Source organism: Anser brachyrhynchus (genome assembly GCF_964034855.1).
Source record: "Anser brachyrhynchus genome assembly, chromosome: 2".
Taxonomy (NCBI): Eukaryota; Metazoa; Chordata; class Aves; order Anseriformes; family Anatidae; genus Anser; species Anser brachyrhynchus.
The window spans coordinates 133,232,994-133,374,900 of NC_137695.1; the positions used below are offsets into that span (position 1 = coordinate 133,232,994).

Consider the following 141,907-nt stretch of genomic DNA (forward strand, 5'->3'; position numbering starts at 1 on the left):
CCCTCCCTCCTCCCCTCCTCTCCTCTCCTCTCCTCTCCTCTCCTCTCCTCTCCTCTCCTCTCCTCTCCTCTCCTCTCCTCTCCTCTCCTCTCCTCTCCTCTCCTCTCCTCTCCTCTCTCTTCCCTTCCCTTCTCCTTCCCTTCCCTTCCCTTCCCTTCCCTTCCCTTCCCTTCCCTTCCCTTCCCTTCCCTTCCCTTCCCTTCCCTTCCCTTCCCTTCCCTTCCCTTCCCTTCCCTTCCCTTCCCTTCCCTTCCCTTCCCTTCCTTTCTTTGTACTTATAAGAGCCCAGAATTGCATTTTTCAAACAAAGCCACTATTCTTGTAGTAATTTGCTACCTGTTTATTTGTTTAGCTTCAAGCACTGCTGCCAAGTCTCTGTTGCATGGTGACAGTGCAAATGAAGGCAGATTTGGTGGGAGGGCCAGATTTCAACACAGACTGCTGGCTGATGAGTGGGTCACAGCTGGAAGAGGATAACTGACCATCGATACTTGCAGTCCTTGAAGATGTAAGAAATGGTTCTAACAACCATTTACAAAGGGTAGGAACTGAACATAAATGAGCCCACCAGACTGCCTCTGGACAGGCACCCGGGCACAGCAGCCCCCCCAGGCACAACATGATGCTGAGCGCTGGCACCAGAGCTGGGACTGGCTGGATGTCAGCCCAGGGGCCAGCAGCCCGTGCCCCAGGGAGACTCAGCTGTGATGCTCAGCACAGGTTGCTCCAGGCACTTTTAGTGCTGTGTTTAGATGGCTCTGGCCAGCCCAGGAAGGCACTCACTCATGGCAGTTCCTGGCTGCCTTTGAAGCCAAATCCACAAAATAAAGTTTCTCACATTGACAAAACCAAGGGAAAAACCATGAATACCCACACATGACAGATGATGCAAAGGGTACTACAAGGGCATTTCATTGTTGCTACAGGGGTTCCACATCACAATTAGTTCTGATACAAAACCCTTTGACATCAGATAGAGATTTCCTCTGAACTTCAATGGCTTTTAGTCCTAGCCACAGGGAGAAAAAAAGCTATGGAACTTTGTTAAACTGATTCAGCTTCTGTGTAGTAGGCTCTAAAAGTACAGCTTCATATGCCTAAGTTAATTGAAAATGCAACGTTTGGATAATGTCTTCAAGTTACCTTTTGAAATTGGCTTTGCTGTTTTTATTTAGTAGTTTTCATTGAAAAGTAAAGGAAATAACTCTCTCACTCTCTCTGTACCGATAGCACAAAAGGAATCACTTTCACAGTACTGAAGGGTACTATAGTCAATGTAAAAATTGATGTTCTGACCTTAGGAAGAGCACTGTCATTTCCAGTACCAGTAGCGCATTGTCTTCCTGGGCTCTCACAGCCCTGGAAAAGCTGTCACCGGCTATTCTGAAGCCTTGACTCCAAGTTAATGGGGCTCGTAAGCTAAAAGTCTCTACATAGGAGGGAAACTTTTGCTACCTGTGAGCAGCAATACTCATAGCAGGAAAAAAAAAATATCCTCCATTTTCCTTAGGAGAGGTTTGAGAGGAATTAAGATGTGACAAATATTTGACAGTGTAGTGAATTCCTATATCAAATTGCCTCTTTTTCACTTATCACATCCCCACTGGACTTTAATAAAGCCAGCTCAAGTCTTTCCATCCACACCACTGCACTTATGAGTTGGGTTGGTGTTAACAGGACAGAAGTCCTCTATCTGCGGAGGATTTAGACATCCACGTATCATAGTCCCTTTGATTGAATTTCAGTTCAGGAAAAAAAAAAGATTTTTATGGATATTGTATGTATGATTTTCATAAGCACATAAAGCATGCATATAAAACTGCTGCACCAAGTCACCAGAGGACACTCTAGCTCAGTGTCCCACCTCCAGCACTGGCCAGTGGCAAATGCATAATGAAGAGCATAAAAAAGGTGAGCAAGCATGTTGTGAATATTTTCACGGGGTACTTTCTCAGCCTCTAGGAATTTGTAGCACAGGCACATACTAAGCTAGAGATACTACTCCTTATAACCCACAATGGATTTACCTTTCTTGATTTGTTCATTTTTGGTGGTTTTTTTTTTTTTTTTTTTGAATCCTGGTAAAAGTTCAGCATTCACAACATCCAGTGGTGAGAAATTCCACAGGTTAACTATTCATTTTATGAAAAATACCTTCCTTTTTGCTGCCAACCTATAATAAAATCTATCTGCTAGCTATTGCATTTAAAAATAGGAAAAAATATTTTCTGTCCACTTTGTCTCTGCCATTCATAATTTTACAAGCCTCTTTTCTAGAAAGCCTCTTTTTACTAGAAAGGTAGTGCAGGTTCCCCAGAAAGGCTGCAAAATCTCCATCCTTGGAAGTTTGCAAGACTTGGCTAGGCATAGGCACAGTTGACCTGGCCTAGTGTCAGTGATGGTCCTGTGTTGAGCAACGCATTGGACATGATGACTGCCAGAGGCTGCTGTGAGTGTGACCAAATGACGTTCTAATTTTTGCACCAAGTATGACAGCATGCTGAACTGTTTATTGAGTTAATGGTGTAGCATAGCTATCTGAATATCTTAATGAGTATTCAGCTTACTTAGATGACTGTAGTGGTACATCCTGGCTTTAAAAAAACAAATCCCTGAGCTTTAGAGGACGGTAGGAGCAGCCATGAAAAAAAAAAAAAAAAAAAAAAAAGTTTGAACTGATAAAAACTTTAAGTTGTAAAACTTAATATTTTACATCTCTTAAAAGTATTCATGTAAGAGCATTTGTGGCTTTGCACCTTCAAAAAGAAGAGAGAGCTCTTAATAAAAAGTGTGTCTTTAGCATCTAACCACTGGGATTGATCAGCTTAACTCATACAGTTGTTTTAGGCATTCAGCCACACAGAGCAAGGCATCCTGATGGTCTTCACTGACTGTTTCAGTGTGTTACAAGCATGAGAAACACTGAAGACTTGGAAAACTTTAGGGAAAGATGAAATAGGGGAGAAAGCAGTCTCAAAACTTTTAAATATTAGAATATTTTTCTGTCAGTTGTTTTCCAAGTTTATACTACATTTACTGAGGGTCATGTATTTATACTTTTAAAATAGCAGTTTCTCTCAAGACTAAAGAGACATTAATACATCAGGCTTATTTACAGTGATCAGACTTCACAATTAATTTTCTTCGGTCTCATTCACAATATAAATTTTAATTTTCTGTTTCCTCCTTGCTGCATTTATTATATTGCCTAGTGCAATAAAGAAGTGACAATAAATGCATTTCTATTGTAAATTTAAGAGTGAGTGCAAAAAAAAAAAAAAAATCTTGTCCTAGTTTACACTAGTGAAAAATAAATTATCTAAATATTGATATGAAGAAAGACAAATTTTATAGAAAATACTGCAAAACATATGTTTGAAGATAACGAAATGTAAGGTAGGAAGGAACATTTAATGTGTGCAGCTTTACAAATTTGCAGCAGAAAATGTTTTCTAAATATAAAGCTGTTTATGTTAAGAAAAAAATAAAGATTGCACTGACAAGGGCAGATAAACATTTTTCAAGGAAAATACATATCTATTTGCTAATGGCACTTCACTACTCGAAATATAATTCAGTCAATGCAGCAAAGTTTTGTTTTCTTACTAACTCATCTTTTTCTGTTGGTTGTTGTTATTGTTGTTTGTTTCAACACTTTTCTGAAGTTCTTACAAATATTGCTCTTTAAGTTGTTCTTCAGGAAGAGCAAAAAATTTGATCATATTAGTGTTTTGATTGAGTACAGTATAATTCATTACCTGATTTAACTATAAAAACCTTTAAAATTAGGTTCATAGTGTGAAAACATGTAGTGGAAAAATCAGAATTCATTTATTAAATACACTGCAACATTAGCTTAAAATTAGCTGTTTACCAGCCAGACTGTTTGCATACCAGATAAATGTGAGAAATGCAAAAGGCTACAGACATTAGCAAGACAAAAGAATTTTAAAATGAAAATGAAAGCATAGGATGCTATTCTACTGTGACCTTGGACTCATGGGCTTCTTTCAAATAAAAGCAAATACTTCAGCAAGTACACAATAAGTGGTACTGGCAAGAAGAAAAATTTTACTTATGTTTTCACGTTTTTGCAAAACGGAAGAAAGCCATTGCAAAATGATGCGTCTAAATGATAAATTCTACCATTTTTTCAGGCCGTAGGGGCTGAAATGGACCTCAACATATTTTCCAGTAGTTTAAGTTTTGCTCTAATTGTGTTATCTCACATAGCGGTGAGATGATGTGGAAGCTTTGCACACCTCGGCAGCCAATTATTGGATTACTTAAAGAGGGAGGGGGATGAGTTTTGCACAGGCTTCAGGACCTTCCATCTCCTGCAGCCCCTGCTCCCTCAACAGTCCACGAGCTACCAGGCAGGGCTGCCTCTGGGCAGAAAGGTGAATATTTAACTCATCTCACTTCCAGTTCTTGGAAGGAGTCCTTTCACCACCATTTAAAAAAGCACTTTCTGTTAGGAGGCTTCAGATGCCAGTGACAGAAATCAAGTCTGGCTCCTTTCACAGGAAAGCATCATGTTATCACATATTTCTCCTCTCTCAAGGCCAGGCTGGATGGGGTTTTGGGCAACCTGACCTAGCGGGGAGTGTCCCTGCCCATGGCAGGGGGTTGGAACTAGATGGGGTTTAAGGTCCCTTCCAATGAAAATCATTCTATGATTCCACGATTCTGTGATTCTTTGATTCTATGATTCTGTGATCCTATGATTGAAGGATGATGCTGATTATTCAGAGATAGGGACAAATGCTAGGAAAGCCTTGGAAAATGGGCTGTGTTTCTGGACCAGATATCATGGAATCACAGAATCACAGAATTGTAGGGGTTGGAAGGGACCTCGAAAGATCATCGGGTCCAACCCCCCTGCTAAAGCAGGTTCCTTAGAGCAGGCTGCCCAGGTAGGTATCCAGATGGGCCTTGAATATCTCCAGAGAAGGAGACTCCACAGCCTCCCTGGGCAGCCTGTTCCAGTGCTCTGTCACCCTCACTGTGAAGAAGTTCTTTCACATGTTGGTGCAGATCTTCCTGTGCTCTATCTTGTGGCCATTACCCCTTGTCCTGTCCCCACAGACCACTGAAAAGAGGTTGGCCAAATCCCTCTGTCTCCCACACCTCAGGTATTTATAAACATGGATGAGATCCCCTCTCAGTCTTCTCTTCTCCAGGCTGAACAGACCCAGGTCTCTCAGCCTTTCCTCACAGGGAAGATGCTCCAGGCCCCGTATCATCTTTGTGGCCCTCCGCTGGACTCTTTCCAGGAGATCCCTGTCTTTTTTGTACCGGGGAGCCCAGAACTGGACACAGTACTCCAGGTGAGGCCTGACCAGGGCAGAGTAGAGGGGGAGGATCACCTCCCTTGACCTGCTGGCCACGTTCCTTTTAATGCACTCCAGGATCCCATTGGCCCTCTTGGCCACGAGGGCACAACTGCTAGCTCATGGTCAACCTGTCATCCACCAGGACCCCCAGGTCCTTCTCCTCAGAGCTCCTCTCCAGCAGGTCGTCCCCCAATATTGCTGAATATTGGGTCATCCAATATGGGTCGTCCCTCATATTGCTGAACAGAAAAGTATGTGCAGAAACGTATGTGCAGGATAGAGGCTAAGGCACAACAGAGCCAGCACTGGAAACAGGAACAGAGCTCCAGCAGTGGCCTTGGGACAAACCTAAAAGTGTGCACGGAGCCTTCACAAGCCACACTAAGGCTTTCCACTCCATTCTCTCCTCCAAAATACCCTGGATGTAGAGACAGAGGGTGGACGATGAAAAGCTCTGAAATCCACTTTTCTCCACAGAGGATTCCCATCTGTCAGCAGAAGTGGCAGCTCCCTTAGCAGGTTTCCAACTGGCTTGCAGCAATCAAGTGGGGCAAAGCAGCTGCAGTGCGGGCTTATGGTCTATACTGAAGGGACAGACAATTCTGGAAGAAAGGAAAGTGCAGTTAAAGCTGCTGCTCTGTCTTCAACTCAGGATGCTGAAACAGTAATAGAGGCCATGTAAATTTCATAAAAAGAGCTCATTCCTTGTTTTACTTTCAGGCATGTTGGTCAGTGTGTTTGTACCACAGACTTTCAATTTAAGGTCAGATTGCTCTTCCGAGAATCCTACATTTCCATGCAGTCCCCTTGTTTTAGTAACACTTGCAGGATGTTTGAAAACTGTTATTTATCCAGAAGAGCAGATTACAGCTGTTACTGAGCACACACTGCTGTGCAAGGGCAGTGGAGGAGTACTAAGTACCACAGCAGACAGCGTGGGTCTTCAGTGCACAAAGGGACTGAAAAGAAGAGATGTTAAATGCATGTACAGTAAGAGAAAAAAGCTAAAAAGTCTTTTTAAAAGTATGCTGAGGAAAATTTTCAAGAGCAATTCTGGTGTCAAAAGAGAGTACTGCAATAGATTAATTTTAAACAATGGCATTCGGATTACTCATGCATGTAGGGACAAATGCTCCTTTTTAATATAAGAAAACACTGTAAGAAATGCATTTTAATGGATTTAATGAGAATATTTTAGAAACTTAAGAAAAACACCCTCAAAGGATCTTCAAGGAGCTAAAATGTAGGCAGGCTGTTCATAAATGTATTAACATTTATGTGGAATGAAAGTTGAAACAAGACCCTTCCATCTTATGTATGATTCAAACCAATAAAGAAATAAAACCCTGCTGTGTCAATGGGAGTCTTTCTATTGGTTTCACTGGGATTTCTCTCCAGCAAGCCTCAGATATAGCCCTACTTTAATTTAAAGTTTGATTTGCAAACTTAAATCAGTACTTTTTATTCGAGGAAGGGTTTTTTTGTGTGTGTGTTTTTTTTAATGTACTGAAGCTCAGCAGATACAGATAAATGCTCCTTTCCTGCCCATCTCCTAGTTTCTCACTTTTAATGCAATTCAGAACACCTCACAGCCCACTGCTCACTGATCATCATCACTCTTAGGCTGCGAGCAGTTTTATTTCTACTTGTTCCTCTGCCAGATCCCTGATCTCTATTTTGTACTGTTAGGTTGTACTAAATTCACCTTACCCAACTTGGGTACGGAGCAGAAAACTTTCTGTCTCTGAGGGAATTGACCTTTCATTTGTCAACCAAATTGACCACCTCAACTGGTGTTAGATCACAACCACAGAAATTCATTCTGGAGAAGATAAGGCTCAGGAGGAATCTCAGCAATGTCTATAAATACCTGAAGATGTCCAATGAAGACAGAGCCAGGCTCTTTGCAGTGGTGTCCAGTGCCAGGACAAGAGGCAAGGAGCACAAACTGGCACACACGAGGTTCCCTCTGAACACCAGGAGGCAATTCTGTACTGTGCAGGTGACCGAGCACTGGCACAGTTTGCCTGGAGATGTATTGGAGTCTCCCTCCTCGGAGATCTTCAAACGCTGCCTGGACATGGTCCTGGGCAACCTGCTCCAGGTGTCCCTGCTGGAGCAGAGGTTTGGACCAGATGGCCTCCAGAGGGCCCTTTCAACCTCAACCATTCTGTGGTTCTGTGATTCTGTAAATGTATGTTTTCCTAGATCAGTATCTTGAGAGCTTGTAAAGCACAGCTAAAAGCTGCAAGACTGACATACAAATCAGTGAACTTTCCAACCAGTCGCATATGGGATCAGAGAGGGACAGAGGCTTCTCTGTCTCCAGTGCTGTCTAAAAGACAGAGTGACTCTGCTTTCCAATCTCACCTTTCTGCTGATGGGTTTCTCTGAAGGAAGAAATCCAGCATTGCATTGAAGACTGTTATGGTAACCAGAAGGCTTCCACTAGACCATATAAAATGGAACTGTGATCTGATATATACCCTTGTCTTTTAGGGTTCCTGCTGACACGTCCTACCTGAATGAAGGTGGCTAAGCTGCACCGTTGACCATGTAGAAAGCATGGTGGCTGGCTGTTGGTAGGAGGCAAGTCACTTAAATTTTTTTCAGACATCTCCACATGGTGCTGAGATCTCAACATACCTTTCCAAAAACCCATCCTCAGGTCTGCATGACTCAATCAAAATTTTTAGAAGAAATATTGTGACAAGATCAAGGATGGGATGTACTTTGCCTAGGTCCCAGTTACAGCATGATACCAGCTTTATAATTGCTCTGTCATTTCCTTAAACATAGGATTCAATTTGTCTAATATATTGAAATATCTGACTGGTATTGTTATGAAAGAAAGTTTTGAAAACAAAACCAAAAATGAGTCCTTAAAGTCAAGGCTCCATTAGAGTGACTGATGTAGAATAGTTCATTAAGAACCATGTGCTGCCAAGCATTTTAGGAAATGAGGATTTGCAAGGCTAAAAGATCAATTAAAAAGCTGAGCTTTACAGTTGTTGATTTTTTTCCCCCTTACGGAAAAGCCTTGTGTCTAGGGGTTAATGTTAGTATTGATTATATATAAAATCCCAAAGATTAATTATGGTCATAGTGATGATGTCCAAAATACTGACTCTTCCAATTGTGCAGGTTTAAAAGGGGTGCAATGCTGGAGTTTGTAAAGCTGAAGGTAGTAGTATGCAGGTAATATTTCGTATTTCCTCCAAATAAAACATAGGCACTATCCTGATAAGAGGAAGAAGACTAGAAAGAGCCCATTACAAAATGTTTGGATGCCACTAAGATAATCAAGAAGAAGCAGACTTTTTCTCTGAAGTATATAAAGCCAAAATGTTGTAACCATGTTCAGTTACTGAAACTACAATGTACTACTCTTCAGTTGGACTGGAAAAGCAATTATGAACTATGTACAGGATCCCCCAAGTTAAACGTAATAATGACACTGCAAGAAGCTTATACTTTTTTAAAGGATTTGATTTGGTCTTACTTTATATTTTAATTCCAAAAAAAATACAGAAAACTATCACACCACATAATAAATGGATTAAAAGCTGGGAAATCACAAAATGTACTGGTGAAGAAGAATTCATTAAAATATTTCAGCTAACCTAGAAGCTGATACAGATGTCAGACCTGATACATTTCAGGTCTGACAAAGCTGAGGAAATCATAGATAATGAAAAGACAAGCTGCTGCTATAAGATACGCTGAATAATCTGGATACAGACATTGCAAAACAAATTTCAGTATCACCAACTATAAGATCACCCACTCAAATCAAGAAATGTAAATCATGTTTCCAGGACGTGGGAACCTCTCCTGGGAATCAGTGTTTTGGAGCAGGTGTTAGAAGCCTTGGTAAATAATTAGCTAAGAATAACTGCTTGGAGTGACACTGTGGCCAGACTTGTAATATAGTTTACACCGCCCAAGTAAAAACTCCTGTTTCACCCTACCAGAACCCTACATTTTGACACTTGTGTGACTGCTTCTTGGATATTAAGCCCAGTTAGTGTCCAGAGTTCTCAGAGGATGCTGGTTGATGCATTTAAGAGAAAATGAAGAAAGAATTGTACAATCAACCTCATTAAATAAACTGAAAAACAAACAAAACAACAAAAACAACAACAAATACCCAATTTTACTGAAGATTTTCCCCTATAAACAGAGAATGCTGTAATAATTTGGTCAGTCTAATAAAATCTATACAGTGAACAGAAATTCAATAACAGCAAACAAAGATAGAGCTAAAACCAAGCCACAAAGTCAAATTAGACAAATTCAGAAGGAAAACACTTTTAGCAATGTGTTTTTAAAATGTCAGAGCGATCACCAAGTCTTGACTAATGGAAACAAAAACTAAATCAACCAGCAAGTGTAAGATAAGAGGCAGTAAACTCGCATGGCAATGAACACACAGAGGAAATGCAATTTCTGACAGCAAATTTAGAAACTTATGCTGCAGAAAAAGCTGAAGACCACAGTTCAGTATCTTGCTCATTTTCATGTTTGGATGACTTTTCAAGTATTTCATATGTACTTGTTGCAGCAGTTCTGCCAAGCTAGTCCAACCTCTATTAGCAACTCAGATAAACTGCAGATAAGACATGAGTCCTTTGCGAAGAGTGAAATACGTGTGATCAAAATCAACTGACATGTCTTGGCAGATGTCTTGTTTACCTTCAGCAGCTTTTGAAAATAAATTGAAAATGATGCCATAACCTTTTTGGCTTGGAATGATCTCAAGTCCACATAGTGAAATGATTACACAATTTTGAAAAAAAAAATAAAACTGTCAAAATGTGCTGTATCAGAGAATATTTTCAACATTGATAGGAAGAGATTTGACAGAAATTTCTTATGGAAAGTATGTCAAATGCTACAAAAAGGAATTAAGGAGAAATAGCATGGGAAATATATATATATATATATTCTCCTGTTACCTGAATATATTTTTATTTTTAACCAGGACCGAATGAACAAATTGAGCCTAGCAGAATGATGTATATGTGTGCTTTAAATCTAGTCTGAATTTCTTTCTGGTCCAGGATCTTGCTTTATCTTTACCAGCCAAATTAAAAAGCCTCCTAGAAATATCTTGTTCTGAATCAGGTCAAAAAATTTCCATTTCTATTGTGGAGAGAGAACTGGAATCAGCTCTTCAGAAGAGTCTCGGCACTGCTGCCAGTGCAACACAGAGAAGCAGGATCTCGCTGAAGCTCAGCTCAGTGGATCTTTCACTATGACTGAGCACCACTTCTCATGGCCAAAAGGAACAAAACTGATCTGATAGCATGCTGCCACCAAAAAGGGGACAGTAGTGTGGTACACGTACGACCATAAAATTTGCAGTGTACCATGTTTGCTCCTTCCCAGCTGATCACCGAAGCCTGATTTTCTTGGATCTGTGCTCTTTTTTTTTTTTTTTTTTTGGCCATTTTCCATTTTAGTCATGTAAAATTTTTCAGCGATGACCCCATTTTTACAGATCACTGACAGAAACACGAAATAGGGTAGAATCAAGGTCTGATCTCCATGGGGCTGCTTTGGAGATACCTTTTCATAGGTTAAAATGAGATCTCATTTGCCAGTTGTTAATGAATTTAATGCATCATGGTGATTTTGTCATCTTCCAGATTTTTCATAAGGATTTTCTTACCTTGTTTCAAGTAAAGGAATTTGAGTATTGTATATCAACATTGTCATCCTTTAATCAACCAAAATTACAGAAAAAAATAATGTGAAGCTTGTTTGGTAGAATCATTTTCCATAAACACAAATGAATTGGCATTAATTATGGTATTCTCTGTTAATTCTTTGTTAATTCAGTCTTGTATTAGATGTTCCATTATTTTTCCAAGGATCTATGTCACACTGACAGGCTTAAAATTACCTGGGTCATTTCTTTTATTCTTTTTAAATACTGGCATGTTAACTTTCTTTTGCTCCCTCAGAATTTCCCCTGTGTTGCAAGAGTTATTGAAAATCAACATTAATGGTCAGGCTCCTCAATGGTGCCTTTAAACCTGTCGGACACAAACCTGCTGATTTAAAAGTGTTTAATTTCCTGTTCCAAAGCAGAACAGAGACAGCTTCCAAGTTTCTGAAGCCCTTATAGGTCTCATGCCTTCAAGTAAAGCCAGCAAGAGTTGCTGGGAATGCATTAAAATGTGCCAGGGTCCCCATAACTTGGAACAAGTCACAGAGAGCAATGACAGGAATAATTCCCAACTGCATGCCAGGAAGAGAGGGGGACAAGGAAATCCTCATTGACTGTAAGGCCAGAAAGTTGTTTAAACACAATCATCTTTTTTTTTAGCAGATGTGGAAGCTGAGATATGGGAAACCTTTGCAATGACCACAGTGTACCTAAAGATCAAAACCAAGATCAGAGGTCTGAGCCCCTCCATGCCTGACAGCTACAGCCAACTCCTCACAGAACCTCTCCTGCACAAACCAGAGCTCCAACTAAAAATCACCACATCAAATTAAGAGTTCAAACAAAAATGTACTACTTTTTCCTATTAGATGATTATCTTTTTATTGGAAACACAGCTGACAATACCTATAAAAAGAGGAGTAAAAATTGTTGATGTTTTTTCCTTTCATTTCTTCTCTACAGCTGTTGATTTTCCCTCAGAGTGCTTTTTTAAAAAATTTATTATTTTAAGCAGTCAGGGGATGTATATTTAGCATGGTACAAAACTACAGGTAATTTTTAAAATAAGACTGATTATTGTCTTTCGTTTATCTTTTTATGGCAATAATTGCAGGATTAAAAGTAATGTAGACACTCATACAAATGCACTAGGAACCTAGAAAAACAGCTAGGGTCATTACATGCCAAACTGGGCCAGTGCAGTATTAAAAATAAAATATCCACATATTAAGTTTATTTGCTGTAAAGTTGAACTTCTGAAACATGCAAGTATGCATGAGCTTAAAAGAATTATGAAGTCAAAGGTAAAAAAAATAAATTAAAAATTTAAATAAACGCCTGGTATAGTGTAGTACTAAAACAGTCACACTTCTATATCGTATTTTCTGAGATATGTTCAAGCAGGAAAGCAGCTGAGACCAACTAGTGTCACTGAAAACAGCCTATAATGTTAAAATATGGAATTGCTCTTGGCCGGAGGAGCTAATATGAGTTATAAATTTGAATTCTGTCCCTTTATGCTTAGTGCTTGGAAATGTGGAATGATCCAGCAACACTAAGAAATCCATACAAATTGAATACTGTATTTGCTTCATTGTGATTTAGCATTCCAAACCACTCAGGCAAAAGAAAGGCTGCGTTAGGAGCACATCAAGTGATCCATATTCTAAAGATATGAAATACCGTATTAGAGGTTGCTTTCATAAAGTTAATTCAGCTTGGCTCCATCCTTTTCCAAACAGTGGAACATTTAATGAGAGGGTTATTTGTCAGAAGACCTCCATCTCACTCAGATAAGGGAATGAGTGGTTTGTGTTGAAGAAGACCTGAGGAACCCAATCTCTCATTTGCTGTAGGAATGTAACTAGTATTGTGAATGGGGTAGCACTTGTAGACGGGTTGCTGGATTGAGGTGTTTTAATATTGCTCAGAAGGATTTGATCTTCTCTCTCAGCATAAAATTCCCAAATCACATTGAAATTATTGAACTGAAAATTGAGAAAAAAAATAAAAATAAAAAAAAAAGTTACCAATTCTGTGTTTCTTATTTTCTACACCCCATCATAAATCCTTGCAGCCTGATTTGGTGAAATTTCAAAACTTATAGTTGTATTTTAACATTTCACAGATTTGTCCTTTCCTTTTTTACTATTCTTGGGACTTAATTCAAGGATACTATATGCACTTTGAACATATTAATCACTATGAAAAATCAAGTCCTCAATTTAGGCCATGTGGTCCTCAATGAAATATTATTGTACTATCCACGTTTTTTCTTTATGACTTCCAATTTTTTTACATATTAAAACATGGGTTTAAATAGGTAACTTGATCAAGGTCAGTTGAAAATCAGTGGCATTGCAAGGCACCAAATCTTCCTCTACAAATCCCTGGTTGATGCTTTAGTCACAGTAAATTCTTTCCTTTTGTTCATACTTACTAAAATTCAGTTCTTAAAATACTCTGTAAAAATATATCTATTCTTGTGTTGTTGGTGGTGTGTGTGTGTGTGTGTGTGTGTGTTTAATTAAAATAGCAAGCTAAATGCTTTTCTGATGGCTCTATTATGTGAAATTAAACTGATTCCTCTCTTGTTTTCGGCAGAATCCAGCCTCCAGCTCAGCTGTATTCACTTCACTTCTCACTTGCATAAGCTTCTCTTCCTACAGCATTTTAAAGGGCCTATTTTTTACCCCAGACGGCCATTCTGGGTACATCACCCACTGTAAGAAGAACCACATGCTTCTTGTACTTGTCTTCATTTCGGGGCCTCTTCCTATGTAACGTCAAATCCTCCTAAGCTTTCAAATGGATCCCAGCATTACTGATGGGTACCCCATACTCTGAGTAGCTCTGTCTAAAATTCTAATCTATCATTCTGACCTCTACATTTTTGATGTATCATAGAATTAAATCTTCTAGCAAGGATTTTTCTGTTCTACTATAAAATTTCTATTCTATTCAACTATAAAACTTTTGTTCTCACTAATACAAAATCCAGAGAACCAGAATATACCTGTGTAAGAGAGATGTTGGTCTGGAGCCATCTACTGGTTGTACTGGTGAGGATTACATAGACAGATGTGAAAACCCACTTTAAACATGTAATCCTATCATAATTATAAAAACAACAACATGTATTAATAGATTAACCACTTAAGTACGTGATGTTTCCTGTCTACTGGTTATGGGTATTTTAAGCCTAAATACTCAGTGGACTTAAAGTGGCCCAATTCTCAACATTAAAAAATAAAAATAAAAAAATTTAAAAAGTCAGTACTTTATCTTGTTTTCATAAAAAATAAAATTGGAGGGGAGGAGGAAAAAAAACTCTCATCTCTCAGTAACACAGCAAAGGAAGTAAAGGGAAAAAAAAGGTATTAATGCTTAATTAAACAATCTAGTAAAGTAATTTAGATATCTTGAATTTTATTGGTGTGACAAACAATATAAATGATTCTTGTTTAATTCCTTATTTGATGCTTACTATGATTTCACCCTGCATTTGTATGTATTGGTCTAAAATAGCCAAGGCACACCATATAGAGTTTTCTTGGGATTAAAAAGAAGTCTCAGTCAATTTTACAATGTTCTTCAAAGCTTTTTTATTAAAAATAAATTCAGACAAAAAAAAGTTAGCAGATGAACAGAAGTATAAAGCCTTTAAAAACAGAAGTTCTAATACACAAACTATTAAGTAGAAATAATCCAGACAACTTACTTTGGAGACCAAAAATGTATTATATAATGATGCTGACAACTATGCATTTATTTATTTGCGATAATATTGGTAAGAATTGGTGCTGTAATTTAGTTTTATTTCTGTTATTTAAACTACATATGCAACTTTAATGGTTGCCTTCAGGAGCAAGAGGGAGCATTTTACAGTTTTACTATTTTTTTTAAAGAGATTCTTTGCACCTATTAAATATGTATATCTACATATATGCATGTATATACACACACAATTATATATACACACAAAGTCACGAAGCTAGATGTTTATATTCACATGTATATACATATATATACATGTATATACATACATTTGTATGTATGTATGTACAATATATGTATATGCAAGTATATGTATATACACACATGCAAGCACATGCATGCCTATGTATCATGCCTAACATCTAATTTGTGACCTACAATCTCAGATAAAGAAAATCCTCTACTGGCTGTCAGTTGCACTGGGATTAAACATTTGCCATTATTCATGTTTGCTCTCTGCAGATCCATCAGCAGGAGAAACTTCCAACAGTAGCTGTAAGTGGCAAGTAATTTTATCCAGAAATGCAAAATGCATTTTAAAATGTACAAAGGGAAGATAAACAATAAAACTCCCCAGCATAAACAAGAAAGCATAAACATATTGCAGGTTTGGAGACCAAATTATAGGAGCTAAAACTAAGAAGAATGACATTGCCACCATCATAAATGGAACTGGTAGAAACACCTGCAAGAGAAAGAAAAAAAAATGTTTTAGGAAATAAACTGAACAACTGTGATTTCATGCATCATTCCTAGGAGGAATAAGGCATTCCTTGCAACACTATAATACCACTTCTCATGCTGTTGAAATCTCACCCAGGATGAGACATATCTGACATATCTGACCTCAAATTGTCTACAACACTTGTTCAGAGTCCCTCTCTTGTCATGGAGAAGAGATAGGCAGCACCTGAAAGACATTTACCTATTTCAGATATTACTGGCACCTACAATAAATTCAGGGTTGGGTGCCTAGAAGTAGCCTTGATGATTAGCATACGCCCCCAACTCAGCTTTCTGACAGCTAGACTGAGATGAAATCAAACCTAGCCGTAATGACTGTGGTTGTGTCAGGAAAGATGAGGGTAGACCAAGGTCTTATCAACCATGAACTGTCAGCCTGGATTCCACATGGCTCCTGTCACTGCTACATGCTCACACAGTATCCTGTTCCTTGTTCCCCATTATGCATATATCCATTCCTTGTTTTCAGGTGTATCTCTGGGACAAGGACCATCTGGTTTTTCCTTTTCCCTCTTCAATGTGAAGCAGACTTGCTCTGGATCATGAATAAGGCTCTAAACATCAAGATTACAATTTGTATTTTTGTAGTGACTATCAGCTTTTGTTTTGCACTTGTTCATAACTTTTGCACACTACCCATGACTTTAAAAAGCTGTAAGAATATTTTATAACTTATTTCCAATTACTTTGTATGGTCGATGTAGATTAGGTTCCCGGTATCGAAGTACAATCAGGCTTGCACAAGTCAATCCAATCATAAGCCAGGCAGAAAATCCAAAGTAATTTGTTAACATAAGAAGGTCAGAGGGGATTATAAAAATGGATGCAATGGTGGTTGAAAAAATCATGGCTGGAGCTGGTGTACAAGTGTGGACACTGAGCATGGAGATTAAAACAGGTAAATGTCCCGCCTGACTTCCAGCGTAGCTTAATCGACCTAATGTGAACATGCTGCTGTTGAGGGCACCAAATATTGAGACAGCAACAGAGAGAGGAATGATCCAGGCAACAGAGGGAATCACTCGATCAGCCCAAGTTACTGCCACAGCAACTGCAAGAAAACAAAGCATCAGTAGTGGTGTAGGTCCCATGCTCTGAATAACCGACAGACTCAACAGAAAGGAAACTTAAAATGCATGAAATATGTATTATTTATCACAAATGCCTGGCATTAGTTGCAACAATCGGATGGGACTAATCTAATTCTATGGGTATTTTACTCAGGAGCTAAAAATTGGGATGAGGTGGGTGAGAGCAAGGAGGACTGCTGCCCACCACTGAAGGCTGGGTGAAGCTGTGGCGGCCCACTCCCAAAGGACTGACTCCCAGTGGCAGCAAGCGGTACAGCTGCGTCTCACCATCACGAATCACAAATGTGCATGCATGGGCAGGGTCGTCTGGAGAAAGAAAATGAAGGTATTAGTCCCCTGCACGACCACAGTGGTGACATGACCTATTGTAACGAGGACACTGCCAACACAAATGTGTGTACAGGCCTCTAACAAAATGCCATGAGGAATATAGGTCTTGCAGTGATCCGCACAGCATAAAAAGTCATCAGAGCAGGGGAAAACAAAATAAAACAAAAAAAAATGTAGTGAATGAATAAGAACTGCAGCAATACATAGCAAAGCTTGAAATGAGAGATATAATTTTAAGGTTATCTCCTCAGCTGACGTAAATTAGCACAGCTCCCCTGTGGTACATCAGGAACTGCTCGTGCCAGCAGGGCAGCTGCTGCTCGGTGAGGTTCTGGTGTTTGCTGCTGCTTTCATTCCAGAATGGATTTGCAAATGTACGCGTCTCTCCCAGCAGATAGACTGATCGTGGGCTGAGTGACAACATGGGGTTGCTGAGTGACAGCTACACTGCTTCCATTTATGTTATTGAGCTGCTTTCACACACACACACAAAAAAAAATTAAAAAAATGAACATCAAAACAACTTACGTTCTTTGTCACTCCTGGAGGTAAGGTCTGACAGCTGTCTAATTAGGGTGAGATTTAAAAGGTGCTGTTTGGACAATCAAGGAGAAATACAATTCCTCTCAGCCCTTTTTATGCATAGTTTACTGGTACAGCATCTGAGAGAAGCTTTACAGAAGGTGGACTTTTGTAGGGTCTTCTAAGGAATTAGAATACTTACCATTAATAACACTTCTTCAACCCCAAATGGCTATAGCCAGTTCTATATTATTTATCACAACAGGTTACTTTGACAGGTGACTTGTCTAGCTCCCAAATAGTAAGGACTTCAGCCATAGACACCATGAGGTAGGGAAGGAAGGAGGAGAGAGGATTAAAACTACGGGAAAACAAAGTCCCTACCTATATTAAACAGACACCCAATCTTCACTTGATTTTCCAGGTTTCAATGTACTTCTGACTTCCTTTTAGCCAGTGCAGGTGTAAGCAAATATTTTCAGCACCTAATATCATCTGTTTGAATTCAGTCCAACTTGTGCCTTACAGTAAAATTAAACAAGAATTCTCTATTAAAACTTAGACTGAAACCCACACTTCCCTTCCTGACTGTGAAGTTAGGTGAAGACAAGTAACCCAGTACATTGATATCAAATGGGTCTGGTAATGGACGACACCTTTTTAACAAAAATATCAAACTCATACCTGAGGAGACAATTTCCTTCGGTGTGAGGACAGTCAGATATGAGATGTTCACCAGTAAATAAAACACAATTACTGCAGGAACAGCAGTCATCACAGTTAAGGGAATATTTCTGCTAGGGTTTTTCATCTCTTCTAAAAAATACAAATAAAAAAAAAAGAAAAAAAATAATAATAAAGCAAGCAATTTCTAGGTTGGAGCTCCAACCCTAATCTAAATTTAATCTAAATTTTAGGGTTAAAAAACCCTAAACTACACTGCTTGTGAGCTCCTGCAGTGCTTTTGAAATAGTTTATCATCAAAGAAGCCTAAATAAAATATTTTTAACCTTTTAATTTTTTTTTAAGCTATCAAGTATCTTGGAAAAAAAGGGTGTGATAGAGTCTTGACAGAATGATAAAAAATGACAAATGGACTGATAAATTTTGTCTGATTTGGTTAAACAAATATATAACTGTACTTCAGAATATCAATTTGTTACGAAAATTTCAAGTAGCCATATTTTTAAATCAGAAGATTGAATGTGATATGGTAAAATCAGTTATTTATTCTTTCATCATTTCATGAGTCCTGATGCAAAATTTTTTGAGTGTATTTTCCTATTCCTACCCAAAACATTTCTTTGCTCTTACATCGGGATATACAGAAAATATAACAGCAAAGACTGAAGATATTGACAGAAGAGCAGTAATGCAGTGGCTTTAAAACAGGGCCATTTCCAGCTGGATTCTGCTGTAATTACCATTTCCATGGCCACTCTGGTGCAGAAAAATAGTTTAGTGCTAAGCCTGGTATCTTAGCTTAAAACTACTCTTATCTACTTAAGAAAAAACTCCAAATTTGGTATCTGAACAACTGAGGTGCTGGCATACATTCCTAACTGTGATAATCCCAGAAAAAACGGCGTTGATTTCCAGAACCCTAATAACTCATCCTCACCTTGGTCAAAGAGGCTTGGGGGAAAAAAAGGGTTATTTCTTCTCTTTCACTCCTTCACCCTTTCCCTTCCTCTCCTGTTCCTACTTCCCTCAGCATTACAAAAGACTTCCTGAGCTTTATGAACAGGTAACTCACCAAGCGAAAAGTCAAATTAGAGTACGACTTACATGAACTCTGCATAGGAGGAAGAATATTTTTACTCCCCCAAATACTATCTCAGCCTCCTGCCCAGATCATCAGCTTTGACCCTGCCTCATTCCAGGATGCAGTGCACAGACCAGAGGGACTGATTGAGAACAACAGGGAAATGCAGATACAGTCTACTGGAGATTAATTTGGGATTTATTTAAAATGGAGGAAATGCACTTGATAATTCTGAGCACAGAAGGGGACAATCACCCAAATTGCCATTTTGAATTTATCTTTCCACTTGTTTTGTTGTTAGTTACAGTTCTGCCATCCAGCTGGCACCTGATTCTTTAGCAGAAGCTCACAGGAATGAAAGTTATTGCTGAAGAACAGGAAATTCAGTTTAGGAGAGGACAAATGCATAGTTGCATCTGTCTAAACAGCTGTGCTGCCTAGTGTATTGTATTTATTATTAGTGTATTGTATTTATTACTACTGGTAACTGCTCAGAAAATAGGACTTATATGAAAGATTTTGGTTTTTATTGGGCTTACAAGGCTAAATGCTTGCCTTTAAGAAAATGTTAAGATTTCAAAATTCTATTTTCTGATTTTTATTACCTTTTTTATTACAGCATATTCTCGATGCAGGAATTGCTGGATTGTAATAATAACTGTCATTTTTTTAAACATTAACCCAATTTTCACACTGTTCTCACCATTGAACTTTGTGTTATGTTTCACACATTGGGTCTATTTAATGTTTTACATGTGGTAGAGGTCAATGGATGAATAAGGTTAAAGATATAACCACTCCATCCATTTGCTTACAACTTAATTCTGTAAATCTGATGATACTATAACACACTATTCATCTAACTCATTGTGAATTGCATAACTAATATCTTGAGCATTATCCAGCTTTCATGAAAAACTGCTCTGTTTATTACTGTTACATATCATCAGATATTGAAGAGAATAAGTAAATGAATATTCCAAAAGATTTTAAACATTTAAAATTGAATCTAAGTTATATGAAAGGAGTTATACTGTTTTCCATACATTCTTCTTCACCTTCTGTGCAAAACTGTATTTCCCCAAGGAATTATCATGGATGGGCTATCCTATATATCCCTTAAAATTGCTATAATCTAATACAATTTCATATGAATTTGTCCATGTACAAATCAACTGGACAATCTGAGAGAAGGTATAGATGTCTAAATACATGTTAGCTGATCATCAGTCACCTTTTTGTATTTGGTCCTTAGTGCACAAATAGATTGGCACTATGTGAGCATCATTTTCTAAAAATGCACTGACACCAAGAAACTCAAAATTTATTTTTTTAAAGCATGAAAAACTCTTTTGACATATGAGATTTTAAATAAACCTCCTAAATTTCTCTTGTAGGCATTTTTAAATGCCAATTTGATTCTGGAGACTGTACAAGAGGAAAGGAACTTCCATACAGAAGAACAATGCCTTTTACCAGCCCCATCAAACGCAGGACTGGTGGATAGTTTGCACCATGAAATGTGTATCTTTACAGACCCTCTTGCCTTGAAGGAGATACAAGTTCTTCTAATACTAGCTGAGGAATGTTAAAAATTGCTACTGAAGAATAAATTCTAAAGAAGAAGAGTTATATACCTGCCATGTAGTTGAGGGACCACCAACCACCGTATGCATACAGTCCTTGGAAAAAGGCTTCGGCGATCTGTGACACATTGGGCATCTCTGAGTTGAACATGTCCTCAAATCTGGCCAGGGTCTCCTTTCTCCCGCCGACGAGGAGAACTATGCCACTGACAGCAATTACGGACAACGCCATCATCTTCAACAGGGTGAAAACCGTCTGCACCCAGGCAGCCATTTTGACGCTGCGGCCATTCAGGATCCCCAGGGACCAGAGGACGGCCAAGGCCAAGCATTTCTTCAGCACTTCTGGTGCAGGGCAAATGCCGTAGAAGGGCTGGGTGGCATATTCAGCAAACAGCAAGGCTCGAGCAGCGTTTGATGCTGGCTTGGTGAACACTGACGTCCAGATGAACATGAAGGCAGGCAGGGATCCAAGGCCTCTTTTAATGTGGCTGTATTCCCCTCCGGAAAACGGCAGAGCAGTGCCCAGCTCTGCGTAGCAGAGAGAGCCCATCAGAGAAACCAGTCCAGAAGCAGTCCAGATCACTAGTGCAACGCCGACATTAAGCAGAGAATGCTTTAACACCCCTGTGGGAGACACAAAGATCCCTGCCCCTACTATTGATCCTATAATAAAACTTACCCCGTCAAAATAACCTATATTTCTTTTGAGTTGCATCTTGGTGTTTCCTTTTCTTTTCACCTTTTTGGCATCATCACTCTTTCCTTTTCCCATCTTTTTTTCTTATTTTTCACAGCAGATTCTATGACCTGAGAGGCTAGATTATATGTATTTTCCTTTCACTTTGCTGTTAACTCATTGTCATGGCCCTACTTGACAGTGAAATCTTATGGGAAGCCCGGCTTAATCATTCAGAAAGGAGAGCATACTTTGGGTTTGGATGTCTTGTGTATGAAGATGATTAACCAGATGCTTAAAGGAATGCTGGCAAATCATGGACATGTTGGTTTAATATGTACTTCAGAAATTATTAAGGTCCGGGGATAGTTTTTAGGAAATTGGCATAACAAGTAATACATAGGAGATGCTTTTCATTTCTCTGCTGATTATCATCAAAGGATTTCCATATTATTTACATGTCTTCAGAGACAACTGTGTGAGGTGGGGAAATGTCACCTCTGCAGTAGACCTAGGGAAAGGGGAATGGCATGGTAGCACAAAGAAAAAAATCAGCCCTCTTTATGCTATGGACAGTGATGCAGATATGAGTTGAACAGGCAGGTGTATTTTCCTACAGTCAGTATATAAAATGAACAGTGATCAGTAGTGAATACCAGGATGTTTTGCCAAATCCCTATCAGTCACTGTGTATACCGAAGCTTGTTTATACTTCACTTATTAAACACTGCTCTAGAAAGAGCATTATCAGTTTACTCCTAGTTTTTCTAGAGTATTCATTATTATAGTACTATGCAAGTACTTCATAAGCAGTTACTAATCTTCAAGCACTACTACAAGGGTGGGGGGCCGTGTTTTCATTTCCATAGTATATATGGGGGCTGTGGAACAAAAAGATGAAGGTTGAAAATTCCCACTAGTTTGGTGTGTGCCTTTTAAGGTGTAGCCACTGATTTTTTAAAGCATTTCTGCTTAGAAATGCATTTTTCTACACATTTCTTCGGCATATTTTATGTTCATACTATGGAGAAGGAGCTTCTCTTTGATCGGATGTGGGTGGACCATTGTCATAGATATTTCTCCAAGAAAAACATATTTATTCTTTTCAGAAGATGTAGAGAAAAATAGGAAGAAAGAAGGAAACTGAGAAATAAGTTCAGCGCATACCTTTAGGGCTGTTAAGGAACAGTACCAAAACTACAAGCTGCAAAGGTCTTACTTTTTGCCAGTCAAGTTGCAGAATTAGTTTTGTCCAAATCATCAAAGCTCAGTAACACGGTGAACAAAACATGGCTTTGACATGGCCCATCTTGAAAGAGACAATGGTTCAGATTGGTCCTGAACAGCTGGACCTTCAGTCACATATAAAAAAAATGTTTCTGAAAGATTAGGTTTATTTAATATTTCATCATGTATAAGATCTTTAGCTAAAACAGACATGGAAATATGATGAATATGACACAAGATCTAGAGGATATTTATGCCCTTCTGGAGTGGCAGCTAGAGGCTATGCTGGGCATCTGAAGTGGCATTAGCCACCTGCTTTAGGCAACTAAAAGCCACCTTGGTGAGCAACACTGAAAAGCTTGGTTAAAGTGCATGTCCATCATCACAAAGAAACATAGCATAGTCAGTGACAGAATCCACACGTCAGAATAGCACTTAAACAAGACAATTCTTCCATCTTCTGCAAATCACTGCACCACCCATTATATTTTCACCTTTGAAAAAAGTCATCATACAGACTACAAAAATTCTAGTTAGAAAAATTTGCATATATTTTAAATTGTATTTATTCAATTTATAAATTGCAACATATATTTAAACTCATATATGCATTTACCATGTGCTATGAATAATTTGTAGTAATTCAAAGCATTTATTCATCACTATTCAGGAACTGGAAATTAAGTGTGAAAAATGTTTTAGAAGGCTAAAATATATAAATTCCTATAACTGTTTTATTTCAGTGCCTTTTCTGATCTTCCTTCTCTGTGAATGCATACACATTTTTTGATTCCCAGTAATCTTCAAAGTCTTTATTTTGTGGATGATGCCACATACAGCTGGATTTAGATTACTATTCTAAAAACAAATATATAAATACATTAAATAGCAGCTTAAAGCACAGATGCAACTGTTACACTGTTTGTGCTAAAGTATGTTAATTTCTGGTATAATAGAGGCATTTCCAAAATCTCCCCAAGAAGCAGATTAATAAGGATTTTTTCACTTCTTACAAAGCTGACTGATTTCAGAAAACCCCACTGAGATTATTACTTCCTTGTGTGTGCTTTCTGTCTCAGATAAATGTTTCTAGACTTTCAGTGGAATGCTTTCAGATTTATGCAAAGTACGTTTTTCATTTTGGTGTTTTGTTGCCAGAATAGGAGAAGGTAAGTAAGAGCAGAGATAATAAGAACATTCCTGAAAATCCAACAAAATCTGAAGTTCTGGAAACAGTATATTCATGTGAGCATTACCAGGGAAGAATTCACTGAAACACAGCTGGTTATACAACAACAGATAGTCTTCAGCCAAACTGCTTTTTTCCTTTTTTTTTTCCTTTTTTTTTTTTCTCCACTATAAAAGGGCAGAGTCTTGTGAAGCACATCATAAATATTCACTTTCAAGGTTTTCTGTAACATGTCCAACATCTCCCTCTGGCTGAGAGGATAAATTGCCACTATCTATATGATTATTTCAAGGTCTCTTATGTCAGCGTCTGCTGCTTCACACACATCTATGTATTAGATACCTGGTCACACTCACTTCAGAGACATACAGAGACTCAACTGCTGAATATAAGGCAAATATAAATTATTAAAATAACCTAGACTTGTTTGTAAGACAAGACTGAGATTCCCCTGACACTTGGAGCAGGCTGAAAGGTTATATCATCATCAAAATAAAATGCCTTAGTACTGCAATTTTTATACTCAACAGGGAACAACCACATTTCTTGTGAGTGCCAACTACTGACTTCTCTTTGACAGTAAAATGAGGTCAAGAGAGTGCTATAAAACACTTAAGATTGATCCTGAAACTTCAACTGTTCATTTCTACTTCTGGTACTGAGGATTTTCCCTTTTCATTTTCTGACTTTCCAAATCCCTTTAGCCTTCAATGTCAAGGTTTTCACTGTCATGAATGTCAGTGCTTATCATGACCGATCTCTTTTAATCACTGTAGGTTCTGCAGATTTAAGAAAGAAACCAATACCCAAAAGTTACGGAAGAACATTTTGGCTGCCTGGACAGATATGCATTATCTCCTAATTGTAATTAACTGAATTTCAATGTACTTGAATAAGGAGTCCTAAATGTTCTTGCAATAATTTTCCATGTGTACTCACTAAGTCTTTCCTATGATCCACTCACCGATTAGATGGACAAGAAAGAAGCCTATCTGTCTAAACAACACACAATATTAAAATATTTATTTACTTCCCTTTCAATTAATTTCTCAGCACTTCCAGCATTGTATTGACTTAGTTCTGCATCATCCAAAATCCTATAAGGGGAGAAGATAGAGGAAAAATTAGAAGCTAATTTGTCTTGCAAACTTTCAATAAATATTCTTCTGTGTTTTCCCTGAAGAAGCTTGCTGCTGCTGACATTGACACAGCAAGGATAAAGAAGCAAAAGAACAAAGCAAAACCTGAAGTGAGTTTCTAGCAAAAATAAATCAATAAATAAACATAGTTCATTTTTCTTGGCATATGTCAGCAAGGGACATGTCATATTTAATATGAGTGACAAATATTATTTATATCCTTCCTTCTTTTCTACTCTTCCTTAGCTCACCTTTTGTGGGAAACATGTCATTTTAAAGTAGTTTTCTTTGTCTTGCCTTCTCGAAGGAGTTCAACAGCTATCCAAGCAAGTCATATTAGATAAAAGCCGGTTTACCACTGCTGAACAGGACCCCATGATGTATTCACAAACTGTGAGTTTGAGTACTGTGTGCAGTTTTGGGCGCCACAATATAAGAAAGATATAAAACTGTTAGAGAGTGTCCAAAGGAAGGCAATGAAGATGGTGAGGGGTCTAGAAGGCAAGACGTATCAGGAGCATCTGAGGCCCCTTGGTTTGCTCAGCCCAGAGCTGAGCAGGCCGAGGGGAGGCCTCATGGCGGCCTGCAGCTCCCTCACGAGGGGAGCGGAGGGGCAGGCGCTGAGCTCTGCTCTCTGGGGACAGCGACAGGACCCGAGGGAACGGCATGGAGCTGGGACAGGGGAGGGTCAGGCTGGGGGTTAGGGAAAGGTTCTGCACCCAGAGGGTGGTCGGGCACTGGGACAGGCTCCCCAGGGCAGTGGTCACAGCATTGACCCTGCCAGAGTTCAAGAAGCATTTGGACAATGCACTCAAACGCATGATCTGTTTTTATTTATTTATTTATCTTGGGTAGCCCTTTGGGGACCCAGGAGTTGGACTTGATGATCCTTGCAGATCCCTTCCAGCCCAGATATTTTATGATTCTATGATTTTATGACTGTTTTCTTTAGAAAATGGGATTGCACCTTCAGGCACATAACAATCTACTGCCTTAGCAAGATTATTTTTTCCTGCTATCTATCAAAATTTTTATATATTTGCCTTTTACTGAAATACTTATGAAACTATTTTTTCTACTGACATAGATATTACTCTACTTTTGCTACTAATTAAGAAAGAAACCCCACATAACAGTTAGTTAATGACAAATCAAAAAACATAGGAAAAGCCACAGTTTTGTCGCACGATACCATGTTTGTGCTTTCATCTAATACAAATGTTCACACTAACCATGAAGTGTATTTCTCTAAAGGATTTCCACAGTTTGTCAAAATATCAATATGTCAATATCAACATGTAGGTGTTCACCTACTATAAACACTCTCTACTGGGTTCTAAAGTGTGAAGAAAAGTACAGTGTGTTTTTTTGCAGCAAAAGGTATTTGTAATTACTGGTTGGTGAGTATGGCCAAGAATAGCCCTTAACTATTCATATGCAGCCATTCAAAAATCAAGTGTCTAAACTTTCTTAGGCTTCTCTTATAATATATAGTGAGAGATGAGAAAAGACTCATCCCAGGAACAAACAGCTGCATTAACTGCCCACTGGAGGTGATTTTCCTTCTGCTTTTTGACAGTTAGATAAATCTGTCCCCCTGTATGGGGGGACAGGTTTGCATTTTTCTACATCAAATGCTCTGTGTTGCACTGTAAGTTTGTAAAGCGATGCTACAGTGACATTTAGAATAAAAACATCCATGAAGAAATGTCAGTGTAGTATTGTAAAGGCCTGCCCAGGCCTGCTTGAGTGAGTGGTGAGCTTTGAGCCACCACTGGAGTAAACTCTTAATACTGTATCAGTCCTATAAATAAATAAATAAAATAAAAAATAATTGAAGTGCCAAAACACCTCCCTGAAGAGAATTCAGTGCTCTCCAACTTATAAGCTCAGTCCAGCACACAGCTACACAAATACATAACGTGATGGGTGAACAATTGGCTGGTGGGTCTGGCTCAAAGGGTCACAATAAATGGGATTACATCAGGATGAAGGCCAGTCACAAGTGGGGTTCCACAAGGCTCCATTTTAGGGCCATTCTTCCTGTATGTTTTCATACAGGGGAACTATAGGCCTGTCAGTTTGACCTCAGTGCCAGGAAAGCTCATGGAGCAGATTATCTTGAGGGTCATCACGCGGCACTTGCAGGGCAAGCAGGCGATCAGGCCCAGTCAGCATGGGTTTATGAAGGGCAGGTCCTGCTTGACGAACCTGATCTCCTTCTATGACCAAGTGACGCGCTTGGTGGATGAGGGAAAGGCTGTGGATGTGGTTTACCTTGACCTCAGTAAGGCTTTTGACACCGTTCCCCACAACATTCTCCTCAAGAAACTGGCTGCTCGGGGCTTGGACTGGCGTACGCTTTGCTGGGTTAGAAACTGGCTGGATGGCCGGGCCCAGAGAGTTGTGGTGAATGGAGTCAAATCTGGTTGGAGGCCGGTTACTAGTGGAGTCCCCCAGGGCTCGGTACTGGGGCCGGCCCTCTTTAATATCTTTATCGATGATCTGGATGAGGGAGTCCAGTGCACCCTCAGTAAGTTCGCAGATGACACCAAGCTAAGTGCGTGTGTCGATCTGCTCGAGGGCAGGAAGGCTCTGCAGGAGGATCTGGATAGGCTGGAGCGATGGGCTGAGGTCAACTGTATGAAGTTCAACAAGGCCAAGTGCCGGGTCCTGCACCTGGGGCGCAACAACCCCAAGCAGAGCTACAGGCTGGGAGATGAGTGGCTGGAAAGCTGCCTGGCCGAGAGGGACCTGGGAGTATTGGTTGATAGTCGGCTGAATATGAGCCAGCAGTGTGCCCAGGTGGCCAAGAAGGCCAACAGCATCCTGGCCTGCATAAGAAGCAGTGTGGCCAGCAGGTCTAGGGAAGTGATTGTGCCCCTGTACTCGGCTCTGGTGAGGCCGCACCTTGAGTACTGTGTTCAGTTTTGGGCCCCTCGCTACAGGAAGGACATGGACGTGCTCGAGCGAGTCCAGAGAAGGGCGACGAAGCTGGTGAGGGGTCTGGAGAACAAGTCTTACAAGGAGCGGCTGAGGGAGCTGGGCTTGTTCAGCCTGGAGAAGAGGAGGCTCAGGGGCGACCTTATCGCTCTCTACAGTTACCTTAAAGGAGGCTGTAGAGAGGTGGGGGTTGGTCTGTTCTCCTACGTGCCTGGTGACAGGACGAGAGGGAATGGGCGAAAGTTGCGACAGGGGAGTTTTAGGTTGGATGTTAGGAAGTACTTCTTTACCGAAAGGGTTATTAAGCATTGGAACGGGCTGCCCAGGGAGGTGGTGGAGTCACCATCCCTGGAGGTCTTTAAAAGACGTTTAGATGTAGAGCTTAGCGATATGGTTTAGTGGAGTACTTAGTGTTAGGTCGAAGGTTGGACTCGATGATCTTGAGGTCTCTTCCAACCTAGAAATCTGTGATACTGTGATACTGTGATACATGGCCTGGTTTCAGGATGCAAATTCATACTAAGTAAATTTGCAGATGATACTAAATTTCGAGGAGCTGTTGAATCCTTTGAGGGCAGAAAGGACTTGTAGAAAGATCTTGACAAATTATAGTGCTGGCCAATCACCAACTATATGAAATTTAACAAGAGCAAGTGCTAGATTCTGCACCAGGGTGGGGTAATCCTGGATACGTGTACAGACTGGGGGATGAGGAGCTGGAGAGCAGACCCATGTAAAGGGTTTTGGGGGTTCTGTTTGATTGGAAGTTGAGTAAGAGTTGGCAAGCTGAGTAAGAGACAAGTGTGCCCTAGCAGCCAGAAGGGCCAACCCTACCCTGGGGTGCCTCAGGCCCAGCACGGCCAGCTGGTCAAGGGAAGGGATTGTCCCACTCTGCTCTGCACTGGTGAGGCCTCACCTCGAGCATTGTATGCAGTTTGCCACAATGTTGTGGCTTAAACCTATTGTGTCCAAAGGAGGGCAGCTAAGATAGTAAGAGGTTTAGAGGGGAAGATACATGAGGAGCGGCTGAAGTCATTTGGTTTGTGCAGCTTAGAGAAGGCTGAGGGATAACCTCATCATTGTCACTGAGCACTGGAACAGGCTCCCTAGGGCAGTGGTCACAGCAACCAGCTTGCCAGAGTTCAAGAAATGTTTGGACAATGCTCTGACACATGGTCTGATTTTTTGGGTGGCCCTGTGTGGACCCAGGAGATGGAATTGATGACCCCTGTGGGTCCCTTCCACCTCTGGATATTCCATGATTCCATGAGTCTATGATACTCCTGGCTGGGTGCTCCTGGGCTGCAGGAAGGTCTTTTCTTTCATTACATACCACCAACCTCAACCCCAGCTGTGTTGGGTGTAAATGGCAGGGTTTTGGTAACAGGAGGCTGCGGGGGTGGATTCTGTGGGTGCCATAGCTGCCTCCAACAGCCCACTGTAAGGCACAGGTGAGCCTGACAGTGAAGCTGGTGGCACCTCTGGAAAAATACACCTAAGAAAGGGCAGAAAACGCTGCACAGGCAGAATAAGAGGGAACAAAAAGTGTAAGAAACAGCAGTGTGAGCACCAAGGTCATTGAAGAAGGAGAGGAGGAGGTGCTCTAGTGACAGAGCAGAGATTCCCCTGCATCCTGTGTAGAGGTCCATGGTGGAGGAGGGAAAAGCATGAGGGAGCAGCAGCGAGATGCTGTTACAGACTGACCGCAGCCACCCCTTCCCCATTTGCTCACAGGGACTGGGGAGGGCTGGGAGGGCAGCTGGCTATGAGAAAAAGGGCTGGGGGGAATGAGGTGGCAGATGAATTTCTCTTTTTTTGTTTGTCCTGGTTTCAGCTAGGACAGAGTTAATTTTCCTCCTAGTAGCTGGTAGGGTGCTGTGTTTGGGATTTAGGATGAGGATAATGCTGATAACACACTGATGTTTCAACTGTTGCAGAGCAGTGATTATACTAAGCCAAGGACTTTTCAGCTTCTCATGCTGCCCTGCCAGCGAGCAGGCTGGGGGTGCAGCAGGAGCTGGGAGGGGACAGACCCAGGACAGCTGACCCAAACTGGCCAAAGGGGTATTCCATACCATATGGCATCCTATGGAACAATTAATATGGGGTGGCTAGCCGGGACAGGGGGGCAGTCTGCTCAGGGATAGGGTGGGCATTGGTCAGCGGGTGGTGAGCAATTGCATTGTGCATCACTTGTTTTGTACACGTTATATTATTATTATTATTGTTATATTATTATTATTGCTGTTGTTGTTGTTATTATTATTATTATCCTTTCTGTCCTGATAAACTGTCTTTATCTCAACCCACATGCTTTCACTTTTTCCCTGATTCTCTCCCCCCATCTCAAAGAGGGCGGGGAGAGGGTGAGCGAACGGCTGTGCTGTGCTTAGCTGCCAGCCGGGTTAAACCACAACATTATTTTTCCCTGACGGTTGGGACTTGATGACCCTGAAGGTCTCCCCCAGCCTAGACGTCTCTAGGCTTCTACGGTTCTAAGGGCACCCGCCTCCATGGCGACCCCACAACGGCCAAGCCACGGCGTCACCTGCCGCAGTGCGCATGCTCCGAGCTGACCCCCCCCCGACCCTTTCTCCGTATGCGCCGTGCCCATGGCGACGGGCGGGGTGCTGCTTTGCGGCAGAACTGTCGTAACGGCGCCGTGAGGAGCGGAGGGAAGTTCGAAGCTCGGCGGCGGGATGGCGGCGGAGCGGGGCGGCCCCGGGCAGCCCGGCCTCGCGGATGGCGGCGGTCAGAGGTGAGGGGGGCGCCCTGACGGGGGGCTGTGGGCTCTGAGGGGCGAGGGGAGGCCGCGGGCGCGCCCGGCTGACGGCGGGTGCCTTTCCCCGCAGCCTCCTGGACGTCGCCCGAGGCTCGGAGCCGCAGACGCTGGACGCCAGCCGCCGCGGCATTGCCAGGATCGAGGGGCTCGGCCGCCTGCGGGGCCTGCAGCACCTGGACCTGTCCGCTAACCGCATCCGCCGCATCGAGGGGCTGAGCGTCCTGGGGAGCCTGCGCACCCTGAATTTGTCCGGCAACCTGATAACGAAAGTGGAGGGTCGGCAGTGTTTGTTTCAGTCCGTTTAGTAGCTTAGGAAGTTTTTCTAAGAGCTGTGGTAAAGCTTACTTCTGGGAAGTATGCCTGTACTGAGGCTCTATGGAGTTAATATAAACTGCCAACTATATTGTGTAAACTATAAAATGTGTGTGTACTGTCTGTAGACATCAGAGAAAGATGCCTTTGCATAAAAGGAAAAACTGATTCTTTTTCATTTATATTATGGTTATAGTTCATCATAATTTGTAGCTATGATTTTTTAAAGATTTACTCTGCAAGTCTTTGCAAGGTCTCTGCAAGCCAAGGGGCGGCTGAGGGAGCTGGGATTGTTCAGCGTGGAGAAGAGGAGGCTCAGGGGCAACCTTATCGCACTTTATAGATACCTTAAAGGAGGCTGTAGCGAGGTGGGGGTTGGTCTGTTCTTCCACGTGCCTGGTGACGGATGAGGGGGAATGGGCTAAAGTTGCGCCAGGGGAGTTTTAGGTTGGATATTAGGAAGAACTTCTTTACTAAAAGGGTTGTTAGGCATTGGAATGGGCTGCCCAGGGAGGTGGTTGAGTCACCATCCCTGGAGGTCTTTAAAAGACGTTTAGATGTAGAGCTTAGTGATATGGTTTAGTGGAGGACTTGTTAGTGTTAGGTCAGAGGTTGGACTAGGTGATCCTGGAGGTCTCTTCCAACCTAGATGATTCTGTGATTCTTGATTTGACAAAGCAGAGCATTTTACTGAAAATCTGACTGTCTCGTTTTCCCTCACTTTGTTTAGGACTGGAAAAGCTTTTTAGTTTAACTGCACTGAATTTGTCATATAATCGTATACATGATCTGTCTGGTAAGTAACTTGGGCATGTGCAGAGCAATAAAAAGCATTTACATCACTTCAATTAAAAAAGACTAGGTGTGTTTGCAGAGGTTTCTAGTAGTTCAGCCAGTTGACTGAGTAATGCTGCTGAAGGTGGCAGCTGCTGCTACTCTCAGCTTTAAATTTTCTTCTGTCATGGGTTGTTCATGAACTGGAATACATTCTAATGGCAAGGCTGAACTTCACGTCTGTAAACTTGACCATAGCAGTTTATAGGTGCTCCTATTTAGCTGCATGGGAACAGGGGTAAAAAAAAAAAAAAGTCGGCCTGCAACATCTGGTGTTGCTGAACAGTGGGTTTACAAACTGTAGCTACTCAGAGCACCAGATCTGGTTTGGTAAAATTCCTATCAAGAACTGTGAAGCATGAAGATTTTTATTTTTAACAATGTGTAATGGTTTACAAAAAGAACCAGGCTATATTTTTCTCACTTGTATGACCTATAATAGTCTGGACTAAGTAAATCTGGAAGCCCAGTAACTGTAGCTACAAATTTGATGAACAAATATTTTGATTTCATGTTCTCTACTTGAATTAAAAGTATTGTTAGTGAAATGAGTGAAGAAAGCAGAGCTTTTTCCTTTCACAGAGAACAGAATTCTACTTTTTTACTGTGCAAGAGAAATAAAATTTAAAGAGATATTATTAACAATCATATGTAGGGCTATTCTAGTATGATGTGCACAGAATTTTGGCAAATCTGTGTCACTGTTTAGAACTCCCTGCTCTGTTCACACCAATGTACAGTAAACATTTCAAACTTACTTCCAAAGTGAAAAATGCAATACTTCTGGAAGATGCTTCCAAAAGATTCCCATCTTCCCTTTTTATAAGACAAAAATGCATCTTTGGGTGTGATGTGGAAATTCTAAATCTTTTTTGTTGAAATGGTCAGTCATTGTTTCTAACTAAGATATTAAGCTGTAGAACGAAGGGAGTTTATAGTAGAAATTGGAAAGAATGTTTGTAACAACTTTTGTTAACGAACTGAGTTATAAAAGGGAACTTCAAGCAAAATGTTTATCAAGATTTATTTTATCAAACGTTGGTACATCATTTCCAAATGTGATGTATTGTTTACTGAATATTTTTCAACGAGATGCCATTTGATCTAACCCCTATAATCTAGAACCATAGCAGGAATCCTTATTTTGTGTTTTTTTTCTTAAATTTACAGGATTCCAGTGCCTTCATGGAACCAATTACAAGCTTAGCTGTATTGACCTTCACAGCAACTGCATAAATGATACTAATCATTTACTTCACTGCTTAAAGGGGCTGTGCTGTTTGACCAATCTGACACTGGAAAAAAATGGAAAGACCAATCCAGTTTGTGAGACAGCAGGTATGGATCTCACGTCAGGTAGATGATTTGTAGTAGATAATTACTAACTCGATCGGTCAGTAATTTCCTGTAAACTGTTGGCCAGGTTCTGAAGCTTGCAAATAGCGTATATTCTCAAAGTTGTAAATCTTGTGTGCATTGATAAGGTTCAACTCTTTACGTGGTTAAGGCACATAAAGTGCCTTAAGGTTAACTCTTACTTTAGGTTAAGGTGGACAAAGAGCAAACTGCAGCAAGAGAAAGATCAGCTATAAGCACTGTTAACCTTTCCTCCTTTTCCCACAGCATCAGTAAGCAGTGACAGACAGATCGTAAGACACTGTATGTAAGATGCTAATATAAGTAGCATTTTCATTCACTGGAAAAGGACTAAGTTAGGGGTAGTCCTTTCAGAACTTGATTTTTGTTATATTTGTGTATCGTTGTATTTGTACCAGCTGTTCTAGTGCAGTAGGTGTATATAAAAAGTTGTCTTTGCAACTTCTCATAGTGGTGGAGAAATCTCAGTGTAGACCGGGGCTATGCAGGCACCTTCCCAGTTCTTTTGTTTTGTAATGTTTTCTGTTGAAAGCCTTTATGGGTAGGGATTGGTGAGACACTTGTAGATAACTCACTACTTTTGCAATGATGACAAGGTACCTAAAATACGCTACACATCGTTTTTTTCCTTTTTTTTTTTTTTTGAGTAATTTAAATTCAGTCTTTTCCTTAAGGTTACAGAGAAACTCTTCTTCAGACTTTGCCCCAGCTGATGGTTCTAGATGGAAGAAGTGTTTATGGTGAACCAGTAGACCTAGCAGAAGGAAATTGTTCAAATTTGCAATGTTTAGAAGGCATTTTGGACTGTTTGGTTTCACCTGGGTCCCCCTCATCCAAAGATCAGGTGCCATAGTTTGTGTGTATTGAATTTAAAATTGATAGTTTTTTTTTATTGCATGTAATTCATTAATGTTACAGGGGTTGTCTTTCCTTTTGACAGGACAAGGTTGCGTTACCAGTGGTGACACCACATATTGACCAGGCGTTAGCATATTTTCGTCAGCGTACAAAAATACCAGCACAAAGTTCTGTCAGCTCCTCTACAGAGCTTGTTTCATCTTCAGAACCAGAGAAGGCCATACTTGATAAAATACAGAGTGAGATGAGGATTAAAAAAATCGAAGATCAAATTTCAGAAATCCTGCAGAAGGTGATTGTTTTCTAAGATTGCACAGAAAGTTTTCATAAAATGAGATGTACATTATGATACTGCAAAGGTTCACCATTACTGACATATGATTTATACTGGTTCTGTGTGTGCTGACTTCATACTAACGTGTATCTAGTAATTTTGAAAATCTGAGAGTAAGTTTAAAAAAAAACACAACGCTTTAAAGCTGGAGATTGAACTTTGAATCAAGGAAACTTTCGTATTGACTAAAAACTAGTATATGTGTTTGGAAGAACTATCTGATCATAATATATTACATAGAAAATTGTTTTCTGTATTTTGTTTTTTTTTTTCACTCCGAAGCCATCATTGTATGTAATTGAACCAGAGTGAAATATGAAATGCAGCAAAACAGCAGCATTGTAGAGTTTGTGAAAGTTTATTTTGCTAAGTAATAGGTCAAGTTGATCTGATATGTTTGTCAGGTTTATTTTCCTGTATTTTGATAACAGTTTATGCTGTGCCTTGCAAACATGTAATTACTTTTTTTGTACCGTGTGTTTTACATTTTGCACCAAGCTTCTATGCCTAATGATTTTTAAAGAAACTTCAGGTACTTCAAAAAGATACACTTACATATTCTCAAGCATGCAGTTCTATTGGGTTTGTTATGTTTAAATCATTGAATTGTTTTAGCAAGGAGGGAAGGGGTAGTTTGGAAGCAATTATCTTAATGGAAATGATTTTGAAAGCGTTAGCTAACATATAGAGAAGTACTAGAATTTAGTTAATTAGACTGTGTAAAATGTACAAATAAAACTTTGATCTGTTCTTAGGTATCAGGAAGGGAAGCCCCTCCAAATGTTCTTAAAGCTAAAAGAGACACAGATCCAACTTCTGAGAGCGATCATGAGAGTGGGAAAGAGAGCAATAAAAAGGTTGTGAAAAGAAGCAAGATCCCTACTTACCGTAGAACTACCTTATCTACTCGATGTCATGCAAATCATCCTAAAAGGAAGGTAACTAACAGGTATGTCCATGTTTGCCATATAAAGGAAAAATTATTTAAGCTGAACGTTGTCAGGGAGAACGTAGTTTGTCCTGAAACATTTTATGAAAGTGGTAGTTTGAATAAACTAGTTTCCTGTTAATAATGCCCTAACAATCATTAGCTACTGAGGCTTTACAACAAATCTACTGATTAGGAAAACAATTGTGTCAAATTTCTGAAGTTTATTCTTGAGAGGTGCAGGAAGAAAATGAAATACTTGTTAGCTGGCCCAGCTGATAAATGTCCAAGCCCCCCCCCTTTTTTTTCTTTGTCTGACTGTTTTATATAAACTGCATCCTTATTTTTCAGTATTAGTCCTTTATGTGCCTTATATTTTGAAATGGTAACACATCTGTACATATATAGAAATTATGCCTACGTGTTATTTAATTTTTTGAAATAGTCTGCACTCAGTCATTTCACTGTATGAGCATTTCATATGAGTCTTTAGGTGAAAAGGAAATTGAACTGAGAATTCAAAAACACTTTCTGAATTCTAACAGCTTGCTTTTTCATCTGTATTTTATTTTATCCTTTTAAATTATGGAGACAGAATTTCATTATGAAAATGCATCTCTGCTTGAGTCAAATTTAAAAAAAAAATCATGATGTCAGAACAGTCATCAAAAATATAACTGTCCCATTTTTGTGCAGACACTGAGGATATTATAGTAATTTGTTTGATTATATAGTGTATATTGGAAGTGAGGAACAGAAGATGATGTAAGTTGGACTACATTAGTCAGCTGCTCTGCTTCTCCAAAAACTGTTTCCTATCTATCTGATCATATTTCCAATAGCATCTACCGATACTACATATTTTTACAACTGAAGATCTGCGTTTAGCTGCTTGCTTCATGACATGCTTATGAATTATTTTCTAGGTGGCTCTGAACTCTGTAGTTCAGCTTCTGTACCCCTGCACTTTTTATGATGGTGTTTGAAGAGATGTTTAAACTCTTCATATTCTTAAGTATATCTTGATCTGCTGCCATTATAGGGAAGAGAGGAGTTCCTCAAAGTGTCCTCATTCCCATCAGACAGACTCTAATCTCAATTCATCATCGGATGCTCCAGATTTGGAAGTAGTGGGAAGAAGAGCTGAAATACTAACTGGAAGACAGAGCAATTTAGAAAAAGTGGATGAAATGAATTCAAACGCCACAGAGGAATCCACATACCGAGTATGTTTTGCATCATTTCAAGTATGAGTGTGTCTCCTCTGGGAGTCAAATGTATGTCTCATGGTGGAACTCTAAAATTGGAGGTGACAAAAGTAATTGCATGTAGATAGTCTTAAAAAATAGCGAAGTTCTTTATAGTGTCAACTGGAAGATAATTTGTTTGATTTTACTTTTTTTGGGGGGTTGGCCAGATCACTTGCACTCTTCTCTGGATTCAAGTAAGACCAAGTAACCGTGTTTTACAATTGTGAATATTGTTCATCATTTTTGGCTACATTTGAGTATTTCCAAATAAGTTGATGCTTACCACATTCTTGCTAAGGCGCTGATTCAGGAACTGGATCAGGAGAAAGAGAGGAGGTGGAAAGCAGAACAAGCAGAGAAGAAATTAACAGAGCATGTCAAAGAACTACAGAAATATGCAAAAGAAGAAAAGAATATTCAGAGTATGGCTGTATATACTACAGAGAGGTAGGGAAGTGGAGTGCTGTAGTATATGCATTTTCTTCTTTAATTCCGTTTATAGGCTCAAGAAATGAGAACAGGTTTAAAAAACTACTTGAAAAACGATGCGTCGTGAAGTTCTGTTTGAACATCTGTCTGTATTACCTAATGAAATTCCTTTCTGCAGCTCTTCTTTAAATCCAGTATGTGGCAAGACCTGATGGGTTATCAGTGCTTGCTCAAGAAGACGTAGGGAAACAAGGAATTTCTGTCAGTGCTTAGTATCCAAGTCTTCCTCTTCGTGTCTCAGAATTGTAACAGTATGCTGCTTAACTCCAGTTCTAGCCCTCTACTTTCCAACTAATCTGTTGTTAATTGCACTTTCTCTTTCAGCTGAAGGTCTAGTAACTGTATTTTGTCTTATGTCCTACTTGAAGCTCGCATTTCCCAAGCTCTTTTTCCACCTATACACACAGCTGGCTTTTTTCCCATGCGTGCACAAAGAAGTTTTTGGTAGGCCAGGGTTGGCTAGTAGACAGTATGTTGTGCAGGTCAGGTCTAGCGTGTCTTCATATAGACTGCTATCCTAATCCTTACATTTCTGAACAACTTCTTTCTATTTTTCAGAATTTCTCTCTTCTAACGTAGTTGTCAACAAACAACACTATGTTCAGAGATGTCTCTTCTGTTTGTCTTTCTCAACTGCACTGTATGGATCAGGCACGTTTTCTTACAGTGCTTCCTGAGCTACCGTCCATGATTGACTGTGATTATTATGGAGGTGGTGAGGCACTGGCACAGGATGCCCCATCCCTGGAGATGTTCAAGGCCAGGCTGGATGGGGCTTTGAGCAGCACCTGATCTGGTGGGAGGTGTCCCTGCCCATGGCAGGGGGGCTGGAAGTAGGTGATCCTCAAGGTCCCTTCCAACCCAAACCATTCTATGAGTCACTCTATTTCCCTTTTTTTTTTCCTTGTTTCTTGAGGTTCCCTTCCCACCTTTCTTTGTTGTCATTTTGAATATGAGTATTACGTTATTCCTTCTGAGATTTAAATGTCCTTATCTATTCTAATATTTTTTGATAGAAGAGCTAAGTTTTTGGAAGAAAAGTATCAAATTAGAAATTGATAGTGTAGGTACAACTTAGATATTAAGCAAAATGATATTTGGAATGTAATTTCCTTAACAACCTATTAATGAGGTGGTCTTCAGCTTAGTTTTATTTGAAATGAAGCTCAGTGTAGTAATGCAAAGAAGTGCAAGCTGCAGTGCTACAACACTTAATAAATTTTGTCATAATTGACTAAACTAAAAAGTGTTTGTCATACAACTTGATTGCGTTCCTTCTCAGGTTGAAGGAAATGATATTGAAAGAGAGAGATGCTAAAACAAGACTACAAGCAGATGTCCAGCAGCTGAAAAGTGAAACTGAAAGACTTACTAATGAGTTAAATCAGGCAAAAAATAAAGAAGCAGAACGTCAGAAGGCTATGCAAGCTTTAGAAGAAACACTATCCAAGATGGAGACGCAGAGGCTGCAGCAACGAGCAATAGAGGTAAATATTTTTCATGAGTAAATAATGCTCAAACTGGATAGCTACTATACTGCTAGATATTAATAAACACGACTTTAGACTGAAGTCTTAGTTTTCCACAGTAAAAGCTTTTTTTTTTACATAGTGGTAGTTAATAACAAGCATCCATTTTAATTGTCATTGAATGTCTTTAGCAATAGAAATGTCATGTGGCGTGTTCTTAGGATAAAAGAGAACAAGTCTTATGTACTTAAGACTAAGAATTGATATTTTCTGAAGATACAAAGAAGTGAAAACACATTTTTAAAATGTGGCTGAAATCAATAAAGGTCTTATAATACTAGTGAGAGAGAAACCTGATGGTTCTGTTTGTTTTGCTGATTAAATGCTTTTAATCCCAACCAGAACAGTGATAATTGCTGAGAATTGATTTTAAAACTTCTGTGGTTTTTTGTTGGCTTGGGGTATTTATTTGGTTGTAGTTTTGTTTTTTATTCTTACATGCCACTGTTTCTGACTGAATAACTCTTTGGTGAATTTTCAGTGGCTAAATGCAGCTCCCCCAATATCTATATTTTTATCGTTTGAATATATTCATATATTAGCTCATTTGTGTTTCTGAATGTGTCCGCTTACAGAAACTGAATCTTAATAAATCCATCCTCAAAAGTCTCTGAACTGCCAGTATGGTGCTCAAAGGTCTGTCACTCAAATACCGAAAAAGAAAGCAGAGAACTGGGGAGTGTGCAGAGGGCCAGATTCTCATTTTCAACATGCAGATTTAATATACCTTCTCTTTATTTCATCAGCTCTAGCATTAATGAATTCTAGAATACTTTATAGAGCTTTCTTATAGTACAGATTAGCAATTAACTTCCTAGCAATGAGAAGTTTACTGCCATCAGTGGTAAATCATCATTGCTGTATGCAGTCACTGTATAAGGTTTTCAGTCAGCATGACTAGATTATTTCTTTAAAGGACTCAAGATTCCATGCATCTAAATTTTTACCCTATTTTCTGTCACTGTTTAAATTTACAAGTGTTCTCATTTGATTTTTTTTTTAATTTTTCAATTTAGGAGGGAATTACCTCCTTTCGTCCACAAAACAAGAGGGATACAATGGGCTGCATCTAAATGCTCTGATGAAGAAGCTTCCCCTTTAGAACATGGCAACTTGTTTTCTTACACATGCCTCACAATAGTACAGTGGTATTCATACAGCTGAAGTTAGCGTATGAACTTTAGATACTTCTAGTATTCTCAAACTGAAAGTTATGCAGAAGCCCTTATGTATTATTATAGCTACTGGAAGCAATGTTTCATCTAACACAATAGGATATGCTATGTAGGTTTTCTTTATTTTATTTTTTAATTATGATTGTTAAATATGGAGTTGAAAGGAGAATTGTGAAGGAATTCAGAAAGAAAACAATTTTGTTTTGCCTCTTGTTTTGTGGAGGTTGAATTTTCTGTTTGTTTCTGGTGGGAGCTGGAAATTAAACCAGGTTGCCCTGCTGCATTTAGTTCTGCCATTAGATACCTAATGCATAAAGTAATCTTGTAGTCTATTAACCTTTCACAGCTTCATTACTCTTGAAAGCAAACAGATTAGAATTGTGCTAGTACAGAATTTGGAGAGAGATGCCGAGTCCATTGCTTTGCTTAGGAGGACAGATTGACAAAGTAGTTAAGTTATTAACACCACTTGAGCACACAACTAATGAGATGAATTCTTCAAGTAATCCTGAGGAGTAAGAATACCAGCGTTAACATCACCTCCAGTGTTTCTGTTACATATTCTAACTTCTGAAGCATCTTGATTCTGAATTACCATTTCATGAGTAATTAAAACTTTTTTATAACTATTTTCTTTTATTGTTTCTGCTTGCCAGGACAGAAAAGTTTTTTGTTGTTGTTGTTTTGTTTTGTTTTTTTAACGTAAAAGGCTTCAGATTATAAAACAGAATTCTTCATGAATGCTTCATGGAAAAAGTGGAGTATTCCATCCACTGTTTATTCTGCGTCTCCATTTTCTGTAAAATCACTAGAAAGCAGCGCTGTTCAGCAACTTTAAACTGTAAGATGCAGATTTTTGGATTTGGAGTGTTTAAAGAAAAGTAGTGATACGAAATACAACTATAAGTGTTTTGCTTGAAACCAATACAAGTATTACAATGAGATCTTTTTTGTTTCTTAGTAAGATAAGCTAACACTTAGATTTTAAACATTTAATCTTCAATTTCTGCACGTGTAACAGTATATAAAGTAAAAAATATCTTTTTCCTGGGGAGGTGACATAATAAAATACCATAATCTTGTGAAAATACTGTCAGTTTTGGAGCATGATGTAAACATAATGGCCTGAGTAAACGTGCATGAAGCTTTTATTAAAGCATCTGCTCATTTGTATTCTAGTACAAGATCTAAAGAATAAATGATAGCTTTAAGAATCTTGTTCCTCTTGTTTTTATGAATTCTATACAGATGAAACATGTGCAAGAAGCTGAGCTTAAAGCATCAGCAAATGAAAGAGAAGTACAGTTACTTCGAATATCTCTTCGACAGCAGAGGGAGAAGGTAAAACAACTACACGAACTTCTTATATTAAAAGAACAAGAACAAAGGTATGGGATCTTCTGTTTCATTTTCCCAACAAGTTAATAGAGATGTTAGTGTTGCAAATGTTTTGTTTGAATGTGTTCTCCCAAGTGTGTGGGTGGCTTTTTGTTTTTAATGGGAGATATGTGCTTTGTTTAAAACAGGAAAAAAAAAAAAAGTAGATGTCTTCCCACACATTTTCATGCCTATCTAAGGATGTCTTCAAAGCTTTTTAGACTCCTGACTTGCAAGTTCATGTAGGCAAATGTTCTTCCAGTCTTTCTGTTCATATATTCTTAGTTTATTATATGGCTGAACCCTCTTGTATCTTAAATACGTGGTCTTTAATCTAGGAAACAATCAGGTAAAAATTAAAATCACATTTGAATTGTTGTCTGAAGGTCTGCATATACTTAAGTAATACAAAGCATTCCCCAAATTGTCAGCTTCTATAGCATCTTGTGTTAGTGTGGGTGGGTGGGTTGGTGGCTTTATTGGCTGTTTTCCCCTTTCCCTTCAAAGTTTGCTTTTTTGAAGAGTGCTTGAGCTGAAGTTCTATATTGTTGAGCTAATACAATCAAATATATGTACGAACTAAAGCAAGTAGTGGTGTTTTCTATACTAGTATTTGAGGAAGGTTATTGATTTAAAAAAAAAAAAGCTGGTAACACATGCTAGACTTCAAGTATACATGTATTCAAATGTCAAGGTAATGGAAGATGGAAAGATCTGATAGCTACGTTTTTGAGAACTTTTGATTGTTCCCTTATAAATCTCCGAAAGATTTAATGTGAAGGACAGCAGGCTTTGTTTTTGCATTAAAGCAACTGAACAGACTAGTCTTAAAGTGCAGGGTAATTCTTCATCATTCTCCTATGGGGATGTTTCCATTCAGGAAGGAGGCATATAGTGAAGCTCTTTATGTTGCTGTTGTTTAGATTGGTGTTGCTTTTCACGTTTGGGGTCTGAGTGAGGAGTAACAGTTGTTTGGTAAGGAAGGAGATAAGAATAACTCCAGAAGAGGGTATTTGGTATACAGTGGTTTTCCTGACTTCCCATCTTTTCCTGATCTTTGTGATTCCTTGTTAACTGCAAAGCAAACAAACACTAGCTAACAGCAAAAGAATAATTGGATAATTCCTACAGAAGATTGAATTAAAAAGTAAAATTGTTCCTTTCTCTGGGTATTTTAATAGTAGTTAATGCGCTTTTTCCCATCCCAAGGCCACTGTCATGGAAGACTGAAATCTGTTAGTGGAACTAAGGAATGTATCCCCTTTATTATATAATTTATCGTTTTGTTAGTAAAGTTTTTCTTACTAAAAATAGTAAGGAAACCAACTGAAGTAGTGTTGTGAGATACTGTAGTTCTTTTCTCTATAGTTCTTGCATGTGTTTGGTAACTCCAGGAAAGAACTCGAAACTCGAGTTGCTTTACATGGACCCGAATTTCAAGATGCTTTGTCAAAAGAAGTGGCTAAAGAGGAGCAGAGGCATGAACAGCGTGTTAAAGAATTTCAGGAGAAAATTAATACGTTAAACCAGAAGTATACAGAGTTAGAAGATGAATTTCGTTTAGCTTTAACTATCGAGGCAAAAAGGTTTAAAGAGGTAAGATCACGAGAACATTTGATCTCAAACTAGACAGAGCTGTAGTGCTCTTAAATGTGTCATATTCTTTCGATTCTTAAGGTGTTTGTTCCAAGGATTCCTGTAAAAATACTAGTAAACCTTGAAATACCAGTAATGAAAACCTAGATGCTAAATGCTAAGTCAGCATACCCACAGCAAAAAATGCATTTTTTGTTTGTAAATAAAAGTTAATGAAAAGAAATTAGAAAAACTTCTGTCTTTAAAAAAAAAAAAGTTATTTTCTATTAGAGTATATTATTGTAAAAAGTCCTGTAGCCTTTTGATAAGGTTATAGCTACGTGTATATTAGTGTATTTAATAATTGAGCTCCCTATTGTTCAGCATTTCAAAATTGAAAACTGATGTTTAAAATTCAAAATAAAAATTTGTTTACTGAATTCATTAGATAACTTATTTCTATGGCTAGTGTTGATGTTATTTTAAATGGTAAGCGAAATAAATACAGCTTCGAATATCTTGTCTTAAATTGGCTTCTCTTCATTTTAAATCATTTCAAATCTTTCCCTTAAAACTGAGTTCTGAGGTTTTTCCTTGTAAGTTCTTCTTTCCAGATCTTAATGTTGTTTTACCTCATATGATTAAGAGAGTGTTTTTGTCTATTGAGCTCTGTTTTTTTTCTGGTCTGCTTCTCACACTTCCATGAAGACTCTTTCATTTTTTTTCTTCTGTTTCGTACAAACTTGTAGCTGAGCATAACTAGCTTTGTGAGTTGAAACATCACAAACTAACTGGTAGAAAACCAGCTTCAGATATTGATTAATTTCACATTATTGTTTCTAAACTTCTTTTCTTCCTTTATTTGAAAATAAGATGTCATTTGTATGTACGTATGTATGCACACTCTTTCTCAAATGTTAGTATTAAGAGTTCTTATCAAATTTTAGGTTAAAGAGAATTTTGAAAATGCTGCTGCTGATCTAGTTGAACATCAACAAGCCCTCTTTCATCTTCAACAAAAGGAAAAAGAGATGACAAGTCTGATCCAAGACTTGACAAGCATAGTGAAAGAACAGAAAGCGAAGATTGCAGAATTAGTGAAATCAAATCAGGAAGCCACAGCAAATGTAAAGGTACAAACGCTATGCTACCCATATAGCAAAATCTAGAGTCATTCATGTATTCAGAGAAAGTGCAGTTCTTGCCCTCTGATGAGCACTAGCGGTGTATATGTAATCAATTAGTGACTCTAAACTGAGATTTAAAAACCTGAATTTACAAAAGGTCAGGGGTATTAATGTGAGATAATGGAATGTGGTTCTGTAGCTAAAATACTAGCTGGACACTGTATGTGAAGTAAAAATGAAACTGTGTAAATATTCCAGTGTAGTTATCAGCACAGTACCTCTGAGAGTTAAACAAAATCATCAATATTAGTTGTTACCTTCTAATTGTCTAATTTTAATGTTACATACCATGGACACAGTTGCTTTATTTTATATTGCTAATCTGTCCTAGTATAGTACAGTACTGTTATCCACAAATAGTTCTTAAGCATCTTAGGAACATAACTAACTGTTCAACAACTTTTAAGTGTAATCCAGTCCATGTATGTATCCAGCCTGTCCTACATACAGCCCCTGCGCAGCTGCTTTTAATCTCCTTGCTACACATTACTATTGTGTTGTCCAAACAAAACATGATTCTGCCAATGAGTGACGTCTGTTGCTGAAAAACAAAATACAGTGATAGTAATATTAAACGGAAGTCATATGTAAACCAAAAAAAATTGCCTGCGTAATTGAAGATAAATCCTTACTGTGGGAAGTTCAAAACACCACAGGTTCATTTGTCTTTTGGATTGATTTTTAATGTCTTAAGAGCACCAATGGAAGCAAAAGTTGTTTCTGACTTGCATGTTTACAATGTGTAAATGGGTTTTTATAATGGCATTAATAATTTAAGATGGCTATTTAAGAAAACAGCTTTATAAATAGTTTTCTGGGATTTAAGTATTTCTATTTGAAGCAAATGTTTGTGTTTCGTTAATGGGAAGAGGGTTTTTTTAAATCAGGCAGAAGGTTACATGCAAGCAGAATATTGCTCAGTTAACTTAATTTGCTGTATAACCGTATTACTTTCCTAGGTGGCTAGCACTGATTGAAATTTTGAATACTTAAGATCTTATTTTCTTTTCCCATTCCATGAATGAATATTCATACAGTGCCGAACTGAAGAACTTGAAACTGTGATTGAACAGGACAAAGCAAAGGCTGTTCAGGTGGAACTTCTGAAGAAGGAAAATGGAAAGCTTATTTCTCAGCTGACTGCCCAGGAATCTGTTATTGATGGATTAAAAATGGAAAGGAAAATATGGGGGCAGGAGTTGGCACAACAGGGTAGAACTTCTTTCTATTCTTTCTATTGCAATAAAAATGCTGGTGTTCAGTATCATACTTTTCAAGTAAACATCCTAATATACTTGTAATCATGAGAGGGTGTCTGGATGTCTTGTTTATCTTATCAAGTTGTAAAGATGACGTGGAAAAATAGATCTTCTGTAGTACACAGGCTGTTTATAAGAACTTTAACTGCAGTTGTGGGAGGGTTAGTTGTGAATACACGTAGTTATTCTACATCCCCTAAATGTCAAAATCAAAATGCCATAATGTTATACAAAGCACTTTTAGATATGAAGCTATGAAAGGATTTGTTGGTAGTGTTATTTAACACTGCATGTCTATCAGAAGTCCAATGTGAAAATTTCAGTAGACTACTTGTAAAAGTAAATAATGGTGCATTAGATACAGGGTGAAAAAAGGCTTTGCCTTGTTTTCCCCCTGATTCATGTGACTCTTAGCACCATCTTGTGGGTTCTTTGAGATTGGTTGAGTGTGTAAGAACTACTGTTCCTGTTTTGTTAGACAGGTTTTCAAAGGGTAAAATACCAACCTTTGGTTCTGTATTTCCTTTTAAGTATTGTCTGCTTGCAGATTGAAGTGATCGTGTTTAAGATTGTAGTGTCAGTGGAAGTGAATTTAAAAAAACAAACAAAAAAACACATCTTGAAGTTACCTGTTAACAGAGTGTTGTAGTATGAATATTCTGTTTTATCTAGGAGCTCATCTTTCTCAAGATCGGGGAAAGCTGGAGGCAAAAATTGAGGTTTTAACAAACGAGATTGAGACATTAAAAAAGCAGAAGGAACAGGACAGTGATACTATAAGAATTAAAAACAAAATAGTGGACGACCAGACAGAAACAATTAGGCGATTAAAAGAAGTAAGTCAGATGTGTGACAATTTATGTGCTTATTTAAAAATTAAGATTTGCAGTGAAAGTTATGGTAAAGACTGATGAAAGCTGGCTCTGCACTCCTAGTTTTATTAACTCAGCATGATTAGGCTGTCAGTGGCAGTCGATTTCATTGGGAGCAGAAGAGGGCCTTGTACTAACTTAACATGTGGAAATGTTCTTTGAATCATAGTTATGTACAGCTTGTCTTCTCTTTGCCTCGCTTCATTGTTTTTGATAATGATTTTGAGAGAGGAAAAGACTAGGATAACAGTTTTTCCTGTGTTACTAGAAAAAAATGGAGTTTATGTTGGGTTTATTTAGCAATGTAAATATTCCTTCTGCTTTTGTAAGTCAGTATTTTAACAGAGCAACTATGTTTTGCTCAGTTTATTCCATTCATCTCATTCAGAGACTTAAAACTTTAGCGTATTAATTGCATCATTCTGCTTTGTTCTGTTTAGCATAGACTAAACACCCTATTTTTTTAAAGGGTAACAGTTGAAATGGAGGGCATTTTTGTGTTCTGAAATGTTTCTCTCTTAAAGGGTTTACAAGAAAAAGACCAACAAATGAAAAAGCAGCATGAAGAAAGTAAGAAAGCTCAGAAGCATTTACAAGGGCAGTTGGATGAAAAAGCTGCTGAATTTGAAGAGCTAATGGAAAAATTAGAAAGGCAAAATGAAAGAAAAGAGCAATTAAAGCAACGGCTAGAAGAAAAAGAAGTAGAACTTGATGACATTAAGAAGGCACACAGGTGAAGCATATAATTGGCTATAATTCTTTGGGATTGTAATTGTATACAACAGCTCCATGAAGGTTTTTTTTTGTTCATAGAGTACTTCCTTGCTATTAAAACCCATAGAAATGGGGGGGGGGGGGGGGGGGTGAAAAACATTCTCTGTCCTCCTAAAAAGTGGCATCTGCGTTCATTGTAAATGTATATAATTTATTTTCAGTGCCCTGAAAAAGAAGTGGCAAGGTAAAGGGGAGCTGTTGAGCCAGCTGGAGGTGCAAGTTAAACACATGAAGGAGAGCTTTGATACCAAAGAGAAGAAGCTGATCGAAGAGAGAAATAAAAGTCTTCAAACTCAGAGGTGAAAACCTTAACACTAATAGCATATTTTGTGACTGCTCTGTTACTATAGAGTTGCACTCTTAATAAGTATACAAAAATGTTTATTACACAGTGACAGAACGCATAATGCTTTTTTAAGTACTTGGTGAGCCAGTTTCCAGCGAACGGTGTGCGTAGAAATAATTCTTGCTATACAGGTGACTTTACTACATGGAACTTAATATTCAGTTACAGCATTTGTTCTGTATACTTTTTAGCTATATTCCCATTTATTTTGAAAATGATTAGAGCCTATATTTATGCCTCCCTAGTATGCTTACGTGATAGTGACCTGTATACAGTCGTCATGTGTGCTGTCTGGAGTCATGCAGTGAAGATGATCATGCACTTGAGGCACAGGCTCACAGTCTGTAACAGTCTGGAAACAAATACCCACACCCCAGAAAATGACCTAGGACGTAGATGATGCTCAGTTGCTTTATATATTTCTGGCATTATGGAGAAATATGGTAGACCACTGCCTGTGATGAGCTTAGATTGGTAATAGGAGAACTTTATTCTTTAGCCCCTTTCTCTTGTTTTTCCTTCTTTCTCTCAAGTATTCTTAAGAGGAGGCTAGGTAGCTAGCAAGACTGCTGATTTATGTAGCAGTAATAACCACAGTTTACTAAAGGAATGAGCTAGTATGAGTAAGGTTTTTTGCTTTTTAAATTAAACACTTTTATTAATCACCCTTTCGTTAATTAAGAAAGGTTATCTGATTAATAAATCAAAGAAAATACCTTGATAGTCAAGTCTGATTTAAAACAAAAACAAAAAAAACAGCAACTACACCTAAAATGTAGAAGTAGAAAATGTAGAAGATTTGGAATGGTTGTGAAATCAGTTGTGAAAATGAAATTTTATCCAAAATAATTATTTTGTTTCAAAAATTTGGTGTAAAATAATTCTGTAGTGGAATAAGTTGCTTTGCTCTGTTACTGCATATTTTAAAATTATCGCCTAAAAGCAGAATTTGCTTGGAATCAAGGAAACATGAAGGAGTGTCAGTAAAGTAGACACTGTTTTTGTTTGTGTGAAACTCAGGCCTGCAGGCAGTCTCCAGGATCTCATAGTCTAGTCATTCCTTTCTCAGGAAGCAAAAGTACGATAAGTTGGTGTTTGAAAACATATGGAGCTCTTAGCCATGTTGACAGTAGCAAGTCTGAATTTTTGTATTGTTGCTAGTGATTAAATGTGTCGGCTAATGGTGATTAAATGCTTCTGCTAAGCAGAATGCCAGAAGCCCTAAATATGGTGCATGAAACTAGAGCGTGCACTGGAGAAAACAGGATATCTTCTGAAGCTAGATATTGAAATAATTGTCTTTGTATCTATGTTGTTAAATCCTTAATGAAACGTAGAATTAGACAAAGCAAAATAATATTTTTGGTTGTTTGCAAGAGTGTAACTTTTTTTTTATTTTTAGGATTGCTATGGAAAAGCTTCATGAAATGGATGATGCTTTTAGAAAACAACTTGAGTCAGTGTTGGCAGCTCATGAGGCAGAACTAGTACAGCTGGCAAATGAAAAGCAAAAACAAATTGAAGCAGCGAACGAAAAAGTAATTTTGATACTAGATTAATATGTTTATTCTATTTGTATTTTATCCTTCTTTGCACAGTAAGAAAAATCTGGAACTGTACTGTCACGAGGTTCTGTGTTCAAGCAAAGTTGCACACTGCGTAGCTGTTACTAATCAATACCCTACCATTATTTTTGCCTGTATAGATAAGGAATGTTTATTATACCAGATACTCCATTTAACTCACCCATGCCTGTGTTAACAGGTGTTGTTCTTGCTATATATTGCATTCTTTCTGGATGTGATGGACTGGTACTTTTTCTACACAAGTAGATATTTTAGTTTTGATACATTACTAGCAATCTCCTAGTAAATTAATACGTTTTTAAACAAAATTCTGCTACTGCAAATTCTGCTTACTGGCAAAATGGCTATACTCATTTAAATGTCTGATGCCATATGCCATCAACTTTGTTTTTCTGATTCAGAAATTTTGTTCTGTCATGTCTTTATTGGTGGTGTTTCATCTAGCTCCTTAAGAAAATACTTGTTATTAAGGATTACTACTACAGTTAAATATATATATATGTATATTTTTTTTTTCCGTAATATAAAGTTTAAAACAAGTTCTGTACTAACATAAGCATGGAATTCCTCCATTTCTTATCAGTGTTAAAAATTGGCAAGATTATATGTTCATTGGTGTATTAAGGAAAAGCAAGAATTATATTTGATCTGTATATGCTTTCAGGTTTACTGTGTTGAAGAAGAAATGCGTCAGCTTCTACAGGAAATGGCAAACAATAAAAAAGCCATGGAAAATAAAATCAGACGAATTACATCTGCTCTGAGCGACATTCAACAGGATCTTTGAAGCTTTATGCCTTACATTTGAGAGTTGTCCTTCATTAATATATACACTAAAAAGTGTATTAATTTAAACAAATGCACTGCAGTGCACTTTTTTCCTTGTTTACTTTGAAGTGCTTCCAGAGAATGTCTTTGTGAAGAATTGTGATAGCTTGGGAATCAGACAAATATTTGTACAGTGTTTTCATAATAAATATTTTTTCTAACCTTGGTTTATTTTTGACTGTTCTGTGAAATTGGATCAAAATAGATCTATGATTGACATCATCATATGAAGCTAGGCATTAATGTTCTTAATAAGAGAAAAGAAAGTAAAAACAAAAGAGATTTTCTAGATGCAAGAATACAAAAATGTGTGAAGACAAGCTTGAAGGTTTCCTTCATGTGGGTAGAGATTCTTGTTATAAGAGATCCAGTAACTGACCTGAAGATGTTTAATCTGTCCTCATTGCAGCAAGTGGCTTCTAACCAGGCTTTAAAAGCCAGTCATAAGCCTTATGCTAATATGATTGTTCTAACTTTCAACATCTTCATCTATTTCATTTACTTATTCTCAGAAGCCCCTAAATGTTAATTTTACTGCACCATCACCCGAAGTACTTAGTGCTGTGGTAGTAATTATAATGTCATATTTGTTGATACACCAGGTGGAGCTATTTCTTCCCACCTTGCAACTCAGTTAAAGCAGTCAGGTAGCACAAGTGACAACAAATACTACTAACCTGACTTCAGTATCAGCTTGTTCTGAACCCCCAAATGAGCGCTGTAATGTTCTATAGGTAATTTTGTTTAAAGAAAAAAAAAAGTGCTAATAAAAGGCCACAGACCTTTGGTTAATTGTGCGAGGCCTGTTGGGCTTCTTATCAACTTGTTATGAGAACTTGCTGTGTGAAGCAGAGGCTGGAACACCTGCCTCTTGTTATGAGGCACAGCTTAAGCGTGGGATGGTAGCAGAGGCCTTGAAAATATGGACACAAGCTGAAGCAGAGGCTGCAGCACCACCAGCAACTCACAGCTGGTGATATCTTTGAAAAAGCAAAACCTTGGGAGATGGGAAAAGACTGCTTTTGCTTTAAGAAAGGAATCTGCAGTGGAGAAAAAAAAAAGGTGGAGGTCAAGGGCTGGGAATTGTTTAGACATTGTGTACTGCCTTATAAAAAGGGAAGATCCCAGACTTGTGGGAGGGGGACAGAAAAAAGACAACTCGCTTTGGTTCTGGTTCCCTGTGTTCCAGGGTTCCTGCATCTGGCCGCTGAGACCAGCAAGGAGCAGAGACATCAGCACTTACAATGGGGCATCCGCTCTCTGGTAATGTACTTTCCCAGCTAATGTATAAGTGTAGTGATAAAGTTGTTAAGGGCTGACTGCTTTGAATCTGTGTAATAACTGATTATATGTAAAAATGAATACATAGGGGTAACAGTAAGGAGTAAGAGCTAACAGTTGTGTGTCAGTCTAGTAAATTTCGCTGTAAAGTTTAAAATTAGCTTGATTTATTTGTCGCGTACTATCACAACAACCTCTTGATTCCCTGATACAAATAAGTCAATGCTACCTAAATGCAGGAGAAAACGTCTTCTCATTCTTACCTTCTGCTCTGCATACTGGCTTCTTAAAAAGCCTTATTATCTGAGGAAATATTAATCTGGAAAACTTTCTATAACAGCTACATGGATGTCACATAGAAAGGTAGCAGTACTTCTGGAGCATTTCGGAGTTCTTTTCTGTTATGATTTCTAAGAGTGTCTTTGGACACTTTTCTTACTATTTGACCAGGTTACGCTTCTAGTGAAATAACTGAATATGGCGGATGTACCAGCAAGGTAAAAGAACTTCCTTGTACCCTATTTTGATTTATTAATGTCAGCTTCAGATTTTTCCTCCAAAATTTTAATTCTGAAGCTATTTCCTGATTTTGTCATGTGGATGAGTTACTGTTTTTCACCGTAATTCCTATTGTTCTTTGTTCTTGGCTCAGAAATCTCATACCATAGCACCTGGGTATGTACGTGCCATAGTAACGTTTGTATTGTTTGGTTTTCATGGGTCTAATTCTCCCTTTGGCATTGTTTCCCTCTCTTTTTTTCTTTTCCAATACCATTTCCTTCTTGAAGTGCTTCTCTAAAATCCACATAGTGTAGCAATTCAAAAGCTTCTCTGTTTAACATAATGTACAGAAAAATGCCTATCTGAGTGGAGTTTCCTGCTACACACAGTCAGACGCCACTGTGAGGGATGAGGTAATAAGCATCCCCTGCCACCCACGCCTTTGGCTGGAACATCACTGTGCCCTGTGCCTTGTCTCACCTGAGTGCTCCAACAGCTAGGGCTGACCTGGGGTCCGAGAGCCAGGAAGGGCTGCTGCTTTTGGGGGGTTTACAGGTGCTGTGCTGGTTGCGAAGGGCTTCAAGCAAAGTTTTTCAGCTGCTAGAATCACAGAACAGCTCAGGTTAAAAGGGACCTTAAAGATTGCCCAGTTCCAACCCCCCTGCCATGGCCATGGACGCCACCTACTAGTCCAGGTTGCCCAGGACCTCATCCAACCTGGTTTTGAACACCTCCAGGGACGGGGCATCTACAACTTGTCCGGACAACCTGTGCCAGTGCCTCACCACCCTCGCAGTGAAGATTTTCCCCTAACCTCTAATCTAAATCTCCTGTCTTTTAGTTTAAAACCCCTCCCCCTTGTCCTGTCGTTATGTGACTGAGCAGAGTCGCTCTCCAACTTTTTATAAGCCCCCTTTAAGTACTGAAGGGCCCGAAGGAGGTTTCCCTGGAGCCTTCTCTTCTCCAGGCGGGCCGCCCCCGCCTCCCTCAGCCTTTCCCCGTGGAAGAAGCGCTCCAGCCCCTCGACCACCTTTCGGCAGCAGCCCGGGCTGGGGCACTCCGCGTTCATTAAGGACGCAGCTCCGGCGCCCGTAACTACCCCAAGCGGCCCCGCCTCGCCGCGGACGAGCAGCACTGAAGCTGTTGCAGCGGGTACCGCCGGGACCCCTCAGCGGGCCCACACACACACCCCGCGGGCCCCGTGCCGGTGCCGGGCCGCCCCGCGGGCCCCACCACGCCGGTGTCCAGGCAACGGCGGCACCGTCACTTCCTGCGGCGCCGCCCCTCCCGCCGCAGCCCCCGGGCCGGCTCCGTTCCGGGCTCGGGCCGTTGCGGCGGCGGCCACACGTGGCGCGGCCCCGCGGGCGGGCGGGCGGGCGGCATGGCCGCGGCGGCCGAGGCGGGCGGCGGCGGCAGCAGCAGCCGTCACGAGAAGAGCCTGGGGTTGCTGACCACCAAGTTCGTGTCGCTGCTGCAGGAGGCCAAGGACGGCGTGCTGGACCTCAAAGCGGTGCGCGGCGGGGCGGCGGGCGGGCAGCGCCGTGCTCCCGGGGCGGCCGGCGGCGGGGCTCCGGGACGTGGCCGCCCCGTGGTGCTGGCCCTCGGCGCTCGGAGGTGCCGTGTGCTCGGCTGACACACCCGCGGGGCGGGGGCCCCTCGCCGCTTCTCGGGTCCCGAGGGGGGCGCCGGGCTGCTGAGGCCAGTGGGAAAGTTTCGGGGCAGGCTCTGTTGCCCTCCGTAGCACCGGCACCACCGTGCAGGATGGTGGGGGAGACTCGGGTCTTCCTCAAATAGGTGTCAGGGGAAGCAGCAGCAGGCATCCCCCGGGCTCAGCTGGTTAAGGTACAGGTTGAAGTGAGGCGGTGTTTGGCTGGCTGACTCTTCCCTGAGGATCTTAGCAACGTGCTGTAAGGGGCTGGCTCGGTGCTCAAAGTCCTTTCTGGACAGCTAAACTTATTTGTTTCTTAGGTTTAGTGGGCTCTTGGAGGCAGTCCGTGTGCTTGGAGCCTTTTTGCACATCCACGTTCAGAGAGCGAGCGCTTGAAACCTTCCTGCACCCGGTAAAGCTGTCTAGGTGGAGCTAGGAAGATGCTGATAGGTGCCATAGCCCAGCTTTAGCTACGCTGGGGACTTGGGTGGTTCGTACAGGTTGATTAACTTATTCATATTTAATTTGTCTCTGTCTTCACTAAAATGTAACTAAGCACTCCACGAACTGGGGATTGTTGTGTGGCTTACTCCATCTGTCATGTGCTGAAAGATCTGTCAGGTCAGTTTGAGAAGCAAAAAAAAAAAACCACCACATTTAGAAGACCCTGGGCCAAAAAGTTTGGCTTAAAGAGCTGATGAGGGGGGATTTGAACAATAAAGCTGAGCTGTATGACTGGATGGGACTCATGTTTCTGGCTCCCTTTTGTGAGGAAAGGGAATTTTCTTATTGGAAGAAAATGGTAGTGCTGGTGGTAAAAGCACTAGTAACGCTGGAAAAGTAAATGGGTATTGCAAAAATCTTAAAAAGCTCTGCTCAGAACCTTTACTGGAGACTGGTTTCTGCATTACACAATATGTTGGATTTTTTTTTAAGTAAATACTAACTGAAGTGAATAAATCGTTAGAGCTTTCATAAACAGTCAAAACATAAATTTCTGTAACTTGCTATTTCTCATAAATAAGTCACGTATCTAGGAACAAAATGAACAGCAGCACACATATATCATATCATGCTGCTGTGCTTAGGAAACTGAAGGACAGGATGCTCTTGAAATGAAACAGAGTTCCGAGAAATGATTCATGCAGTGAAGGTTTTCAGATGTCTCTTATCCTATTTACAGGTATTGACCATCTGATGTCTTGCAGCTGATTAGTATTTCTGTAGCAAAATCATAAGTGCACTGCGAAGAAAATACAATCTGAAGTTACTGAGTGTACTTTCAGCTTTGTGATTTAGCAATTGAGAATGAAAGGCGGTGTTACAGGACGTTTCCCGGTGATCTTTGGATACGTCTGTGGTTAAGCAGTCTGTAAAATGATACCGGGGGGCACGTGTGCTGACCCATTATGAAACGGTAGCGGCACGTTGTCCTGTGTGTGCTCACTGTTGCTTGCTTTGGGTGCAAGGAGCCCTGCGACTTCTGCCTGCTGAACTTTGGAAATGCTTCAGGGCTGGACGACTCTTCACTGCTAACACCCTGCTTTCACTCCCCTGATTTGTTAGGATTTTCCTTACTGGGAATTTAATTTCTACAGTTCTCATTCTTTAAATTAAACAGTAGTTCCTGAATAGTTGCATAGCAGTCACTGAATAACCCCGTATAAGCAAATGCAGTTAAGGAAGTAAGTTTCAAACACTACTTTCTTTCCCTTCCACCTCATCTCTTAAAGTCCCTGTGTTCAGCAACCCACCAATTGCAGGGAAGGGAGAAATATTGAAGATGAAGATGAGTAAGAGCTAAGTCACCTGAAATGCATCCCAGAGCACAGTATATTCCTTCTTTTCAGCAGCACACTAGTGCTTCTGCCTCAATTTCTTAAATAGGCTTGGCTTATAGCAAAATGCCACCCCTACTCTACTCAGGGTTAAATATTGTTTCTGAACAACAGTGCAAAGCATCAGGTACTCTAAAATATACTTGCTCGTTACTGACGTTTATTGTGTTCCACTAAAAGAGACAGAAAACATTGCAAATGTGGGAATAGTAGGGGATTTCGGATTTGCAGCTACTGCTCAGATGTTCTGATGAGGCACTCATGTGTCTGGAAATTCCAAATTAATAAAGAAAGTCCAGAAAAAAAACACAAGCAAATGACAACAAAAACTACCAAGGACAAAATTTCCAACTGAAAACATATATGTTGTCTAAGTGCTTAATAGTGTTTAATATCTGATGTGTCTACCTGATAACGGAGAAGAAAAACTGAAAACAACTCAAATTTAATTGTCAGGTGCCTAGGAAATGCAGATTTAAGAAGCCAGTTTCATATGTCACTCAGATGATGTAGTCAGGGAAGCGTATGGTAACAAAACTGGGAAAGACACTCCAATTACCCAGTCTGCTTTCCTGCTGTCACTGCTACCCTCAGATTTTAACTTTACTGCATTTGATGTCTGATCGAGCATTGGATATTTACTCTGTAGGAACCAGAACAGCACTGAACTTCCGTATTGGTGAATTCCCTAGGTTTTCTACAATTTCTAATCTCTATTCCCTTTCATAAAGACTTCAGGCCATTAGCATTTTAGCCACCGTAACATGTTAAACTCCATTTTTGTGCTAGCCACAGGCCTCTTACGTATCTCGGCAGCAGTTGCTTCCTTAGAGACCGCAAGCTACACAGAGCTGTTTGTTAACCTCAACATCAACTCTGCCCAGTTAGCCTGGGCATGCACCTGCCTTTAGCAATGCATCGATCGGGAGCAAGTAACAACTGCTTTAAACTTGCCCTATTCCACAGGAGAAAAAGAAAGAAAGAAAAAAAAGCCTGTTTGTTCAATTTTACAGTCCCTTAATCTTTATTCATGCAGTGCTCTTCAGAACTTTTACGCAGAGGTTGCCAAACTCCCACCAAGCTGTCGACAGTCGTCTTTGGGAGAAGGCTGTTGTCATCTGCTGCGGGCACGGTCTGTAAGATTCAGCACTTCTTTCTTTTGACACAAGGAGAGTGAGCAGGCATTGCTGGCTGACCCTTCTGCGCTGTTAAGCTTCTCAGTAATGACTCTGCCCCAGTGCTTTGGCAAATGTCTCTAACACAGCAAATGTGCTGTGCTCACTGGTAATTCCTGGTGCCTTTTGTCAGCTCCTAGGGAGCAAAGAAGTTGGCGCAGGAGAATGCACCTCAACTCTCTATTATCCTCCTTCTGTTTGTTTGGCTTATTTCTGGGCAGGGCTTTGTATGTGCACACATGCAACTCAAACTGTGCTGAACGGCACATTATCTGTATTGCAAAAGTTGCATGATCTGAGTACGCTCAGAATCTTAAGCACTGTGACAAGTGTTTTTCTTCCAGATCACAGAATGGTTTGGGTTGGAAGGGACCTTAAAGATCATCTAGTTCCACCCCCCTGCCATGAACCATTCTGTGAGACAGCCATACAGCGCTGGTCTTGGATACATACCTATTCAAAGAAGGAATGACTAGAGTGCAGCACCTTTACGTTAAAAAGATTTGATGAAGCGATTCCAAATTCAAATTATCCAGAGAAAGGTATGTGGAAGCTCCATCCAACCATTTCAGCAGAGGGATAGATGTCCCTCTGTTGTGCTGATTGCATCTGTCTCAACCATTTGACATAAGCTGAAAAATGATAAGTTTTAAAAGTCAGTTTAATCAGGATGTTGAATAGCTGCTGATTAAGTGTACACTGTGCATTCTTTGCACAGAACAATGTAGAGATCTCGTAGAAATGTAAAAAATTGTGCATCTGAAGACTGTGAAATATAGAGGGAGTTGATGAAATGTTGCACAAGCAGCATCAATTTTGTCACTTAACTAGGTTTTGAAGGGTTTACTTGCCATCTTTGTAAACAGTATGTATGCGTGAAGCTAAAATTGCAGGCACGTACCTGCTGATACGAGTGAAGAGCTTGCATCCTTGGAGAACTAAAGCATGCATTTTATATGCATTTACATGTATTTTGTTTTATTAGATTTTTAACTGACTGTTGGAGAAGACCATACAAAAGATAAATGTTGATAACAGTGTCAGTAGAAACACTGTTTAGCAGGTGTGTCACTGTTGAGAAGGAACAGTATTTATACTTCATGGCTACAAGAACATTTTTTTTTTAAATCTTCATTCTTCTTCCTTTTTATCGTTTAATTTCCCTTCCCTAGCAAAACATTCACCAATATAAATTGGACTACTAAGTCCTAGTAATTAACTTTCTAATAGGAAAATGTCATTTCTTTGGAAGATTAGTGAGTTTGTTTATGGTTCCAAAAATACTGTTAAAGGAGTAATACGGACTTTGCTATAAAATGGATATGATTTTCCTCCCTCTTTTTTGTTGTCTCAGGTTGTACTCTTCATACAGGCTCCTTTGCTAAGAACATTAATTTATTAGCTAGTTGGACGAACTGAAATAAATTTCTATGTACCTATAGAAGAAATTAGTTGGCTTTAACCCATTAGTTCAAATTTGGAATCCAAAAGTCTTTGCCAGCTATCCTTCTCTTTTTATTTCTTTTAATCCATTTAATACAATTATATTCTATATATCTGAGCATCCAGAGTAGTTGCAGTCAGACTCCTCCTTGCTTTTCTATCCTTTTGTCTAATACTCACTGAACCTGAGGTACTTTACAGCATCAAAAAGAGGAGGATATGGGAGGCGTGACTAGCTCAGGTTTGCTTACTTTACCTTAAGCCTTTGCATCAGGTACAAAAAAGTCCTCATGGGCAGAATTACAAATGATTAAGTGGCCTTTCCTCTGACTTGTACTGTGCTTTGCTTTCGGTGACATGCTGTGACAGCAAGTAGAAACACTACGTAGCTAGCCTTAGCTGAAAAGAGAAATTTTTGTCGGGGGTGAGCATCGGCCTGAGCTGTGTGGGGGTTCTGGCAGCCGTGAGGCGGCTCTTGGTGCGCGCTACCACAGGCAGAGCGGGCGGCTCCACAGGCTGGATTCACGCAGTGAACTGTTACAGAATCGTAGAATCTGTTGGGATGGAAAAAAAACATAAGATCATCAAGTCCAGCCATCGGCTTAACACGACAAGCCCACCACTGAAACATGGCCTCAAGCACGATGTCCACACGTCTCTTAAGTACCTCCAGGGGTGGGGATGCCACCACCTCCTAGACTACCCTTTCTGTGAAGAAATTCTCCCTGATACCCAATGTAAACCTCCCCTGGCACAACTTGAGGCCATTTCTTCCCATCCTATCACTCGTTCCCTGACACGGTGGCTTACAGTCATGCAGCTCTCCTTCAGCCAGTTTGGGAAATTACCCCCAAATCTTTCCGTATCCCAATGCAGATTGATCCAGAGAGTGTCAGCAGAGGGGATGATGAACTTAACGTGCAGTTGGCCTCAGAGGCTTGTTCCATTGCAGGGTGTTGCCATCTGCCCTCCCTACTGTTTCTTACCTTGTAGAAGGGGCACTGCAAGCTCCTGTGTGCGGGTGGTAGCGTGTGGTGCAGGTGCTGAGAGGGCAGTCTTGGCAATTCGCGTGAGCTCTCCTGCCTGGCAAGGGTGGGCCTTGGCCAATTTGACCCCTCTCGACAGGTCTTCAAGCCACAGGAGGCCACTCTTGCCCGCCATTTGAAGCAGATGCTACGAGCACCCAGCTCTTGAAGGGCTGAACCGTCTCCCTTCAGAATTACGTAATTACTATTTGGCATGTTTTTGGGGAATGGCTTACAGTGTGTGTTGTTTGCCCTCAGCGTGCAGATTGCTGATACTCATTGCTCTTCTCTTCACAGGCTGCTGATACCCTTGCCGTAAGGCAGAAGAGAAGGATTTATGATATCACTAACGTTTTGGAGGGGATTGATCTCATTGAGAAGAAGTCAAAAAACAGCATTCAGTGGAAGTAAGCTTCAATTCTGCATTTCCTCATACGCTCAAGATCAACAAAAATTGCCTCCTTCCACTTCTTCTGACCAGTTAAGATAGAATAAAATTACCATTAGGCTCATCAACGAGCAATGCAACATTTTGGAATGACAGTAAAGTTTTAAATGAACTTTATTTATTTGTCTTATCTTTAATTTGCATCTTTGATACATAGAATCAGGTTTAAAACATATACCAGAGATGCTTTCATGAAACTTGGAGTGCTACTTTATAACTAGCATTCACACTAGCTGAATCTGGGAAGGGTATTGGGTGACAGTATTTCCACCTACCTGCCCACCTGCATTGCATGCCTATTTTCTCTTCGGTTCCTGAAGATGAAAGTATAACTGAAGAGTTAAGAGGGAGGTGAAGGAGATCTGCAAACCATCTCTAATGGAGAAAAACGTACATTCCAAAAGAAAATCAAGTTGGGTAGAGGGAAATTCTAAACCTGATCTGAAGTTAACAATGTTCATTTTCTGTTAAAACACTGCCAGGCAAGTAGATGTTCATTTCCTTTATGTTGAATATTAGTATATTTTCAAATTATTGGAAGCATACTTAGGAAATGATCTTTCAGATTTTCATTTCTTGTTTCACGAACCTTTATACCTTTTTAAGAGGAGTAGGTGCTGGTTGCAATACAAAAGAAGTAATAGACAGGCTGAGGTATCTTGAATCTGAAATTGAAGATCTAGAGCTGAAAGAGAAAGAATTGGATCAGCAGAAACTGTGGCTACAGCAAAGCATCAAGAACGTTATGGATGATTCTACAAACCACCAATATCCTTTTCAACAAATTGTGTGCATCTTGGAACTAGTATTAAAACAGCAGCTAAAACATAGGTAAAGGGTAAAGCACACTGTTATCCATTTCTTCCAGAAACAAAGAAAGCCTAATCTTTTTTTTTTTTCTGGTTTTGGTTCAAAAAGAAGAGTTTAAATCATGTTTACATGACTTTTTAAGCTCTCTGACTGTATGAAAGGTAACCTGAAAATAATACAGCACGTGTATATATGGCAGCAATTTTTAAGTCCACAGTATAATTCTGGTTTAAAATGAATTGTATTGCCTTCAGGCACTTGGATTTATATTTCTTAGCGGTATTTTATGTGAATCTTTTTTTTTTTTCCTGTTACTTCCTTCTCTCAAAAAGATTAAGCTATCACCCAAAGATAAATTGAATTAACAAAGTCCTGAAGCTTGTTTGGTTTGGAATTGGAAAAGTATCCTGAGTGTAAATACTCAATAAGCAGAGAGGTCTGCCTACATTGCTTGTAATTATGTGTTTATCTGTCTTGTAACATATTGACCCAAGTATTGAGATTTGGAACAGGAAAATGCCCTTCTTATTGATTGTACCAGTGCTAAGTACTCAGCGTTACTTGCAATTGCTCTATAGAAACTGCACCTATAAAATGGATTTTGTAAGAAAGGAGATTTAAGTAAGATATGAGGAGAAACTTATTCCTGGGAGAGTTAACACTGGAATTGATCCCCCAGGGAGGTGATGGAATATCATCTATCACTGGAAGTTTTCCAGAACAGGAGAGGCAAACATCTGTCTGGAATTTCTTAATAGTTGATCCTACCTTGGGGCAGGGTGAACTCTCAAGTCCCTTCCAGCATATTTTTATGTGATTTTGGGACATCCTGGTACATTGTTGAATTCTGTAGTGTCGAGTTGATGAGGTAAATGCTGTTCTTAAAAACAAGATTTTACATGTTCTCTGTTTAAAAAGAATCTCTTGATTCAAGCTACTCAGATTCTCTTCTTTTGGTATTTTTTTTATGTATATAGATTTTTATTTTTTACAGTACAGAACGGTGTTATTTTTTAAATAGCTATTCTGAACATCATAAATCATGCCTTGATTACACCTCAGAGTAACAGCAGTAAGTTTATAGTTTAGGCTCAGTTTGGACAAACTTCTTTTAAAGGGTAACAAATCATGCATTTCATGCATTAGAAAAATGTTCCTTGACATAAATTACATTTTCATATGTCACCCATGAAGATATCTGTAACTGCTTCAATGGTGAGTTGTTTCTAAAAGCTGTATTTCTTAAAGTGAGGGATTTTCTGATCTTCCTCTTGAAAGCTAACTTGCTAACCTGCTTTTTCCCTGCGAGTATTTTGAATTTAGAATAAGTATTCGGTAGTGAATAGAAGTTCAGCTGTTTTCAGAGTACTCTTTTTGGTTGTCTTCTTCTGTATTCATACTTTGTAATAGCTTGCCTCTGGCTCTAACGGAACCAGGGAGAGGGCATGTTGGTCCAATTCACCAGATTTCATAAAAGTTTCTGGGGGCAGCTTCGGTCGGAGGGAATTCTTCATATTATACAAATGGAGCCAGATGAAGTTCAAAGATGGGACATGGCTAAATCAAAAAGATTCTTTCTGTATGGGAAGTTTGAACAAATTGCCAAGATTTGCTGGCAGAAATTTTTGCCCTGGACATCCTTTACTGATCCTGAGTTACTCAAGGGAAGATTGTTGCTCAGCCTCCAGCTGTGCTCAAGATCATCTTTTTGACATAAGGAAGGTTGGGTTTGTTTTTGAATAAAAAAATGCAAGTTTAGACTACTGTGGAGTTTAACAAAAAGAAGCTGTTGTGGAAAAGAGTTAGTTACTTGCAAAATATGGAGGAGGCATTTAGTATACCAGTTATATTGTACTTTATGTAAATATATCTCAGGTAGCAAAGGAGCACTATTCCAAGTTATGGATGAAGAGGAACTGATGTGCAGATAAGGCATGTTGTGCAAGTACTGTGGATGTAATTGTGATCTCCTAACTTTAACCAATAAGTTTTAGTGCATGTGGTACGCCACAGGTGAGTTTTATAGTCAACTGTTAAATCTAAGTTGTATATGCTGCAGAAGTTCTGAGCTTAGACACTTGGAAATGTTGGCACTGAAGACAATCATTAAATCATTTTCTTGCTTTCCTGTGTAACTTGTCTTCAAAGCCATAAAGTATGCTGTATCAGAGAGTTGGTTTAGCTGAAAAAGAAGCTAGTTAAATATTGGATCTTGAAACTTACAGGGACTATGCAAGTCCCATCACAAGTTTATTTATGCTGGAATTATGCGGTCTTTTAAGAGGCCTTAGAGAATTTTCCTATCTCATTCAAGTAGATACCATGCAAGATGTACGAAAAATATGCACAGTTAACGCTTTCTTAAAAATTGCTATTTAACCAGGAGACACACTTCTAGCAATTCAAGCACCTTGTGGTACGCAGTTAGAAGTACCTATACCCGAAATGGTATGTACTGATTTCTTGTTTACCTAAGTATTCTAGAAGGACAGTGGAGAAGAAGAGCTACGCTAGAGCTGAGCATTTATCTCTGTCTGTGCGAGAGAAAAAAAAATATAAGTTGGTCTTAGTTGAGAATGGAAGGGCTGGGTGGGACGAAGTGTATTTTTGTACAGTAAAACTAGGTGTACAAAAGAAAGACTAATGGTAACTCGTCTCCTACTGAAAACAAGATACAGTAGTGGGTTTCTTTGCCCCTCTCTTCTCTCTTATTCTTAAAAGTTGCAGCTTTCCAAATTATGTATAATTGTTATGAATTCCCTTCAGAACTAATTAGCAGTGACTTTTATGTGTCAGATTTCACATTTATTGTATTGCTAAATCCTATCTGTTATAGAAAAGCCTTTTAGGTTTAGTTGTAGTTCTAGTTTAGATGCAGGTTGTGTTCAGTCACATGGTACTAGACTGGATAGAGAAACACAGACTGCAGAGTTTTTTGTTTTTTGTTTTAAATCCTGAGGACTTTAATGGGCAGGATTAGAGTAGGAGGCCAAATTACTTACTGCTATCCATCTTTTAATCATTTTTATCGTAGGGCTTAGTTTTAAATAGGGTTGGTATCTTACATAGTTGGGAGAGAGCATTGTATGAAGCATGATAGCCCACTATACTTGTAGAAGGGTGAAGTTCACAAGATAAGTTTTAGAAGCTATTTTTAGTAGGGCTAAACACAGTCTGGTATCATAATAACATCCAAAGCTAGGACCAGCTGGTCCAGTGGTACTGGATCTTTGTCCATCTATGCTGAAAACTGTTCAGGCAATGGTGTGGTTCTCTGTGTGACCAAAGCAGTTGTGATGCATCTTTTTTGGCTTTTCGTTGAGGACAAGAACAGCTGATTTTAGTCTTCCCTTAACAACTTGAAATCGGATTGTTTTGCTTTGGGTCCTCACTCCCCAGGCACCTTTCCCACTTTTCTCATCCTCATTTTTTCTAGAACATACTTGCTGAAAACCTGCTTGCTGGATTAGCCATTGTGAGCCAGTGGTCTCACAGAGACTGTACTACAGGAATAGTCCTAGCTAAAGTGTTTGAATGACTTACCAAAAGGAGGCCTAGCAAATCAGCTAAGAATTGTTTCTGCTGACTTACGATCCTGTGTTCACTCGGTCTGAGTGAGATATTTAACTGTTGTGGGATGGTTGGTCCTAGCTAAGATCATTCTGGAGCTCCTTTTAAGAGGAAGAAATTTAAATGCACAGAAATCATTATTTATCTGTTTTGTTACTGATAAGCTGCAGTCTTGCTATAAGTTTCGAGTAACCTGAATTCATAACCTAAACACTTTGAAAGATGGTATATCTGTGTTTTCTGTAACTGTGCTGTGGCCAAGTAAATGCATAACAGGTTTGTAATCTGTTTCCTGTTAGATCATTTGTATTTGTTTTATTTTTTTTTTGTTTTTCCTGTCTCCATATGATCTGATAAGTTTATGCCAATTATTGGTTCTTCCTACTGTTTTAACTAGAAGCGCACAATCTTCTGAGGGGTAAAAGGTGCATCAATTTGAGAATTCTATTCAAACATCTTCATTAGTTACTATGAGAAATAAGTCTGTGCAGTTACTGTTGTATTTTTGTACAGTTTGAAGTTCTAAAGGAATTTTAACTTTCTTAATACACCACCTCTACAGGGACAGAATGGACAGAAGAAATACCAGATCAATCTTAAGAGTAATTCAGGACCTATTCATGTACTTCTTATAAATAAAGAATCAAGCTCCTCCAAGCCCATGGTGTTTCCAGTTCCTCCACCCGATGACCTTGCACAGACCCCATCTCAGCCTGCAGCTCCAGTGACTCCCCTTAAACCTACTACAGCTACTCAAAATCCACCAGAACAACACGGTCTTAACCAGGGACAACAGTTGCCACAAACATCAGTTGTGAACACACCATCAGGTGGGTCCAGAGTTTTTTCCCCTTAAGATGGGTGAGGGAGGACTGGGGGTAGGAAAGAAACTGTTAAAAAAGGTGATAGATAAAGGAAAGGCAGATCAACAGTTTGCAGGTGCAGGTGTCTATTATGAAACCAGCCTGAGGGCTTACTAACAGCTTTCAGGAGGTTGACAGGAAAGCCTCTTCCTCTTCTGTCCTCTATCCAGTGAAACAGATTCTCCCCTTGTAGCTTACCATTTTACACCAAACAGGTTTTGAATGTGATCCTGTTTGTTAATCTGAGATGCTTCTCCAGAATGCAGTGTGGAATGAAATTGCCAACCTCTGATGGAGTATATGATTTGAACATGTACCCTTTAATAAGACATAATAAAGGCACCAGTTCCAGCTTTTGTGCCACAAGGTCACTTACCTACTTCCACATAGCCACAGTGAGAGATTCCCTGAATATCAGGTATTCTTTCGTATCAATAGTAGGGTAATATGGAAATATTTAAGAAAATGGTGTCGGTATTACAGACTATGTTTCTGAGGGGTCCTGATTAAATTGTGCTTTTGAGTTTGAATGGTGAGGAGGCTCCTCTCACCTCATCCCAGACCTTGGCAGTGTTCTCCTCAAGAGATAAAGCCAGGTGCAGGCGCTTTGTGTTCCTTTTTGCCACAACAGACTATATAACGTGCCTTCCTGTCTTTGTAGAAAGCAGTTTGCAGCAAAACAGTACAACTCCAGCAACTCCTTATTCCAGCCTTCCAGATGCAGTGTTGTACCCCAGCCTTTCAGGAGATGTCGCCCAAGCTACAGCTAGCTCAAATGACTATCAGGGTTTGCTCCCTTTGGACGTTAACTGTATTCTCAAGCCAAACTCATTTGACATAGCAAAGATGGATGAGCCCACAGGTAGGAAGAAAGAGTTGCTATTTAAATGTTTTTATTGTTTCCTGAGCCTTTTTTTTTTTTTTGACCAAATTACCAATGAGTTACACAGAGGGAAAGATTAGCATTTTTCCCACAGAGATGACAGGCCTTGTTTTTGTCTTTTAATGAAGCCATTGAGCCAGTTCTGAGTAGCAAGCTCATTTTCTGCTGCTGCCAAAAAAGCTACGTGGCTTTAAGGCTATAAGGGATCAACTGTACAGCATGAGGAGAGCAGGAGATATTTATTAGGAAAAACTGGGGGATACAAAGATATTTTACATATACGTGGCATGCTATCTCCACAGCTCCTAGTGTGCACGAGCCATACTGTACTTTGCAATTCAGTGTTGTAATGCGGAGAATCTGTTGACTTCCATAAATGCATGCTCCTGTTTTCACAGGAAATATCAGTGGGGATATTATTGATGAACTCATGTCTTCTGATGGTAAGTATTTAGTATCTTTACTTGCGGCTATTAAAAAAGTAGTAGCATGTCTTTTGTATGAACAGCACTCTTGGTAGGTGTCTGTTAAGTCTCATGCCAAGAGTCAGTATGAAACTACTTCTTTCCCCTGTACTGCCTCCTCTATCCTTGTCATTCTTGTCTTTGCACCCCTATCCATTCCCTGCAGCAGTTTGATTTAACAATCAAAATCTGAAAGTCTTAATCCAGCAAGTACTTACATGCATGAGTAACCCAGCAGTACTTAATTTTGGAACAAAGAAAGAACAGGTTGATGACTAGAGTGCTGCCTTAAAAATAAAGCTTAATACTAATCTTCCTGAGGCTTCTTCCAGGAGCTTTGATCAGGTATATTCACAAGATACTCATATGCCTGCATGCATGCCAGGTCTGGTACACTGGCTGAACAAATCTAACCCTTTTCTGGTCTTCCATCTTCACGGCCGTATGAATGCAGAACTGAGCCACAGCTAGTAATTTCATTTGTTCCATGCCTCCCTCCGTGCTATATCTCGCAGACTGCAGGCTGCCAGACAGAGGTGAACTCAGGTGGCTTTGTTCCTCTCCCCCAGTAACTACGCTGCTCTGTGAGCAGCCTGTGTTAATATCTGCCCTTCAAACAGACGAACTTGGGGCTTATCCAGAAAGAACCATGCAATTACAAGCTTCATAAGGGAAGAATGGATTACGTGAATGTACCGATAAAATACACAGCTAAAATGGAAATAGTCTCCTCTTTTAGAGCAGGTACCATGTTCCCAGCTCATTTGCATTAGATTAGTGTTCCTGCAGTACAGAATGAGGGCCAAGGCTTCTCTTCTTGCATTCCCCAAAAATGGCCTCAACCCCATGCATGAAATGCAGTGCACGGAGAAATGGACAGCCTCCATTTTTTATGTGTAAAATAGGGAAAATAGTAATTTATCTAAAATAAATATTTGAAGATTGATACATACAGTACTATAACAGTTAGAAATGTAAATATAAGTGATGGAAAGTTGATAGCATTTCAAAATCTGCTCAGGAGCTCCTTTGCTGCAAAAGCAGAGATTAGGTCTGTATTCCACATCATTCCACCCCAGCAAATTTATGTAAAGTACTAAGGAAAAAGATGTGGACGTGTCACGTTGCCTTAGTTTGAAGGCAATACAGGTGTTCACAGTATGTATCCTAGCATGCTTGTCAGATTATCAAGACAGTATTTTACTTATTAAGACTAACCCAGCACTGGTGATGACAGACATACTGAATTATGAGGTAGGGCTGATATTCCAAGTGTTTTAATTTAAACTAAACTATTCCTGCTTTACAGTTTTTCCTCTCTTACGACTCTCTCCTACTCCCGGAGATGACTACAACTTTAACCTGGATGATAATGAAGGAGTCTGTGATCTCTTTGATGTGCAGATACTAAATTATTAGATATTGTGTCAACCAGACTACTTATCTACCTCTAACTATAACATTCTAGACTTCTTCATAACCTAAGTATTTGAATAATGAATGTATAACTTCTTAGTTCACTGACTCTGGGAGTATATTTCCTTTTGCTTCCCTTAACTACTTCACAAAACAAATTCAACCACCAGAAAAAAGGGCTTTTGTCAGAATTGTGACACATTTTTTCACCCGAGTATCTTTTGTGTAATCCAATGATTTGGAGTTTTCTTTTGTAAGGAAAGTGAAAATGCTTTATAGCCTTTTGATCATTTTTTAAAAAATGATTAGGCTTTGCTCACAGTTATCAGCATTTTCTTTGAAGCTTTACTGCCAAGAAGCTTTCTATATCTTTTTGACCTTTCAAACAATTTTGAAGCTTTCACTGCCAAGCTGAAAAGTGAAGGATATCAACTTGAGTTATGCTTAATTGTTTCAGTGAACCAATTTTGTGAAGTGCCTTCTGTTTTAGCACTTTAAGTTTCTCACACTGACTTCTGACATTCCACTTTCCTAGATGATAGGAAAGGTCTGTTTGTAGTTTGTATTAAAGTGTGCCAATACTTGTATATTAACAAGATTTTTTTAATAAAATTGTACAAACAAAGCCTGTGTGATCTTCAATTCTTGGAACCCCTTCGTTACTGATTACAGCTGTGATAATAGGCTTGTGGCAGCATCCACATTTGCTGGTTCAGCTTCTGGATGTGTAGAAACCTGAAAAAAAAAAGTTTCAGTGTAAAGTAGAAAATGATTTATTTTTACTGTTTGGAAAAAAAATACAAAAACAGTATTACCTAGATGATGAGCTTGTCTTTATTATACTTAATTATTTATTTTTGGCTAATTTTGCAGTCATATAATTCAATAATTTGGGGGAACTATGGGGTTCACTACACTTGATAGATAAGAAGCCACTACTTCATGCCGCAAGGGGAAGACCGGGCATCGTGCCAGTAATGTACGTGGCCAAATGGAAGTAGGCACAGCTTTTAATTCAGGGAATACTTTCAATAGCATAATTTTGAAACTGTGGAGAAAACACTATTGCTTACAGCCCAAGTGATCAAATACAATGCTATGTCATGTACAGCCCTGCTAGCACAGGAGTAGTGCTACAGTCCAAGTTCGCAGCTGTATGCAATAGCAAGCTAATAGGACTCGGGCCACTGGCACCAATGTCCTTGTTTGGCCTCATACTGTGCTTGGCAGCACCTTCACCTGAGCTTCCTTCTTCCTTCAGCTTCCCTTGAGGTTTTTGGCACTCGTTCTGTCACTCCCAGCCATACAGAAACTTGATGACCTCAGGCACAGTAAATGCTGCTAATCACCCGTCCAGTTCCCTCTTATTTCCCCAACAGCCAGGACAGATTCACCTGCGTACTTCATACTGGCCCACGGCCTTTTCTGTCCCCCAAACCATGCCTGCAGCACCAGCAAGTATCAGCATAAGAAGATTTTGTAAAGAGGAGCTTAAATTCAGCATAAGGAGCAGCCTGTCAGTATTTAGTTGTTTAATTATTTCTTGTCAATGCTCAAAGCTGCATGCAGCCTTGTTGACTAGACTAAGAGTAAAATATTGTTTTGATCTGCAAGTGCTGCAGGCAGGAGTTGTAGTACAGAAACTGGTGTTTCAGATATTGCTACTTCTCATAAGTAAATACAAAGAGACAGGTCTTGAGGGTTTGGAGCTGGAAACAACTTCTAAATGATGTTCTACCTGTTTTTTAATAGATTAAAAAAATATACATGTTGTGGAAGCACACTGCAGCTTAGCTGCTCACCTTCTTCTCTAGTGACTAGTAGTTACATAGGACTTGAATATGCTAACCAGATATCAGCATTTAAAAAAAAAAGTGAAATTAATAAAGCTGGATTTATAGCCATAAAGCAACAGCAAGAATTGCCTACAGTTTTAGTGCCAGAATATGATGCTTTGAACGCATACTGCCCTTAATTCTCCCTCCTCAGATTTTTACAAACAGAAATTACCTGGTTATTCTTCTGAGGTTCCACTACAGGGCCTTTTGATAACTGCTGTACTTCCTTCTGAATTTCAGTAAATGCTTTATTTATTTTGCTTACTTTGTCAGCATTTTCAATGTTTATCTGTAGGGAGAAAAAAAAAAATATACACGCATTGGTATGTTAAACTGAAATTCCACTGGCATGTGAAATTTCACCATTTTTGCACAACTGTTAAGCAGCCAGTATTATATCTGGAGAGAAGTGTCAATCTGCTGTAGGGTAGGGAGACCCTGCAGAGGAACCTGGACAAGATGGGTCGATGGGCAGAGACCCATGGGAGGTTCAATATGGCTAAGTGCTGGGTCCTGCACTTTGGCCACAACCACCCCATGCAATGCTACAGGCTTGGGGCAGAGTGGCTCAAAAGCTGTGCAGAGGAAAAGGGTCTGGAGATGCTGATTGATGCTCACCTGAACATGAGCCGGCAGTGTGCCCAGGTGGCCAAGAAGGCCAACGGCATCCTGGCTTGTATCAGGAACAGTGCAGCCAGCAGGACCAGGGAGGTGATCGTCCCCCTGTACTCTGCTCTGGTGAGGCCGCACCTCAAGCACTGTGTTCAGTTTTGGGCCCCTCACTGCAAAAACAACACTGAGGCCCTGGAGCGTGTCCAGAGAAGGGCTACGAAGCTGGTGAAGGGCCTGGAACACAAGTGAGGAGTGGCTGAGGGAACTGGGGTTGTTTAGTCTGGAGGAGGCTCAGGGGAGACCTTAGTGCTCTCTACAGTTACCTGAAAGGAAGGTGTGGGGAGCTGGGGGTCGGCCTCTTCTCACAGGTAACTAGTGATAGGACTAGAGGGAGTTGCCTCAAGTTGCACCAGGGGAGGTTCAGGTTGGAAATGAGGAGACATTTATTCTCAGAAAGAGCAGTCAGGCACTGGGACGGGTTGCCCAGGGAGGTGCTGGAGCCACTGTCCTTGGGGGCGTTCAAGGAAAGGTTGGACGTGGTGCTTAGGGACATGGTTTAGTGGGTGATTCTGGTGGTAGGGTGGTTGGACCAGATGATCTTGGAGGTCTCTTCCAACCTTGATTCTATGATTCTAAGCATATCTTCCAAAACTGCATTTTAGTAGAAATATTTCTATACTTGAATTTGTCATCACCTAATTATATCATCAAATCGTGTACTACTAACGTTCTAATAAATCCAAAATTATTAAAGCAGTTGCACTTGCAAAAGAGTTGTACGGGCAAAAAAAGTTGATTACTCCAAGCCTTCCTTCATAAGTTATTTCAGCAAAGATGCTTGCTTTTGAACGGCAAGAGCTAAGATGCACTGGTGCAATGCTAAGGTGCATCGTGCAGTGCTCCAGGGACAGTGATCTGTGGTAGAGGGGCAGGGCGGATGCTGGGGGAATGAACTCTTTCACCACTGCAGCAAAGTAAGATTCAGCTGATCTCAGCCCCGGCACCCGTTACTTCTGAAACACCAAGCTTTGAACAGCATCTTAGCATTATAATGGCATATTACATTGCAGATGTTCCAGAAGCACGCTCACACATCTTAAGGCAATCCCAGATTTCAGGCTGCCTAGTGCTGTCCCAAAGGCTACCACAGCAATTAACCTCTCAGCAACGTGCATAGGCAGAAGCAAACACACACTCCTTTTGCTTTCAAAGCTGCCGTCATTTCAGAGTACACACTAACAGATAACCCCATTTATTCCCAGGTGAGTGACCAGGAGAATCAGTAGTAAGAAAGCAGGGGCACGAGGCTAATAAAACAAGTCTATTTAGATTAGCAATTTAATTCAAATCAATCTATAGAAGTGCCTTAAGAAATACAGACAACTCCTAGCTCCAAGTAGAGTGGATGGGGCTGTGGGCGACCCAATTTTCAGAAGGTTTAGGTTTCCCGTAACAGCCTGTTAGCATTTCCCAGTCAGTTTTAATGCCCGGTATCCTAGGTACCCGGGCAAGGACTCTTCTCTAGAAAGAGGCCCTGTAGGTAGGACGCATGTCTATATCTAAAGTTGCCTGGATAGTTACAAGGGGCTTTAATCTATTAAAGAATAAGCCTGTTTTAACTTTTACTGAGCATCTTACTATTCTGCTTAATGGTAACTAAATCCCCCACAGCTTAATGAATTAAAGAATGCTGCTTCAAACACGCAGAATAAAATTTTACTCCCAACAAGCTAATGACTTTTCATGAAGGTGTTTTTAAACCTGTTCCTCCCTTCGCTATGCAGAACCCTCCAGACTAAGCGGGGACTCGAAGGCAGCAACGTGAAACCGTTCTGGGGCTCCCTGCTTCCAAAAGTCTGCTACGTTCCCACCCGTCTGCCGGACCAACCTGTCAGGTGGCTTCGGTGGCTGAGATTTTTCGTCTGGAAAAAGTCTCAAAGGCCCTTTTTATTTTTGGAGCTGCTGTTTAAGCCCGTCTGCCAGCGGGCCGCAGCTGAACGCGACGGGAACGAGGAGCCGCCGGCCGGCGGGGGCGGAGCTCGCCGCGGGGCTCTGCGAACACCGAAATGGCGGAACGGCCCCGGGACGGGGGAGGAGGGAAGGGACCTGTGGAGACCATCGGGTCCACGCCCCGCCGAGCAGGGGCACCCAGAGCACGGCGCGCGGGACGGCACCCGGCGGGGCTGGGTATCTGCAGAGGGGGCGGCTCCTCAGCACCGAGGCGCCCCCCGCGCGCAGCCGGAACCTCCCGGGCTCAGTTCGCGAAGCCCGCCCGGCCTCCCCCCCGGCCTCCCCGCCCGCCGCTCACCTTCCTGAGCCCGGAGGTGACGCGCCGCGCCCGGCCCTTCCCCCGGGCCTTGCCGGCGCCGCCGCGGGCGATGCAGAAGACGCTCGGCGCCTTCGCCGCCTTCCGCGCCCGGCTCTTCCCCATCGCCCCCGCCGCGAGGAGGCCGGGCGGCGCGCTGCTGGCGTCACGGCGCGCGCCGGGGAAGCCCTGACGTCACGGCGCGGGGATTCCCCGCCCCGCCCTCTGGATGCGGGGAGGCCGGGAAGGGCGCGGGGGGGCTGGGCTGCGGGGCGCGGCGGGATGCAGGGCAGTGGGATAAAGGGGGATAAGGGGAAGGGAAGGGAAGGGAAGGGAAGGGAAGGGAAGGGAAGGGAAGGGAAGGGAAGGGAAGGGAAGGGAAGGAATGGAATGGAATAAAATAAAATAAAATAAAATAAAATAAAATAAAATAAAATAAAATAAAAGAAGTAAAATAAAATGAAATAAAATAAAATAGAGTGAAATAATTTTTTAAATAGGTAAGGCATAAGGTAAGAAAGGAGAGAGCCTCATCATGTCTTCTGGAGAGAGGACGGGGCGATGGATTTTGGCAGAGCAGTGTTCAGTTCGTTTGAAGTGTTAGGCTGTCAGCTGAGAGTGTGAAACGTTTATAGAGCTTCAGGAGTCTTTCGTACAACCATGATTTATCTAGGCCATGACTGCAGATAACCACTGATAGGACAGGAGGGAATGGCCTCAAGTTGCGCCAGGGGAGGTTCAGGCTGGAAATGAGGAGACATTTATTCTCAGAGAGAGCAGGCAGGCATTGGGACGGGTTGCCCAGGGAGGCGGTGGAGTCACCGTCCCTGGGGGTGTTCAAGGAAAGGTTGGACATGGTGCTCAGGGACATGGTTTAGTGGGTGATTCTGGTGGTAGGGTGATGGTTGGACCAGATGATCTTGGAGGTCTCTTCCAACATTAATGATTCTATGAAAATGAAATAAATTTATAAGAAAAAAAAAAAAGTCATTTTGCATGGTTTGCACGAAAGCCTCGCGTCCCCGGGCACCTGCAGCACTGGGGCCGGGGCAGCGCGGGGAAGCCCCGGCAGGAGGCGGGCACCCGCCGGGCCCCCCGCCCTGCTGCAGCCCGGGCCCCTCGGGCGGCTCCGACGGGGGCCCCAGCCGCGGGCCGGGAGCGGGGGGGGGGCCGGGGCTGGCCGCTTATCGGCGGCGGGGCATCGGGGCGTCGCCGCCCGGCGCCTTCAAAGCGGGCGGCGGTGCCGGCGAGGGCGCTGTTGCCGTCCCGTCCCGTCCCGTCCCGTCCCGTCCCGTCCCGTCCCGTCCCATCCCGTCTCGTCCCGAGCCGTGCCGAGCCGTGCCGCCCCGAGGCCGGAGCCATGCTGCACTGGGGCTACGACGAGCACAACGGTAGGGGGGCGGCTGCGCGGAGCCCCCCGTCGGGGGCAGGGGGGCTCCCGTCGGGGCGACCGCGGCCGTCGCGGGGGGTGGGCTCCGCTCCCGGAGCCGTCTCGGGCAGCTCCGTGTGGGCGCTGCCGGGAGCTGGAGGTGCCGCCGGGGCTCCGCTCCGACGGGGCGGGCGGGATTTGGGGTGGGAGCGATGCGAGCAGCATCCCCTGCGAGCGAGGGGGCGGCGCGGGGCTGGAAGGCCGGGGCTGGCCCGGTCCTGCCGGGGTTGCCGGTGCCTCGTCCGCTGGGGCACGTAGTTTTGTTAGCGGGTCTTTTTGGGACACACGCCGGGCCGGGGTCAGCCCACCGGTGATGTCCCGCTCCTGTCCCGCGGTGGGAAGCGTCGGGGTCGGTCGTCTGAGTGCGTAACCGCGCAGCAAAGAGGAGATAGATCCCTTTGGATCTTGGTTATTTCTCGGTTTCCTTCATCTTCTCGGCCTTTGAAGTCCCCAAATGGGCTCATCAGTAGGCTTAAAGGCTTTTCCTCTGTTTTGCATCGTAAGTCATGCAAACGCTGCTCCGGTGTGCAGACTGGCTCCCGATTCATGCAAGCAGAAGTAAAGGCACCTCTGCAAGCTGGAGTCAGTCTGGATCACACACATGGAGTAACTTGTGTTGTCTGTTTTATTACACAGAGGAATAAAACTCTGCGTGTAGTAAAAGGTGAAAAAGTATGGCTGTATTTACACATACTCGTGCCCGTAGGAGTACACTTCGTTAGTATCATCACTTGGAGTCTGGAGCGCTGCTTGCACAAGCGCTGCCCTTCCTTTCTGGGCTTTTTGCTCAATCTTTTCTTGGATGGATGTACTTTTCCTGAAAAACTGGGTGGTGGTGGTGGATCACAGCGATGTTGTGATGATCAGGCATGTTATCTACTGTTGTGCAGCGTGCTCTGCCCCTCCCCTTAAGACATAAATGGGTCTTGTTTTTTCTAGTTTGTTTCTCCATATGTTTTCCATGGGCTCTGTGGACTTCACCTGCAGGGTCCAGATAAGAAACCTGCTTTCCTTCCCTTATCCTAGCCCTCCTCCTGTGCTATCCTCAGCTTCTAGGAAGGGGAGGGCACCAGAATTTCTATCAGGGTGGCCCTGGACCCTGCTTGAGGCCCCCTCTCTCGTATACCAAACTCTGTTTACCGGCTGATAACTTACTCGGGGTGGAGTTTGACTTTCTCTCCTCCTCCCTCGAAGCCCCCAGCAGCTGCCAGGTGGGGAGGTCCCCATCAGCCCATCCCCTTCCCTTCACCTCTCACAAGAGAATAAAAGGAGAGAGGTTTGGATACCCAACGCTTGACTGCTTTTCCCTAGCATCCATTTTATTTCTTAATTCTTTCTCATTTTATGTGTTTAGTTTACTGGTTTTGCTTTTTTCTTGTTTCGCCAAATAGTGGATGCATGAAATTGCTGTTAATCTTGAAAAATGTTGTTGCCCTGCATGGCCCCAAACAGTTTCCCTGGAACTAAGTTCAGCTTTTGCAACTAAGGAAGTAGCAATGAGTGAAATTAATTGAATTGCATGCAGTCATATATTCAGGTTGACTTTCTGAAGAGTTGGAAAGACATCTGCATCCATTCTGACATCAGCATTTGGTACTTGCAGTGATAAAAGCACTGTTTTTTTAAACCGGGGAAAAACTCATTTGTCCCTTAGCAATAATAAGTGCAACGTAAATCATTTTGTGCATAAACTGTCAAATATTACGAATACCCGTCTGCATTTATGGTATATCTGTGTAGAACAAGGGCTGACTGGTATGCACAGAATGAAATGTTCCTCACTGCTTTGAAGCATGTATCTCTGAAATGCTAAGAGGCATTATTTTATTTCTATGCAAAACTTTGCCTTTGTTTTCTTGCCTTTATTCTTGCCTCACAGTTTTGATGGTGCTTACATATAGAGGCGTAATACTGAGATCTGGAAAACTGGCTTCAGTGTGGCATCATCATGCGTGCTTTTCACAGCTGCTTGAGCTTGCAGTGCAGGGGGGGAACGCTCTCAACCCTCTGCAGAAGCAGATCTCTTACACAAACGGGAACCACTTTAGTTAGAAGACAAGTCGAGAATCAATTGCCTTAAGTTTGCTTCTTAATAAATTTAATAGGTTTAATAAATAGGGTTTATTAAATTTTAATAGGTTTGATAAATAAAGTTTAACAAATTTACTAAATTATGTGGAAAGTATGTATATGTATTGTGTTTAACTGCAAACATGTCTCTTGGTCTGTTACGACTCTAACACTGAGGTATTTTATAAATAAAAAGAGATGAATTCCTTTTCTTTTCTCCCTGAGAATAATTACATAGTTTTGATGTCTGCATTGGAAAATTCCACTTAATTTTACCCATTGTGAATTTTCAATTGTTCTCTCCAGAGCTAATATTTTTAGAAACTAATATGTAACCAAATTACTTGCAAGCCTAACTGTATAAGTTTAAGCATTTCATATATGACAAACTGGGCAACGGATCCTCTTTAGAATCGAGGATGTGCTCCTGAAAAGATCAGACCATGCCAAACCAATAAAATTTCTGCATATGATACCAAACTGTCAAAAAAAAATTAATAATTCACTTTTTTGTCTGTATATACTATATTTATGCAAGTATAGAGGCTCACTGCAACCAAACCGTATCCTGCAATGCCTCCGCTAGGCTTGTTTCAAGTTAGTCCAGCCTTTTGATGAAACTCATCACCTTTAACTTCAGCTGGATAAAAGCACTGCAGTTAGGTGCTACAGTAAGCTGCATTTCCTGACAAATTCATAACTGCCTTCATTATGAGATCTGGTTCATAAATTGATGTGTGCAATGCTGGTGAGTGCCATAAGTCAAATATAAAGTGACAGAGCTGTGCATCACATTAGGTAGTGGTGTCTGTAAAATAAAGTGTGCAAAATAAAAGTATGCAGTCTTCAGAGCAGATGGTCTAGGTTTGTGTCTTAAATCTTGGCTACAGTGGCTTTGATTGTTGAGAGTTACTAGCTAGCCTCCTCTAGCAAAAGAGCATTTTTCCATCAACAAGAGGAAACTTCATAAGTTCCTTCAGTAAATTAAAAAATGAACATCATGTCTGTTGTCTTCCAACAGTAATGACTTATTTTCCAACAGACATACACAATGCTTGCTTTGGGATGGGGTCAGTAGTAATGAACAGAGGCGCAATTTTCATAGCATAGGAAGAGTGGGGTTATTGCAGTAGGGTTGCTGGTAGATAAGCTAGTAAGGAATACCACTTGATAAAACTAGGTGGTGCAAAATGAGCTTATTTTCCTGTATATTTTGCAAGGACCGATTTCTGGCAGTCTTTTGTTACTGACAGATTCTTAATCACCAAAGTAAAAACAGAATTTTGGTTATCTGAGCTAAGGACAAGCACCAACGCAGGTACAATGTCTTTTTAGTTCATTGTTGAATGATTAGCTAATGTCAGAATCACACGCTCGGGTCCTCTTTTTGCCCCACTTATATTACTTATGAATGCAAATCACTCATACTATTTGCTGTATGCTAAGTATAGTTATTGCTGAGATGGAGCAATAGGACAAAGTAGTTAACCACATAAATATACTTTGCCTTTTCTCGGGTTAGGAATATCCTAAGCATTAAAATGAAGTAGCAATATGATTTTTCTAAGCACCTTAAATCTTAGCAGTTAGGTATAAATGATGAAGTAGTGAGTGCTTCTTCAATGAATAAAATTGTGCGTTTTGTCTCCAACTGGAAGGTACTAGAATCTAAACAGAATTAAGATTATATCACTTGCTAAACTGAATTTAATTAAAATATTGTATGGCTTTGACCATCATCTGTGAAGTGAGAAGAATTAAGTTCAAGCAACTTTGTATTTCAAACCAGGAGGATTTTTACTTTCTGCCTTAGAAGTGGTTTGCCTAATGGGTTTAGTTAATGAAGTCATTAGCAAAATTACGTTTTAACAAATTCAAGACCCAAAGCCCTTGTTCTACCTGAAGACGTAGCTGGTCTTTGTGAGCTACTCCTTTCCTCTTGCATTTTTTGGTGCTGCTCGGGGGCCAGCCCGGCCGTGCCCAGGTGGCTCTGCGGGCTGCTCCCCCTCGGCCCTCCCTGATTTACTGCAGGGCGCCAGGGCTGTTTTAGCACCTGCGAATTTCTGAGCTATGTTCACTGCAATTGAAGTCAAGGAAAGAAAGCTATCTGACTGCTTTTGATGTCAGGCTATTAATCACAGCATACTACATTCTACTCCTTTTTTGTCATTGTGTTTATTTAAGTGATGAGACATCCAGAAAGATCCAAAACAACAGGCTGGTTTTTAAACTGAGATCAGTTACCTTCCGTATAGGGAGCAATGAGGATTTCTGGGGGTGCAGATTTTACAAGCTCAGTTTTGATGCTCATATTTAAGTTTTTCTAATATCTAGTCACTCTTAGTTATTATGCTTCTTACCTTTGATAAACCCGAGGGAAAAAACAATTCCTATGCTCTTTATAATACTGAGAGGTCATTTGCTCTAGAAATTTTCTCTTCCCTTCCCCCTACCCTTTTTCTCCCTTCCACCTCCTTCCCCGCCTTCTCCAGTCCCCCTCCCTCCACACTTTTTCCCTCTTTTACCCCCGTTCTCCCTCCTTTAACCCTCCTTTTCCCCCCCCTTTCCCCTTTTTCCATCTTTTTTCCCCACTTTTTCATATTCCCTTCCCATCACCTCTTGCCTAGACTACAACTTGTTTGCTGCCTTTACGTGGTAGGACATATTCCCCCAGCAACACATTGTTCCCATTTTTTTCTTACAACCTCTTTCCATATCGTTTATTATTCAGCTATGGTTCAGCTATGGCACATGTGTTCTTATTGGGTTGTGTGTGTGAGGTTCACTTCACACTTCTTATCTATGAAGCTTTTCTTACTACTTTAGAATGACGTTTGCCATTTTTTCTCACAACTCTATTGCTGATTTACAAAGACAATGCTTGCACGTGTGCACACATGTACATACGGAGACATTTTAGTGAGAGGATGGCCGCCTCTCTGCTGGTGTGACAGCTGGTTTGCAGGGCTGATGCACTGGGAGGAGGTGATCGGTGGGCAGCGATGGTTTGGTTACAGGCACTGCCTTCAGACCCCAGGATTGCGTGCACATCACCTTTTTGTCTTTTTTTTTGACGTCTCCCCATCTCATTCAGCATAGTTGGCAGGAGGATGTGTTCTCAAATCTTTTGCTGCCAGTGACTATGATGTAAAAACCCTTTTGGGTTGGGTGGACATTGGGTGGGTAAGAGGGAATCCCTAAAGACATAATGAGACACGGTATCAGGCAAAAATGTCATGTCGAAAATTTAGTGAGGCACAGTGCCTGTTGCATACAGGATACTTGATTTGAAAGAACACTTGCTGGATATGGCTTGTGCATAGCTGAGCCTTAGTTGTGTGTAATCAAAAATCTGCCTACTGCACATGGCCTGGTTTCAAGGCCAAATACATTTAGATACATTAGGCAAGGTAGGTGAAGGGGTCCCACCAGCTGCTGTTGCAAGGTGGTACAACAAATGTAGCTGGATATTTTGAGCTAGGGTTTTCTGATGCACACATTTTGAATTTATAGGAAGGTAAGCAAGAAAAATTCAAGCAGTCTGTTTTCTCATGAAGCTTCTCTTCCCATGCCTCGCAGGGCCTGCCCACTGGAAGGAGGTTTTTCCTGTCGCTAATGGAGATCGTCAGTCACCCATCGACATCAAAACTGAGGAAACCAAGTATGATCCCTCTCTCCGTCCTTTAAATCCCAATTACGACCCGGCGTCTGCTAAAATCATCCTCAACAACGGGCACTCCACCAGTGTTGAGTTTGATGACACCGTAAACAAATCAGGTTTGTTCCTTTCCTATTGCACCGTGTTTCCTTCCACCGTTTCCTGAATGTAGTACAGCCTGGGCCTGTCTCTCTGCCGGCTGTGACCTCCTCATAACCAGTAAGCTCCACTCCTCCAGATGCGAAATTCCCTTTTCCCCAGATTTTCAGCGTGTTGCAATGTGGGGACATAATTCCAGATGAGTCCGAGGTTGCGTTTCTCAGGAAGCGCTAGGATTCCCTCTTCACACGGATGGTTTGATCCACCCCAACCAGCTAGATAGCGTCAGCACCCCTGTTTGAACGGTGTTGTGTACCATTTTTCAAATGCTGCTCTCTCACTGCAGATGAATCCTTTGTGTCTCATTACAGGTTCATTCCAACCGAATCGCTCAAGTCTCTTACCTGACTTTAGTTGCAGGTTTGGTTATATATTTTTTTCCTTTTATAATCCATGCCTGGACTTCTTATGTCAGGAAAGAGCCAATACAGAACAAATGAAATACATCCCAAGTGATCCCTTTTCTTCTCTAAGAAGTGTCATTGTCCCAGTCTTTTGTAGGAGTGTGTATCTTCCCTTTTTGCAAGCCATAATTCTTATTTAGAAGTTCTCTGGTTTAGTGTAGTCTTTGTAATGTTAGTGCCTTCATCTTTAAAAACGTCTCTTGGATGGTAGGAGAGCTAGCACCCCTCCACTGAAACTGCAGGAGTGCAGTTTCTTGAAGCAATAAAATCCTTTTGTGGCTACATGAGGCTTAGCTGAGGATCCAAGCCAGTGTGGTGCATTCACAAGAATCAGAGCCAGAGGGGGACTAATTCATGATCATCCTGTCCATTAGTCCTGAGGACCTATTGGCTTGTAGTGGCTACAGACATAGATGGAGACAACATCATACTTTGCTCTCCTGGACAGTCTTAGTTTAACTCTTGAATTTCCCGTTGATATGTGCAACACGATGTTGCCTGAAAACCACCAGCTGACCGTCAGTGATCTGGTCTGACCTCGTGTGTCTCAGAGGCCAAGCGACTTCCCAGAATTAATCTCTGCTTCAAGTCTAGTAGGTGTGGGTGAACTAAAGCACATCTCTTAGAAAAACATACAATCTTGATTTCAAAATTTCCAGCGATGACGAATCTACCACCACCTTTGGTAAGTTTTTCTAATTGTTAATTACCCTCACAATTAAAAAAAACCAAAATCACACTTTATTTCTGGTGTGAGTTGGATCAACTCAGCCTTTAAATTCATTTTCTTAAACAAGCAAACAAACAAACAGAATATGAGTACAGCAAGAACCTCTTCCACTTTCTAACTCCATCCATGAAGTGATAGGTCCTGATCGTATTTCTGTAGGCTAAGATTAGTACCAAAGCAGTGGTAATATGATCCTCTTCCTACTACTTTCCTCAGGCCATATATCCAAGGATAAAGCCCAAGTTACAACAAAGCACTGGCAGCTGTTGATTAGATAATTAACAAATGTAATCCCCAGTCATTTTCAGGAAACTCCGTGTCTTCTATGTATGAACGACGTTCTTCAGTCGTACGTGCATGGCTTTACATTTTGTCCATTTTCATTCATTACTTACACACACACACAAAAAAAAAAACCTTCTGTATCTGTAAACTGAATTATTCATTATTTTCCCTAATATTTGTCACTGACAAACTTTATCAGTAATGTTTTTGTTTTCTTTCAGGTCATTGATCAAAAAATACTGAATTTTCTAGGGCCAAAATTTGGCCTCTGGGGCACCCTTGTGAAGTAAGCACTCCTGCCATATGGTGGTTTTATGAAAAGAAAAAGAAAAAAAAACAAATTAAGTGGTACTATATACATTGGAATCTTTTAATACATTAGTAACTGAATTTAGTGTGAACTATTTCTTTACTTCAACCAGCACTGAAGCTGGTTTGTCAGGCCTGTAACTGCTTGTGTAATTTTTTTTTTATCCTCTTTGGTACCACTTCAGCTCCATTCCCTGAAATTGGTTTATTAATGTTTCAAATACCTCTTCTTCCCGCTCTTTTCAAACTTTGAGATACTAATGTTTTCTTCAAATAGTTTCTGATTAACTTCTTCCTTAATTGCTGTTTGAATGGAAGATTTTTTACTACCACTGTATGATGACCGACTGTATGACACAAATACATCATCAGGCCATTTTCCACATTTTTCAGCAGAAATTTTTCACTGAGTGCTGCTGATGTATTTCTGCATAATTGTTTCTCCTCAGCCAGTTTGAACCCTGATCTCTACACATTTTTAGGATCATTTGCCTACAAGTCCTCCGTCCCTGAAAGAAATCATTTATTTTAGGAGTGCCACTTCCCCATCCCCTTTGTTCACTAGGTTTATAAACTCTGTAAAAGTGTGGTTTTGAGATAAAGTTTTAAGAAGGTCAAATATTTTTGCCTCCAGTTCCTTTCCATTACCCAGGCTACTTGTGTCAGCAGATAGGCAAGTTAAGGAATTCTTTTTACTGTTACTTGGTGTCATTTTGCTCCTATCAAAACTTAAGTTTTGAATTAAATCTAGAAGAGCTAAAAAATTACTTTTCTTTCCCAGTGTTCTTAATTTAAAAACCATCTGGTTGAACCCCCCATCTTTTCTCCTTAAAAGCTCTATGATGAACCAGTAAAACAGCTCAGACTAATCTCCAGACCCTCCAAGGAGGTGTGGATGGAGCAGGGAGAGTGGGGTGATCTGTTTTGCAGTAAGTAAGGAATCTTTCCGAATGACATTCATGTTCAAGTCTCTGTGCAGACTTGACAGGGATGGTTTGAGTCCGTCCAACTGATTAGAAAAAGATAAGCACTTAAAAAATCAAAAGCTCACCCATATGGGTGCTTAGTTGAAATAAATGGCTAATTAAGTGTCCGTAATATTGCACTTGTACAATGGATATATATATTTTTGCTTAGTATACAATCCTGTTTCTCAGACTTCAGTCTACATAACTGGATCTGGTTGCAAAAGAAGGAAAGAGCCTTGAAAATTTTTATAATCCAGCTACTGTCCTTCAAATTTCAAGGAGGAGAAAAAATTTTGTTCGCATTTTATTTTTCTGATCCTCTCCTTTATTCACAGAATCTCTATTTAAGCTTCATTTCTCAGTTATTCTTTTAGATACATTCAAGATAGAACGCTACTTGCAAAAAAGAAATAGAATCATAGAATCACAGGATGGTTTGTGTTGGAAGGGACCTTAAATATCATCTGGTTCCAATCCCCCTGCTATGGGCAGGGACACGTCTTACTAGACCAGGTTGCTCAAAGCCCCATCCGGCCTGGCCTTGAACACTTCCAGGGATGGGGCATCCACAGCTTCTCTGGGCAACCTGTGCCAGTGCCTCACCACCCTCACAGCAAAGAATTTCTTCCCAATATCTAATCTTAATCTACCCTTTTATAGTTTAAAACCATTCCTCCTTGCAATATTTTCCCATCTTTTGAGAAATATCCAGCCCATAGCAAGACACACCTGGTGGTAACCTGGTGGTAACTTTTTAATGGTCAGTAACCCACTAATCTACACATTAGTGCAATTTTGAAAGTCATATCCTGGACAAATGAGGATTTCTATATAATACTTCAAAGAAAGGAGAGCCCATTTGAGCTTTTGAGAAGAAACAGGGCAATATCTGAAGACCGAAGCCTGGTGTGAGTTTAGGATGTGGGCAGCAGCTTCCGTTCCTGCAGTGAAACCTCTTCCTTGTGTTTGGGTTTGTAGTGCTGACCGGGGGGCCACTCAGCGGGACCTACAGGCTGCGCCAGATTCACTTCCACTGGGGGTCCAACGACGAAGCCGGCTCTGAGCACGCGGTGGACGGGATGAAATATGCAGCAGAGGTAAGGCTCTGCATGTCGTCTGTTCCTCTAAGCTTGTGACTAGCTTTCCGTTGTGAGAATATTTTTGCCCCTCCTCTCCCTGCTTTTCATTCTCCCCCCATTTTATCAAAAGACAAGCAGTCTTCCTGAAGTGTTTCGCATTTGGTCCGTTCTGTCTCCTTCAGTGCCTTGGAGTAGTCCAAATGTCCAAAAATATTCAGTCTGGCAGTTTCTGATTCCTCTTTGCAAACAGAAGTAACATGAAGTATTTTGATGAGACTGAGATCTTTAACAGCACGTAGTTCAGACAGTGAAGAGTTTTCTGGGGTTAAAAAGAAGTAAAAAGTATAAGCATAAAAGCTAATGGAAAAATAAAAGACTTGTAATACTAAAGAAGAAAAAAAAGTTGAAATGTATACACGGTGGTGTGATCAGATTTTGCTGGAAATGCTATAAGAGACAGTGGTCAGAAAAAAAAATCAGTTTTCTGACATTAATGGGGAAAAGTGACATTTGCAGTGTTTAAAGGCTTATGTTTTCCACAGGAACCAGGTGAGATGGAATATAAAGAATTAATAGAGGTGCTTTAAAACCATTAAGTGCCAAAACCAAATTTCTAGCTGAGAAAATATATATATGTATACCATCTAAGAAACCAAATGGAAGGAGAAAATATCTGTGAATTTCTAGCCAGTCTAAAAAGCTTTCCGTTGCCTGTTGGTTGGGTAACCCTCCACAAGAAGCTCTCTAGAAGTCATTTTGGCTTTGGGATAAGAAACACAGAATTCAGACCAAGGCTTCTGACCACTGTTCACACAAAAGAAAATACCTGAGAGAGAAACGAAGATGGTTTCAGTTTTCACCTTCATGAGGAAGAAGTAAGATTTCAAGAAAAAACATCAACTATATTGAAGAAAGTAGCTTACAGGTAAAGAAGACTGCAAGGTTCAGCCCCCTAAACCCAGCGGGAAGCAGAAGGCATCCATGACCTCATTCTTTGTGGCAACGTGTGGTCTGATCAAGGTCTCCTCTCAAGCTGCAGTGACAGAGCGGTGGTAAGATGGTATATATTCCTTAAAAGAGAAGTCACAAGCCATTGAGAACGGGGCTGTACCCAAAAGTGTTTCACAGCTCTTGTTTCTTTTGAATTTGGGGGGGGGTTGGTTTGGGGTTTTTGGCAAAGTGATGAGGGAGTGGGAGGGGGCCTCATTTAGTTGTGGGAATTTTGCTTTTTGTTCTTTGTTGTTTTTTTGCTTTTTTAAAATCCACAATAAAGTCAATTTTGACTGAGAGTATCTGTTTTCTTTCTGTGTATGTAAAAATGTTTTCGTTTAAAAGTTGTTCAATGTAGCTTCTTTGAACCTATAATGATGAGTGGTGCAGGCGCTGAGCTCCAGGATATTAGTGCGACCAAAAATGGTTTAGTGGATTCTGTTCTCCTCCTGGTTTAATTAACAACAGCTGTAAGCAACTTTCCTTCATGGATTCTGAAGCTGTGAGCCAGCATGTGTTTCATTGTGTGCATACGTGTATTGTTATTGATTTCAGTGGGATTCCTTACTTGCTGAAAGTAATGTCTTGGCCGCTGAGAGCCCAAGTACTCAGCAAACACCCCGTTATGTGTTGTAACGCCAAGTAACAGCTCCGTGCTACAGATATGGAAAACTGAAGCTCACAGAGGCTAGGCAAAGACTGAGATGTGCAGTCAAAATCTTCACTTTCCTAGGCCTGTGTATCAACCATGTAGTTACGTTGCATCCCATACAAATACTTTATTTAAGTGCCAGCTTTCCTAAACTGCTCTTACTTGGGGGTTTTAAAGTAAAGTGTTGTATTTCAAATCCAAGCCTTTTTTTCAGGGGTTCATCCCAGTTTAGGTCATCAGTGGAGTTGCTTTTTAGCGCTCCTAAGGAGTAAAGTTCAAAGTCTGAAAAGATGGTCATCAATTTTGGAAAAAACAATCCCATGCCCTGCTTCTGAGCCTCTATTTCCTTATCTTAAAGCTATGGGTAATAAGATTTACTAATCCACTGAGGGTTTGCGAGAGGAATTAACATTTGTGAAGTACTTAGTCTTAAGCTCTGTGTGAGTGTTTGTGCTCTCTCCAGTTCAGCAGTCGGACCATTGCTCAAGGCTGGGACGTCCTGGTGCTTCCTGAGCTCCCAGCGCAGAGCGTGGGCAGGATTTAGGAAACCTGGCTTAGCAGGAGGGACCAAAGTGGTATGGGGGTAGACCTCATGGTCTTTTCCTTTCTCCACATGGCTACAAGACAGGTAGCAAGTCATCTACACCCCATCTTGCAGTAAGGTGTCTTCAGCTTCTTAAAGAAACTACCATAGGACAGTTCTGGAAAAATACCTGTTGGGAATGCAAATGCTCACCTGAGAATATCAAGCCACTTTTAAGTTCCTAGCTACTAGTTATCATATAAAATGACATTTGGAAAGTGCCAAAGACGAAATTTTGATAGTCAGCTTAAACTTAACACAGGAAGAGATGTCAGTGCAAGCTTAATGCATGTTCCTCTGCCCATTTTCTAGCTATTTATGTGGCTGATTTTCTGAAAACTTAATTAAGGAAAAAGAGGAGCAAAATACTAATGACATGTTCATGTTTTTCAATCACATCTTAAAATCAGCTGAACTAGAAATAGGTTTAAAACCTTAGCTTTAGTTACATAACCATGGGATGTCTTGCCTTAGCCTCTCGATTCACAACCTGGGGACCCGACAGCAGTTTGCCGGACACAGTGGTGTGCTGATCGTTGCTAAATTTTGAATAATTCCCGCCACTGGCAATGCTTGTTGCCATTTGTGTGAACTATATGATTACCAATTTCAATAAATACTTGCAATTAGAAAATTGAATGGCTCTGAATACAAATAAGCAAAGTAGAGTGTCAACACCATGAAAAGTTCTAGTATTAATTTATGACTCTTTCAGTTCAGCGAGAGTTGATGCTGTCTGTGCCTCTTGCTTTTCAGCTTCATGTGGTTCACTGGAACGCAGAAAAATATTCCAGTTTTGTTGAGGCAGCTCGTCAGTCAGATGGATTGGCAGTCATGGCTGTATTTCTGAAGGTAAGAAAAAAATGCTTCAACCCCCAAATTAATCTGAAGTATGAACCCAAAGGCGTATGATAGTCTAATTATTGTTAAAGAGATGTTTGTTTTGTATGGGCATTAAATCATAGTGTTTCCTTCATAATACACAAAGTATTATTTACTTTCCAATATAGAAAGCTGTACTTCCTTTAAGATTAGAAACAGATTAATAAATGTTCAAGACAGTGAGACTCTTCAGTTGGCCTAGTCTGCCCTCCTGTACAATGTAAGATGTGGAATATAATTTAGCTGCCTCTATTGTAGATCCCAGTAACTTGTGTTTGACTAACATGTTTCTTTAAGAGGGTGATCTAATTTGGTTCAAATGCTTCTTTAAATATTTGTTTCTGCACTGATAGTTTCTTCTGAAAAATAATTGAACAAATGAACAAAAATAAAATAAATAAAATAAAATGGAGAATTTCCTTCTGATTGTTATATACATCTTTGCCTCCCGCATATATTCTAAGATGAAATTCAACCCTTGCAACAGCTTCATTGGCTTCTGCATGAAGAAACAGATGGAAAAGGCACACCATCCAATTCCAACTATTGATATAAGCCTGAAACCTTAAAGTTTCTCCATATAGAACATTAAAAAAACGCTTTAATGTCCCTGCAATGTAAATTTTGTGGGTCTTTTGTCGCTTAAATAGTTACTATGATTGGCCAGAGATAAATACTGTGAGCAAGGGAGAGGATCTTTTCTGAATCCAGTCTCTAAGAGTCAGCTAGTCAAAGCCTCATTCTTGCAAAATCCATCAGATCTCACAGTCACTTAAGTAAAGCTACATAAAACTGTTTCAGTACATTTGCTTTCTGATCATTTATTTTTGCAAATTTTCTCCATAGCTCAGGTATTACTTTTTCAATCTCCCTTGTTTAATAGATTGGAGAATGCAACCCTCAGCTGAAGAAGATTACTGACCGCCTGGACACCATCAGAATCAAGGTGAACAAGTGCTTCTAAAGCACTCCTGATATTGATGGTTGCTTTAGTTTTGTTTTTGTTAACCTGGCTGCTAATCCCTTCACCTTCAAGTTGCTACTCCTTACTTTCATAGCTATTCATATCTAACTCTGACTTGGGACAGTTTAGGAAATTTCTTGCTAGGTAGACTTGAAAACCAGTAGACAGAATATTTTTACACAGTCAGAGATCGGAGGGAAAGACATGGAATGTAGTCTTTGACTAGCCCATTGCTATGAGAATATTAACAGGAAAGGAATATGAGTCATGGGAAGCTGTGAAAAAGGAGGAAGGAAAAGTTTCCTCCCCTATTTTGCTGAGGTACAGGGTGAGAAATAAGCTATTGTTTTTGTCAAAGAAATCAGCCAGGCTTGCAGCATCTCATTTCATGCAGGCATCTCTGGCCTGGTAGCCCAAACAGGGAGAAGTAGTAGTAAGCCTGGGAAGAGTGAGTGGGGGGTAACAGAGTAAGTTGTGGGGTTACTCTGCCAGCCCCATAAAGAACACGTTGGATGTCTAACATTTTCTCACCTCTTCCTCAAAACTCCATCCTGCAGTCATTTGCAGCTATGGGGTTCTATGCTAATGTGACTCCTTTGATGGTGTCCTTCTAGCATCAAGGACACAGGTAGCAAAGCTGTCACAGAAGTAGCACCTCATCTGAAAGGCATTCCCTCACATGCTGTAATCATTCAGGGTGCAGCCAGCCCACCCCATAATGGTGAAGCTCTGCCCCTTTGGCATGATTTAACTTGGGCTCATGCTTTTAAATATTACTTGTTCCTTTTTCTTTTTTCTTTTTTAATTGTTAATGAATGTAAGGCACTAATGATCTTGTAAAAGAAGTAATTTGCTAAATATATTTAATCTAGAACCACAATGAGCTTCTTTTTAATTTCCAGGGTAAAAGGGCACTATTCACAAACTTCGATCCTAGCTGTCTGCTTCCCAAATCCCTGGACTACTGGACTTACTTTGGCTCTCTCACTGTTCCACCTCTTCTTGAAAGTGTCATCTGGATTGTTCTGAGAGAGCCCATAAGTGTTTGTTCCGAACAGGTGCATTTTGATTTTTAACTGCTGTAGAAATTTACTTTTGTAAGACCTCAAATTGTAAATGCCTCCAAAAGAACATATTTTATGCAGACCTTGACATTGAATACCTTGTAAAATTTTCAAAGGACAAAATGTGTCTATCAAATTTATCGTGACTTCTTGTTGCCTTTCTTTGTGTAACAGCTATTGATTATCCACTTTTTTAAAAAGAACCAACATATTCTAAAAACTAGAGTCTACTTAGATGACTTAGTACTAACTTCACATTATATTTATATATATTAATGTTGCAACAGTGACACCCAGTGGGCTGATCATCTTTGCTGTAAAGTGTTTCTCCCAGTGGAGAGGTGCTGAAGTGTATCAGAGTATAGCAGCTTTAATCTTGGAAGCTGATAATAAGTACATCACCTGTGATATGTTATCCATATGCTGGTCTCACTGTAAATCTCAGGACTTTTGCACCACAGTATTTGTCAAGTTCATGGTCAATATTACAAATACTTCAGTAAAATTCAAAACATTAGGCCATATAGTCAGCAAAACTGGTGATTTCTATCTTTGCACAAGATCTTGAAATAGTTCACTGAAAGAGATGCTTGTTAGACATGCAATCAGACCTCAAATTCTGTTTTTCACTGATTTTAAAATATGTATTCAGTCAGTGCTTCCATTTTCCTCATCTGTATCTCTTCCCTACTCCCTCCAGTGTGGTCTTGTAGAAGTTGCTGCAACGCATATGTATCTAGGTTTGAAAATTTGCATTAAGATATGAATTTCCCAAATACAATCCACTGTTCAGGTCAAAAGGTTCTTACTTGGGGTAATCTAAAATTAATAAAATATTGAGCATTATATACATACATCCATGTGTAACTGCTTCAGAGGACACAGTATTGGAAAGGATGCAAAATACAGTCAGTCTTTACTATTTCAAAAATAGTAGTTATATCTTATGCATTAAAGTATAAATGTGCTATATTCATATAAATATAAGCTTGCATAGAGTTAAAAGTATTTGTTTTTAGTAATGTTTGCCATTGTGATTCATACCATAACTCATACTGTTTGTCCATTTATTTTATTTCTCAAATGTGTATTTCTTTGGAACTTTATAGTTTACTTCCCACTTTTTGGTGCACTTTACGGATTGAAAGATGTGAAAAATAAATTTTAAATTTTTAGAAACTTACAAGGCACCTGAGTGACATAGAATTATGAATATTAGCTGTAGAGTGGGGTGGAGGAAGATAAGATTAACCATTTTTGCCCTTAATGCAGTTAAGATGCAGTGTGCATACAACTCAGTGCACTATTAAAATGAAATTATGTTTGTGCTATCCTGCCCTTGGTAATGAAGAAAGAAAGTAAGTTGGTATATAGAAAAAGGAAATATTGGAAATATTAGAAATTAGACAAAATACTAGCTTCAGATCCTAATTCAGACTTCAATTTCCCAGTGTTTAGACATGGAATTCTGACCTGGGTTTCTGCTGAGATCAGATTAAGCAGAGAAGCTTATGCCTAGATGGAAATAACTGCCTGTTCTGTCTCCGCTATAGGAAACAAATAATCCTTACATTTTACCCTTCATTCTGACATGTATCTTGGGTGATTTTTCTCGTGAGTCATTGTTTTACATTTATGAGGACAGAAATGGTGGAATTGCCATTCTACACATGCCATAGAAAAACACACTTCCATTCTGCCCAGTGTAAAAAATGTGAGAAGTATCTTTAGTTTTTACTGCATGTTTTTTCATCAGTGTGAGCACCAGGGTTTCCTGCTGAACCTTCTCTCTTAATTGCAGCTGGCCAAATTCCGCAGCCTGCTGAGCACTGCTGAAGATGAGGTCGCTTGCTGCTTGCTGAGAAACTATCGGCCTCCCCAGCCTCTAAAGGGAAGAGAAGTCAGAAGGAATTGAAGGAGTAAAGCAAGAATAGGCCACCTCTGACACCAAAGGCTGAATTAATTTTAATAGTTATATACTTTGTGATTTTTTTTTATTGTGAGTTGTTATAACAAATAGGTATTGTTTAATTGTTGGTTACTATGCAGTCATTTCTCACAGACAAGCATGTCCTGAATCTTTGTAGTTTCATCAGTGATGTCAGCAGGTCTGAGTGTGTTTGTGTGCATGGGTATGGGAGCATGGAGGTGCCGGTGTTACATGCGCAGAGGGTTATCATAAGGGTTAGATGTGGTGAAGGAGTTGTGCAGAATTTGGCACCAAATTAGGATGGCATATCACTAAGAGGATCCCTCGTATTAAAGCATGTTCTGGGATTATTCTTGTGGTATCTAACATAACATTTAGCTTCTCTGTAAGACTTTGTACTGTAGTTCTCATGGGAAAAACATTTCAAGGCTGACGTAATTTCATTGCTGACTTCTGTGATATCATACTAACCTTCCTACAAAAAGCAGCAGTGACTAACAGCATTTAGGTAAAACATATCTATATGATTCTTTTATTCTGACTGCTTCAGAGCAGTTACAATGTACTGATCAAACATCTTTTTTAAAAAAAAGTTAGGAATTTGTGTATTGTGGGATCATGTCAGGTGGATTAGGTATTAGTGAATTCTGCCACATGTAGTGGTGAAAGTGTCCTTAACCTTGAAAAATGCAAGGTGGAAGGTCACAGAAGGATCTGTCAGTTCATGCCTAAATCCAGTCTGTTGCATCTATGATGAACTATAAGGGACTGTAGCAATATATCTATGTAGCATCAAACTCCTACTACTTCAACGAGTACTCAGGAGACCGGGACAGCTCTCGCTTTAGACTGGTTCAAACAAGACACCCCGAGTTGTACTTGGAGCACAGCATTGCTTGGGTACATAACATCTCCTAGGTACCTGCTGAAGTTCTGCTGACATAGCAGAACTTGAGTGGTTGCATTTCTATTCCAAGACCAAAGATAGCATTTAGAGCAAGCCAAAGAAATCAGAATCAAGTCAATATCTAATAAAAGATGAGTCCATAATAGCAACTTGAAATGTCTGTCATTATGGATTGACTTGAGCCTGTGTTTCTCTCAGGAGCTTTTGTTATTTGAATGTAATTATTCGTTTCAAGCCAAACTTATTTTTATTATTTTTAATGAACTTGCTGTAGGATGTAGCTTAGTATAGGTAGATTACCTTAAGACTGTGATAATTAATGAAAAACAGTGGTACCTGAGAGAGGTGGAAGGTGGTTTCATGGACAGGGACTGCCACTGGTCTCTGTAGTACCTCTGACCTCATCTTCCATGACTGCTCTCCATGAATTTGTTTTTTCATAGGTTTTATATGCTGTGCCTCTTGCCTCAACAGGTGTTTTTATCTTAGATGGACAAATATGAGGGAAATCACTAACAGAATTGACTTTATATACGTTCTTTTAACTGAATAAAGTAGATAGTCATAGATATTTTAGCTTAGTTGAAGATAGGTAGAATTTTTTTTTTGTCCTCTCCTCCCCAGACTACAGGTACTATTGCTGCAAGGCCTCTCAGTGCCTTCTGAATGTTTTCTGAAGGAATGAACACAAATAGACTATGGGAAAAATAAAAGGCATTTGGCAGCAACAGGTACAATTATTAAACAAAAGGGAAAAACCTGCCAGCACTTTTTGTTTCCTGGCATGGGGAGAAGAATGCAGCTGAAAGGACCCAGGCTGCTTCTTTCTGAATAAGGACGTCTGCAAGGTGTGAATGGAGAGAGCGCGAGTGTGTTGTGTGTTTTCACACCCTTTTTTAGATTTAGTGTTGGATCTGATATATTTTGCCAATCATGTAAGTAGCTGCAGAAAATGAATAAAATGTTTATAAATTGCACGAAGGTTATAAAATTTATTTGCCTGAGAAGAGAAAGTAATAAGGCTACTGCTTCATATCAGAAACAAAACTTTTACGTGTTTTTTTTATGTATTGAAAAAACAGTGGAGTTGATCCAGTGGTTTGATATTTATGAGGATTTTATCAAAATAAAAAAAAAAGGATTTTATGAATGTGTCTTGTATTTTCTATCAAAGACATTAAAGTTTTACAGAGCAGCCTGCAGTTTTTTAACTGCAGATCTAGTTTTGGAGAATACCTGGAAGATGTCATCCCTCCTTTGAAATCTATCTTTGAGCAGTCTAGTGTTAGGTATCTTTTTATGTTCCAAGTAAAGTGTCTTTGGCAGTGGTAAGACATTCAATCAATTGTACTTAGAGTTTCTAACTATTTATATAGAGTTATGCAAATAAGTTTTAGAAGAAGACATTATTCATGGTAATTCTAATGTGGGGATGCTGTGTTTGCATTAGTCTGACCTAGCACAGTTCTACATCTGGGCTGAAAGCTGGTGACATTTGAAAAGACAAGAAATTCTCAATTGACTGAAATCCATTGGGAACAGCTTCCCAGAATTATCCTTCTGCTGTGACTTCCAGGTCAGAGCACAGACCCAGTCTCAGCACTGAGCACGCTAAGCATACTGGGTTGCATCCCCAGTCACTAACTCAACACTCAACCTGCACTGAGTCTCTACCAGACCACTAGCTGTGTGCTCCCAGGGAGTCAAGTCTCAAGTGTGGGTTCTATGCTATTGTAACATGATTTTAGAGCAGACAATGCTAAAATATGTCATGGCCCCTGATCCCCCGCTTCCTCCCCCGACTGCAGGTCTCTTTGATCAACTAGTTACCCTCTGACACACTTGGATCCTTTATACAAGGAAGAATGCAATGCTCAACGACCAAAAAAACATATAGGGCATTTGCTGAAAAGAGTGTCTGTCAAGAGTTGTATACAGCTGGATGACTGGCCACCCATAAACTTATTCTCAGAATTACATAAATTGTAGTAGATCCTTGGGGTCAACTCTGCTGTTTTTGGCACAGGAGGGAAGCAGTGCACTCTGCTGTTTATAGCCTTTGCAAGTCATGCTCATGATGTCTTTCATGTTACAAAGGCAGAGTTTAACAACAGCTGATATTTTTCTTTATAGTGAAGTAAAAACCTGGGAAGTATGCTGTCTTTCCTTCTGAAGAACAGGGGCCTGAAGATGAAGCAGACAACTGTTTGCTACCATACACCTACTTGCTCTGCCACTGCAGAGATTTCTCTCTCCACTGCGTTAACAAACAGATCTTTGCTGGCCTTCCACATACGAACTGGGACCTAAAAAAATTCAAAGAATCAATTCCAGAGGAAAAAAAAAAGTTTTCCAGATATTTGATTTTAAAATAACTTTACCGAAAGAAGTAGAACATGGGATATGAATAAAGTAATGTAATAGAGATACGTAATACATTTTTAATAAACTTAGTAGAAAGGAAATCCAAGATCCATATTCTTGTAAACTTTAGGCAGGTATGAAGCAGACCATTAGAGATAAATCTTGCCTATCCTTCAGATGTTAAAAGTTGCAAATATTTGAGGAACCTATAGCACCTGCAAGTTGCAGCATCTGTATAATTGCCAGAAGAATGCTGCTCTAGAGCAGTTTGTTTCTTTTGTGATGTATTAAATAGTATAAAAAAGCATTGTGGCAATCATCCCACAGAAATCTGGTAGAATTTTATTTCATCCAACTCTCTCTGCATTAAGATCATCTGCTTGTTTTTCATACTAAGTATTTTCACTGTTTGTACAGATCTAGCCTAATAGAATTTTGGTCCATGACTCAATTTCTTAGATACTGTCAAGTCTATACTTTTTATTCATGAGGTTCTTCCTTTATGAAAAGATGGCCTTTTCTGGATGTCTGCAATTTTGGTGAGACAGGCGATAACACTGCAGTGTATAAATAAGACATGTTTCTAAATTAGTGTTGTGTTTCCAATTTCCATCAACCTCACCATCATTCATGCAGAGTAAAATGTTTCATTGTGGTGAACCATTTCCATGTGCAGTCTTTGTTGACTTCATTTGTGCAGCAGAAATTGGAGACAGCAGACTTCTCCGAAAGGAGTGTACCTGACTCTCCTAGGAAAAAGAAGATTCTCTGCTTCCACGTAACAGAACTGACATGCTGCGGAGACAATTCCTGTGTCAATTCTATTTTATCAAATTTCACACACATACTTGGGTGGATACATCTGAATACTTCGGAAATGATCCTGACATTTTTGTTTTTCAAATGTAAATCATACAGGTCACATGGAACAAAAAGATGACATACTTTTTGTGAAGATCTGATTTAGATTTTTTACTGTGTCTCTGATTTGAAAATATTTTGAATAAAGCACTATGCCAACATGTTGGTTTTGATTTTTCTCTTGTTTACGGTTGCACAAACAGACTGAAATGTATTCTCAATGAAATTAAAAACAAAACAAACAACAACAAAAAAAATACAACACTTTGGCCTTTTTGAGGAAAACAAGGCACTACAACATCCTTGCTGATCAAAACATTTTTTTCAGAGAGTCTGTTTTTTGACTTCTGTTTTCCTTTTGTCCTATTTAAACTCCAGCTTCTTATGTATTTTGTGATTTCATGAGTAAAATGTTTACCTGGAAATCACTAATGTTCTAAGTATACAAACTTACATTTCAAAATTGTTTTAAAATTCCCATCATAATACCAAAAAACAGGGACCCAGGTATGAATAATCAAAAGAATGCTGTGTCCCCAGGTCTGCAGAATCCAAGAAATTGCTGAAGATGTTTTAAATAGTATTTTTGTTATCTGTTTCATTGCAAATATAACTAAGGACAAATTATTACAGGTATTGTGACATCAAACTAACTGTACGAGAGTTGTAGTACCACATTATTCAACAACAGATTCAATTTTGAAGTCTGCTAAAGATGTCTTCAGAGACTAGCCAAGGAACTTCTAGCCTGATGCCCCCAAAAAAGATTTCAGTATTTCAAAATAGAATCATAGAATCATAGAATATCCCGAGTTGGAAGGGACCCATAAGGATCATCAAGTCCAACTCTTGGCACCGCACAGGTCTGCCCAAAAGTTTAGACCATGTGACTAAGCGCACAGTCCAATCTCTTCTTAAATTCAGACAGGCTTGGTGCAGTGACTACTTCACTGGGGAGCCTGTTCCAGTGTGCAACCACCCTCTCGGTGAAGAACCTCTTCCTGATACCCAGTCTAAACCTTCCCTGCCTCAGCTTGACACCATTCCCGTGGGTCCTGTCACTGGTGATAACGGAGAATAGGTCACCTATTTAGGTCAATAGTTTAGCTCATCTTAAAACTAGTCCACAGAAACTTCACCACAGAAGCAAAGCCCACCACAAAGCCTTTCCTGAATATCTGTTGCAGCAAACCTGTCTGAATTAGTTTTGAACTGTTTGAAACATAGCAATAGCTGTATATGGGAAAATCAAAGTAAAACACTGTTAATTAACAATATCTGAGTTGCTGTAACATGGTGCATGGTGTTGTCAGCATGTATCCTGAGCAAATCCTTGAAATGGTCTTGTCTGTATGCACAGCCTGATGGTGTTAATGTACTTACAGTTCCTATATATAATTCCCAAAACATTTAGGAACAATACTGAACTAACTATATATGTTCTCTCTGTATATATATATATTTTATATACTACATATGTTACATATGTGTATAGACACAGAAACCCTATAGGAAGAGCTGGAGAATGACTTTAGAACAGAGCAGCTTCTGTTGAGTATTATGGAGTTGTGCTGAAACTGGATTGCATCAGCCTCTTGAAATCTGCAGGCAAGGTCTTGTGCCCACAGAGGCTTTGGTGTTGCTTGTGGAGAGCATTGGGACAGCTACTTTCAACAGGCAAGTATGTAAGAACGATAAATGCACGATGTTGATGCCATGTTGAAGCTTTGTCTCCTGAACACTGAGGATGGTGAGCACTGTCATGTACTGGCAAACAGTGCCAATGTTAAAAAAATACTCTGTTTTGACATGTGCTCTGGAGATAAGACGGATGATTGATTGAGGAAAGGGGTATTGGGATTGAAAAGACCATTACAGACTAAACTATGTTCAATAGTGTAAAATGTTGAGCTGAATGCGAACAACTGAGTGGGGAGCCGTGAAGACGAAAAATGCCGAAGACAGGAGGAGCATGACCATCAAAAATGTTCTCCAGGAAAAGAGCTGCTTTGCAGATTGCTCTTGCCGATAGGTGTCACTGCGAATAAAGCGTTGGCCTGGCTGCCAGGTGCCCATGAGCAAGGCCAGCAGCGCCCTGTGGCCTCCAGGCATGGCCTGCAGGTGGGAGAGGAGTAGCAGTACCTTGTGGAGTTTAGGGCTTATTTCTGTTCCCAAAAGGGAAAAAGAAAGTTTATACAAAAACTGAAGGATGACTTTCAGACAAAACCAAAAGCATCGTGTAGATTTAAAGGATCATATTTGGGTGAAACTGTACTTAAATGCTCGCTTGTTCTCCATAAGCAGTTACCACTGCATAGTGCCACATGTGCCTCACACCATACTCCAGAAGCAGCCACTATATGCTCGAGTTTTTGTGTATTTCCTTCTAGCTGGGTTTTCTTTCCCCAGGTATCAAAGGAAGTGTATTTATGTAATTTGTGTGGCCAGGTCAGCACTACCAAGACAGCTCTGTAGTTCTACCATGGCCTGGTTTGGCTGGGCCTTGCCAACCAAAGCAGCTGGGTAGAGCGTGGGCAGCAGACACTGTGGCCGTGGCTCTAGGGGCAAGCTCCGTGCAACATTTACATGCAGTAAATACAAATGAGCGCAGATGATCATCCCTGAGCAGATTTTTTTTTTTTCCAATTGGAACAATGACAGTTCATTTAGAAAATCTGGCCAGATATTTAAAAACAGTTTATGGTTCAGTTTCCTGATTCAGGTGAACTGTGGTGCTCCCTTCAGCAGTGGCACAGCTCCCACGTCATTCTCCATGTGAAATTCCAGAAAGCACTTGCCAACCAGTCTGCCATTTCCGGGACATCTAAGTACCACTTTTAGAGCCCTGGGCATGCTTCTTAGTTCCTATAAGCAAACCTCAAACGAGCATTAGCTGGAAATGGATTGTGGTTACAGAAAGATGGAAGCTGTAAGCATGGACAGGACAATAAACAATTGTTCCTTTCTGGTGTGTTATTATTATTATCATTATTATTTATTGGATAACTGCCATTTTTATCACTGATCTGTGTTTCACTTTCTGTGGCAGTGTGTGGAGGGTATATACAACCTATACAGCCCCCATCTCTGGGTTACTGCAATCAGGAAGTAATCTAGTAATCTAGCCCTGCAACACGGCCACCTAATAGCAGAGTGGGAACACCCAGGATATCTGAGCTGAACAGCACTCAAGAATACCCACTGCCTGTGTGTGATATTGCTTAAATAACGTAGAGGCCTCAAGATTGTGCTTCATTTTTCCCTAGTGACTAGTGAGGGTGTGTTGCATCATGACAATGTGTTTGGGGATGTTTGTTTTTTGTTTATGACAAAGTAACTCCCTGTATGTTGTGGAGTTGCTTGCACTAAGCTCCTGCTAAAACTGGTTGAAAATTAAGAAAGATCAAAGATTAAACACAAGAATTTTCTCTTGCATTTTGTATATGGTAATTCATGCAAGAAGAAAATGTGACAGTCTGAACTTCTTTGTATCGAAATAAAGAAAGATCCACATATTTTTCTGAAAAGTGTTTCTGCTGCTTATTTGTGTTTTACATGGTGTTACTTGGACAGATGCACTAGGCTTCTTTTCTCTTATGGCATAAGTCTATCTCCATCCTCTTTGGAGTCAGTAGTCATCCCAGTCTGGGCACTGGGTCAACTATTTAACATGCAGATCTTTGAGTGCTGAGATGTGCTTCACTCCTAGTATTTAGCACTCTTTCTTTGGTAGGCACTGTACAAACATTACCTAATGCTTCTTATTGGCAGTGAGTGTAACCTTTCTTGTTTGGCAGGGGGAAAGCTATTCAGCCGAAGTTCAAAACCACTAACCAAATAAATGGCTAGATAGCTAAAAAGAAATTATTTTTTACATATTATTGTTGCCATCACTTTTATTTTATTTTCTGGGTTTACAGAGAGGAACAATATCACACCCACAATGTAAATACTATCCAGTTACAGAAGTGAAATGTTCAAGTTGAAAGCAGTGTAGCAGGTGCCTCCTGATGGACTCCTTCAAAGCCTCCAGAGAAAAATTCAAGCATGTCTGCTGTGCTTTGCAGCAGAACTTAATAGCTATGCCTATCACGTAAATAAAACAAACCAGGGCCCACTTTCTGGTCCTGGAACAAAGGCATGTGCAGCTGAACTTTCCTGGGTACCTTTCTCTGTATGGTCTATTGGGAACCTTGGCTTCACCACATCTGGGCTCTCTCACAGAGCGCTCTAGCTGACATTTGCCAAAACCGTGCTGAGGAGCTTCGTAGCAATAGTTAACCATGGCCAAATCCTGTCCCTCCCTAGTTGCTCATATGGAGGGGCATGGCTAACATTTCTGGTGTTTGTTAGGAGCACAGCCCTACAACCCGGGACTTCACCAGTGGCCTCTTTCCTTTCTGAGTCCTGGTGGAGCACCTGTGTGACACCTTGTCCCCACTCAGTCTGGACACTCAACTCTCCATCAGCTGGCTGCTGCATGGGCACCACTGCACACAGCATTCCAGCACGATGGTGATATTTAGACGTCTTGTAAACGAGAGAGACAGGCAGGCATATCCTTTTTGGAATTCTTACTGGATTTAGCCACCAGCAGTCAGCCCAGGTTTCATTTTAGGTGCCAAAATGCATCTTCAAAATCCTGTTGTAAGTCTTTCTTGTGCTTCTCCTTATTTGTGAAATTTCTGTTAATGCTTGTTCTACTTATAAGTCTGTCGCCTTTCAGCAGAAATTTAATTTTTTTGTGAATTGTGTCACAAAAGCCAGCACATAAGTGAATGTTGATTTAACTATAGAAACAGCCACCATCTTCACTAGATATGCGGTCAGACTAAAACCAGATGGTCCTGCAGTCAAAGCCAGGAGCGTGCAGGTGAGATTAAGGAAGATGAGAGCAATTACAAATTGGGTACCCTCTTCTTTCTCTATGAGGAAAGAGGGAGCCTTCCTGTTCGCAGAAAGCCTGGAAACCCGGATGTATAGGACATGACTTCAGGTCAGGGGCAGGTCATGTATCTGTCTCCTGGAGAGTGGTGGAAGGTGTTTTTAGAAAGCTGTGTTTTAATGGTAGATCTGATCTAGGAGGCTGAGCCACCTCCAGTGTGGGAGCTCTAGGCAGAAACTCTGTTCTGTTCCTAACTTCACACCATTTTTCTTTGTGGCTTTGCAGTAGTCACATCAAGTCAGTATTTTCAAACTGGTACTTAACTCCTTGTTTAGACATTTAAAAAGAAGGTTTTAATTTCCATGAAGTACTGACTACCTAAGAAATCTCCTACTTAACGGTAGCTCCAGACCTGTAGCAAAATGGATCACTTTTTTTGTTATGCTTACTGATTTCAAAGCATAACCTTTGGGAACAATGGTTTGGTAGTTGCTGAATCTTATCATTTGTCTAACCATGCCAATTGGATGCCGCTATGCTTGGAGATCTACAGAACATGAATATAGATACTGTGTATGTCACAGCCTTGACCACAATTAGGTTTTAATATATACTTTTTTATACTTACAGTGTTGTTATATTGAAGCATTTATTTGAATTCAGTCTATGTTCTTTTCACAACTTGATGTAGTATTACAGAAATGAGATTTCAGACTGGCCTATAGCTTGATCTCCTGTACATAAGTGTCTGGTCTTCAACTGCTTGAGCCAAACATCTGTTCTCCACCTCCCTCTCATCAATCAAATATGCTTGAATGAGTTAAAATGTCACTTGAAGAAAGAAATACACATACAACAAATATTTGGAAGGAAGGCTAAGGGATCAGAGGATAGGTCAGCAATGTTCATACCAGGGAAAACTAGGAGGCCAGAAGCAGGGTACAATGAGTGAAATAGGAAACAATTCTGTAGGTCTTGGCAAAGCTTTCCTTTGCAATAATTATCTAAAGCTGTCTGGAGGCTTTCCCTGGAGCCTTTCTTTCCCTTCACCAAATGATGAAATAATCCAAGTTACAAACTTTGCTGTGGGATGTGTAATGGAAATGCAAAATGCAACATTGTTTGCTGGCAGCCTTGTAAAGTCTTGCCTAATCCTACAGGGCTTGTTTAAGGGCTGAAAGCACTCTGAATAGTAGAAGGAGAGTGACTGCTTCAGGCATTTTTCTTGCATTTTTGTGTTTTTACAGATAGAAGACATGATGGCTCCATTGGACCTTGCCTCAAAAGGATGTTACCATGACAGAAATGGCCTGTATGGTACCATGAAAATAACTGCAAAACGATTTTTTGATGGGATATTAGACCACACATCACAACAGTGCAAATCCATAGAAGACCACATCTTTGGTGAAGGAAGGAGGGAAAGTTCCTGGTCTGGCCTGCCCCAGAGGACTGCAGGGAAGCCAAATTCTTTGCACAGATGCAGCTGTGGATATCTCTTCCTTGGTCTTCCTCATGAGAAACCTCTCCATAAGACAGTAGCAGTCCTATTGCATCAGTTACTCACGGCTCTTGATGCCACTGCTGCCAGATCTGTCCTAACACATTTTCCAAGGGTAAATCTAAATATTTCCTGACAGCACATTGTTGATGTGCCAAGGGTTAGCATCTCCTTATCATGAGGAAGCAGGTTGCTTGTAAGAGGCGGTCCAGGTGACCAGATTGCCCCAACCCTCCAGCTGAAGGAGCAAGTTTACGACAGGGCAGGAGAGGATATATTCAGAGGTTCCATTCAGTAAAACATTGGCAGTGGGTGACTTGCTCTTTCATATCAATCCATGTTATTACATTTGTCTGGTAACTGAATGTCCCAGAGAGAGATGGGGTTTTATTGCATTAGATTTTGTCCTGCCAGACACTATTTTTCCAGTCTTTCAGCCTCATTCACTGCTTTATTCTATACAGCTGTAATCAACAGGAGGTTTGCTACAGATTTCAGTGAGAATAAGAGCAGGTCGAGTCACAGCTTTGACAGCCTTCATTAGCTTGTGTTGAACCATCTTATCTAGGTACTTGAGAGCAAAGCATGCATTTGGAAAAAGACTGTAGGAAACACTGAAATAAACTATATCGATTAGGCAAAGCTGTAGAAATGTAGAGCTTTACCTCCTCTGGGTCAGCTGCCTGTGTGCTGAGGGGGAACCAGCTTACCACAAACACTGCCCAGCATTACGTGCCAAAAATGAAGGTGCGCTGTCTCAAAAAAGCACATCCTCATGCTACCAGGATTTTTGTGCAGAGCTAGTGGTTTTGTGACCAAAAGGTTAAAAATGCTGTTTAGGAAACTGCCTTGCCTAACACTGGTGACATTGTGCTTGTCTACACAGGGGTGAGCCCAGTGGCCAGCAGCCTTGTCCGGGACTAAATTCAGCCACGTGTCCGCAGCCAGGGCCTGGTTAGGGCCATGCAGAGGTGAGCCACCAGCCTGTCCCTCAGGCCATGCTCTGTGGCCCCGTTTTGGAGGAATCACACTGCTCCCCCTGCTGTATTCAGTTACGGATGTGTCACTCCAGCAGCTGTCACCCCCCGGGTGACACACTCTGAGAGCCGCTGGGCCTGCGACATGTTTGATCGCCCCTCTGCCATTCCTTGGGGTTTCTCCTGCTTGGGTGGCATTGGCTTGAATTCACGGGTCTCCCGAGGAGGGGTGAACATTGTTCAAAGATTCCAGGCCCTCGATTTCCCAGATTTATCCAAACGCCAGCGGTAGTGCTTCACAGACAAAATAGGAAGTGAATGTAACAGGCGTACAGCAGGGATCAGGTGGAGATAGTTTTGCAGTGAGGGAAGTGACCATTTTGGGTTGCAGGCACTGAAAGCACTGTGGCTGTTGCTGGTTTTGCAGCAGCACGGGTGCCTCCAGACCCCTTGGGATGTGGGAGCCCCACAGCAACACCACTGCCTGCATGCCCTGTGGGGATACCTTGGTGACAAAGGGGTCCCTTGAGGCAGCAGGTGCTTTGTTGTCACGGAATCTCCTTCTTTAGCACCCTTCCTGAGGAACCTCACACCTTCGGCTGGCTTAGCACTGTAACCAATAGCCCTTAAAGAAATTAGTCACAGTATACTGTACGGGCATGAACATATCACCCCATAGGTGCATTTTTCCTACAGATACACTGTTTTACCTGACTTAGCTCTTGCTACACTAGGGTGAACTTTTTGGTACAATTTAGTTTGCTGATTTTAAAGTGTTTATGGTGCTATCTCTCACCTCAGAGGACTGGAAAAGACTTAATGCCTACAGACTAAGCAGTCAAAATAAATGCTTTTCATTTGAGCTCTGTGCCAATACAAAAAAAAAAAAAAAAAGAATAAAGCATGCAATTAAGCTATAATGAATCAACTTAGCATAAGTAGCAGTGCACTATGAATCCTTGTTGGATTTTTTTCAGCTAATGTTTCTTTCCACTGCCCAGAGTTGTTGTTAGCTGCCTCCACACTCTGTGTTTCATGTCCTGTGCTGTTGGGCTTGCTTAGCACTACAGTCCCTGCATTGTTGTATGTTGTACAGAGCGGATTAGAGCTGTGGAAGATTCCCTGTAAGATAAGGTCTTCCCTTTTCCAAGAGATCTATAGACCCTGTGGTAAAAATCCCTACACTGTGTCATGAACCATTACTTAGGCCTCCTTAGACTATCACATCTACAAAGTTTTGTCTGTATTTTATCAGTTCCCTCAACATGAAGGAAAAGTTGAACTAGGAAGGACTTTCTAAAGAAAAAAATGAATATGGAACAGTAATCATTCCAATTTTGTCGTATAAACCCAAAAAAGGAGTCCTAGTTAACATGCCTGACAGAGTTCAAGATGAAAGGTGTTGCTGGAGCCTGACCTGAAGCCTGTTCTGCTGATCAGATGTGAAATGCTAAATGGAACTACTGTTTCACAGCTGTAGAGCTATGAGGGAACTTCATTTTAGCAGAGTTACTCTATTTTGTAACTCTTTGCACAATGAGGAGAAGCTTAGCAAGATTCTCCAGAAGAGTTGAGTAAGTGGTAGCTTGCATTTGCCTGCGTTTGGGACTGTGAGTGATTTACTGTAGGGTTTGGCTATTGATGCACTGCACAGATATCAATATTTTTATGTGTGGATAAAATACTGAGCAGCAAATGAGAAAATGATTAATTCTGGTAAAAAAGAGAAAACGTTATTCTTAAAAGAAGATTTTAAATATTTATGGTTTTCTGTGTAGTTTTTTCAAATCTTTGCCACTGAGAAATCATCCATTCAAACTATCTCACTAAGTAATTTTCCTTTCCCTCTTTTATATTGACAGCAGGTACCAGTAGTTGTTAACACAGTGATAGTTTTATGTCTTAAAATATAATCCTGTTTGAATTTTGTTCTCTTTCTTTGCTCTAAAGATAAGAAAGCTCTGTTTCACTGGTAGTCAAAGTCTAGAGATACTATGAAATGAGTTTGTCTTTCCTTGATCAAATTAAGGACATTTCCTTTGCCTTACAGTTTCATAGACTATGAATTACTTATTCATTTTCTTGGTTGTCATAAGCAGATCCATTTGATTTTCACAGTTGTTCATGCTTAATATTTTCACTTGTATTTTATTAAAGTAAATTTCAGGAGGTCTTGCACAAAAAGAAACAGGGTGTAGTCATTTATGTTGGAGATGAACTTAAGATGAACCAGTAGATCCAGCTGCCCACTTTCTGTCACCCTTCTGAACATGTGCAAATGTCTCCAGCTGATTGAACCCATGGATCTCAGGCCCATGCTGAACTTGAGAAATTATAAGATGTAGCTTCAGGATATCTGTGAGAGAACCTTTAGAAAGACTCTGAACAAAACACCTCGTTTTAGCTCTAACAGATTTGTTTCCATTTCTTAAATGTGTGCCCGTTGTGATCTCTTTGTTTAAAACAAACAAACAAAAAAAAAAACCTTTTAAAGTTTAAAAATAAAGTTTACTTTATTTTTTTGCCATCATGAGGAAAACACCTCCTCTGAAACCAGTCCAACAGATATAACTGTGCTTCTATTCTCACTTTTCCCAAAGGCACCTTTTTTTCTCTTTTTTTTCTTTTTTTTGAGAACTGAGAGCAATGAAAATTATTATCTTCCTGTTCACAGATAATAGTAACATAACTTAATGAAGGTACTTCATTATTTAAGTTAAATAACATTCAAGTTGCATAACGGAGCTACCTGGAAACCTAATTTCTATTCTAGTGCTTCATGTTGCTCCTTGCAGAGTCTGACCTTATCTTGTTCAGAGCTTTGCCACTGCTGGCTATTAAATAATTCAGTTGTCACTGTGGAGCCCTTTGCAAAGCTGGATGTTGCTCTCCTTGAGAAACAGTGAACCTGATGGTGCTTTATTTTTGCATGGCCATATGTCTGTGCATAATTCTTCATTAGATGCTGCTGGTGGAATAAAACAGTAATTATTGCACAATTTCTTTGAAAACAATGATAGCACAGCACTGGTACAATACTGTTCCATTTCAAGGTACTTTCTTTATTAATTTAATTTCAATTAAGTGTGTATCAGGTAAACTGGAAAAAGAAACCAGTTTTATTAGCTAAAACAATAGCCATTAGTAATTGCCATTAACAGAAGCAATTTCATTGCAAAAAACAAGAGACATCTGATACAGTTGCATACACTCTCCTTGCAGAGTGCTGAGTTCCAATTACTTTCAACATTTACTTTGCTTCTTATCACCATGGTTTACTTAGCACATCAGAAGGAATGTGAAGATTAATTAAAAATTATAAAGTTCATTTCACGCATTAAAAATTAAAGTACATTTCATGCATTAAAACACATTAGTTTCCTCTTACAAAAAGAGTATATATAATTTCAGTAAAAAAAACTAGCCTAATGGCACAATGAATTACAACAGCTCCTGGCAGGGCAGCAATATTGCAGTTAAGAACATGAATGTTTTCATTTCTCTGGTAGATTTTTCCATGGCCCTTTTTTAGATGTGTTGCTTTTGATGAACGGGCTGTACTCCAGGTTTGCTTTGGTCGACTGGAATTAGCCTCTCAGCACTCTGCCTTTCAACGACTGGGTTGCCAGTGACTGCTCAGTATGGGAAAAGGTATTTCCCCTTCAGCAGAAGGCAGGATTGTGGGGAACTGGGCCAGCTAAATGCCTTGAGGAATGAGAGAATGTATGCAGCTTTGTGCTTTTGTACTGCACCACAGAGAGAAATTGTTATAGTTCCCAAGGACTTTTTTATTTTAAAAAATAAATAAAGCTTCATAATATTGAATTAATTCAGTGGCGAATAAGAATTATGCTGCCATGTGAGTACTGGAATGAGTGATTTGGATATTCTATTCACCCCTATGCCCAGTTACCACAGAAACCTTCAAACACTGCTGCCACTGTGCTGTCCCCTATGTAAAAAGGGTTTGATAAGATACAAATATTGCTGGTTATGAAAGTAAAAAACAACACCTTCAAACTAATTCAACTTTTCCTTGTTCAAAGCCAGGTCAGATATGGCTTTGGGCAACCTGATCTGGTGGGAGGCATCCCTGCCTGTGACAGGGCGGTTGGCACTGGGTGATCTTTAAGGTCCCCTCCAACCCAAACCATTCTGTGATTCTACGATTTTTTAAACATTGTTTTTTATGTCTAGTTATTTGTACTCAATTTCTGTCTTGTACCCACTGAGTAGCCCAATTAATAACACCTTCTGTGAATACTAAGGATCATAGATAAGAATCATATCAAAATATACCAAATATATTTTTACATGCTTGCTTTTTGTTTTCAAAGATTCAAAGTACTTAACTAGCCTTACCTGGAGAGGTAATTAAAACACCTTTGGAAAGATAGGTGGCAGTAATTTAACACGGTTTCATAAGACTTTAGAGCAGTATGAATCCTTTCCTCAATAAGGCTAGTGAGGGAGTTTTAGTTTGTCTGACAGGGTTAGGAAATGGTAAGCAGCCAGTGCAGCTCCTAACCACCTTATAGCACTGTACCCTGGCCATTTGGTCTACGGCACACTACAAAATCCCCTGTTCAGACAGGTTTTGGGTTTAGATTTGATATAAATATGCATTTTGAGACTGTCTTTTGGGAAATCATGTAGCAGTGGAGATGGAAAGAACTGCTGCTCTGGGAGATGCAGCACTGCAAGGAAGTTTAAATAAGCAAGCTATCTGTATCTGAGCAATGGAAGTAACTCCGCAAATCTGAAGTCATCCTATCTCAGTTCCTACAAGACTTCGCAAGATGTGAGTAGCCTAACTGGGCTAAAGGCAGAATCATAAATGTTATCAAGAACAATAATGCTGTATAAAGATTATACCGATTTTATTGTAAAAATGAGACAAACTGAGCTAATAAAATGCAGCAATACATTGTAACATGATCGTGTCCCAGAAGCTAAAAGACACAAAAGGCCTTGGTCTTTGCAGTACTGTACCTGCCCTGAGCCGATAGGAATAGGCTCTTCAAGGATAATCCAGGTTACACTCTCATGGAGGGGAGGATGAGTCAGGGAGCAATTGTAGGTCCAGTAATGCAAAGATTTAGGCAGTGGGCTTGAAGAATCAAAATCAGAAAACTGAGCTTGCTTACCCTATGGATGATATGCTGGTTAAATGAGACCCACGAGTAAGATACGATTTACTTAAAATCTCAGGCTGCAGGGGAGTATGTTCCTGCATCAGAGGAGATCATTTCAAAACACTAGTGTTTTCTCATAGCAGCAGAGGTGAATCACTTGCCCTAGTGACAAGTTTAACACTGAGATACATTGAGGCACCAACAACAATGAGAAGCATTACTTTAAAAAACAAATAAACAAACAACTTGCATCTACCCTCCTCTCCCAATGGTATCAGATACCGAAGAGTTTGGTCATCACTAACTAAAGGGTTTCTGTTTTCAAGATACTGAACTCTGTGCTCCTGAGCAAGCAAAACACTTCAGTATATAATTAATTTTCAGCTGCCTGTTGAGGTTAATGGGAGGATTCACACATGTTGATGTTTGCGTGTCCAGGGTCAAAGTCTGCATTTTTAAAATCCTATGGGAGGTGCTGTACTGTGTTTTTAATGTGCCTCACTAAAACTCAGATATTCAGATCCTATCTCAGCTTATTTTCTACCTCTATGAGAGGCTTAACAGTTATTATTTTGTAAATCCTGAGCCCTGAATTTACAAGATTAAAGAAAAGTACAGTTCTGGTGTTATTTCTTCTCCCTTTTCTCTCTCCCTCAACTGAGCAAAACTTACAGTTGCAAGGCTGTGCTGGTGATGGACGCCATGGGTAAATTTAAATAGATAGAGAGATGGATGGAAGCACAGGATTAGTTAGGAAACAGGGAATTCATACTCTTACAAAAAGAACCTATAGCTGTCTACAGGATGGAGCCCGAAGGATACAAAATATCTTATGATATCCCATAAACTCAAGCTCAGGAACATGTTTTCAGCCCCCTATCTTAACAGCCTCCTTCAGCTGAACTCCTGCATTATTCTGAAGTCTTCAAAACGGCAGATGGCATAAATGTTAATGTAACTATTCTGTATAATTATCATGATCAGGCTGTGATGATGTTTACCTTAGTCTTCACTGAATCCAAGACCTTCAAGACACCCTTCACGTTTTCATTGCATGAACCAAGCTGTAGATAGAAAATACTTTTAAAATCCTAATTTCCTGACAGTAGTTTTATTCAAAGAGAACCAAGAATAATCTTTACAAATACTGATAAATTTAGCTTTGCACCGCCCCCCCCCCCCCCCCCCCGGTGAGATAAAATTTAGAATTTTGAGGATATAGGTTTTGCTTCTGTTTGGCAGGGTAATACAAACAGTTGTGGGAATACCAATCTGTAGTTCAGAAGTGTATGATTGCTTTGTTCTACAGGGATTGTGTTTATCCTTGAAATTAACTGTGGAAGCATTCAGAAAGAGGACTTTGCTGGTATCCCTTTTATAATGTGAACTACAAGCAATTATATTTTGGTGCTAAACAATAATATGTTATTTTATGATATTTCCTTAACAGGATTTCCTTAGTAACAAGGAATCTTTTTGCTGCCTCATTTGGTTTTGAAAGGCCAAATATGTCATGTACGTGGCTCCAAGAGCTCTTGGAATTATGATTTAAGATTTTTTTCAGGTTGTAGTAGCACACATGACTCAAACGTTCTTTCTGTGAAAGTTCACATAATAAATGGAGTGGAAAGCAAACACAAAAGGTGTGCATTTCCTGTTACAAAGGTAGGTGAAAAAACACAAACTCATAAGCAAGCATACCTGCAAAGCACAGCTCTTCTTGAAGACTCCGTGAATGAAATGGGGATTTGGGCGGAAAGTGTAGAATCATGGGCAACGATGGCAATATGGGCTGAGTCAGGATAAGAAGCAGTCACCTCCACTGATTTAATACAAAGACATGTTTTTTTCTAGTCCTCATCACTGAGTGCAGTTTTGATAAGTAAAGGAAAAGAAAGAGAGACACGTGTTTTCAGTATGTCATTAACTGACCTTCAGGAAAACAGTGACAATTGCCATGCCATCCACCTCATCGAAAGCCTTAGCCACATTTGAGTACTTGAGTGAAAATGAAGAGGCTAAAAAGCAATTAACAGGATCGTTTTTACTGGTTCTATCACAAAGAAATGCTGCAATTTGTGTATAATACTTAGAAATGCCACTCTGCACTCTCAGGGATCTCTCTGACCATGAAACTGAGAACGTGCTTGCAAACACCTGTTGATTTATGGTGTTCTGCTGAATTGCTCCGACATTGTCAGTGCCCATATTCAGGCTTTATGTTCGAGTAGGCAGATCTGCACGTATTCCTGAAAGCAATTTAAGGGTAAGTACATAAAGATGTGGAAATCACAACCTACAGGGATATATTTTTTTTCTAACTCTACTGCTAACAGTCTCTCGTGCATGCCTCCACTTCCATGTCTTTAAAAATGTAATAGATTAAACAGCATTTTGAGGAGTACAACCACTTTATTACACGTGGTGCAGTATTTATTCACAGCAGTCCCTTTTACTGTGAAAGACTGATGGTATAGCCATGAACATCATGGCTGTGGATGGTTTATATTCAGCATAAATCTTTCAACAACGTTTCAGTTTTGGCAGTATTTTCTTTAATAAGGTTTTAAGGAACTTTAGTTCAGCCTAGTATGTTGCTTACTATATCTGGTGCTGGTTTTTGTGTGAAACATAAATTTCCAAAACTTACAGAACATGGAAATCATAATAATTTCTTTAATTATTCACCTTACTTATTAATATGCTTAGCAATTTCTTAGCAACTATATAATCTCTGGCAATAGTCCAGTCCAGGATAATTTGTATAATGTTTCAGCAACACAGTCAGAAAAAGTATCAAAACTTCTTTTATTACAAGGAGGAGATTATAAAATTTAGAGTCAGAACATGGAAATTTTCGTATAATGCAGAGAATTTTAAAATTATTATTTAAAGAAAAAGTCCTCTGGTATATTTTAAAATTGAGTTGCTGTCTTTTCACCTTAAAGTCTTTAAAACATTGATTCAAAGCAAACTAATAAACACTTAATAGTGCTGCTTAAACACAGTTTAAGTGCACTATCTCTTTATGGCAGGAAGCAATTCTAAAGGGACACCCCTTTCTTATCTTGGCTGTATCGAACGAGATAGCTCTAGCACTCTCAACAGCGGAAAATTTCCTATTAGGAACACACTTCTGGCTGCATGTTCCTCATGCCTAAATTAAAAACGAATAATCTGCCTCATTAGATTGTCATGTTGTAATGCTCCTAAAATCTAAAAAGCTGCCAAAGATAACATTATGCGGATTGAGGGTGGATTGTTTTTTGGCATGTTGATAACTATTAGCAGAACAAAGACACTGGAAAACAAAAATCTGTTACTTCAGAAGTGCTTTCTATTTTCTGTAAAAGAGACCTTGCTTCATTATCTGAAGACAGTTAACATGCTTGACAGCTGCTGGGGCCCTTATTAGGTAATTTTTTCTCTCTCTTTCTCTTCATTACTTTTTTCTGAGTTTTACTAGCTATTCTTGAAAAGGCAAAAAGCCGAACTTAAAGTAATCAGCCTGCAAGGACCGCCAGCAACAATTATAGCAGGACATCGGCTGATCAGACTCTCTAAAAAGAAGCTGATTTAGTATAATGTTGAACGCACTTGCATGTTTGAACTTTTTAGCACTTCACCGGTGTTACTTACTTTTGTACCTGCAATTTCCATCCCTCTTTCATTATTTAGATATATATTTATATGAGAAAAAAATAGCTTAATATGTGCAGACCACAAAATCCTAATTTGCCCTTGCAAAGTCAGCTTTCCACATGCAGAGACAGAATTGCTTTTGCAAAATAAAATAATCAACACAATCTACATATACTTTTTGTCCCTCCCTCCCCTCCCCCCTCCCAGGATGATGTATATGACTGGACTTTGAAAATGTAACTTTGACTACTTTGACTTTTTTTTCATTGACTCTACCTCGGAGGCATATTTGCCTTCATCCATTGTGTGCTCCGAGCCTTGCTTATCACTGTGGCCCTGGAAATGGAAATGAAACTGCCTCAATCTGTGGGTTCCAGCAAGAGGTTTGCCAGGCAGCATTGCATATGCGTGGAGTAAGGTAAAAACATGAATTGATAAAGTCTTTGTGACACTCAAGTCATAGATTTCAAAGTTTTTTATATCATGCAAGCCATTTTCTCCAGTTTGGAAGTTAACATATTTTGATACTAGATTATTTTAATGCTCTGGAGGAAAAAACAAAAAAAAAAAAGTTTGTTCAGTTAAGCCAAAGTTACTGAATATCTTAATTCAAGATCTGTGTATAAGACTGCTTTGGTTATAGTAAATTTGCGTATCTCCCAGGTACAGTTCCAAAACTCAGATGAAATGAATGCCCAACATGGACAATCTCTTTGTATGTGGAAGTTTTCCAGGTGATCTGGAGAAGCCCCAGAGATATTTTTTTTATTATTTTTTTTTTTACCTCCTTGGTCGTCATATCAATTGGCAGTCTCCTTTGGCAATAAGGTATAACTTCTGCCAGTGGTCATGTCCTAGCAAAATAAATAAAGACCTGAATTTTTCTACTTCAGGTTATGTACCAATACTTAATTCATGACACTTTCCCTTGAAACCACTTGAATACATAACACAGATATGTGATATCTTAATAATCATATTTAATTCTGAAATTTTTACAATGAAAAGAAATCATAGAATGATTTGGGTTGGAAGGGACCTTGAAGATCACCAAATTCCAACCCCCCCAACCATGGGCAGGGACACCTCCCACCAGACCAGGTTGCTCAAAGCCCAATGCAACCTGGCCTTGAACACTTCCAAGGAGGGGGCATCCACAGCTTCTCTGGGCAGCCTGTGCCAGTGCCTCACCACCCTCACAGTGAAGAATTTCTTCCAAATATCTAATCTAACTCTACCCTCTTTTAGTTTAAAACCATTACTACTTGTCCTATCACTACACTTGCTGATAAAGACTCCCTCTCCAAGTTTCCTGTAGCTGGAATATTCATTCCAGCAAAGCAAACATTCAATATGTTATGAATAAATCTGTCTTGCTATTAAAGATAGCTTTCACCATTGTTGCCTTGGTAACTCCAGTTCAAATTTGCCATTTTTTTCTGCTTGCAAGGTACTGTCTTCTTTGAAAAGAAACTATTGGCGTTCTTGAATGTCTTCTTGAACAGTATAGACAGCAATATTGTCTAACCAACCTTTATTGATTTAATATGATTTCAGAATGGCATGAGAAAATGCGGTAAAAGAAAGGATTGTAATAAGGGAACAGTGCTGTCTGGCTTGCAGTCTGTTTGGCCATACTTTGTGTTCAGACAGATATGAATTAGATGTCAAATTAAAATATACAGCATTCTAACTTTTCAAATGTTGCCCAAAGACTTTTACACTAAATGTTCACAATCCAAAGGATAATTTTGGTATGAAAGTACAGCACATGGAAAGCAGCGGATACTCAGCCTTTTGGAAAATGTGTCACTGATTTAAAATATTTATCTGTGGATTTTGGTACAAATTCTGGCATTTACGAAGAAATAAGCAATCTTAGTAGCTTTTAGTGGTGAAAAACAACAATGTCAATGTGCAACAAAATGGTCAGCATATCCTTAAATATTACATTAATATCACTGATAATGCTCTCACTAATAAAAGAGGACTTCCAAAGCCTACCGAGTCCTACCAGATTCAGTTGTTTGGGGAATGTTCTCAAACCAATTTTGTAGTGCTGGGAATCTTCAAAGCAATCTTCTTGAGGATCAATACATGATTAAGTGCATGATTGAAGTCCAGCTTCCAAAGTTTTCTCCAGAAGTAGGTCTTGTCTTGTAGTTCAAGAGTATTTACACACAATCACCTCTTTCACCAGCAGTAAGACATGATAAAATGACTGTCTTAAAGGTAAGTTTTACTAATACTTATGGGATTTTGTCTGGCTTAAACTCTGTCTCATATATGCTTAAAAGCATGATTGTATTTTTAGGAGCATGTGCTTGACAAGTACTGCAGCATAGTTAAATAGTTGTGCTATTATCTATATTTGTAACCTTTTGAACTGAGCATATTTAATAATCATTTCTATATAAAATAAGGGTTATCATAGACTTTGTAAGCATTGCCTTGTCATCCTGAGTTGCAAAAATGGAACCTGTTGATATTTTCCTGTTTTTTTCTTACAGACTACTCTCAGTAATAGGAAACTACTGATATCTGCCTTTGCAGATGTCCACAGCTGACGTCGGGAATTTCAGATACTATTGTGCAAGTAACGTTATAACCTATAGAACTTGTGGCATTGATGCCTAGGTATATAAAAGCTTTTAGGTGCATCTCAGACATAGATGGACAGCAATTTTCTGTTAATTTTTTGTTGCTGTTCGGAAATTATGTCTTATTAGAATGGAAAATATCAGAGGTAAATTACCACCGCAAACTTAAGCTGAAAGAGAGACAGCTTCACCTGCTTAGTCCCTGTCCAATTTCCTAGCCAGATTACTAAGATTATATCAGTGTTTCACTGCATCACCACATTTCAGTTGAGGTGAAGGGTACACAATTTATGGTCCTTGGACAACCTTGCTATGTAAACTATGTGAAAAATGAAAACAGCAAAACCAGCAGATCAGTTGGAAACAGGTATCCTGGGTCTGGCCAGGATTTAATTTGGAGTTCTCCAGCAGGGAGGTTGAAGACCTCAGTAACTGGGCTTGCAACGAGCCCTCACCACCCTGGTGGGGCCAGGGGAAGTGGGAGGCCTGACACAGGCTTGGCTGCTACCATCTAGAGTGGCTGTGATAAATTACTGCCATGTTTAGTGCTGAAACAGACTCAGGCTGGTGTCAGTGACTGAGTTTTGAGGCTTTGGAAACTAAATCTGGCACCAGATACTAAAAAGATGCAGTCCACTGCTCTAGAGCTGCACGGCAGGCAGCCCAGGAGCCCCAGAAAGGCCACTTTCACCATGGGCACTTGGGACTGGCAGCCTCTCTCCTGGTGCCTGAAAAGGCTTGGGTTCTGAGTCCCAAGCTAAAGGTTGTTAGTGACAAGTATGCGTCTGAGCTTCTTGCCTGTCCCCTAGGACTGCTATGAGTCCTGGAGGGACATCTAATCCTGGAGAATTGGGACATAGGTGTTCAAAGCTCAAGAGTTTTTCATTTTGAGACTCAGAACTCTTTTGAATGCATTGGACTGGGGGGAAGAGGAGCGGGGGGTGAGGGGAAGTTTAGCAGCCGTCATTAAGATCTATAAATTTTGCAGAATGGTAATCCTGGCTTTTTGACCAGATCTGACATCAATTATCACTGTTCCTTTGGATAATGCAGGATAATCTCCTTCACTCCTATGAGAACCAGAGCAGCAAATCAACTGCAGTTAGTCACACTAATGGTAGTGTGACTGAAAGAGCCAGAGAGCCCTCAATTCCTTGTCTGCTATCAGTCGACTATAGACGGTGATGGTCAATGAGAGTTAGAGATACAGACAATAGCAAAGATCTTCTTCTTTCCATGACTAAGAGCTAGCTGTAGAACCACTGAAAAAAGCAAGTGACCAACTCATCCAGAGAGATCTGAAATCGTGTATGGATTGAGTGAAACAGATGGGGCATTGCAGCATGGTATGGGCACAATATGATATAAAGAAATTCAGAAACAAACAATATAGAAGACTGGGGAAAGATCATTTTGAATTTTCTAACAAAGAAAGAAATGAGGTTTTAGGAATAATAGGGAAGGGAACTATAAATCTTGTCTTGTTAGACGGATGCAATGGGAATATAATATGGAAAAAAACTGCCATAGTATCTTTTGCTTGATCAGATAATCAATGTCAATTTTCTGACTATGAAAAATATTCTTTCAGTGCGAGGTGAGCATGGCACAGATTCAGTAAAGTGATCTCTTGGAAGAGGAGCCAGATTTCAGAGTTATGACCTTTTTACTGTCTCATCAGCCAGGCTCTGAAGTAATTCTAGATCTCTGATAGCAGTGCAGCAGACTGTGGGTGACTGACGTGACAGCTGGTTTGCTTCTTGAAACCCAACACAACTGGCTTATGATGCCTACCCTTACACCTTTTTATACCCCACTAAGTGCAGTTCAGTTTTTAACTGACCCTATCGCTGTTGTTAAATTATTTAATTACTAGTGTTCCTTAGTTAAAGTCTAAACTGCTGGTTCTTACAATTTTAAATTAAAATCTGTCAAAACCCATATATTTTAGCTGTGAGAATATTGATAAAGCAGTTAATATTAGGAAGGCGCCCTTTTAAGAGCTCTTGAACCAGAATGCAAAGGAAAAGAAGCCAGTATCTCTTTGAATAGATTCTTACCACTTGTTTTAACTTCTGAAATCACAATGAGGCTGTACAATCAGCCTTTCTTCAGAAGACAAAGTCCCAGGAACTAAAGTGATGCAGCTTAGGAAGGGTGGCTGATATCTCAGTATTGCATGTTGCACAGCACTATGTGATTCCCTCTTCTACCTGACAAAAAAACATTTCCAGGCTTTTTACAACACCATCATGCTAGGAGGAAAGACTTCTGAATTCAAGGAGCACTGAAGTTTTTCTAAAGGTTTTAATGTTTAAGGTTGTAAAAGGTTTTTACAAATTGCAGCAGGGATTTAATTAGGATATCTATAAATGTAAGTTAAAATGTTACGATTTTAACCATTTTATCATTAGTTTTGTGGCTTTTGTGCAGTCCTCCAGAGCACTTGTGGTCCAGACAGTGTCACATTATACTAATGTATTAGAACTCTGGGAATAAAATGCTGAGAAAGCAACCACAAAAAATGTGAAAGCAGCACAGGGTGTAAGAAGGCTGAGGATCATGGATGGTAACAAGCTTCTTAAAGCACAAGACTGTATTCCATCAAGAACTGATTATTGCCTCCACATTTTAGGCTATCCACACTCCGCAGGGAAAGTGTTAGCACCTTTCCAGGAAACTGGGATTAAAGAAATGTGATATCCTTGGCAAAACCTTCACAGTATAAATAGAAGTGGATCCCTGGCTTTCCAAGTCAGTGTGGGCAAATTTTAATGTCTAAAGCTCTGAATCTGCAAACCACTATAGATGGGTTTAACATATTGCAAAGCAGGATGCCTATTGACCTTATTTATGAGTATGAAAGTAAACATGAACATAGTATACGGATTAATGGAAAATAATCTTATTTTAAGGTCACTGCCCAGAAATAGCAGAAAACATTTCTGGAAAACATTAAATTGAAAGAACATGCAAAAGAAAACATTCATTTTTGGCGTGTCAGACACTAAATATCTTGATAATGAATTCATTTGTGAAAAAAATAATACCAAATAATAAAGGTTTCAAAAATATTTCACTGGCTTTCACAGTGCTCCTTTTTAGTTAATGTATACAGAGAATCAAGATGTCGTTATTTGGAATGCTGCAGTCAATATTAAATAGGACATATTGGATGATCTTCCCTTATAGCTATTGTAGATGTACTTGTCGTAGGAAAATTACCACAATATGAAATCCTTGGAGTTAACTGGGAGAAGGAGGATGTTTCCGAGCCATCAGGCATTGCCATCCTTGTGCAAAGGACTGGATATTCTCAACTTTCACTGGCACTCCAGGCTTAAATTTAATGATGCTTCTGGCTGCTGAATGTGTATCAGAATAGGATTTCAGGCACAGGCTTCAAGAGACAGGGATCGCCTTAAAAATAAAATAAGATATAATAAATATTGGCCTCTAGCATGAAGGAGGGAGATAATAGGACCCTAAGGGTTGTGAAAGACCTCATCTCATATTACCTCCTGTGTGGGGCTTTGCTGGTGGGAAAGATACAGCTCTGTTTGCCAGGGTGGGCAGGATCAAACCTGGCCCCTCTCTGTGAAGGGAAAAGTGTCACCTTAACTGGGGAGTTTTGTCTGGTACGGGCCACAGCTTGAGGCTCTTAGTAGTGAGCATTTAATTTCAAGTGATGAAAGATAATACATCTCTTTATTTTTATTTGCAGACAGGCCTATAAAAGATAAAACCGTCTGTCCAATTACTCTCTGTCCCAGTTATGAGAACAGCCAAGTTCTGAAGCAGGCAAGAAAGGTTGGATTCAAATAATAAAGTATCCTTCTTTTCTTGTTGCCAGGAGTTCTCTGAGCCCAGGTAGTCCATAATTTCAAGTGAATACCAACAAAGCATTATAAATGTCATATTATGTACCTCATATTCAGGGAGTATATTGAATTTGACCTAATGTATTTAAATATTAAGTTGTGTAGAAAAAACAACAACAACAAAAAACACAACAAAAGTCAACTTTATATGGTGGCGATAGCATGACAATATACATATACACGGTAATATACCATATACATGATAATATACATGTAATATACATATTTTATCATTTGTGGTTCTACTGACATATAAAACAATCTTTATGAGAAATGATGGAGTACTTATATTTTTCCCTTTTAATTCTTTCCCTTAATATGGAAAAAAAAAGCATATATAGCTACAACGGAATAAGTCTGGCTTATAGATATAACAAATGAAAGAGAAAAATGGTCTGCTGTGATAGTATATCTGATATGCTCTACATGAGGGGTTTTCAACCCTTTGATTTTCAAATGCTTAAACATTTACCAGCAAAAAAATACAGAAAAGTTGAGCCTACTGAGATCAGGCTTGCTCTTCTCTGTTGTGTGTCACCTTGAAAAAAAATCCACAGACCCCGGGATTTGGAGCCAGAATTTGAAAATCACATTTTTGTGTCAGTAAACCATTGAAAATTGTTATCTGTATGATCAATTTTCAGGATTTGGACTCTTCAGTTGGAGTTGCTGATCAGTTTGAATACAGCTTTGCCTAGCGTTACTGCTACGGCTGTGCACAAATTTGAGCTGTATGAAGGGAGTAGATGTTTGGCCAAAGTGACCAGAATTTTTTATTTCAAATGTATTCATTTTTTGGGTTCTGTATACAACATGGTATGTAAATAATTACTGAAGTGATTTGTGATAATACCTATATTCTGGGAATTACATTAAGCATAACTAAATCTCATGATTTTGAACATAATTTACTATTGGATAAATAATGAAATATAAATGCCTTCTTTCAGAGGTCTCATTGGCTGTGGACTCTGCAACGTTTTAATCAAAGCATTGCTCCCAACAGTCAGCAAACGCCTGAACCAGAACGAGGTATGGTCACACAGCCGCCTGCTCCGAGGGTTTTCAGCAGGGAGCTGTGCCCTCTGCTGCTTGCTAGGGCACAATGAAAAAGCAGCACTAAGAAATTTGGCTTGTATGCTTTTGACCTGAAACTTGAGTGAAATAAGGCAATTCAATGACATATTTTAAAATAGCTATTTTTATAGGGTAAGATTTTTGTCTGAAAACAATTTCTGATACTAAGATTTTTATAAAAATGTTACAGAAAGTGTTAATTTGTGTTTTACTGTAAGTTGCATTTGCAAGTTTAGAATACTTTTTTATTTCTGCTCTCTTGATAGTCCAGGCCATACTCCATGCAGAGAAACACTGAAGTAGCAGAAATTTTGAGGAGTATTTTTACTTTTGTCAGTGACAATGCATAAAATTCATGCTTTCTTCATACAGAGGGGGCAAGAAGATCTAACTCTAACAAAACAATAGTAGAAAAACAAAAGGTATATACTCACTGAAAGGTTCTTCTTTTTATAATTGTTGAACCTCTTTTCATTAAATACTGCTTAAAACTTGAATCAAGGCTATATTTAGATATATTTCTGGCTGGCTATTTTGACTTTAATTTGGCATACCTTTTAATTTTACTGTTCACATTGACAATAGTCATGAAAAATAATCTCTGTGAGCCTTCTAGGGATGCAGTGATTCCATCAGCATTTTTCAAATTTTCATAAAGAGTTTTTAATAACAAGTAGATAGAAAAAAAAATAATAATTTCAGTGTCAGCTGTTTTGTGCAAATATTTCTCTTTTGTTCTACTGAAATATTGAAAAGGAAACACCTGCATGTAAATACATGCAAATTTTGTTAAAAATGTAAGATTCAGATATGTACCTATGCAAATAAGTATATTTAAATAGATGTAGTTTGACTTATTTCCATTCTAAGGACGTTGTTTGCAATGTTCTCTCTTTATAAACTCCACAATAAACTCCATGAATAAAGTGCAATTTTTAGGTGTATCCAAATGTATCCAGCTCTTTGATGGCATGTAGGCAGCGTGGCTGATGCAAAATCTGATTTTTTCAATATCTTTCTTCTTTCATCAGGACATTTTCAAAACCTACTGCAGTGTAACAACTGTAATCTAAAAATCACATCTGTTAAAAAATAGAAATAGCTTCAGGAACGCCACAGCATTCATGAGTACACCATAACCATTATGCCACCTATAGACACACCATTTGTGTCTTTGCACTAAAAGAAATTGCACAATTGTGCATTTGCCTTAGTCCTGGGTAAAGTTCTTTTTGAACTGAAATTAACAGCGTCCCAAGTGGGGCATCCCAGTGTGTAAACCAGAAGTACAGGAATGTGATGAATGGTCAAGATTTAATGCAAATTATGCAGAGATTGAGCAATAAAAAGCACTTAGTTCATAACCACGTTCACTACCAGAAGTTCCATTGGGATGCAGCTGAGCCCCATGATGCTAAATGGGGTAAGAGGACATGGGTTTTTGTTGGTGTTGGTGTTGTTTTGTTTTATTTTCTAATTGATAAATCATTATATCTTCTCTATTCTTAAATGAACAGCAATTTTTTTCAAATTTCTGATAACAGGACGATGTGCTTGAAAACGCTAAAAATAGGATCTCCTTGCCCTGTTTCCCTTAGTATCTCTTGTAGTTGAGATTACCCATGTGTTCCATGCTCCCTACCACCATGAAATCACGCTCCGTACTACCTAGTAATCCTACTGCTCTCCCAGAAGAAAAGGAGAAAAACAAACAACCCAACCACTACACCACTCTGGTGTACTGGCAAAGGATCAGAGAGAACTGCATGAGTCCCAGGTCAGCAGAGCAGACTGTGGGTCTCCTCACAGCTTAAAAACAGAAAAGTTTTCCACTCCTTTTCTGTGCAGAGATGGCCTTGAAAACCTGAAAAGATGTAAATAGACTGAGGTGGAGGAAAGGAGTCAGTGAGTTGATCTCAGCTTGACAACAGACAGAAAGCAGAGGTGTTACTGAAGGGAAAGAGGTCAATGCTAGCTCAGTCTCACATTCACGCTTTTACCTCTTTGGAGAAGTTAAAAAGAAATCCTGCCAAAATCTCCCTGTCCCTTACCACTTCCCTGGCTGTTTCCCATCGCTCTGCATGCTGACAGAGCAGGGACGTGGGAGATCACAAAGGAGACTCTGCAGCTCTGAAGAACGTCTGCTCCTGGAAGGATAGCTGGTTGAAAATTTGAATGTTTTCTTTTGAAAGAATTTAAATTCTCTGTGTTTCTTTACATTTATTCCCACTTTCCCACTTCCCAGTATCAGTGTCTTAAAAAATGGTTGGTCTTATTCAAAATGACTTCACCCTCCTGTTTTTTTTTTTTTTCAGTCAAGGATTAAAACCCCTGAGATGATCTCAATAAGCGGCACTCTCTGGCAGCTTCCTGAGGTGACAAGAAAACAGTTCTAAATAAAGATGTCTTGGGTTCTGCGTTTTAGAAACTGAAGAAGAAACTGCGAAGAGCCTGGGGGTGAGGCTATCAGACACCAACAGGAAATGGAGGACCTGAAAAATCACAGAATCATGGAATTGTTTGGGTTGGGAGGGACACAAAAAAGAAGTCTTGGAGGTGCAGAATAAAATGTGGGCGGAATGGAACTGGAAGATGGAAAATAAATACAGGTGTAGGAGAACCTGATGAGGCAGCAGATCTGGCCTGTGGCTCCCTCACTTGCACGCCTTCATTATCTCTAATTCAGATACATAGAACAAGGCTATCTTAGTACTGCTCAATAGTAGCAATGTAATAATTCTGTCCTTTATAATAACCATTCTGTACTTCAGTGAAGATACTCATGTTATGTGAAGGTAGGTCCTTCTTTTTCTCATCTTTGTATTGCTCTCGGCCAAATACAGCAAACACAAAATGTCTGTTCACTATTTTTCTTACAGATGCAGTTCTCTGGATGCTTCCTAAATCGTCCATGTGATACTGTGGTCAGTTGCCTTTGAAATAAAACAGCTGTCCTTGTAGAATTGTTAACCTCATCTAATGTGAGACTTTGGACTTCAGATATATTATTCTCCCTTACTGTTTCACTATTATCTTCTTGAACATCATCATATGGTGCACCTGGATATTTCTTTTACATTAACCCTATACATTTCTCTTTGTACGGCCAACCATGCTGGAAGTATGTTCATTCCATCCAGAGACTACTCAGACCACTACTTTTACTTCTTTCCAAAATTTGTATCAATGAAATCAGAATGATTTTAGCAGCCATTTTAAGAATAAATTTTGCACACAGGTAATAAACTAAGTGAAACTAATACATATCATTTTAAGACATGTTCTGAAACAGACATGAGATATTTTAGGATTGCTGTTTGTGCAGAAGGTTGGACTAGATGGCTCACTGAGTTCCCTTCCAATCTGAATGTTTTCGTGGTTCTGTGGTTCAAGTTTTGTCTAAAAAAGTTACAATTTTTTTCCTTGTCACTATGAAAAGTATTGGAATGCTAGATAAGTATATTGAGTTTCAGCAAAACTTGATTATTTTTTATTTTCTATGATCAGATATAGGACTCAAAAAATGTGTTGTATAAAGAATACATCCAGAGTTAAAGATAAGAAGAGTGAGTCAGAGATGTGGGCATAGCCTGGGGAATTTTGAACATTGTTGTGCAATGATTTTTAGAATTCATAACATTTGGATTAAGACATACAAAGAAAAAACATGAAAATAAATGGCTGAATTTTTCTCTGAATTTTTAAGCTCCAGTGAAATCACTCATATTAACAAAGTAAAACAGCAAATAGTCCAGAATCTTCTACTTCACTAAGATAAATTAAAAAGATTGAGAGTTCAGAGATGCATATTTATGGGAAAAACAGAGTATCCAGCAAGTGACAGTGTGGGATGCTTCAGGAGGGGGATGACCACAGCTATTACAAGCAGAAGACTAGTTCTAAATGAAGGAGACTATAAAAGCTATAATTAGCTAATGCCCCCTAAAAGCCTAACTAAACTGATGTGTGTTTTTTTTTCCATTCCAAAGTGCAATACCATAGTGAGATCAAGTGTCATGTAGTAAGTGCAGACAGAGAAGCAGATCTTATAAACACAGTATCATCTGCCATTATTTCAGGACAGTCTTGCAAGCTCTCTGAAACAGATATTTTTCTTTAATGTTGACATGATTTCTGCAGAACTGCTTATTTACTATATTGGAATATAATAAGCACATCCCAATTAAGTGTCACCAATTTATGTCAATTTTCTTTACCTGTCTACAGATGACACTTCTTTAATCTCTAGTCTGTGCTGTAAATTATTAAGAAAGCAGACAGATTGCTGGAGAGAACAGAATCCCTTGTCTCATGAAAACAAATTTACTCTTCTCAGAAGCAGTCTCATTTCTACTTTATTTAATATTCATGGTATTAACATAATAACCTGATGAAGGATGACTGTGCCTGCTCTGCATGGATCGCATTTGGTCCCCAGGGGGTTTTCAAAGTACAGAAACATGCAACACTTCAACCCTGGTAGAGAATAAGGACATGAGAGGTCTTTCCTCTCATAAAGGACTGGCAAATAGTGCTTGGCCTTTGCTGCAAACTTGTGGATAACAGAGGGAAGCATCACAGAAGAAGTAGGACAACCAGCAATGCAAAGGCTTTTCAGGAGTGTGGTAAATGCTGCCTTACAAAGGAGAGGCAGTCTGAACCATCAGAGAGACAGGAGAACACAAATAAAATGGTGTGCTGATGCATTTTCTAAATACATCACAGGCTTGATTACCCCAAGTGCACCCCAGCACACCCCAAAAATCTGGTAAGCTAATTCTGTAACAAGTTCAAGCTATATTAATTTTTGAAACAAATTCATAGTTTCTTCCAAACTAAATATATATATATATGTGGATTTTAAAAGAGTGCTTTTATTTAAAATAAAACTCCAATACCTGTGACAAATAAAAATAAAAAATACCTACCTGTGTATATCTATATAGGCATCTTTACAGTGAGAGCACCAGAACTGGTTATAAAGTTAAAACGCTGCATGTGCTTAAATTCTCTGCTAGGCTGAGCCTGTGCTAGGTGGCTTACCTGCCCAGCAACTGTCCTAGTCTCTAATTTTGGGGGCAGAAAAATGGCTGAGAATATCTTGCAAGCTTCTCATCCTCCATAGCACAAACCCATCACTGTGACAATGTATCAGCAGCCCATCTAATTCCTATTTTCTTCCTCATTCTAATAAATAAAGCTTTAGTAGAATAGAAATGAAAGACTCAATGATTATCTAAATCATTGTCCAGCAAATCTTAGTCTTGAGCCTACACCTATATCAAATCTGAATAACAGACTACGCAGGAATTGCAAGCTGTTCTGTTTTCATTCAGTCCCTTATTTTCTCAAAACACTCACTGATTGCAACAGCTTTTAACACTCCTTTTAGTCTCCTTATAGGAGAAGCACAATAGGAAGAGATTTGCAGATGGCATAGTAGGATGTGCCGAAATCCCCATTACACAGCCCCAGAGTGGGGAGCCAGCACCCCACGTGCCTGGCAGGGCCACAGATTTCCTTCTTGCTGGGCACCTGCACAGCACAAGGAGACAGCTGATAGTTGGTGGTGTTTGTGTCCAAATCTTTGTAAAATGCTTCCTGATTCTGGTACATGATCCAACCCCACCACGGGAGGCTTTTCCAGCATGTCAGTGCTACTTGCCCGCAGGGAGCAGAACCTGGGTAGACTTGGCAGTGCTAGGTTAAAGGTTGGACTTGATGATCTTAGAGGTCTTTTCCAAACCAATAATGATAAATGATTCTATGAGTCACCAGTGCTAAAACAGTCATTGCCAAAGGAGAGACATCAGTTTGTGCCCAATACATCTTCTGTCTGAGAAGCAACACAGTCAGAATACCAAAATCGTTCATGTTTAGCAGCACTCCTGCAATTTAGTGTTGCATATAAGCATGAGACCGACGATTAAAATATGAACTTATGATGGTGAAACACTTCTGTATGTGACCTTGGGCTTTCTGAACCACAGCCTGAGGTGAGTATGTTCACAGGAGGAGGACTGTGAACACCAGTAAACTCCTAAATTGACTATGCAATTAGAAAACCTCCCAATAGCAGTGTAAGGAGACAAAGACAATTAATGCTTCAATAGGCAATTGTATTCATTCCATGTATGCAGGATCCTAAAAACAACCAACCAACTCCCTAAGACAAAACACATCTCTCATGGGTCAGGTTTTAGTTTAATAAAGCTACACGGTGTGCTCTGGTTATCTCTGTGCAGTGCATATGCAGTAAATGCAAAATGGGTCAAAACTACCACACACACCGCAGTACCCACGTGCACAGTCTCACCTTGGTGTATGTCAAATACAGTAGACATATCAAACGCATGCAGAATGACAGTGTGGGTATCAAATCACCCTGCACATCCAGAATGCCCACTTCCTGGTATTTCAGGTTGCTTTGCAGCCAGTGTTATTATATGTTAATCAGCAGGCTAAAGGAAAAGAAAAGACAAATATGATAATATAAGTGATAGGTGACTATCAAAGTTGATAAATTCAGCCAGGTTCAATGAGAGTTGTCATGTGTGAAATAGGAAATATTATGGTATTACATTATATTGATGCTAGAAAGAGATTTATTATTATAAGACATTATTATATAATACCTATTTAAAAAAAAAAAAAGTTTTGGGATAAGAACACTACTAGTCCACATGAGGTGACTTAAACCCTCATTAATTTCAGAGATTGTGTTGGGTAAGGGTCACCTGACTTCACACACAGACTATGCAGCCAGATATTTAAGTGGATTTCTTTATATTTTCTTGTGTGTTATACCAAAGGATGTAGTTAAACTTAGACCTTTATTAAACTCAGAGAAGCAGAAATAAAAACTCATGATGATGGCAATATTTAAAATGTTTTCCTAATTGATCACAAGATAATCTGAAGCACCACAGCAAATAGCTGAGTAAAACTAAACTATTAAGCTAAAATACTGCATTGCATGCTGCAGCATTTCAGTTGCTTGTGAGAGGAGTATTTCCTCATGAGAGCTAGCAGGAGCTTTGTTCTCATCAAAGATGAGAATGTCTTTGCTCTGAGTCAGCAGTGGTCCACTGGCACTCTCTGCGAACAGCTCAGGAGAGCTACAGGTGTCATCTTCCAAAGGAAGAGGCTTCAGCTCAGGACCTCCGTTTACTTGGCAGATTGTCTAGAGAGAGCAGCATCTGACGTTATTCCATCTGCAGAATGTGAACAGACCCACTGAACACTACTACAGAAACTCTACAGGATGTTTTAGGTAAAAAAAAATGAGAGCCCAAGTATGGATATGGTGCCTTTAACTGCAGATATTCGAGTTTACAGACCTTCATTCATTTGCTGTACCTAGAACAATAAGCCTATATGGAATCCTTTGGAATTTCCTGGGTTTTGCAGTAATATAATTAGGACCAGAGATGCACATTTATTTACTTTTTCATGCAGTTAGTTTATGCAGTTTCTTACTGTGGGGTTGATCTGAACCTGGTGATAGGGATTGTTGAAAGGAATGAGAGAAATATTAGAAAATAAATCACTTTGGTTTGGCACATCCATTTTCTTTGTCAAGTAACACTATATTTTCAAATTGAATTTATTAAAAAAAAAAAAAAGAAAATCATCAGCAATAAAAGTGGATTTGAAAAATGTATTAATCCCAAATACCTTTTTCTTTTACCTTGTTGTTTTGTTTTTGTTTTTTTAGCAACTGACATCTGACATTATTAATTCAGATAATTTGACTAATGGTACTGTTTCAGGTACCAGTAATATTTATTCCAGATTTTATATTTTTCATTACTTGGGATTTAGTATTAAGAAGCTTTTTGTACACATTTGCAAACGTATTTTGGTTACACAAGCATGCCTGTTCTCTGTGTATGAAAAGTTATTACCAGAAAATGAAGACATGTCCACATGCAAAGATAGATTATCTTGAGTGCCATCATGCAGCACTTACAGGACAACCAGATGATCAGGCCCAGTCAGCATGGGTTTATCAAACGCAGGTCCTGCTTGACAAAACTTATCTCCTACAACAAGGTGACACGCTCTGTGGATGAGGGAAAGGCTGTGGTTGTGGTCTACCTAGACTTCTGTAAGGCTTTTGACACCATTTCCCACCGAATTTTTCTGAAGAAGCTAACTGCTCAAGGCCTGGATGGGTGTACGCTTTGTTGGGTTAAAAACTGGCTGGGTGACTGGGCCCAAAGTGTCGTGGTGCATGGAGTTAAATCTGGCTGGAGGCCAGTCACTAGTGCTGGCCCCCAGGGCTTAGTACTTGGGCCACTTCTCTTCAATGTCATTATCAATAATCTGGACAAGAGGACTGAGTGAACCCTCAGTAAGTTTACAGACAACACCAAATTTGGCACAAGTGTTGATCTGTGTGAGGGTAGGAAGGGTCTGCAGGGGGATCTGGATAGTTCTGGAAGTTCAACAAGGCCAAGTGCCGGGTCCTGCACCTGGGGGACAACAACCCCATGCAACAATACAGGCTGGGGGAAGAGTGGCTGGAAAGTTCCCCATCAGATATGGACCGGGGGGTATTAGTCAATAGGCAGCTGAATATGAGCCACTAGTATGCTCAGGTGGCCAGGGAGGCCAACAGCATCTTGGACTGTATCGGAAATAGTGTGGTCAGCAGGACTAAGGAAGTGATTGTCCCTCTGAACTCAGCTCTGATGAGGCCACACCTTGAATACTGTGTTTTGTTTTGGGCCCCTCACTACAAGAAGGACATCGAGGTGCTGGAGCGTGTCCAAAGAAGGTGGTGAAGGGTTTAGAGAACAAATGAGGAGTGGCTGAGGGAGCTGGGGCTGTTTGGCCTGGAGAAGAGCAGGCTCATGGGAGACCTTGTTGTGCTCTACAATTACCTTAAAGGAGACTGTAGAGAAGTGGGGATTGGTTCCTTCTCCCAAGTACCAAGTGATAAGACAAGTGGAAATGGCCTGAAGTTGTGGCAGTGGAGGTTTAGGTTGGATATTCTGAAAGATTTCTTCACAGAAAGGTTGTGAAGTATTGGAACAGGCTGCCCAGGGAATTGATTGAGTCACCGTACCTGGAGGTCTTCAAAAAACTTGTAGATGTAAAGCTTAGTGATATGGTTTAATGGTGGACTTGGCAGCGCTAGGTTAAAGGTTGGACTAAATGATCCTAGAGGTCTTTTCCAACCGAAATGATTCTATGATTCTATGATTAATTAAATTATACTAACTTGAGAAAGGGCTTAGTCCTGGCACTTATTCTCCTAGTCACAATAGAACATCATAACCTACAGCATCTCTGAATTTATAGCTAAACAAATGCTGCTGGTCCTGGAATACACTGACGCAAACTGTTGGCTTGTTGCCCAATTGTGTGTATAAGGCCTATAATTGAAACACTGGGTTCATTGCCTCTGTCAAGAACGATATAGTGATGCAATGTTAGAAAAATATTTTCCATGTCTAAGGCCTTAAAATACTTTGCTATAATTTCTGGAGAGAACCTTTGTAAAAAGCACGTGGTTGAAGCTGGGAAAATGCCCAGCCAGAGACACACAGAAGAAGAATGAATAATGAAACTAGCTGTACAAACACTAATGTTTACAAAAGCAAACTGAGACATACTAAAATAAATTTCAGGTTGCTGCCACTATACGGTCTGCTGTTCTTTCCACCCAGCATGCTACTTGCAGACCTTAGCTCTACAGGAAAACAGAAAAAATAGACTGGTGATGTTGCGTGTTGTGCACACTCAGTATTGATCACATTGCCCCCCGTCAGTAGAGGTGTTCCAATGACAAGCATGTGGCTAACATTTAGCATGTAGCATTTGTGGCACCATTTTGATGAATAAAAATGTTTGCAGAAATCACATTACTTGTTTTTAAAACAGTCTTGTGAGACAGGGAGTAGAGTGCAGAATTCTCTGCACAACTACACTAATGTTAACACCAGGAGGGGAGTGACACCACAGGTCCTCAGGGGACACTGGTGTCAAAGACTGGACTAGATTTAATTGCTTCTCATTTCTTGTCATATGCCTTTCACTGCAGTTGTGCTATACTGGAGGAATTTACTTTCTGAAAAGCTGAAAAAGGTTTGCTATTTCTATGTGGGATGTTAGAGAAATCTGCATATATTGCTTGGTTATGTAAACTGCTAGTACTGACTGGTTTGAGACTTCTTGTAGGTATTTCCTGATCTGCATTTTCAAATATTTAATCCTTATTTTTTATATTTCAGGCCAGCATATTTCTTCAAACTGGCAAATAAAATCTCCTAAAGAATTACATAGGTTACCTTTTGCAGCCCCATTTTGCATCAGTGAACTGATGCATCATTCATATCATCAGAGAATGCACCTCCGTGTGCATTCTGAACACAAGGGAGTCATTGATTTTTGTTTTTTGCAAACCAAAAGCATTCCTGAAGTCTAGAATGATTGTTCAAGTCTGTGGAATGGAGAGTTTCTTGAAATCACTAATACAAGGGAAAAGACATCAGCCATGCATCCAGCAAATATGAAGAATCAAAGAGAATTATTTGTGTTCTCATCTGCTTTCCACAGTCAGAATCATGCTCTCCTATGATGACAGTGATTAGGATCTGCACCTGTGACAATTCAGGGAGGATACACAAATACTACTGTTGTAAGGGCCAAAGTTTGTAGTTCCAGGTCGCTTGTGTAGTCCCTATAGGACAGGGCTTGCATACTCCAAGTACTAGGTCCCAATCTGGGACAGCAGCAAGAATTTCAGTGTGCGCTATTTCTGAGCTGTTTTATAATGTGTTCATTATAAGCCATGACCATTACGGTAGTGGCAGAAGCTGCAAATACCAGAGGGCACCTCTCAGTGTCACTCTTTGGTATGATGTTGCTACTGCTTCCAAAAAAGCAAAAAGTGCAGCACAAAATAATAGCAGTCACTGTCTTCATCATAAACATGAAGTGTAATTTCCTTATTTGCATCTAACTTAAAACATCAAGGCCCTTAACAGTCTTATTTGCAGTTAGGAAGATGTGGGGTGTTTGTGCCAGAAACTACTCTGTCCTTGTCTAAAAATAACAGTTCCATGACACAAAGGGTTTCCTAATAGAAAAACTTCCACTAAAAGTTAAGTTGATAATATTGATAATTTTAATGCTTTTATAGGTAGCACTGAAACACCTTTGAGGTCAAGAATTAAGAGCTTAGTTCTGCAAGGTTTTGAGTACTTTGGCTCCATATCCCAAACATACTTCTGTACTCCAGCACTGCTATGGGTATGTGAGCAGAGTCATTAAAATGAGTATACGAGATTTGAACTGCAGAGTTTGACTGGATCTAGCATCAATCAGCAAAACAAAACATGAAGCCTTGGCATTGATTCAGGAGAAAAATAATTTTCTTTTCTTTTTTTTTCAAAGCACATAATGTAAAGATGTGTTGGGCAACTAACAAATTTGTAGAGAATGCAGAGTAACACCATGAGGAAAGTTGAAGAAAAGAGAAAGGCTGAGGAAAAGAAAGACAGAATGGTAAGAATGGAGGGAAAGAAACTAAGAAAATCTTTTGTGCTGGGAAGTCCACTGCACTGGTTGAACTGGCAGATCAACAGCACTTCACAGTTTCTTATATTGCCAACTTTAAAGAGCAAAGGTGATGTAGAAAAACCACAGCCTGAGCTTAAGTGGTCATACTACAGAAAGTCACACATTGTAGAGGAGCCCATGGAGACGCACTAGTTTAAATTCATAGAAATAGGACTTACAACACAGAGAATGGAATCTGAGGATTTTTCCCATATGGCTGCAGCATGTTACCAACTGCAAAATGATGTGCTGCTCTCTAACTGCATCCTCAGATAGATTTTTAAAGATTGCATTGTAGGATCACTGCATATCATTCTTCTAGACTGCTTCTGTGGGGTTTCTTAAAATAAACAAACAAACAAATAAAAGCCTTTTGATATATTGCTAATTTCTTAGTGTTCTTCTGAGAATGCTAACATTTCCAGATTATAGTGTTTATCAGTTACAGGAGGCTTTTGAATATCTTTTTTTTTTATTCTCTGCTGCTAACACTTGCTCTTCAATATGTGCTGATGAAATTTGTGTACTTGACAAGCATGGGATTCCTTATACTGCCTCCTTTATAATTATCCACTCCTTACACTTGCTACACACACATAAATGTTTATACTTCTACACATCAAGTCATCTTTTTATGACCTACCAATGTTGTTTTCAAAGCTTCAAAGCGGGTTTGTGGTCTCAAAGTGAAATCTTGACTCCATTAAAGTGAAGAGAACCACAGGTGTTGATAGAAATGGGATGCTATGCTCTGACCTTTAGAAGTGCACAAATGGTATGGATTCATAAGGAGTAACTTTCTCAGGGCTTTGGGGGACATGCATCTCTCCAGGGATTTTTGGAAGATGATTAAGAGCTGAAATCTCTGCTGTCTGCAGAGGGCATATTTCAAAGGCTGAAAACAAATCCAATGATTTCCTTATAAAATTCTCTTTTAAGAAGATGTGTCTCACTGGAAAATATGTCTGAAGTATTTCTGATTTGCTGCATCATTAGCTATGTGACATATATCATTGAGATGTCTTTTGTAAAGCTCTTATAAACTCCACCAGCCTCATTTCGGCATTTCTGTGGTCTGGTTAGGACTGCTCTCAGGTAGATGATACTGCCAGAGTATCATACAAGATGAAGGTCATACATAAAACTCTACCTTGATATAGAAGAGTTGCCAATCTGCTGGAATTTCTGAATAGACACGTCCACAGCTTATAAAAGCAAACAGTATAGGTCAGATTCTCATACTTGGATTATTTCAAGTCAGACTGTGCCAGTGTGTATAAAAGTAGACAGCCCAGCTCAGATTTGGATTTCAGTGTGAATGCCATACAAGCAAATTCCTATGAGAAAAACAGAAGAGTCATCTCCCTGCAGAGTTTATGCAGTTTAGTTTTTCAGATCCGGATGATATGTCTTTAAAAGGCAGCATGTTTTTGTGGTATCAGATCTATACATGTTATTTAGTAAATTTAGTAATTTATTCATTTTTGCTAGTGATATTAAGTCCATATTAATTTTAATTGACTGACACAAGGAAAACTTAAGATCCTTTTGCCAAATCTGAAGTCTGGTTTACTGTTTTCATGTTGACTGCCCCTCATGGATTAAATACCAAGGTCTGCAAATGGTAATGTAGGTTCTGAACTGTAGCAGGAGAATGATGTAATTTTGCAAGCAAATTCCTAGAGTCTGAACTGAAGACTGCTGAGCTATATGCTTCCTCAAATGGAAGTACACATAAAAAATCTGCCTAATGCTTGTCTAGATGTGCTAGATTGTGTTTTTCAACAAATAAAGTAAGGTAGCTAAATAACTTGTGTATAAAAAACAACAAAATTGAACAAATATGCTTCTCTTTTTCCTTTGGCAAGTCTTCCAACATAGGTCTGGCTGTTAATGGGGGTTTCCATTCATGCCTACAATGTTTTCCATAGCATGGCATCTCAGTGAAGTGGAAGGCATATGACAATTTGGCTTTCTGGCTACCGCGTGCCACCATGGCATCCCTCAATCAAAAGCACTGAGTGACATACCTTTTTTGCACTCCCTGGCACACAATGTACAATATGTTAAAAAAACACTGCTGCCCCTTCCATATTTTGTATTATTGGATTCCTTTCTGTTGTATTGTTTTCTTCCACAAGCTATTAAATATAGTGGAAGATATTTTATATTTAGATTGGCCACAGGGACTGAGTAAATGCTTTTGCTTATTTAACCATGTGCTCATCGTGGGCACGTTCTGTGCTCCGTCCGGTAAAGCCCTTTGCATGAAATCACCCACGGGAAATAGCCCTAAGCATGGTGGAACCTGAAAAGCTTAGCTTTGAGCAGGGGAATTCTTGAATTACATCCTGCTGGCATATTTACTTCTGTGTGTCCCCTTACAGTCAGCCATTCCTAGCTGTCATGCTGGCCTTTGGAGACTGCTGGAAATTGGCATACTGAGGTGGGACAGCACTTTGGTTGTTCTAGTTATGTCAAGGTATTGGACATGCCAGCCATGGCTGGTGGGGTCCAAAGCTTGACAAAGTAAGTCCCTTTTCCATGCATCATTCTCCTGTGAATGCTTTCTATGCATTGGATAAAGTCATGGCTCTGAGCCATTTTCCAAACTCTGTTTATTTCTCCTTTCCTTACCAAAGAAAGTGTCTTCGACATCAGGTGAGGTATTTCCATAAGTGAAATGAGCTTGATTATGCCTTTGGTTGGTCTGGCAGCAGCAAACATTGCATCTGAATTGCAAGTCCCTCAGAAAGTGTCCCATTGCTATAGCATATTAATCAGTACTGGTCCTTCTCTTCCAGTCTTTCATTTAGGAGACAAAATCCTCTTTTGGATGAACAGAATCTGCTTGCTTAGGTATTGAACAGGGCTACTGTGTTTTATTTATTCAGACAAGATTTTGAAGTAAACTGTGATCCTGTGGTTGGGTATCAGCTTCAGACAAGTGTTTCTACAACTACTGTGTGGGGTAAATTCTTTCACTTCTGGTCACATGTCATCCCACTGTATTTTTCTTCAGTTACAGGAAGGTGTGATGCAGATACTTGTCTACTTTGCGTACATGATTTTATTACTGTAACAGAAAACAAAGATTGCTGGTTTATACGCACTGGGATTGGATTCTACTTTTTGATATTATGTATTTACAGATACAGCAGGGATAGGGAGCTGTCTGGCAGCTATCTTTCAAAGCTAAAACATCAGCAGCATTCTTTAACAAAATCACTTTCCATGCTATGTCACTTGCTTTACATTTGACTAAGTCCTCACATCATATGTGCTGTATTCCTGGACCATTCTATAAAGATGGTTTAAGAGAAGCCAAATTTAGTATTTATTCAGCCTGCCCTTACAGTTCACCTTGAAATCTCCTATCAATGCTCAAATCACTTCTACCTTCAAGAATAAAATCAGAACACTTGGAACAAACGCACAGCTTTGCTTCTGCAAGTAAAATCAAGACTTTACTGATAATGACTTTACTAATATTTTTTAGACTGAACTACTAATGCTGATGCTGAAATCTGCCATTTGCTTCAGTCGGTTTGATTCAATTCCCTAGTCTTTTCATCTTACTTTTCCTTCTCTGATTTCTCAAATCTTCATTTTTCTGATGAAATAGATATCAACTTGCTATGTCATACAGTGCTACCACTGAGTACTAATGCATGCAGATATGTTCACGAGTAAGCATTACCTGATGAAAACATACAGTAAGAGACTATTGGATTCCCTGCTTTTTTGCAGTCTTCTTATGTACTCACAGGTAAATAACTTAAGTGAGACTTTAAAAAGTGCTTAAGAGATGTAGGACTACTTTTATGGATGGCATCCTTAAATATTTCATACCTGAATCTTTCACCTCTAAAATGGGTATAATATAATTTCTTTTCAGAAGATACTGTGCCATTAGTAGCATATTGTTGTACTGCCGGTGCAGTACACATACTGCAGCCGGGTTTACAGAAATCCTGAAGTTTTGCATGAATGATATAGGTTGATTTTGTTGTACTCTCCCCTTCACTATTTCAGATGCCTGATGGCTCTCTAGACATGTAAGAAAAAAAAATATATTAAAATTATTGCAATGCAGCTTTGAATGCACTAGGAAAAACTGTTCTTCTTAGATGTTTTAAATTGTGGGCTTTTCTTAATGATAATGGCTTTTCTGTGACAGATGCATTTACTTTCTGGAGAAAGTGATGTTATTCAAGTTAGATGATAATGAATTTCTGAGCCAATATCAGAAAAGAATGATGAATATGAAGATAGGTCCTAAGGGATGCTAAGAGCATTTTATTGTGATTACCTTTTAATGTAGATAAAGCTACTACAAATTCTTCTTGCTCTACCTTTGATGATGAAACCTAAAGGAAAAGAATAACAGCACCATAACATCAATGAAACAATATGATATGACTCTGTCTGGGGCTGACTCCAAGTACCTACGTTGCTGATCCTAGCATTTGTTTGTCACTTACATGTGTAAGTCTGTGCCTTACATGTGGAGAAGGTGACAAAAAGCTACTCCTGTGTGTGCAACAGGACCAGCTCACTGGAAGATGTAAATATGAAGACTTTTGCTGTCATCACGGCACTCCTTAATAGAGAAGATTGGGCAAAATGTCATGAAGAACAAGGAAATGGAACACTAGAGAAAGCACTGACTTGCACTTTTTAGTGTGTAATACAAATCATGTCCTTTATAAATGGCTCCAAAAAGCACTCCTTGTATATCTGAAGTTGATTAAAAGTCTCTCTGAGCCATCAATAGACAAGCCTACTAAAGCTGTCTCCCTATACAGAAAGAAAATAAGCTGTTCCAATTAGAATTTCATGAGCTCACAAATGTTTCTCTCTAGGAAGATAAGGTAGAAACAATTTGAAAAGGATTAATGTCTAAGCTTTCTGAATTAAAATTGCAACAGGTGTCAATTTTACATGCCTGTCCTTGCAAACAAATGTGTCATTATCCATTTGATTGATGACAGAGTAAAAGATTATATTTTCTTTTGTTTCAGAGTTCCTTTTTTTTTGAAAGTGAAAAGATATAATTTTCCATCCCATTGTTTCTAAATCAATTCCTAGTATTTTCTTATTTTATTTCTGTCTAAGAAAGATAGGAGGAACTACATTTTTTAAAGGACACTTTGGTTATGAGCAAATCATTGTATCTTTAAAGGTGCTGATAGGTACACCTCTTATAATACTGTATAAGCTTCTAAGGTTTCACAAGTTTTAATCTTCTCTAAAGATACATAGAGGATATATAAAGATCTATATGAATCTTCTCAGAAGCAGATTCCTAAGAGAAGAGATCTTGTCCTACCTTCCTCTCAGACAGGGGATATCAACTTATGATTAACCTCAGAGCAAGAAGAATTTACTAAGCAAGAATTTACTAATTAAGTTTAAATAAATCATTGTAGTTAACCTGAACAAAGTCAAATTTTAGTAAGCTATGTGTGGAGACTTTATCCTCTAGCTGGTTGTGGGATGTAAAATATGACGAAATTAATTTTATGTTCTGTATACTGTAGCTTCTCAAGCTCTTCCCTGTACCTCACCAATACAAGGGTTTTACAATTTTTACCATCTCTAAGCTGCAGTTTTTTATGTTCATTCTACTTTCCAGTGCTGATGGGCACATGCTGCATTTGAGCAACCTCCCTGAAACTATGTTGGAAATCTCTGTGGTGTGCAACACCTCTTGGCAGACCCCCAAACATTTATCTTGAGATATTATTTAGCTTGAGGTATGCAGTTTGAGATAGTATTTAGCAGGAGGCCGATGTGGTTGCGGTACTGCTAACATGGAGTGACAAAGTCATGGGAGATTGTAGTCAAGGTGGCATTTGAAAGAAAACCTTTGAGCATTCAACAAAAATGTAGGGAGAAAGCCAACTATCACCATAATGATCGCTGACTCCCCATCATCTGAAAAACAGCTGTTTTCCTGACCAAAATATAGATTGCCCAGTTGCCTAATGTGGCAAATGCTTGCTTTCATTTAGAGGCTGAAATATGCAGCCTCTATTCTGATTTGTTCCAATGCTTAACGATAGTCTATGAGATACTCAGTCTGAATTTCAGCCCGTTAGGCCTCACCAATGCTCCTTGTTGCCAGTGTTAGCAGAGGGTAGTAGCTGTGGAGATTGGAGGACCGGCCTTTGGGTGTGCAGCTTTCCATAGAATCACAGAATCATTAAGGTTGGAAAAGACCTCCAAGATCACCTGGTCCAACCATCCCCCTTCCACCAATGTCACCCACTAAACCATGTCCCTAAGCGCCAAGTCCAACCTTTCCATGAACACCCTCAAGGACGGTGACTCCACCACTTCCCTGAGCAACCTGTTCCAGTATTTGACTACTCGTCCTGAGAATTGTCATCTAATTTCCAACCAATTTCCTTCTAATTTCCTACTTTTTGGTAGGCCCTGCATACCCAAGCCGCCCGTGGGCTCAGCAGCCAGCAAATGCATGGTCTCGCACCCCATCTGGTGTAAGGCTCCCTGTGTACATGAGAATCGAACGGACAAAATCGAACTCGAATTTGACCAAACTGTAAGGAATAGGTTTATATTGCAGCTGACAAAGGCTAGCTTTGCATAATGACATGGCTTTTCTCCGACTATGATACATCCCTTCAGGCATATAATTGCGTCTTTTGGGGTTGTTAATACGGGACCATGTGTGAAACCAGTTTGAGAGGAAGCCCTGAGGTGTGCCCACGCCGTTACCTCGCCCAAGCCCACCGCCATGGCTTCCCACCCCAGCCCCACCGCCCGCCGCCGCCTCCCCCCGTCAGGCCGACGCAGCCCCCTCAGGCCCGGCGGGGCGGGGCGCGCTGTGCACCGGAGTCCCCGAGGCGAGGACTCGCAGCGTCCCGCCGCCAGCCCCCTGCCTTGCGAAGGGGGGACGAATATCGCGTTCACACCCACGGCCGCGGCTGGGCTGTGGGACGAAGGGCACAGCGCCGGGTCTCACCGAGCCGCCCCCGCCCGCAGCCCGCAGCCGTCAGCGCCGCTCTCCCCGCCCCCGCCGCCCCCCGCCCGCCTCCGAGGGGGGGGAACATGAAGCGGCGGCCGTCTATAAAAAGCCCCCGGGGAGGGAGAGACGGGACCACCGTGCCGCCAGCGCCGCCGGGGGGCCGAGGCAAACGACAGGCAGCGACACCATGGCCCAGTCCGTGTGGGGCTATGACAGCGACAACGGTGAGAAGGGGAGAGGGGGCTCCCTCGGGTTGAAACGCCCGGGGGGGAGCCCAGAGGGCAGCTCCGGGGCTGGGGGTCATCGCCCCGCTGCGAGCCGGGGTCTGGCTGGGAGGTGTTGGTGACCTGCCCTTGTGTTTCCACCCAGGACCCGAGCGCTGGCATGAAAACTACCCTATGGCCAAAGGTGACAAGCAGTCACCCATCGAAATCAACAGCAAAGATGTGCGGCACGACTCTTCGCTCGCTCCTTGGCATGCCAGTTACGACCCTGGAGCAGCCAAAACCATCCTGAACAACGGGCGGACCTGCAGAGTTGTCTTTGATGACAGTTTTGATAGATCAGGTCAGCTTTTGCTTTGGCTTTTGGGGGTTGTCAGGAATTAAAGCTTACATAGTGCTTGTAATCAAAACACATCCCACCGTAGCTAGCCCACACGGAAGAAGTTATTTGGGTAGGTGAGATGTGGTCCAGAGTTTATTTCTGTGCATCCTGCCTTTTTTAGGTTGAGCACAGGTTGGGCAGGGAGGCTGCAGCTGCATGGACACCCCTGTCACACAGATTCAATGGAAAAGGGAGACTGAGTAGCAGCCAGATATTGCTGCTAGCAGTTCCCTAAAGTAACCTTCTGCATGGACACCAAGTCTTCAGGTGTTGTGTAAAATGAGAGAATTTTATCCAGAAGGGTTTAATGTGCTGTATTAAACACTTCGTAAGCACAAAACTTGTATGTTTTCACAGGCTTTGATCTAGATTTCTTCTGTTTGCTTCACATCCTCGACAGGTTGATGATTGCTCTGTTTAGCCATGTGGCTATTTCAGATTTTGAGATTCACAATGTTCCTGTATATTTGAGCACTTGGACACTATGGTTATTTTTTCCAGGGAAGGTATCCAATCCACACTCATTCTGTGTCTTAGGTATAACAGGGAAACTTGTACATCCTTGTCCTGGCTACTTTTTCTAGTTCTGCAGCCATCTCTACTACATATATTAACATTAAATCACAAAAATTAGCCTTCGAATCTAGAACTTTTCTTGGCAAAAGTTACCTACATCATTTTGGTATGAGCAGCTACCCAAAACAGAGGTTTTACTGGCTTTTCCAGGTTGGAGAAATGGATGTAGTGAAATCACAAATGCTGTTACCATTTCCCATAAGAATTTGCAAATACTTATTTCCTTGAATGCAAAAGGAAGCAACCAATTAAAAACAACTTGCTACAGCACCTCTTGCTGCGTAGGACATTCTTGGCTTTTCTTGATGGTCATGGTCATACCTGTTTAAACAGTGACAGACAGTCACTGAAGCTACGTGAACTAGAGTAGTATTATTGAAAACAAGCATGGCAATGTTATTTTTGATAGAACAAAGCAGGTAAACAGAGCCCAAAGCCTGAAATGCCTGTTTAAGCAAATTGCCAAAGATGGAATTTTTTACAGTGTAAATAGCAGAACTACAACTGTATGTTCAAAAGGGAAAAAATATAATTACAATTAAATGAAAATCCCAACAGTTATCATCACTGCATATTCATGCAGTAATATTCAATACATATTTTGCAGCACCAGTAAAGCATTACACCTACATTAAGTATGCTGCATGTAGACTACATAGCTTAGTGATTGCGACTGTCTGCTTTGAGTGGTAATTCCAAAACTGTTCAGCAAGTTCTGGAAATGTTTAGATTCTTTTGACTCAACCTTTGACATTTGATAATGATTCTTTTCCCTCTGCTTTGTAGAAGCCACTTCAGAAAAGCCATGAAATGGCTTTGCTATTTAGTTGAGAGATCAGTCTTGCATCTCAAGTTAAATTTTTCAAAACTGGATTCCAGAGGTGTGTTAGCTTATAGTTCTGAATACAAACAGGCAGCAGCAGTTAAAGTTAAAAGTAAATTCACATACCGTATAATGTGAAGACATCTCAAGAGCATGCAATATTGATATTGACTTCCTTCTAACAAGAAGGAAAACAATCTAATTAATGGAAAACAGTAACTTTCCGTTGTGTTGTTTTTTGGTTTTTTTTTGCATCAGCTTTGATGGCATTTTTATTGTGATTCTGTTCTTACGAAGCTATATAATTAATGATATATATCAATGGTATATTGAAAGGTTACAGTCACTCCTGTTTATTCTGAGTTCATTGTTTCCTTGGACTCCTCTGTTTACAATTATAGCTACATGTTATTTTTCCACATCTCACAGATAGAATCTGAACTATTTAGGACAAGGACCATCTCTTTATGTTTTTGTGCTTTAATATCAATTTCTGCTATTTCTATATAGAAGCTTTAGAAAAACAATACATTACACTTTTGTTTTAACATTGAATTCTCGTCCACAAGCATCGCATAAAATCAATCCCATGACTTAAAAGTGTAGCCCTTCCCGTAAATCATTTTCCCTCCCCATTATCTCTCTTGCTCCTCTGGACACCCAGTGTGAGTTCCCTGCACCTAATTTTCTGCAGGCTGCTGGGTAGTAGATTTGTCTGTTGGAATCAAATACAATGTTTAACAGCTCTAAAGAACCACAGGAAAAAGAATTTCAGAAACACTTTTTTGGTCTAATCTCATGGAAAAATCTTTCCAGTTAAAAAGGTTTATGTTTATGCTGTCGATATCTGTGGACCCTTATGGAGTGCTGTTTCCAAGCGCTACACGGTATTTGATTTCTCAAAAGGGCCATTGGTAAGAAACCACTGATAAATGAGTTTCTAACTCTGATACTGATTTAGCTTGTAAATGTAGGTTGAACACAAATTCAGCTCCTAAAGGAAAGTTCCTCCCTCACACAAATTCCAGTGTAAAAGGGCAAGCAAATAACTATCAAGAATTTGGGCCGTAGAGTCTGTGCCATTTTTCCTATATTCAGAAGTGAAACAAGAATAATAATCAAGTGATATACCTTCCACTGAGGGCTCTATACAGTATTGAGTTAGTTAGGATAATTTACTTATGTATTAACAAAGTCAAAAAAGTAAGAGGAAGGCATGCCTAAAACCTGAGGCAGTGCTTTGTTTCTGCCTCTCCGCCCTCTGTCAATGGCTATGACACATGCCAACTTAAAAGAGAAACTGCAGAGTTAAACCTTCTGCTCTGTGCTTAGCACGTCTTTTATCTGTAGGTATTCCAACACACGTGATATCAAGAATTAATTTGACACCATTGGATACAAGAGGTTTTAAATATGTTAACTTTGAACTTCAAAGCTATTGTTAGAAGTTCAAACTTGAATGCTATTTAAGCAAGGTCTTCTGGCACTGCAGTTGTGAACTGCATTATCAGCTTTCTGTGTAAGGAAACACGTCTCATTGCTGCCTTAGGTAATGAATGAAAAAATACATTTGAGAGCTTATCCTCTAGGCAGTCCCTGCTGAAAAAAGTCCCCAAACCTAACAAAAAGAACAGGAGTGGTGTTTTGAGAGTCAGGGTTTATGCAAATTGCTGATGTGTGGTAAGCATAATTTGCCTAAGAACATTTTTTCTTTTTAGAAGCATCCAACCACGCTGTAACCATAGTTTGCTTACAGACTAGTTTGTAGGCTGGCGTTGATGGAGATTATCAATTGCAGTGCTGAGAGGTGGGCCGCTCACAGGAGCCTACAGGCTGCGCCAGCTGCACTTGCACTGGGGTTCCTCTGATGACCATGGCTCTGAGCATGTCATAGATGGGGTGAAATATGCAGCAGAGGTAGGACGGAGTTTTAACAGTAGTCTTCAGTACTAACTGGAATCTGGTTGTGCATCTGAACAGATTAACCGTTCTCCCTTTTACAAGTATTTATTTTTTCTTTAAAATCTGTTTATTTAGTGTTTTTTCTCTAAAATCTGTCTATGAAACTGGTGAATATTCATCACTGTGCAGTGGAATATGTTGCACCTGCCAACAAACAGGTCTTTACAAATATATACTAACATGAATTTTGCTTCATTGAATGAGTTTTTGCTCTTTTTCTATAATGTTTTAAAAATCCTTGAGGCAAAGTGATATGTTATTTCCAAATAGAAAGCTCTGTTTTCTGCTGATGCTTTGTTCGCTGTTAATAATTTGTAGCATAACTTGAATTACTAAGTTAGTTTCAGGAAGCGTTATGAGTAGAAAAGAGTGGCGAAAAGTGCATTTGATAAGTTGAAGTTTAAAATTAGATCTACCTTAAAAATGATTCAGGCTGTTAAAGAGAGTATGTTCAAATTGCCAAACGTGTGCTTTAAAATCTGTCTGCTTTCAAGAACTGTGGTAAACAGATTTTTTTTTTATATATAAAATACTATTCCATTATTGTCCAGAGTTGCTAAAACTAATGGCTGGTTTAGGCCCTGAAGACATCAGCAGGTAATAAATGTGACAGAATTCACTAGTGATGCTAGGCAATTACTAGCAAGTTCTTCCTTAATTTCTTTCCTCTGTTTTATCTGAGAATAGGTTCAAAATATATACCTATGTCCACAAAAAAGGACTGCAGCAGTGTTTTATGACCGTAAATCACCTGTAACCTCGAGGTGCAGAGCTTACAGGGGCTCTGCCCACCCATCATAGGAGAAAATTCTGGTAGATATTTTATAGGGTCAGTTTGCACATGCGTTGCAGAAACGACTGTGGGTGATGGTTTGGTTTTTTTCCTCACATTCCTTAGCCACAGCCAAATTGCAATAGTATTCTACTTTTTGTGACTGACTACAGACAAATTCTGCTTCCTCAAGCTACTTTTTGGTTAGTTCAAGCACAGACTTTTTACTTTGCTTTTTTTTTTTTTTCTTTTTGCAGTATTTGGGTATTTATAGACAAGAGAAGAATGCCTGGAATGTATGACATTTTGCCAAAATGTGGCCAAAGATACATGGCTACTCTACCTTTATCCTTAGCAATTATATCTTTATCCATAAGGGAAAAGAAACAGCATTACACAAGTTTGTATTCCGGGCAAGTTACTTTGCTGTTATTTAAAAAATAAATAAAATAGTTTAAAAGAAAAAGTTAAAAATTTGCATTCAAAATATGCACCAGACTCCTATTGTTTTGTACGGGACCATGTTCCAGACACTGCTTATTTTGAGACACTGCTGGTTGCAGCACTTGTAGCTATATACAGGAGATTTTCTGGAAGGAGATACAAAACTTAAAGTATATCCTGAAAATAAGCATTGTTGAAAGCAGAAATAAGAAGGAACTGCCAGGTTACAATCTCTACTCCTCTCCAGTATGATGTGCAAAGAGCAGTAAGAGATAAAAAGCAATAACAAATGTACTAGATAAAACCCAGTGTAAATCCCAGAGCTGATATCTGCATAACCTCAAGATCTACTGGAGTGAAGTGCATGTCAGTAGGTGCT

At 40.0% G+C, this 141,907-nt stretch overlaps 6 protein-coding genes and 1 long non-coding RNA gene across 10 annotated transcripts in view; 5 read left to right on the forward strand and 2 right to left on the reverse strand.

Annotated features, from left to right (window-relative positions):
• Positions 1 to 14,590: 14,590 nt before the first annotated feature.
• On the reverse strand, positions 14,591 to 21,746 carry SLC7A13 (solute carrier family 7 member 13). The gene is made up of 4 exons (XM_080578474.1): positions 20,877 to 21,746; positions 18,159 to 18,290; positions 16,218 to 16,582; positions 14,591 to 15,472 (listed from the first exon to the last, which is right to left on the reverse strand). The coding sequence occupies exons 1-4, from the start codon at positions 21,598 to 21,600 to the stop codon at positions 15,227 to 15,229; spliced, it is 1,467 nt and encodes a 488-aa protein (XP_080434600.1). The 5' UTR covers positions 21,601 to 21,746; the 3' UTR covers positions 14,591 to 15,226.
• Positions 21,747 to 30,603: 8,857 nt separating this feature from the next.
• On the forward strand, positions 30,604 to 49,839 carry LRRCC1 (leucine rich repeat and coiled-coil centrosomal protein 1). Its single transcript, XM_080581203.1, has 19 exons — positions 30,604 to 30,760; positions 30,855 to 31,060; positions 31,827 to 31,892; positions 33,101 to 33,268; positions 33,982 to 34,151; positions 34,248 to 34,457; positions 35,255 to 35,448; positions 36,470 to 36,653; positions 36,976 to 37,124; positions 38,449 to 38,653; positions 41,119 to 41,258; positions 42,642 to 42,843; positions 43,770 to 43,955; positions 45,047 to 45,221; positions 45,941 to 46,104; positions 46,665 to 46,873; positions 47,076 to 47,213; positions 48,663 to 48,798; positions 49,511 to 49,839. Exons 1-19 carry the CDS (start codon positions 30,702 to 30,704, stop codon positions 49,631 to 49,633), a joined length of 3,084 nt encoding a protein of 1,027 aa, XP_080437329.1. The 5' UTR covers positions 30,604 to 30,701; the 3' UTR covers positions 49,634 to 49,839.
• Positions 49,840 to 50,664: 825 nt separating this feature from the next.
• Positions 50,665 to 67,664, forward strand: E2F5 (E2F transcription factor 5). 2 transcript variants are annotated; one of them, XM_080581204.1, is made up of 9 exons: positions 50,665 to 50,937; positions 58,883 to 58,992; positions 59,640 to 59,801; positions 61,015 to 61,058; positions 62,227 to 62,291; positions 63,976 to 64,243; positions 64,938 to 65,138; positions 65,558 to 65,602; positions 66,933 to 67,664. In XM_080581204.1, exons 1-9 carry the CDS (start codon positions 50,680 to 50,682, stop codon positions 67,040 to 67,042), a joined length of 1,263 nt encoding a protein of 420 aa, XP_080437330.1. In that variant the 5' UTR covers positions 50,665 to 50,679; the 3' UTR covers positions 67,043 to 67,664. The 2 variants fall into 2 exon arrangements, with proteins under 2 accessions (XP_080437330.1, XP_080437331.1); XM_080581205.1 differs by lacking the exon at positions 50,665 to 50,937 and adding an exon at positions 52,736 to 52,966.
• Positions 67,626 to 71,969, reverse strand: RBIS (ribosomal biogenesis factor). The gene is made up of 3 exons (XM_080581206.1): positions 71,798 to 71,969; positions 69,050 to 69,166; positions 67,626 to 67,774 (listed from the first exon to the last, which is right to left on the reverse strand). The coding sequence occupies exons 1-3, from the start codon at positions 71,918 to 71,920 to the stop codon at positions 67,706 to 67,708; spliced, it is 309 nt and encodes a 102-aa protein (XP_080437332.1). The 5' UTR covers positions 71,921 to 71,969; the 3' UTR covers positions 67,626 to 67,705.
• Positions 71,970 to 72,229: 260 nt separating this feature from the next.
• On the forward strand, positions 72,230 to 90,049 carry LOC308190230 (carbonic anhydrase 13-like). Of its 2 annotated transcripts, XM_080581283.1 has the most exons (9): positions 72,230 to 73,185; positions 78,873 to 79,070; positions 79,422 to 79,470; positions 80,174 to 80,199; positions 82,785 to 82,903; positions 85,867 to 85,962; positions 86,876 to 86,938; positions 87,859 to 88,014; positions 89,822 to 90,049. In XM_080581283.1, exons 1-9 carry the CDS (start codon positions 73,155 to 73,157, stop codon positions 89,933 to 89,935), a joined length of 852 nt encoding a protein of 283 aa, XP_080437409.1. In that variant the 5' UTR covers positions 72,230 to 73,154; the 3' UTR covers positions 89,936 to 90,049. The 2 variants fall into 2 exon arrangements, with proteins under 2 accessions (XP_080437409.1, XP_080437408.1); XM_080581282.1 differs by lacking the exons at positions 79,422 to 79,470; positions 80,174 to 80,199.
• Positions 90,050 to 108,772: 18,723 nt separating this feature from the next.
• LOC308190360 lies at positions 108,773 to 121,477 on the forward strand. 2 transcript variants are annotated; one of them, XR_013947128.1, is made up of 3 exons: positions 108,773 to 108,846; positions 120,206 to 120,575; positions 120,660 to 121,477. It is a non-coding gene; the product is annotated as an uncharacterized lncRNA (long non-coding RNA). The 2 variants fall into 2 exon arrangements; XR_013947129.1 differs by having other exon boundaries at positions 108,791 to 108,846; positions 120,096 to 120,575.
• Positions 121,478 to 136,160: 14,683 nt separating this feature from the next.
• Positions 136,161 to 141,907, forward strand: part of LOC308189993 (carbonic anhydrase 3-like) — a 13,625-nt gene continuing 7,878 nt past the window's right edge. Inside the window, exons 1-3 of the mRNA XM_080580738.1 lie at positions 136,161 to 136,569; positions 136,715 to 136,912; positions 140,149 to 140,267. Of these exons, the coding sequence (XP_080436864.1) occupies positions 136,533 to 136,569; positions 136,715 to 136,912; positions 140,149 to 140,267 (354 nt within the window). The 5' untranslated portion in view covers positions 136,161 to 136,532. The remainder of the gene's footprint in view (positions 136,570 to 136,714; positions 136,913 to 140,148; positions 140,268 to 141,907) is intronic.

Excerpts from the sequence above, each read along its gene's own strand:
- SLC7A13 (XM_080578474.1), bottom strand. The coding sequence starts at position 21,600 with ATGGGAAAAGGAAAGAGTGATGATGCCAAAAAGGTGAAAAGAAAAGGA. Across the intron at positions 18,291-20,876 it reads GTCCCTCAACTACATGGCAG|AAGAGATGAAAAACCCTAGC; the intron begins GTATATAACTCT and ends TGTATTTTTTAG. Across the intron at positions 15,473-16,217 it reads ATCTACATCGACCATACAAA|GTGTTTCTACCAGTTCCATT; the intron begins GTAATTGGAAAT and ends TTTCTCTTGCAG.
- LRRCC1 (XM_080581203.1), top strand. The coding sequence starts at position 30,702 with ATGGCGGCGGAGCGGGGCGGCCCCGGGCAGCCCGGCCTCGCGGATGGC. Across the intron at positions 35,449-36,469 it reads AAAAGGAAGGTAACTAACAG|GGAAGAGAGGAGTTCCTCAA; the intron begins GTATGTCCATGT and ends CTGCCATTATAG. Across the intron at positions 42,844-43,769 it reads AGGCAAAAAGGTTTAAAGAG|GTTAAAGAGAATTTTGAAAA; the intron begins GTAAGATCACGA and ends ATCAAATTTTAG.
- E2F5 (XM_080581204.1), top strand. The coding sequence starts at position 50,680 with ATGGGAAAAGACTGCTTTTGCTTTAAGAAAGGAATCTGCAGTGGAGAA. Across the intron at positions 59,802-61,014 it reads GATGATTCTACAAACCACCA|ATTTTCATATGTCACCCATG; the intron begins ATATCCTTTTCA and ends GACATAAATTAC. Across the intron at positions 65,139-65,557 it reads AAAGATGGATGAGCCCACAG|GAAATATCAGTGGGGATATT; the intron begins GTAGGAAGAAAG and ends CTGTTTTCACAG.
- RBIS (XM_080581206.1), bottom strand. The coding sequence starts at position 71,920 with ATGGGGAAGAGCCGGGCGCGGAAGGCGGCGAAGGCGCCGAGCGTCTTC. Across the intron at positions 69,167-71,797 it reads TCACCTCCGGGCTCAGGAAG|ATAAACATTGAAAATGCTGA; the intron begins GTGAGCGGCGGG and ends TTCTCCCTACAG. Across the intron at positions 67,775-69,049 it reads AACCTCAGAAGAATAACCAG|GTTTCTACACATCCAGAAGC; the intron begins GTAATTTCTGTT and ends TTTTTTTTTCAG.
- LOC308190230 (XM_080581283.1), top strand. The coding sequence starts at position 73,155 with ATGCTGCACTGGGGCTACGACGAGCACAACG. Across the intron at positions 73,186-78,872 it reads GGGCTACGACGAGCACAACG|GGCCTGCCCACTGGAAGGAG; the intron begins GTAGGGGGGCGG and ends CATGCCTCGCAG. Across the intron at positions 85,963-86,875 it reads TCATGGCTGTATTTCTGAAG|ATTGGAGAATGCAACCCTCA; the intron begins GTAAGAAAAAAA and ends CTTGTTTAATAG.